This window comes from Diplotaxodon limnothrissa, linkage group LG15, assembly GCF_057381915.1.
Source record: "Diplotaxodon limnothrissa isolate DT_005_m linkage group LG15, D_limnothrissa_male_GT1.1, whole genome shotgun sequence".
NCBI lineage: Eukaryota > Metazoa > Chordata > Actinopteri > Cichliformes > Cichlidae > Diplotaxodon > Diplotaxodon limnothrissa.
Window position 1 is genome coordinate 8,919,374 of NC_140610.1, and position 142,087 is coordinate 9,061,460.

The window sequence follows — 142,087 nt, forward strand, 5'->3', positions numbered from 1 at the left end:
ACTAGGAGTGTGCTAATACATGCAAAAAAAGAAAGAAAATGAAATGCATGATGAAATAAAACTTCTTACATAAGCTCTGGTACCAGGGATTGAATCCATAATGCATGATTCTGCACCTCACTGCACCTTTACTTCCAGTGCCAAGGTTAAGTAATAATCCTGAAAGCAATGTTTCCTTTATATACTGAGGTAGAGATGGTGGATGGTTGTGTAGTGACACTGAATCAAATCACTAACTATAATTCAGTTTGTTATTCGAGTGACAATTTTCACAATGTAATTGTAATAGCCACAATTCTCTCTTAACTTTAACCCCACTGTCAGTCTAAAATTCTAAAATGAGGATAACAGTCTTATTGACTGCTAATTTTATTATTGAATTAAATATCCGCTCTGGTTTTGGTATATATTCCTTATCAGGTCTTAAAATAAGGTAAACACAAGCTGAGATGAACAACGTTACATTTTATAGTGTCATTATTTATTTAAAACAAAACAAAACAACCAAGTTACAGTAAGTAAAGTCTATGATTCAATAGCTTCTAAGTCATTATTTTCTGTTTGACTTTACCAGTCTCTAACATTGTTGTGGAAGGTTTTGGCCCACTCTAACACAGCTCTCTTAAGGTCCCACCACAGTATTACAATCATGTTGAAGTACAGGCCTAGACTGGCCCCATTCTGTTGTAGATTTGCTGCTTAGGGTCATTGTCACATTTGACCCAGTTTTGACCAAGCTTTATCTGTCAGACAGATGACCTCACATTGGACTTTAGAGTTCACTGTCACTGTCCTTGGGGGGCTCAACCCGGGGTAGCGGTCACGTCCGGTTAGGGGCTCTGTTGGCTCTCAGGTGACTGTTTCCTCGCGGCTGCGTGCAGCGGGGCTAGGGGAGGGTCTGTGCTGACGGACGTGGGTTACTGACCTGGTAGCCTGGCTGCCCCTGGGTGGGTCCGGGATGGGCGTGAGGTTCTGGGGGCGCTCCGTCTCTGGGCTGGGGCCCTGGCCGGGCCTCGGGGGCTTGGGTCCTGGTTGGTGTGTTGCCGGGGTTGTGGGCGGGTGGGTGCATGGGGGCCCAGCCCTGGAGCAGGGTGCCGCCGGTGCATCGAGCCACCTGAGGGGCTCTTCAACTGGTGGGGAAGATTGTCACATCTTGCAGGAGCTTTCCTCTCCTCAGGGGCTCTCTCTGCAGGAGGGGGACATACAGGAGAGGTGGAAGAAGATCTCAGCCTGGGTGTTTATTGTCTTATGTAGTCTGGAAGATGAGTGGATGGTGGGGTGGGTGCAGTTTTCTCTGTGGTGGGGTTGGGTGGACTGTCCCGGGCTCTGAGGGGCCGGGAGGCGCTGCTGCGCTGGGCCCCGGTCTGGATGGGCCTGGGCCCCCTTTCCCTGGCGGGTTGCGGAGTATGGGGGTGCCTACTGGGGTCAGCGGGGGAGCTGGCCCCAGGGAGGGGTCACTTGCCCCTCCCTTCCTTCCCTCCCCATCTCCAGCTGCCTCCCTCTTCCCGCTCCACCACAACCACCCACACATGCAGGACCTTGGAGTAGGGGTATGTCACCAGGGTGCAGAGGAGGCCACCTCCCGTCCCCTTCTGGCTGCCTCTGCCTCAATTTTATCCCACAACTTAGACATTCACATTACTCACACTCTCATTACACATACATATAGGATCTTGGGGGTGGGCACGATACACGGAATCCAAAGTACCATCAGGGTGTACACCCCACCCCTGGCGTCGTTGCCCACCTCTCAATGTTAAATACACGTAGACATTGAGGGCTAGCAGGAGGGACCATGCGCTTACCTGCTGCTCTCTGGCAGGTAGCTCCAAGCCCTCCTGGGTTTTAAATGCACCTTAGAACACACATGCATCAACACTACAATGAGCGGGTGGAGGGAGGTTTGGAGTCTTCTCTCACCCCCATTCTCTGCGACCTGCTGGAGCGGGGGGGATAGGAGGAGGAGTTGGCCGTCCGACTGCGGTCTGGAGTGTGGGGCCTCCCTGCTGCTGCGGAGTCGGGGCGGTCTGCCTCCCCCCACCGCAGGGAAAAGGGAAACACCACCTGGGTCTGGGTGCAGTTCCCCCCTCCAGGGGCAAGGGTACCTAGACCCGGTTTGTAGAGTACGCTTGGGGAGTGTGATCGTGTGTACAGCGTCTCTTTATGTCTGTCTCCACGTTGGTTGAGTGTGGAGTAAGTGCATATGAGAGCATGAGGGTGGGAATGGATGTTTGTATATGTGTGTGCCTGTATTTCTGTGTCTATATGTCAGGTTGGGTGTCAGGCGCCACCTCTCTGGGGACATCTTAGGCCCTCCAAGGTTTGGAGGCCTATCTCCCCCTACCACCACTTCCCCTGCCAGTGGCAGAGTCCCTCAGACATCGGTGCGTTGGTGGTTCTTTGTGTCCGGGGATGGGCGTCCAGGTACACACCGGCTCACTCCTTGGCGGCCGCATATTGGGGCCTGGAGCCTGGGGCTCGCTCGGGCCACTTCGGAGGTGGGGTGCCCCCGGCCTCTCGGCCTGGGGCTCGGTCACTCAGGCACGGCTGGCTGCCGGCGGAGCTCACGGGCGCGTCATTGCAACTCCCCCTGGCTTCTGCTCCGCGGCTGCTGAGTGAGCCCTCATCTGGGACTCTCCTCAGCTCTTTCTGGGACAGTGGCGCGGCTGCCCCTCTGTTAGTCTTCCTTGGTCTCTTGTGTTCTGGGGGCCTCTGGATGTCTGGAGTTTTGATCTCCTCCATACCTGCTTCATGCCCTGGAGGACGGGGCTGTGGCCCCCCCACACCCTCTAGCAGATCATTACATGAAGGAACCTTTAAAAAAAAAAACAAAAAAACAAGCGCGTCCATGCTCACAGGTGTACACACGGGTGATCACACCCACAAACTACACCCTTTTTGGCTCCTACCTCAAAGCACACTGTGTTCTGTTGATCTTATGTGCTGCACAATAATGTTTAATATTTAGTATTTACTGTCATATTCCCATATATCATTGTGATGTTGTTTATTCTATTACTCTTGTTCTCTTCTGCTTGTTTTCTTTTTTCTTTCTCAGCAGGTGATCCAGGTGATTGATATATATATTTGTTTTTTCTTTTTTTGTTTCTTTTCTGCCCGTTCTGTTGGTTTTTGTTTTTTGCCCTTCTCCCCCGTCCCTCTTCTCAGCTGTTTCTCTTTCCCTCTTTCTTTCTCCCCTTCTTTCCCCCAGTCAAGTCTGTCCCGTATTCAGTAAGTGAAAATAAAATGAACAATAAAAGGTGAATCAAATGGACCATTACGGCAAGGCTGGGATGGTCAATTTGGTAAAGTAAATCCGTTGGGCATCTTTCTTTGCCTTAACAATTCTGATGGCAAAAGAGCCAAACGGGACAGGCAAAAAAAAAAAAAGAAAAAAAAAAAAAGAGTTCACTGTCAACTCAGTGACTGCAAAACAAGCCCAAATCCTCAGCCCCCCACCACCGTGCTTGACAGCTGGTGTGAGATGTTTGTGCTCGTGTCCTGCGTTTGTCATGACGTTTAACAGTTAACAAACTTTCTGAACTCCGAGGTATTTGAAGCTGTCCACTCTCTCCACTGGGCACTCGTTGATGACGGGGGTCTGGTAGTTCCTCTCATGATTGTGCCCCAACATGATTGTGCCCCAAGTCTATTTAAAGATTCTGAAGTTAATTCAAGAATATAGATATATGCCAAAAATATATAGTATATATAGTATATGCAGATGAGACTATATATAGTTTCATATATTTCAAATATAAGGGAAGGGGTTTATGGTTGTGATCTAAAATGGACATCTATAGCACAAAAACATACATTAGGCTGCAGCCACTGAGAAAACAACTGTTATCGGATCAGTTTATTCACAATAGGTAACCATAATTTTTTGTTAAGATAAAGTATAGTTAACTTTCCATGGACTTTCTGCTTATATTTTTAGCTGACTGAGCTTAGTGATGAGCACCACCCATTGGTTCTCTCCTCTCTACTTCTTTCCCTCTGTCTCCTTAGCTCAGCACTGCAGTATTGTCAATCCCACTGGGAGTTTCGTTGCTGAACTCCCTCCTACGCACACCATCACACACAGACACCAACGCAATACTGTACCGAGGCAAACAAGCACCACAAACAAATACACAAACACACAATTTGGCACATGGGGGATCTGTATACATGCCACTACATTCTCACAACCTCTCTCTACACTTGCAAGCACCACCACTGTTACCTCCCACGCATGTAATACACACACACAAACACATATGCACACGCACTCACACAACCTTGGACCAACAGTAGACTCGTGGCTGTGTGCGTGCTGCTCATTAGGCAATAATGAATTCAGTAAGCTTAACTTTAGGCCCTGGGAGAGCCTTGAGGTAAACTAAAACCTAATAAGCAAGGGTGACAGACACTGAAACACACATACACATACAGACAGACAAAAATAATCACACCCAAAATAGTGTTCATCACCCTATTTATTAGTTAAATATGGGTGTCAAAGGAAAATGAATGTTGTTTGCTCACTTTGCTCACAAGTCTGCCTTTAGTTGCAGATGGGAGTCCTTCACTTATTCTCAATCATCCTGATACCATCATACACATACCCACCCACACATATGCACACACACACATACAGACACCTCTCTCTGCAAAATATACTTTTCTTCATAATCTTGTCTTCTAACACCTTTGCTTCCTGAGACAATTCACACTTAACAAATGCTGCAGTTTGCGTACAGAATACGCCAACAATGTCACATCCAGAAAAAGTAGGGAAAAAAGCAATGCATGAATTCCTGTACAGAAACACATATACACCCAGAAAGTCACATTTGAAGAAGCTGTGTGCTTTATGGCAATGGTATAAAAAAAGGTTGCTATTTTCAGAATGGGAGGGAACTTGCGGCTGGTGTAAAATTGAAGCACTTTTCACTGTACATGCTCCTTGCTGAAGCCTGTAGAGGCAAAGTAGGAACATGGTTAATTTATGAAAGTGACTCAGAGTCAGTGGGATCCTCTCAGAAGTGGAAGACAGCGAGAGAAGGCAGTGGATGAAAGTGTGTTTCATGAAGCAATGCAAAGATGCGCACTTGCAGCCAGGGTCACGAGGTTTGGGCGTTGTTCCAAGTGATGAGCTCAGTACTTGATGTCACTGGTCAGCCTGTCCCTGGAACCGTATGAGCAGAGCTGAGGCGGACAGTGGAAATTAACTGAGTTTGATGCAGTAGAGAAAAGTGAGAGGACAGGGGCAAAAACGGAGAAGCTGGTTGGGTTACTCTTCAACATCCTTTTACCGTCAGAACTCCTTAATTCTTTGTGGTATCATTCAACAGGTCTCTGGAGACATTCATCAGAGATTTTTGTCCATATTGACATGATTGCATCACATAGTTTTACAGATTTGTCGGCTGCATTTCCATGATGTGAATCTCTTACTCCACCACATCTCAAATGTGCTCTATTGCATGACAATCTGGTGACTATGGAGGCATTTGAGTACAGTAAACTCAATGTAATGCTAAAATACCGTGATCTTAAAAAGAATGGACATGGTCACCAAAAATACTCAGGTAATGCTGTGGCATTTAAACAATGATCAGCTGATACTGAGGTGTCCCTAAAATATGGCACAGATTTATCCCCCATACCATTACACCACTAGCAGCAGCCTGAAATCATCAAGATGAAGCAGGATCGGTCTATGCTTTTATGTTGTTTACGCTAAATTCTGACTCTACTGCCTACCAACCCCATATCATGACAAAGCATCCTAAAAAGAAATTGTCCAATTTTGGTGAGTCTATCCAAACTGCATCCTCTTTTTTGTGTTTAAGATCGGCACCTGGTGTGGTCTTCCACTCTGTTGAGATTCAGAGATGCTCTTCTGCATACCTTGGTTCTAGCAAGTGGTTATATGAATTACTATAACCTTCCTATCAGCAGGAAACAGTCTGGCCATGCTCCTTTGACCTCTGACATCATCTCTATGAACTGCCAATGAGTATTTTCTCTTTTTCAGACCATTCTCTGTAAACCCCACAGACAATCTGAAGATCAGCAGTCCATCTCTGAATGTTTGTAAAGCATTCCTGCGTCAAGCTTAACAAGCGATATATGGAGCGACTGCCTCCTCTTGCTGCTACTTCAATCATGAAACTGCTTAACGATCAGCTGATCGGCCTTTCTGTCGCGAGTCCGTCTCTCTTGTTTGCTTTTGGCCCACTTTGCACCAGAAAGAGGAAACCAGCGGCTGAACAACAGCAGCTCGTTTAAGCTTGATAAGCTGTTGTTAGAATTTATTTACTTTCTACACCAGGATCTTTTTCTACGTAGCTGACGCTGGTAACTGTGCAGGGGCGGATCTAGCAAAGTTTAGCCAGGGGGGCCGATAGGACATTAACAGGGAAAAGGGGGCACAAAGACATACTTTTCTTTCTTATTCTCATTTAAAATGTCTAGCTTTTAATAAATAATTATCTGACACCCAAAGTTTTAATTTGATGCAAAATGAATAGAAGTCCATTACTGTATATAGTAACTATTAAGTCTAATATATATACCCTAGTAAGCTATAGTACTTTTTCCTTTGGGAAGGTACCATCTGTGCAGTCTGCAATTTTGTTGAAGAAAGATGTTGAATCTATTTAATATTTCTTGAAAAATAATTGATTTCTGTGCATTTTTTTTCACACTGCATCAAATTAAGGTTGATTACGTCGATTAAGCATCATGAGGTGGAGCGTGAGGGGTGGTTCCCTATTTTTTATTTATTTATTTTTGTTGTTGCTGGCAGTTGGAACCCTATTAGTTAGGTTGCTTAATATTTATGCTAAGTACTCTTTAAAATACCAGAATAGGGAGGATGGTGTAGGTTTAAGTTTATTAGATTGATCAGTATTGCTGAACTATGAAATATTTTTTTTTGCATACAGGTATAACAGAATAGCTTTAGTGTAGTTGTTGTTTTAAACTTGAGTATGAACTTATACAAAATGCAGCAAGATATTTTAAAAAAAAAACAGTTGTGTTGATTAAAAAACACTATATCGGATTCATATCGGTATCGGCAGATATCCAAATTTATGATATCGGAATCGGTATCGGACATAAAAAAGTGGTATCGTGCCATCTCTAGTTTGAACGTCAGCAGGTTATGGACTTGCTGCATGTGACTGGCTGATATTTGCGTTGAACAGATGCACATAATGAAATGTGTCTGGTGAGTACTGATCAACTGCCTGCAGATGCATACAAACCTTTATGCTAAAGAGGCAAATACATATTATGCTGATTATGATTTCCATTTATAAAATTACACTACTAATGTTTATTTCTCTTGTTCTCATATCCAGAAAAGACTGCATCATTTTCTTTCCTTTTTTTTTGACATTTTAAAAGTTTAAAATTGGCTCCCAATGTTTTCTCACTTCTTTAGTGTTGTCGGTGCTGCTTGAGTCAAGTTGGGGTGTTTTTCTCTGTAAAGTAGCTGAAAAGACTTAAAAGGAGATTTTTTTTTCCTTTTTCTTTTACCAGGTCTCGTTCAATATACAATCAAAACATACCCAGTGGAGCTCATTAGCAGTCTGAGATCGCAAGTGCATATTATCTCTGACCATCACAGAGGCTTGAAACAGCTTCACTTGGCTTTTAGTTGAAAGTTGCTGTTCTCCAATGTAATGTCTCATTACTTTCAGTAAATAATATGCTTGAAAAGGCATGTGAACGCCACGTGATATGTAGGGTTTGTGAGCTGCAGCTCCCACACAGGCGATAATATCTGTAAGCTCTTTGGAGGAGGGCCTGGTTGTATATGACACTTCACTGCATTCACATAACTTTGAGGAAATTCTATAATTTATAGACTTTGCATTCATTTTGGCAAGTCTGTGAAACATTTAAGTAGCCCCATTGTCAATTATTTATTGGTCGGATTTGAATTCATAAGAGAAGCACACAATCTTTTGGGAGATCACAGAATTATTCATGTGCCATGCAGCTATATATTTTAGTGAGAATCTGTTAAGGTTATGTAAGTCTGTTGCTGCTGTCAGACTATGTAATAGCACCCTGGAGCCCTTACAGCTCTGGATGAGGAGATATTTTAGCAAACTAGGTTTTTGTCTTTATTCCCCCGACTGGATTCAGTGAAGCAAATCACTGGTGCTTTAATGCTTAAAACCAGAATAGGCTTCTTCCCTTTTTCTTCTATTGACTAGATGCAGTGAGGCAAATATTAAAATGCACATCAAAGAATAAACAATCTCTCTTAACTTTGGTGCTACATATGAGGCTTTCAACCTAAATTACCACTGGTGTGATTTGTCTCCTCTCTCTGATACGATCTTCAAGAGCGCACAAGCAGGAGGACACAGACAAGCTATTAAAAATCAGTGTAGTGCTGTGCCGACAAAGCCATCCACCCTGAACCCCTCCCCACTGTTGCTTTATAACATGCCATTGTTTTCCTCTGTCAACAACTATGCTGTATATACAATCAGAGAGAATATTTTAGAGACCAATTAAATGTGAAGGCATTCAAGAAAAACAAAGCTCAGAGGTTTCCAGATGTTCCTTCCATCTGTAGAAGCTAAGCCCAGTAAAGTCCACACTTCATTTCATCATTAACCATTTTGTGTCATTACTGCTGAGTCATATGACCGATCTTGATTATTCTGCACAGTCACTGATTCCCCTCCGAGAAAGAAATGCATCCCTCTCAATTTGTAGCTGAGGCAAACAGACTCACTTGCTGCCTAATTAGAGTTTCATTTTGTCTGAATGCTTGCCACGTGTACAGCAGGGTGCCTTTTAATTTGCACGCAGTGCAGAGGTGTTTTTTGGTGAAATTGGTTCTTAATCTTTCCTTTCTAATGTTTTTTTTTTCATCAATACAGCCACTCAACACAGTTGCACCATTGTTCTCCGATAAACACAATAGTTAATCAGTAAAACTTGTGTGTTTCACAATCAACTGGTATTTTAAACACATAAAGTACTTTGCTAACTAATGGGTGAAGTGATTCTGTGCATCTCTTATATACAGTGTGTCCTAGACAATTATACTGTCAATTAAAAGAATCCTTCCTCCCTGCAGCTGTCAGACTGTACAATCAGAACTGCTGCCAACAAACATAGATGTTTAATCTGCGCTGTAACTGCAATAATTTAATCAACCGATTTGCACTACAACCTGGTTTGCCTCTTATCTGTAGTTATTTTTATTTAATTTAATAACTGTACAGTACTCTGTTTATAGTAACCATTGTCCTTAATGTAAAAATTTTAATATGTCAGAAAAATTGTGTATGTTTCTGTTCTGTGTCCTGTGTACTGTTTGTTCTATATGTGTCTTTCTGGCTGCTGTTACAACCAAATTTCCCCTTGTGGGACAATTAAAGGATTATTCTATTCTATTCTATTCTATTCTATTCTAAATGCACTCTTTTATGTAAACAAACAATCAAAAACAATATGTGTTAGTCTCTGATTAGTTCAAAGCAGTGAGTGTACATCTGATATTTTAGACAGTAATATTTTTATGTCTTTTGTCCTGTCTCCTCCAAATGCTCACAGCAGATGGCTGCCATTCTCTGAGCCTGATTCTTCCTGTTATCAGAGAGTTTTTCCTTCCCTCACCAAGGCCTTCCTCAAACGCAGTCGCCTGATTGTTGAAGTTTTCTCTCAATTATTGTATGGTCTTTACCTTTCAATTTAAAGAGGTGACTGTTGTGTTGGGTTGTGATTTGGGACTTTATAAATAAAATTTAATTGAATTAAAATATCACACAACCAATTATGCTTTAAAATTCTGAAACAAAATTGGAGTTATAAAAACTTTTAAAAAGTAGTACAAGAACAAGAGCGCCAAGATGTCATGTGATGACATCTTGACGCTCACTGCACAGGTCTTTATTTTAGCACGATGACATTCGTGCTAAAATAAAACCCACTCATGTAGTCATGGCTTGGCTTTTCTGTCATAAGTGTATATAAAACACCACCTTCTAAGATGCTACTATGGAGATATGGCAGCCAACAGGTGTTGGATGCTACTTCCTATAATCTTTACCCTAACCTAACATAATCCTGGTAATCGTGTTGGTGGGGTGGGTCAACAAAAACACTGCCTTGTAGCTCTTCCTACTTGTAATTCAAGTCACACGTTGACATTAGCTGCTAGAAATGCCGTTGAGCAATATGAATTTCGAGATGAAGGTCAAGTAGAAAGTAATTTTCTCATCAGTGCAGCAGAGTGAGTAAACATTTGCTTCTAATTGCTACACGAAAAGCCATGAAGCCTATCGTATATAAAGCGTATGTAATGGTTAATAATTCACGTGTTATTGTTTTACTTTAAAGGCAGCAGCCAGCTCGCAACTAGAAACACAGCTTTGTTTTTTGTTTTTTACAGGACACAACATCCATGAAAGCGTAACCAGAAAGTGATTCAGCTTTATTGTACACGGGTGTCAGATCAGGAAATTAAACTGCTCCTGCCTTATTGGTACAGAGGCAAGGGCATATGCATAGACGGGATGAGATGTGTGTCAGTGTGAGCGTGATGTCCGGCTGGATCAAAAAGAGCCAGTAACAGTGGTTCACTACCATTATCCCTCACATGCAGGCCTGCTGTGATGGATGTCACTGTCCTCTTTGGTCCTCAGTGATACAGATTAAGAAAAAAGGGGAGAAAACAAGGGAGGACTGAGGTGAGGTGAAGGAGGGAGAGAGAGTGGGAGGAGCCAGCCCTGACTGCAGCAGAAAAATGAGTGAGCGGAGGGAAAAAGGGGGAGGGCAGAGTGGTGATGAGGAAACAGTGAAGGATTTGGAGGAAGGGAGAGAGACAGAGAGAGAGAGATGGGAAGAGAAAGAGAAGGGGAGGGGAGGCAGCATCTGCTTGCTGCAGAGCCTTTCATTGATAAAGTAGCACCGGAGTGAGCCAGAGGACTGCAGCTGGACTCATCACACACACGCTTCATCATGCTTTCATTCATATACTTCGCGAGACTTCCTCTGTGCACCCACCCACAGTGCACCTCAAGTCTTTGCACCAGTGAGGACGCACACGCTCACCCACTAATCACACAGTGACATGCTCTTTATTTAACAACACCATCGCCTCAGACTTGCTTCTGTTCTCTGCATCCTATTTTTGGGAATGTAAGCTTAGCCCAGAGAGGGACACTTGTAACTGGGAGTTGTTGGTGTTGGTGGTGCATCTGATCTGGGACCGGGCTTCGGAGGAGTCTCCGGACAACAACAAATAAAAAAAGACAGGCTGCAGCAGGATCGGGGGAAACCAGCCAGCGCAACGGCATAAAGGTAGGGATGGAGAAATTAGGCATTCATCTAGACTTGTAGAACCGTGCTTAAACACATCCATCTTGTAAATACACTCGTGGATGCACGTGTAAACTTCACACACAGCTGACATTCACTGAGATGCTGAGTGTGGGGTGCTGTAAACAATGCTGTTTCCTGCCCACATCAACAGGAGCCGGTGTATTTGTCTCTCCATCTCTTTCTTTTCTGTGAATTTCTCACTTTCTTCAGCCCGTCTTCATCTCTGTTCTGACAGGTTGGTTTTGAGGTAATCTCATTCATATCACAGTGTCTCACCCTCAAGTTTTTGGTCCATCTGCATCCTCCTGCTGCCTCTCGCTCTCCTCTTGCATCTCAAATCTTCCTCTCATCGCAGAGGCATCACTCCTGCTTTCGTTCCCGTATTGAACTCTTTCTCTTGCTTTCTCCCTGTCTGCCAGTCTGCCCGTCATCCTGGGATCTACAGAAGCAAGCGGTGTGCCGGTGTCGGCCATGAAGCTGGTTAATGGGGGAGGAAGAGGCGGCGGAGGAGGAGGAGGAGGGGGAAGCAGTGGCGTGGGAGGTGGAGGTGGGGGAGAGAAAACTGCCTTCTCCTTTAAGAAGTGCTCTGCCTTCCAGTTTGTCAAGAGAAAGGTGAGTTTGGATAACAAGCAACATTTTGGTGGGGGTGCATCTTTGTGCATATTGGCTGTGAGAGGTGGTGACACAGAGCCAGAGAGAGAGAGTGTGTGTGTGTGTGTGTGTGTGTGTGTGTGTGTGTGTGTGTGTGTGTGTGTGTGTGTGTGTGTGTGTGTGCAAACCAGAGATGATGTCATTGTGAAGGCTAAGCTGCTCTAATCAAGCGTAAGATTGGACTCCCTGCTTGTCTGTGTTTACAGCGTGTGTTAGGTTTTTATCTTTTTTTGCTTGCGTGTTTGTGTATTCCAAAACACTGTTGCACTTCGGGACCCACAAGTGTGTGTTGTGTTGAAATCACTGAGTGGAAGAGAGGTCCTGTGGTTAGGATCTAGTCAGCATATCCTGGGTTCTGCTGCAGTGCTGCCACAAGGCTCATTACTGGTGTGTAATGTTGATGGTTCGTATTAAATGTTTTCTGTGATGGTTTGTTTGTGTAGGTCTAATGAATGTGTGCCCTGGCTTTTATGAAAGCATCACTTAAAACTGTACTCAAAACTCAAAACGGTACTTAGGTCTCACTGTCTAATAAGGTTCACCTCACAAGGATACATTATAACTGTCACCCTCACTAGAGGTCAATAAATCAGAATTATGCATATTGCATATTACTGTTAAATTGCAGAATAATTACATCTGTGGGCTGCAGAACATCTGCAAGACTTTGCATTGCATATTTCAGACTATCATAGCTATATGTTGTAAAACTCAAGTTCTAGCTAAATAAATAATTGAACAAATAAATGTGTACTCATTAAGTTATTACATTTAATGGGGAACTAAACACAAAAGTGAACAACACCTCGTTCTCCTTCTTCTTTCGGCTGCTCTCTTTAGGGATCCCCACAGCAGATAATCTGCTTCCTTCCATCACTTCGTCCCTAGCATCTCTGCGTGTCCTCCTTCGCTACATCCATGAATTTCTCTCTTGTCTTCCTCTTATCCTCCTGCCTGGCAGCTCTATATTTAACATCCTTTTGTCCAATATCCCTCCTCTGCACATGTCCAAACCATCACAGTCCCCACTCTTGCTTCTACACTCCTGTCCTTCTTTCTCTCTCACTGCCTCTAAACATGCCTTCCCTCCCTCTCCTACTCTTTTGTATTTGTTCAGCAGTAGCGCACTATCCACTGGGCCCCTGCTGGTCAACTGCATTGGTTTCAGTCATCGTCAACCCAGGCTTCAACCAGTATGCAGTATGAAAAGCTCATTCTTATTTCATTTTTGCACCAGTTTTATACCGAATGCCCTTCCTATCTGCACTAGCCTAAACCTCGCTTAAAACAATAACGAATATATTACAACAATAGTTTGTACCACACTTTTTCAAGTTTTATAACTGATTAATTATTAGTAAACCAGTCATTAGTTGTAGCCCTAAGAAACTAGCGGCAAGATTTACTAAATGGGGCAAAACAGAAAAAAAACACACATAATTCGTTTTATGGGTGATTTACAAATGTTGTACTGTTTTCTAAACACAAGCACAGAAGGTTCACTTCGACATCAAGCACAAAAATAAAACATGCTTTTTATCTGCATTACATATCAGGGCAGTTATCAGTAAATTGCATGTCACAGACGTTAATAAATCAGTTTGCATACTTGATTGCATCTTGAGAAATGACCGTGTATGACTGCCGCAGCTTTGTTAGATTTCGAAAAGTCACTGTATGCTGTAATCTGACTAAAACATGTCAATCTTAAAAACAAATTTAATTATGCTCCCTGAATAATTTGCAGTCGATTTACATGAGATCAAAACACAAAACAGCGCGCGGTGCCTGCAGGCCATAACAGGAAGGATATGACTAACATTACTTCCCGCTTGTGGAAGAGAGGTAATGCACTCAGTCAATAATCACATTGCTGCTTTGGGGATACAACAGAACTTTTTTTTTTTTTTTTTATGTAGTAAAATAATTCAAATGACAAGTTAAGGGCTGATTGCAGCTGTTATTTACTTCATGTTGCCATAATTTCAGCCTTAGGCAGCGAACATCTTCCCAGATAGCAACAAATCAGCAACAATCACTTAAGCTCTTGATTCATATTAGTTTCTTATCCGCTGGGTTACTGGATAGATTTACATACATATCTGATCTGATTGTGTCACTGCTGTGTTTTTATTTTGTTTTTTGGTTGTTGTTTTTTTACTCAGAATATGAGTGGTCCAAAATGTCTGTGCTGGCTCAGATGGAGTACAGTATGGTGTGGATTACTGATGAATCGCCTAGTGAATAAGGACAGATTGCGTTAACACCCACACACACACACAACTACGCATGTACTCCCACAGGCGCTCTATGCTGCAATGAATTTCCCACAGAGTATCTATCGATGTAAACTTAACATTTTTCTTTTCAATTTTTCCAAAATGGTTTCAATTTTGGCTTCCCTTCTGCTCCATCCAAGCGATGATAAAAAAAACAAAAAAAAAACAGAACCTTGCAGGACATTCCCGAATCCCGGTTGATGTTATTGCTGCCCTTCAGGGTTTATTTATTTCTCTAATTGCTTCAGAATAATCCTAATTGCATAATAAGGAAAGCATGAGTCCAAACAGAGCCTTGGGTCATGCAGAACAAGGAATAGAAATGTAAAGTCAATACAGCTGCATTCTGCATGTAACTGTACTTTTATCTGTCACTGTATATTTGAACATTTACAACTTGTTACACAGGAGCAAATACGTAACAGCAATGATGTCGTGCAGAGCTTTTCAGTGATCCAAACAAAAGCTAACATTTTCACGTTCCAATGAGCGATGGATGACTGTGTTTTTGTGCCAAATTCGGTGGATTCAGCACCTATAATTAGTTTCACTGTCAGCGTGGCGCGGTGAACAACAGGTATGACAGAACACTGTTTGATCTGTCACATTCCGTTACCTCTTTGAACCTGATCTCAAAAACAACAAAGGGAAAACTCATCTAATTAGATGGAACTCCAATCACGTGCAGCCAGTTCATGACTCGCGATGTGTGAAGAAGCTTGTGTTGCTTTCTTATTTTAGGTGTGCGTCATCCGTTTTCTGTGGCAGCCCTACAGCAGCTGGCTTGTTTTTGTGTTGACCTGCTGGAGTGTTTTTCCAAGTCTGTTTTCTCTTCGACCCGACATGCCTTGACAGGCTGTCGAGGCCGCCCTTCGACTTAGGCGTTCGATCTCAGCGTGTGTGCTGTATGTGTGTGTGTGTGTGTTACTGCATTTTGGACTCTGTGCTGCTCAGCTGCCACAGGCTACAGCCCTGTGGTGTGTGTTTTCTAAATTTTCGAGTCACGCAGCAGGATGAAATTTCACAAGGTTCCTCTCACTGTCAATCTCCTTCTGTTTCTCTGTCTGTTTATCGGTTTCCTCTCCACTTTCACCAAGGTTTTTTTTTGTTTCCTCCACACTCACACACACACACACACACACACTCACACACACACACACACACAAACGTAAACACACCAGTGTTTCCTGTAAGTGACAGTGCTTCTCTGGTCTTAGTCACTGAAGGAGCACGGTGTGTACAGTATGCATTGTTCTTGCGTGCACCGACTTGTGCTGCGTTTGTTGACAGCATAAGGGTAATAATTAGAACACATGCTCATGACGTGAATGCATGAAGGTTTGACTTGTGGTACTTCATCACAAAAGCACACTTAAAGACTGATGTTCTCCTCAGCTTTTACGAAGTATCGGTGAAGCAACACTGGTGTTGAAAAAAGACACGAAAGCCAAAAACATACCCGGGAGTAGACAAACAAGGCTGTTCTTTCATTCTTCATCAAAGACAGACTCAACATCATACTTTGCGCCATCAGATGTCTTTGTGTGTGCTTGCATGTGTGTGTGTAATACATATATGTCATCGTGTGAGTGCACCCCCTCTGATTAATGTGTGGCAGAGTGGAGACACAATCTGTGCCTCTCGTAAGTGCATTGTGTGTATCTCATTCTAGCCAACATGTAATCATGGATAAGATTACAAACAGCTGATGATGAGTTGCAGCTGGTAAGGTGTGTCTGTATATGCACTGTATGCACATTTCCGTTTGTGGAGATCTTGCGCTGTTACCTTTAACAACAGAGGAAGAAACTGAGATGTTATAAGTCAGATCAGAGCATTTTTTTTCTTATTTAGAATAAATATTGTTCTTTTTTTCCTGTGCAGGTACGGAGATGGATGAGGAACCCGAAAGTGAGTGTGGAGAAAGCTCAGGGGAAAGGCCTCCTTTACTCCTGTCCAAAGTGTCCGCTGGCTGAAGACCTGTGGTACACCCACTTCCCATCACCGTATGGCTGCTGTCATTATGCAGGACTGCAGGGTGGCCTGTATTACCACCAGGAGCCCTGCTCACCTTGTCCTGCAAATGGGAAAACGAGTGGCCATGAAAAAAGCAAGGGCTGCAAGGTAAATGGAAAAACAAACAGTCGCTAATCGTGAATTCTACCTTGGAATTCCAAGCTATTAGCTATTAGTTCACTTTGGTAATTTGACTACAGAGAAACTGTATCAGAAGAATCTAGTTTGGTAAATAAAAGCTACTTAGAAGAAATTTAAAACTAGAAGAAGTAAAAAAAAATATGGCAAAAGACACATTTTAGCAAAAAATTTCAGCTTGACTAAGTTACAGCAAAGGTCCAATGTTTTTCACAGGTCGCACATTTAAAACGTGCAAGTAATATTAGCTTTTGATCTTTGGTCTCACTCTGGCCTGTCATATATTTGCTTATTCAATGTGATATTTGGAAAGTTTGTCCATGTTGATGTCACTGTGTGAATAATGAACAGAGCTCACCCTTTTGCACATGCAGTACACAAAAGTCAAATTTCTGACCGATGAAGGGACTGCCTGTACGTGGACAATGAACAAACGTACTGTGCCACCTACACATTATCCCAACAGGGGCTGTGCTTCCATGGAAAGCAATGCCATGAAGTTAGTGCTGGAGGAGGTTTGGAACTGCTTAGTTATCGAGTCACCAGTGTGACTTTTATGGACTATGCTGCTCATCACTCTGTAACTTTCCATGGTCTCCCACTGAATTGCTGTGGTTCCTAAATAGTTTCTCTTTGTAAAAAATTTTTCTTTTTAACTGATCAGACAAAACTTGAACTTTTTGGAAGTTTTGAGCTGGTGTCTGGTGTAAAACTAACACAGCATTTCATAAAAAGAACATCCTACCACCATTGAAACTCGGTGGCGGTAGTGTGATGGTCTGGTGCTGCTTTGCTTCTTCAGGAACTGAACGACTTGCTGTAACTGATGGAACCATGAATTCTGCTCTTTACCAGAAAATCCTAAAGGAGAATGCCTGGCCATTGAAGCTCAAGTGCTTCAAGGGTTATGATCCAAAACACACCAACAAGTTCACCTCTGAATGCCTCAAAAAATAAATAAAATGAAGGTTTTGGAGTTTACTATATAAGCCAAGACACTTTAACATGACCTTAAACAGGCTGTTGATGTTCAAGAGTGGGCTAAAATTCTCCCACAGCAATGTGACAGATTATTCCCCAGTTATCACAAAATGGCGGCGCGGCAGTAGCACGCAGCGGCCACTCCGGAGCCAAAACTGGTGCTGCATTGTTTATTGTTTACGTTTTTGTGTGTAGCGTGCTTATTTTGCACTATGTATGGATAACGTCGCAACTGGTGTCGGTGTTCGTGCATACAACAGCCAGACACTTTTCAACCTAAATAACCTAGTTGACGACATCCAGGAGGGGCTGCGGGAAACGCTGCGTGAACTCGGCTTGCTCCGCGAACCAGGCCTCGAAGCCTCGGCGTTGCCTGATGCCGGCGGACGGAGGTGGAGACATCGGAAGCGTTGCGCGAGGAAGCGGAAGCGCGGCAAGCGGGCGGGAGTCTGTGCTAGGCTAAAAACAAACCCTAGCCGGCCGGCTCTACCGTCCATCATCTTATCCAACGTCTGCTCCCTGGATAACAAACTGGATTACATCCGACTCCAGCAGGCCACACAGCGTGAGATTAGAGACTGCTGTGTCTTTGTTTTCACGGAAACATGGCTCAGCGAAAGAGTACCGGACGCCGCTATTCAGCTAAACGGGCTGGCCTCGTTTCGCGCCGACAGAAATGCAGCGGTGGCGGCTTGTGTGTTTACATCAACGAGAAATGGTGCAAGAACTCTGTGCTAGTCTCTAGTTATTGCTCATCGCTGGTGGAGTTTGTGACTGTTAGATGCAGACCTTTTTACTTACCACGGGAATTCACCACTGTTTTCATTATCGGAGTGTACATTCCACCTAGCGCTAATGCTAAGGAAGCGCTATGGGAATTGTATACAAAGATCAGTGAACTGCAAAATACACACCCGGATGGACTGTTTATTGTTGCTGGGGACTTCAACCATGCAAATCTCAAGTCAGTGCTTCCTAGATTCCATCAGTATGTGGACTTTGCAATGAGGGGAGAAAACACGCTGGATCTTGTTTACACAAACATCCCCGGCGCATATCGGGCAGAGCCCCGCCCCCACCTCGGCTACTCAGACCACATCTCTGTTATGCTAATTCCAGCATACAGACCACTCGTCAGGCGATCAAAACCGGTTCTGAAGCAGGTGAAAACCTGGCCAGCAGGAGCCATCTCTGCTCTTCAGGACTGTTTTGAGAGCACTGACTGGAACATGTTTAGAGAGGCTGCAACTTACGGCGACTTCACTGACTTGGAGGAGTACACATCATCAGTGTCCAGCTATATCAACAAGTGCACCGATGACGTCACTGTCTCCAAGATCATCATCTCACGACCCAACCAGAAACCGTGGATTACTGCGGAAGTGCGTGCACTTCTAAGGACCCGAGACTCTGCCTTCAAAGAGGGAGATAAGGTGGCGCTTAGAAGAGCGAGGGCTGAACTTTCTCGGGCCATCAGAGAGGCGAAGCGCGCACACGCCCAGAGAATCCACAACCACTTTAAGGACAGCGGCGACACACGACGCATGTGGCAGGGCTTACAAGCCATCGCTAACTACAGGACGACACCACCTGCCTGTGACAGTGACGGCTCCCTCCCAGATGTGCTTAACAACTTCTATGCTCGGTTCGACAGGCAGAACGACGTGGCGGCGAGGAAGACCACCCCTCCTCCGAACGACCAGGTCCTGTGTCTCACTACAGCTGAGGTGAGGAAAACTCTACGCAGAGTCAATCCACGTAAAGCTGCTGGACCAGACAACATCCCAGGCAGAGTGCTCAGAGAATGTGCTGATCAGCTGGCAAATGTTCTCACCGACATCTTCAACATCTCTCTGAGCAGTGCCGTTGTCCCCACGTGCTTCAAGGCCACCACCATCGTCCCCGTGCCCAAGAAGTCTTCTGTGTCCTGTCTCAATGACTACCGCCCTATCGCACTTACACCCACCATCATGAAGTGCTTCGAACGGCTCGTCATGAGACACATCAAGACCCTGCTGCCCCCCTCACTGGACCCAATGCAATTTGCATACCGCCATAACCGCTCAACGGACGACGCCATCTCCACTGCACTCCATCTTGCCCTGACACACTTGGACAAGAAGGACTCACACGTCCGAATGCTGTACATAGATTTCAGCTCAGCATTTAACACGATCATCCCCCAACAACTGATCGGAAAGCTGAGCCTGTTAGGCCTGAACACCTCCCTCTGCAACTGGATCCTGAACTTTCTGACCGGAAGGCCTCAGTCAGTACGGATCGGGAACTGCACCTCCAGCACCACCACACTGAGCACTGGGGCCCCACAAGGCTGTGTGCTCAGTCCTCTGCTGTTCACACTGCTGACTCATGACTGTGTAGCAACACACAGTTCAAATCACATCATTAAATTCGCTGATGACACGACCGTGGTGGGTCTCATTAGCAAGAACGACGAGTCAGCGTACAGAGAGGAAGTGCAGAGACTAACGGACAACAACCTGTCTCTGAATGTTGACAAGACAAAAGAGATGGTTGTTGACTTTAGGAGGACACGAGGCGACCACTCACCGCTGAGCATCAACGGCTCCTCTGTGGAGATCGTTGACAGCACCAAATTCCTGGGCGTACACCTGGAGAAGGACCTCGGCTGGTCCCTCAACACCAGCTCCCTGCACAAGAAAGCCCAACAGCGTCTCTTCTTTCTGAGAAGACTGAGAAAGGCCCGGCTTCCACCACCGATCCTGACCACCTTCTATAGAGGAACTATTGAGAGCATCCTGAGCGGCTGCATCACTGTCTGGTTTGGGAGCTGTGCCATATCAGACCGCAAGACCCTACAGCGGATAGTGGGAACAGCAGAGAAGATCATCGGGGTCTCTCTACCCTCTATTGAGGACATCTACACCACACGCTGCATTCGCAAAGCCACCAGCATTGTGGCTGATCGGACACACCCCTCTCACACACTCTTTACACTCCTGCCATCTGGAAAAAGGTACCGAAGCATTCGGGCACACACATCCAGACTGTGCAACAGCTTTTTTCCACAAGCCATCCGTCTCCTCAGCAAAAAGGGACTGACTGATAAACACGCACACACACACATACACTAACATTATCACTCAGCTTAACTCAAATACCTCAAAACATTGAGACTGGACTGACTAACCAACACAAAGCGCAAACACACGGACCTACACCACCAAACCATCGCACACACCAACCTGTAAATGCTCTTTTGCACAATATTATTACTAGATATATTATATATTATTATTTTTTTGCACTAACTTGTCTTGTAGCACCTTGGTTCCTGGAGGAACGTTGTTTTGCCTCACTGTGTATTTTTAAACTGTATATGGTTGAAGTGACAATAAAGTTGAACTTGAACTTGAACTTGAACTTGAAGCTTGATTGCAGGCTGTTCAGGCTAGGGTGACACAACCAGTTATTAGGCTTAGGGGGCAATTACTTTTTAACACAATAGGTGAATCATAATTTAAGAACTGCAATTTGTAATTCCTGCAGCTTTTTGATTTTTATCGATTATCGTACCACGCAAAGTCAAGGAACAAAACCAGCTTTGTGGAACTTTTTGGGCTTGTGCCACTAAATAAGTCATTGTTTACTTATGACCCATTACTTTGACTAGCTTTAGATTAAGTGTGCGCTTTCAACACATTATGGGGACATTTGGGGAAGTTCAAAGGATTTAATGTATTTATTCTAGATCTAAAGAGAAAAAAAATGTTTCCACATTTGAAAATCTCATAAATCAATTTTCTGAGCACCAAATTCTAGTGTCAGTTCAACAAGAATGATTTTCTGCCCCACAAAATTAAAAGTTAATAAAATTCCAATATTTGTCTTTAGCTTACAGAAGGGAAAAAAACATTTTCAATCTTGAATTTAAATCAAATATGTGTGAAACGGTACAGCCATTACAAGAAACAAGAAAAATCATCACCATCTGTAGACAAACTAAATTGGATTAATGTCTCTGTCACATAAGCTTTATTCGTACATGTGAACAAATTGTTAATTTAAAGAGCAAGCGAGAAGTTAACAAGAAGAATGTGACCTATTTCATGGTAAGGGAGAGGCCGCCCACTCACCTGGTGCCTTTTCACCTAAAATCTCCTCATGCCTGCAGCAGGAAGCATATCCCCGATACACTCCAGAACATCACTTGACTCATTTCACTGATGTCCCACCGAAGGCAAACAAACAAACCAAATTAGGCTTTAGAAGACTCTAGATAATGTTGTGATCCTCATGTTTTCCCTTTAAGCTCCTTCACGAGTGCTGTTATGTAACATAAACAATAAGGCAACTGAAGAAAGGGGTGTTTTTCCAAAGTCCACCTTTGTTGTTGCTGTAAATTAGTGCAGGAGGCCTGCATTTAGCACAGAACGCGGATACTCTGTTAAAAATCTTTACCAAAGAGGAAGTAAATTCACACCTGTGCACTGGAGGAAAAGTAACTGTCAACACACACGACTTGCCCAAACATGCATGGCAGGCCTTTTATGTCGATGCTGCTGCAGATGTACTTGGTTATGCAACTACGATTACAATAGCTATCCCACTGCCTATCAATCATTTTAGCCATCAGATGGTTCCCTGCTTGTGTGTTTTTCCAGACCCATGGGCATCAGTAGGGAATGAGTCATCACTATCCCACTGAGCTAAACTGTGTTTGTTGAGAAACCATGCTAAAGGTGTGTTTGGATATGAAACAGCACGCTATTGTTGCCCAGCACTCTATTCCCTTTCCTGTGTTGCTTTTTTGTTTCGCTGACTCTCCATCTATTCCACCTCTTGACCTCAAAACCAATAGATGTGTCTTCAGTAGTACTGATGTGTCTCAGCGGGTGTAATTGGTGTGTGCGTGTTTGTGTGTGGCTCTGGGGTTAAAGAGGAGGGGGCTCGGTGGTGAGTCACAGCTTGTTTATAGTGTAGTGTTTGAGCTGTGGTAGTTGTTCACATTTCAGACATAGTCGAAAATGGGTTTTGATCCAAGATTTAGTTCAATGATTGACGGCATGCAAACAGTAGCCCTTACTATGTGTCTCAATATGAGGGATTCCACCATTCGACTTGTTCTACTATTGCCAAACACTACACAAACATCATGTTTGGTCTTGTTCCCGGCATACTGTGCTGTATCTTTGCACACATTGTCCAAATACTTTACAACTCAGGGCATCAGGCGTAGCTTGCCAAACACTGGCAGAGCGTGATGCTTGTTCAACAAATGGAACACTGATAGAAACATTTCCCTCGCACGTCAAGCTCGCTGCTCTGTTCTCCAGGAGGCCAACTTCAGCCTGACTCAAATTTAAATGAGAAAAATCTTCACTATGAAATTTCAACAGCCCGTCAAAGCAAACAACAATTTAGACAGCTCTCTCAGACTGGAACTTCAAAAAGTGGGATGATGACGCTGAGAGACTGCTGTCACTGCTGACACCAGATGATGGAAACGCTCTCGGGACACTTATCGCGGTCTGATACGTTGCTCCTTGTTCTTCGCTTTTTGTGCTCTGCATTGTTAAATATGAATGTTCAACTTTAGCCCGGCTTACTGCAGCTTTTCTCATTCAGAGAAGAGGCTTTTGAAACTGTTAATCTGCGCTTGGCAGCAAAATATCATTGCAGTTGTTTGTTGCCAGATGAGCTGTGCTGAACTTGAATTAAAGTTTTAACCAACCCACAAGAGGTCAGAGCAATAAGTAAAATATGAACCGTGCAATATCTGAATTGATAAGTTTAGAAAAGGCAAAAGTTTAAGTGTTGTTCTCTCTCCAAGAGAGTCCTCGCTGACAGAATGCCCACCTCCTCTAATAACAAAGCATCAGTACCATTAAAAATGCAGGTAGCTCAGCTTGGCCTTGACACAGTGCGCTACATCACCTTCACCCCACCGCCACAGCGCCTGTGAGCGATGCTAAATATAGACCGAGCTTTATGGTGCTGATTATGTCATAAAGTGTGAGTGTGCTAAATTTATGACACAGCAGTTTTTATTGAGGGGCAATGAGGCTTACTGGAAGCAAGAGGAAGGTGGGGGAAGTGAATGTAAGAAAACAGAAGTGGAAAAAGGTGGAAATATAATAATATTGTTGGAGAGAAAAATAAAAGGGAGGGGCACAAACAGAGGAAAACTGTGATAGAGAGAGAGATGAGAAGAGCTGAGAGGATAGTTTTATTACGAGATTGAAGATGAGGTCAGCGTTTGTGTCCCACTGCCAACGCATGAACAGAAATCAAAAGTATATAAATCCTCCTGATAAGGAGGGCCTGCACTGTCCCGTATACACAACAGCAGACGACCAGATACACTCACGAACACACACACCCGCACACACATGGCTAAATGCAAATACAGCTTTTCCACTAATCTCTTAAATCGAGCCTGCACCATTCTTGATGAAGACTTAATGAAAAATGAAAACAGCGTGAACCTTTGGTGACTCCTGGTTGTCCCAACATGTGATTTCTCTCTCTCGGCTTATGATTTCAAGAGTGCCTAATGTGCTTTATTCAGGTTTTCTCAGAAATCTTTGAAATTTCGTTACATAAATAGATTTAAAAAACCCCAAAACAACTGTCCAAACTGTTATTTTCTAAGAATTTGACAAAAAATACAATTTCACAACATGGACAATCTTATATAACTCATTAATATTTAAGTTTTATACTTAATCTTATCTCATTTAAAGGGCTAATCGTGAGTTTTAGATCAGGGAACTTTAAGGAAGTACTGTGTTGTATTTATTCACAGTTTGGAAGAGTGACTCCTGGATTACCTTGACACTGAAAAAGCCCATATGGAAAAGAAATAGTAAAAACTTATATGATTTAACTCATGAAAGTGGCCACTTTCATGAGTAAATCATATAAGGTGTTACGACCCGGCTCAAAAGCCGCAACATAAAAAAGGAGACGAATACTAGAGTGTAGGTGAAAAGAGGTTTTATCTTAAAATGGACTATCAGGTTGGCTAAAGTGGCTAGTGCCACCAAGGCAAAGACTAGTAAGCTCCCCGGGAAGCTTGCCTCAGGTATGCTTTTATCCACACCTGACTAGGTGTGGCCAATTAGCACCAGCTGAAAACATTGAGATGATTAGGGGCTGCAGAGGGACGTAACAAAGGCTTACATGATTTACTCATGAAAGTGGCTTTTTTCTCATTACTTTTATATATTGTTTTAGTAAGTATTCAAAACATACAAGTTTCATTATATAATTTTTCAAGGGATCTTATATCTGTTTTCACTCTTGTATGCTTTTCATACAAGTTTCACACAAGACAGATACAAACTTTATAAGATTTATATATATCTTTTCCATATGGGAGTCTTTAAAACGGAATAATTCTTAAGCAAGTACTGGAGTTTTAAGGGGTCCCTTTTTTGTGTTTTTTGAAAAAGTGTATATTACGTCTGTGCATTGAGATTTGACTACATTTTGACTAACAGAAAAAACCCACATGCAATGTTAACTGCAGCGATGGCAGGATTGAGGATCATAACTGACCTCCATGAGCTAATTGTCAGCCACTGCTATAGAAGTGCATCTCATCCCTGTTGTTTCCTAAACCGTTCTTTCCTTCTACTTATTTGTCCTCTCGCAAAGCCCCTAACATTATACTGTATAAAATAATTACAGTTTAATAGTATAATATAAGAGCAATATATTGTTATTAATCACGAAAAGTAATGTATTACACATTACTTGTTACTTTTCTTAAAAGTAATGCTGAATGTTACCTAATTAGTAAGTTGTTACAAGACTTGTTACTTTCTCATTACTCCGTAAAATGACCTGAAAAGCACTGTCTCATGACTACCAGGTAATTATATAAACCTATAGGCTACTGTCCCGCACACCAACACAATTCCCTATCCTAATGAGGACACACACAAGATCTCTCCTTCAGTTTTTAGGTTTGAGCACAAAGCTGACAACGCAATCTTGGCTAGCTTAGCATTAGCATGCTGGTTGTGCAAATGTAAGCAAAGAGATAAATTTGTGTTAGCAGTATGATACAATTGCTCCATCCTGGATGCAGTTTCCACTTTACCTTCATGCTGTCCTTTTGTGCAATAAAAATAAAAGTAACGTCCACAGTCTTCAAAAGTTGTCTTGCTGGACCAACTTCACCATTTTATTCCTGCAGCACCTGAACTAAAATCAGCTAACTGTAGCGCAAGTGCGCAGGAAGGAGAAAAGAGCATGTTTGTTTGATGTTTTTTTCTTTCTATCCACCTGGTGCGCAGATAACTCAAGAATATACTATTATAACACAAGTTACAACATAATTGTAACTGTAATGTGATTACTTAATTTTGCACAATAATGCATTACTTTGTAACGCTTAACACTGTATATGACTTCATTTCTCATAAGAGAGGCTCTGATTTGCTCTGTGGGATTAGTGTTTAGTAATTTCCTTACATCCTGTTCCGGAAGCTGATCAGGTGATATTGTTAATAAGTCCATCTACTCAGTATGTTTTAAACACCAACCTTACCCAGAATCGCCTGGCCCAGTCTATTCCCTTTTCTGTTTACTGTCCAAAACTCATTCATGCAAGAGAAAAAGAGAGAGTGCATTAGACCAAAGTAGGAAGGAAGGAAGGAAAAAGCAAAAAGGATGAGGGCCGGCCGAAGAAATCCTGAGAGATGAGGGAAGTCAAGAAGAACAGTGATATTTATCTACGCTGATGCATCCCTGTGAGACAGGATTCACTATCCATTAACTCACAGCAAAGCACATTTCAAAAGGTTTCTTTTGAAATGTTCTCGGACCCAGAAAAAAGCCTCATTTGACAGTTAGTAAGTTCTTCTTGTTAATATTTTGTCAGAGTCAGCTAGATCATAGTGTACCTTTGTACCGGCCCAGATGATACTGGTGTCATCTGCATTTTAAAGCAAATGTCTCATGGGTCAGTTGGCCGTGACGTTTTGTTCTCCACAGAGGGAGGCGGTCTATCATAAATCTACCTTTTCTGTTCTCCTTTAGCAAGTGACAAGGCCCTGCGGGCTAAAGTCCTCTTCCACGAATGCTGATGCATTGTATCTGAGTCAGAGAAGGAGATCAGGGAGGAAGCATGATGCTAGAGTTAATTCCTTTGCAAGATCCTGTCAAGCGACTGTAGGGGTGATCACGAGTACAGCTGCATGTAAGGTATTGAATCACACATGCTGGCAGACTTCAGAGGTAGAAATGGCCCTGTTGTAGGCCCACATATTGGCTGTTGACACTGACTTCTCAGATAAGTGGTATTTTCTTTTTAAAGTGTAAATGTTCTATTGCTGCACTTTGCACTCGAGACTCTGGCTCCTGACGTAGTGTTACCTAAGAAGAGCCCTTGCTGTACACTCTGTTACTTTTTGATGACGCTGATAGTTAATGACTTGTGAGACAGATTCCACTGATTTACTTGTGACCTTTTCACTGGCACACAAACTCACTCTGGATTCCAGTCTGATCTCCCAGCTGGGGGATGTGACCTGTGAAAACTGGATAGAAACCCTCAAGCTGCTGCATTTTCAATTAAATTTATAAGTTTACAGTTTTTTTAACAATGCCCTCCACAAAATAACAAAATGACATGATTTATTGCAGGGCTGCTGGCCCTGTATTAATTGCAACTAGGTGTACTTAATGAACTACTGAACTTTGTCCTCTGTTCACCAGCTTGAGTCGCATTTACCGTGAATCGCATTACTGTCGAAATATAGGTCTTAGCTACTACTGGGAATAAGAAGGAATTAAGAGTAACAACCCACAAGGCCCAATTATATTTGATACAAAGAATTACACAGAGAGCACTGGGAGCCAAAATCCCGTTCCAAGTTGTTGGCTTGTCATGCATACTGTACCAATACCAGGGGAAAAATACCTCTCATTCCAAACTTCTGATGGTACTCTTTTGAATAGTTTAGAATAGCCTATGGTCACAAATCTTTGCCATCTGTGTGACGGCAAAAATTTAAAACCACACCAGTCTGTTGAATGCCGCACTTGGTGAGGTATGATGATGGGGTGAGGTAAATAGATTGGTACTTATATATAGCACTTTTCTACTTTAATTGAGCACTCAAAGTGCTTTCCTGCAACAAGCCCCATTCACCCATACATTCACAGAACTTTTTTTTTATTAACATTCACAACCTCACAGTGTCTTGGATACATCAGACGCAACTTAGGGTTCAGTATCTTGCCCAAGGAAACTTCAAATTGCAGATTAGAGGACCTCGGGGATCGAACTCAGACCTTCTGACCCTCCTCTACCACCTGAGCAGCCCCCACCACATATGACACCTGCTTAGCACCAGTATGAAGATAGTTGCTGTCAGTTTGGCTTGCTGCCTGCTTTGGCTTGCTCACCTGGAAAAACCTGAAGAAGTCAACTGGTTGACTTTTTTTTGACTGTATCAGTTTACCTACATCAAAGGATGCGTCATATCATTTACAACCTTGATACTTTTACATTATTACCAGTCATGCCAATGACTAATAATATCTCCCCCAATTTAAAAATATTTAATTAACATATAAATAAAGGAAGTCTCCCAGGGCCCCGGAAAGCAGTTCTAAGCTACCACTGTTTAGCATAAACTTAGCAATGGAAAACTGCTAATCCTTTCCTTTTCTTTTGTTCCACAGCCAAGTGCTCTGGCAGGCGAAGAATGTGGTTGGCATGCAAACTTGGAGTTGCTTTTCTCACATGATCTCTCATCTTTGCTCACAGTGAATGCATATATATGCTCTAAAATGGCACAGTGCATTTGTTTCCATTGTTACTGCAAAATCATCCAGGCGGGCTTTTTTCTTTGCCAAGCCCCAAGAAAAGATAAATAAACAGAGTGGAGGCACTTCATACCTTGGCTACAGTTTCCTGTATCTGCTGTGGGAATTTTGCTTTGTGGAGATTCAGCCAGATCTATCAATAACAAACTAGAGGCAGGTGAGGCAGAGAAAGTAAGGCAGATTGTTTGTGGTGTTAAGAGGTATTCTGATAATCTCTGAAGTTTGAACAGACATTGAAGGCATTCAAGGTACACAGGAAGAGATACCTGTTTTATGACTGCTTGACATGTAGTGACAGGTTAGTTTGAGGACGTTTTTACCTGATATTTTGAACAAAGAACGATTGAAGACAGGGTTAAACAATAAGAGTAACTGACACAAACAAGTATTTTGAATTATGTTAATGCTAATGACTGTCTTGAGATTCCCATTCACGTTACTACATCTCTTCCTCTTTTCTTGACCCACTGGAAAAAAAATCCCTTGTTTCATTGTGAGGGAATTTAGGAATTACTGTTGTTCTAATCTACCCTGAGAACCCCGCTAATCCCATCTTCCCCCTTGCTGTCCCAGAGCTAAAGCCAGAAATGCTGTGCCACAGAGGCTCAGTAGCTCCCTGAGACTGAGGCAAAACATTTGCTTCTCCCAGTAACATGCTCATCTCAGCTGGAAATGATTTTTGTGCTGTGCTGTGGCCTTAGTACCCAAATACAAGCTGCTCCTGTTGTGCATTGTGTGCATTTTGCTGTAATTTGTGTCTCAATTTTGGCCTAAATCTGTTAGTACACCCTGTGTAGTACACTATGTGTGTAATGTATAGATTTCAACTGGATATTTGTTGTCCTATGAGAAAACATCCTAGTTTATACTGCAAGAGAAAGTAGCTTCAACTATCTTCAACAAAGTAGCTTCAACAGATCTTTATTTTAGCTTTAAATAAATAACCTCCTGAGTTCTCATTTGGGAAACATTTTTAATTTATCCTAGCTATTTGGGATTAGTTGGGCCTGATGAATATAAAAACAAGTCTTAGTCAGGAAGTTGAGCAGGAAGTTGTTATTTTACTGTGTTTTTTCAAAAAAAAACCTGTATGTCCTCACATGGGTTCACTGTTTTTTGTTTTTTTTTAAGTATAACACATAAAAGTTAATGTTGCTTAACAAAGTATGAAACTATTGAACAGAATGAAGTATAAGGTGCAGAAAAGCCAACATAGGACAATGAACCACGAAGCAGCATTTTTAAATTCAGCCAGACATGTTGCCACCTTGTTTTTTAATCAATTTTAATTTAAATGCTGAGGATTTTTTTTAAATGTATAGTTATCAATAGATAATATATAAAGAAATGTGGGGAAAAACTTCCAAAAAATGGGAAAAGATAGCATTATATTATCTTTAAAAGGGGCCATGGGCTGAGGCATAGTAAATGACCATGAATATTAATGTATTGCTAAGAAGACAGGGTTCAGAGACCTTGTCACCGCAGTCCTTGAGATTTCAAGATGAAAGCATTCAAGCAAATCCATTGAAAATTAGAATGAGCCCAGATGAAAGCTCAAAAGCAGCTTAGGGTCAATATCCAAATCTTGAAATCCCAAATTTACTCCTTATCCACTTCTCTCTTTAACAGTGGTATTATTCTCTGTCTTGTTTTTAATTTCGGGTCTCCAGAACTCTCCTTTTTTCTCTGGCTCTGGGGCTCAATTTCCAGTTGGATATATTGCACACATTTGGTGATTTTATTCCACGTGGACTGTCTGAATCATAGTTTAGGCATAGCCTGTTCACTACTTGGATCAGATTTCCTACCATCTCTCATTAATTTTAAGACCTGTTTGCCATCTAAGAACGGTTTGGGGAGGTTGGGGGACCTATAATTGGATATTTTATGTAAGACCATCTTGGTTTATCGTTCTGTCTTTCAAACATATTTTTCTTTGTCTTCACGTTGCTGTTCAATTTAAGCCAGGTCGATTTAGACTTACACACTGAGGGGAGCTGGTGAAGGACATGAACGGATAAGCAGGAGAAGGCCACAAAAGGGTTACCAAGAGAGAGAGCTGAGCCGTGGGCTGGCTGTTGACAGCACCAAAAAACACTGTTGTTATTTGCTGTGCAAAAGCCTCTTGACTTGGAGCTTTATCATACAGTTTCATGGCAAAGTCTACTGTATGGGGCTTAAGGGCATACCTTTAGGCAGTTTTATATTAATTTATTACTGGCCAAAGCCATCTTTCTCCTTGCTGACAGGAAGCAGGAAGCTTTAAAAATTGCTCAGATTGAGTTTTCACAGAGCTATGTAGCTGATGTCTCCTGGTATAAACATGGAAAATATTACTTCCTGAGTTGATGAGGTGAAAGGACAGATGTTGTTGGAGAGTGCTTACATAATGTAACCACTGTTTTCTTATTGGTCACAGCACAAAACAAGGTCAAAGGAGCAGGGAAAGGACTGGGAATGTGGAAACGGCATACATATATTTGTATGTGTGCGTGTGATATGCACTCCCTGCGGACATGAATTTTCATAACCCCAGAAGGAGGCTCAGATAGAGGCCATTCAATAAAAAAGCATGCATGATAAACATGTACGGTCCAATCGAATGAATAGCACTCGTTCGATTTAGACTTGCATACCGAGGGTAATACTGCACATAATTAAATATGATGAAATGCACAAAAACACACATTCAGTCACTGACAACTCAGGTCTATCACATTTCCTTTCTAATATGAAGTTAAATGTGTACATCCTTTCATACATCAACAAGTCTCTAACTGGTTTCACAATGGTACATTTAAGTTTATTAAAACCACAGAGCTATGTTCCTGTTTATGTAAATCACTAAGAATAGTCACATTTGGGGAAATATATACATTCTCTGACTATATAAGATGACTGATATTGACTTCATGTCTTTAGCTACAGTAGTTAGCCTAGCAAAAACACAAAGACAGAAAATGCTAGCCTGATTATGTCAAAATACAAAAATAACACAACCTCAGAGACACAAATATTTTTCCCTGAAGGTTTTTGGTTTTAATTTGCATATAAACAGACTGACAGTAATAATTCATGAATTTATGGGGCATTACTTGGAATGCTAACTTATTAGCTTGATTTGTTAAGATATTCAATCATATACAGTTTGCCTCCACTCTAAAAGATTTCCAGTACAATTTCTCTGCCTGAATCTAACCTCATTTTAAGAAGACACTGATTCATGGGTGTGCATACTTACTATTTTACTGAGGTTCAGTGTGAAGTGAAGTTCAGTAGCCATTTATCTGGGTCACCTGAAACAAGTCGACACTGGCAGTGAAGTATTTGTGTCACAGCTTAACAACACACTGTAAAGCACAAAGCTGTTAGTCCTCCTGGTGTGCATGAGACAGATGTTTTTTTTTTAAAGAGAAACTGTTTTTCTTGCTACTTACTCCTTGTAGTCTTTTTTTGTTTGTTTTGCTAGCCACTGTTCAGAACAGCAAAACAGCACCTAACGTGACTCTCTCACATTTTTCTACAAATATAAAAAACATAATTTTTCCTCTTTCTGATGTTCTGATACATAGATTTTATTAACTTTTCTTACCGAAAAAAGTTGTTTTCACATATTTTTTAAAAAATTCGTTTTGCTAAGCTAGACTGTTTGGCTGCTGGCGTTAGCTGAATTAACAAACAGATAAGGAAATCGTATCCATCCACTCTTATGTAAACCTCAGCCAGAAGCAAACACACATTTTTATAAAATGCTTAATTGTTCCTTTAAGACAGTGACTATGACTAAATGTCATTGGAACAGTATGTGACCAGAGAAAACAGCTCATTATGAACTCTCCTTCTAACATTGGGTAACAGCTAAAATCAAGACCTGAACTATCCACATACAGGAAACTTTTTTACACCGAGTTGCAAAATTCACCTCAAATATGCTCACATGCAACGTCACTCACACACTGTATTTCTTCATGCACTCCTATGCAACTGTAATGTTGGGTGAGCAGAGCAGTGACCGCCGATAGAGGCCTTGATAAGATTCATTTGAAATGGCTCCAGTCACTGAACATGTCTACTCTGCATGCCAAGGGCAACATTTCCCTTACATAAGAGCTTTTCTAGGTCACTGGCACATATATCAGTGTGATTTGGCTTCCTCAAGAAATATTTGCACCTTGACTTTAGTTTACACTGTCACATGTGTGATATATTTCTCTCCCAGACCTCCTCTCACTTTTATATGTGTGTGTGACAGAGCTCTTAAATTATTTCTGTTTCTGATATGTGTTCTGGCAGTGTTGCTGGCCACTCACTAAGTAGTGATTGAGAAGAGGATGTTTGTGGAGAAATTGTCCTCTGGAGCATGTGTCACTGTGCAGCTGTCACAAGAGAGAAGATTACTGCTAAGACTGAGCCTGACTCACTCAGTTTATCCAGTGCAAAGCAAATCCGAGTCTCAGTTATTTGATTCATGAATGGATCAAACCCAGTACAGTTTAATCCATCAAATTTAAAAATGTCACTCACAATTTTTTTAAACACATAATTTGAGGCATAATTTAACTAGTAAATTGGTTAAACTGCCTTGACCGGTAAATGTGTCATACTGTAAAACTATCCAGGTTTTTTACTGCTATAACCAGCGTATCAATAAAGTTCTATTAGTCTTGGATATTATTCTGTTTGAAACTTTATTGGCTAATGAAAGAACACGACTTCTCTAAATTTTCAGGTTAGGAAGTGGAAAATGCTGGCTCGCCATCATGGTGACGGTACAGGCAAGCAGAAGGAAGCAGAGCCCGACCTCCACCTGTGTGGCTGCTCATCCTGGGGGATTCACGCCTCACCCCTCTTGGCCAGTCCCGTCATGCTGGAGTGTTCTATTTGCAGCGGGCCCTACATCAGCTACGCCCTAGAGGACACCTGGCAGCCACGCCAGCGTACACAGGCAAGTTTATTCTACAGCTACTCAGATTATTGCATCAAATGCTAACTTGTTGAGATAAACAGTGGATCCAAGAGTGATGGGAATTCCAGGTGTATTAAGCAGGAAAATTAAGGAAATCTCCAAAGAAATCATTACCAAAACCGTTGTTATATAATATCTATAATACCTGTATGTGGAAATAAAACATTTCAAATCTATATGTTATATGTGAAAAGACTGATTAAATAAATGCACCACCAGGCAGTAGGAGTAGTTACTGCTACAGTGCTCCCATAAAGTAGGCAATGGAAGTCTTTGTGGTATTTTGCAGGATTTCTAAAGGTCTCTGTCAAATCCTCCCCAAACATTAATTTCAGCTCATTTTCTTTTTTCTGTGGTGCAGTGTGTTTTCCGTGAAGGTTGACATGATTTTAGAAGATAATTCTCTACATGAAGATCTGTTTTCCACGGCACCTACAGTTTTATTATGGATCATTTGACTCCTACTCTCTGTAGTGCAAAATGCTGATGGGCACACTAGTTGCATTGCTGAGCCTCCCTTTTGTATTCAGAGTAGAGTTCACCTTTGTAGCAGCGTTAAGGACCTTTACCAGATAAGTGCTTACCAGTTTTTATTACCTCTTCGCCATTCTTCGTCTTTATGTAATGAAAGTGTCATTCACCTGCTTCAAAATGTTGCTACTGAGGTAAATGTATAACAAGTTAACATGGTTTAATATTTGCCTCTCTCCCCTTGGATAATAGGGCATGCCACATTCCTACTGCCCAAAATTATTCAGGGAACTCAAGTTCTTATCTGCCAGCTTAATAAATAATTAACAGTTTACTGGTTTTACCTAGCTATGGTAGCGGTAAGCTGTTAAGTTTAAGAAAGGATGACAAGATTTTTTTTCTGTTGGTATAAATGAAGTTCTGTGAGTAACTCTATTTTTTATATCTTTCTTTTGCTAAAACGAACCCAGATCAGAGTTCCTCAGTCCTTTGTTGGTAAAAGTCGAAATGCTTCTTTTCTTTTTTTGCTGTTAAATGTGCCTCATCCGATGATTCACTGTCAAGTTACACAGACCGCTACCTCCCCTTGATCCCAACACAGAAAAAAATAAAATTAAATAAATTCTTCAACCTTGTTCTCTCTGCTTCAACAAGCCACACTGGTCTTCTTTTGGAAAATATGATGAAATATTAATGAACAGAAACCCCAGATTCACCATCGCTATGGATACATCTCCATCAGACCTTCGCTGAATCAATAAACAACCTGAAGAAAAGGAAAGTTAGTCAGGAGGGGGTTAACGGGGAAGGCAGAAAGACAGATGCAAGTGTAAATCCAAGGAGAAATGAGAAAGGAGCATGAATGGTGAAGCGATTGTAGACTGTAGAGAAAGATGTTGACAGTATGAGGGGATATGAACAATGAGTCATATATTTGTTTACAGTATTCGTGTCTGAGAGGAACGATGGAAAGATGCAGCAACTGTCAGCTATATAAAGACTTAGAGGTAAAATGACTGATGTGACAGGCAGACTGCTCAAAGCTTTGCCTCTGAATGAGTGAACAAACTGATGGGATTGGAATAACTTTTGTGCAGACACACAGGCACACGCACACACATCCTTATCCCTCGGCTTGTTTCGATCTTGAAAAAACACTCATGGGAGACTACTAAGTTTTCCGTGCTGCAATGTGGAACAACAAAGTAGGCTAAGATTGTGTTTACCAGGAGCCACTTTGAAAAGTTGATGACAGACGGCAACATCATTGAAAACTAATATCTGACAAGGCAGTGCACTTTGATGGGAATGCCCTGAGATGCAAATGCTGCCGGTCCTGTGACAGCTGCCGGTTATGTTGTATGTGGAAAAAGAAAAAGTGGGACAAGCTTAAGAAGCTACTATTGGGACTTGTGTGTTTACACTCGTATGTGTGAGTCATTTCTGCCTGTCACATGCAGAGAAATGTTTTGACAAAGTAAAAGACATCCAACTTCAGATGCGGATATGTTGACTCCATTACATTTATTTATGCTTCCCAGATAAAGGTTTTGCATTAAAAATACATTTTTCCTTTTATAGTTATCAATCTAGTCTTTCTAGTCTGTTGCCTGGTCTAGTCAGGGCCCATTTTTCATGTTTGGAATATAGATGAGTTTTAAGCAAATTTATTAAAGAGTCATTTCCACATTCAAGTTGTTAGCTATTTTTGTTTTAAGCAACAGATTCACAGAAATCCAAATAAATAATAGAGAAAATTCTATGAAAGCTTACTTATAAAGAGCCATGCACACAGGAAGAGACTAGAAGTGGTGTGATGACCAAAGACCATCAAAACTCAATGAAACTGAAAGACCTGGGTAATTGAACAGGTTAAATAATCATTTAGAAGAAGAAATGGTCAGATATTGAGGTAAATACAACTCAGCTTTGAGTCAAAAATTAAAGTGGCTTTCAATGGAAGCAAAGGATACATGTGATTGATAAATTATAGGTTGGAAAGCATATTAGACATTTATTAACTAAGCCCCGTAGCTATATAATGCATAATCCATTATATAAACCCTGCATTTTGCTTCACACCTAGTCGTAGGTCAGTTAGTGGATACTTTACTCCCATTGGTACCCTTTGAGAGTATGAGAACTGTGTACCCATCCACAGTGATTACTTTTGCCTAGTCATCCCAGCCCCTTCCTGTGTGCATTGCTCTTTTAGAAGCAAATGTAAGCTCCAGTTTGTAAGTTGACTAGCTCATCTTACCTCAACAATAAAATGCTATTTAGACACCAAAGTATCATTAACAATTAAATTCTATATATCAATATGTAGCATAGTATATCAGCTTCAGAGGCACTTTTTTCTCCCTGCAGTCTTCCTGCAGCAACTCTTGTATCCTGTAAATGTCTTTGGCCCAACTGAACGAGATGAGTTTCATTTTGGCATTCTGTCTGACTGAAGAACAATGATGCTGTTATACTGTCGTTTAAAGCAAGCGATCCAACCACTTTTTAGAACAGGAAACCAAGAGAATCAGTGAAGTCTCACACTGGGAATCCAGCCTTAATAAGACATGTCGAGGGGAGCTAGCTGGAATGAAGGCCTAAATCAGTGTGGGAGAAAACCAGCGTGCTTTAAAATGCCAGCAGTCAAAAAGGTCACACCTCATATAGTCACCATTTATATAGTTAAGAATATCAACTTAGACTGATGATTTCAAAACAGCTTAGCTTTATTTTATTGCATTTTCCCCCCTTTATATTTTATTCTAGCAAATCAAGCAAAAAAGCATCGACTAAAGGGAAGGAATGGATTTTGACCTTTTAATCAACTAGCAATGAATCGAATTTGTCTTGATATGGATTATTTCACTGTAGATAGATGTTATTTTGTTGTACTTGGGTGTTATTCTACTGTACATAGATATTATTTTACAGTATATAGCTGTTCCTTTAGTGTATTTAGATGTATGCCATAAAATGGATTTTAAAACACCAACTAAAATAACAAGAACAATCTTACTTTTATATTTGTTTCTCTTGAGTATTTGACTTGCTTTTTCTAAGTGGTGCCATATTTTCCCCCCAGGCTATGGACCTGTACTACCACAATGAGTCAGACCCAGACAGCTACTGTTGCCCTGGTGACAGCAGTAAGTAACCAGCAACTAAGCCTGTTGTTTTGTATTCTTCCATTTCCTGCCTCCTCCTTCTTTCCCTCTGCTTTCCTACTGTGACTCCACATCACAAACTCATATTCCTCTGTTGTTTCTTTCCACCATCCCACTCCAGCAGTCCCAGCTCATTTCTCTTTATTGTCGCCAGTGACGTTTATTTTTTTCTGTAAGTCCGAAGTAATCTTCATTTTGCTCTACTTGTTTGTTGTTGCGTCTTAGTCCAAACCTAATGAGGTTGTGACTTCACCTTACCTCACCACTTTGCCCTCTGATCCACCCTCTAAACTCCTGGGATAATAACTGTTGTTCAGAAACCAAGATTACTTATTTGTTTTGTGGAAACTTGCAAAGCAGTAGTTACAGAGGCAATCCTCAGGACCGATCATTATGCACACAATGCAGTGACCTTTTCTGTTTACAACCTCTCGGGCGCTTGTTGCTTACATGTGTACAGTTGGGTGAAAGTCTACCTTGGTTTATGGCCAAAATGACAGTAAGTGACTGTACTTTAATTTTCCATCATGCTTCACAGTGCCACAAATCAAGCTCCAGTACAAAGTGCATAGGCTGTATGCGTGACATGTTTTGGCACACACTGCCTATCTTCTTTCAGTGGCTGTCAATTAACACAATAGCCAAAGCATAGGCTCCACCGAGTATGTCCGTGTGTGTCTCTGTGTGTGCGTTCCCACGAACCACTTTCCTCCCTCTTTGCAAATTCAGTTTATTAATTCTAAGCAATAAATATCAGATGAAAGGCAACATTTAGCATTTCCTGCTTTGCACTGGAATTGTACAGAATCTTTAGGAGCTATCTGTTTCCAATTAAATTATTTGCTTGTACTATCATTAACTGTGTAGAAAGTGAAATTTTAAGTAATACGTAAATGTCACTTAGTGCTATAAAGAACCACAAGAAGAACCATATTGCATTTAAATACCAGTGTTATATGACTGTTACTATATTGTTGTTTATTATTACTGCAGAAATAAGCTTTTAATGGCTAAGGTTGAGCTCATTTTAACAATTCTATACGTACTTTTTTGTATGTCTCGTCTAACATTCACAAAAACACACTGATGAATGCATCAGGGGCAGCTCAAGGCTCTGTTTCTTTGGGCTGTATCCTTGCTTGACTTTGACTTGTTGGAGCAGCTAAGATTTGAACCAGTGACCTTCCAGTGATTAGACGACAATCAAAGTGCGTCATTTGCAAAAAGCTTATCATATAAACTTTATCTATACAGAAATGTTCTCATTCATAAGCATTTGTAGTGCCCAAAATATTTAGAACAAATATTTTTGTTCTAAGAATTAAAGGTGCAGTACAATGGCGTGTACTACTCCCTACACAAATCTGACTTTTGTCATCTGAGGACCTGTTAGAGGTCTGTTTCTTCTTGTCCAATTGCTCATTGATGCAGCTTATCTTTCTGCTGTGGTTTGAGGCAGTTGGGCTGCTCTGTGAAGGGAGTAGTACACACTCTCGTATTGAGATTTTAGGTTGCTTTGCATTGGAGTAACCAACAACTTTGGAGTTTTAGAAAAATGACTAGCCATTTTGAAAGTGTTCTCAAATGTGTGGAGGCTGATGAACCAGACACTTAACTAGAGTTATGCTCACATAGTTTAAAAAAGGGTTTTCAAATGATCAGTTAACAATTAATATGATAAATTTGCAATCGATAACAGCGGTGTGATAGTTGCTTATCAAGGCCTGTACAAAACCTCGTAAAATTCAGTGCTTTTATAGCTAAAAAAATATATTTTCCTTTACAAGAGAAAGGTATTTCATAGTCGGCAAAACATTTTAAATCTGAAGTTTAAGTGCCTGTTTGAGCTTAAGCACAGTCCTGAAGTAAACTTGCATTCTGTACTACTGCAGCAACTGTGCTGCAGATCTGCAGGTAAGAAATGTGACAAGAACCGTATTCTGGTTTTTTTTGTTTTTTTTTTGGCTGGCAGTAGTGTGCCTGTTAATAATGGGAGTTTTCAGCGGATGGATAGAAATCCAAGCAATTAGCGGAGATGGTGACAAGCTGTTCCTGTGGCCTCCGCTGTCATGCTGCTACATCCTGTCGATCCACATTGAGCAATTAGTGGCTTTTGGAGTACTTAGAAGTTGAGGACCGTCACATATGAGTCGTTTACAGTGATGCACCGATGTATGTGACACATGAAGCGGTGCAGAGAGACAAAGACTGAGGGATTGATCCAGTAATAATAATAATTATAGGGAGCAGGGATCTGACTGGCTAATTTTTACAGAGGAAACCATGCCTGTGTTATTTTTTTACTCCTCTCAATAAGGGCAGTCTTATGTAACCAACACTACTTGCAAAAGAAACCCTTACTGGAAACACAAATATGCTAGTGCTATAAATCAGCATGTACACATTGACTTATGGTGCTTTTCCCTGTGGCAGCAGGTTTATATAACATGTTAATTGCTAAGCCTGGATTTGAGTGTGTGCATGCGGGGGTGCGTGTTCTCAAATTTTCCTTTTGTTCTGATGTACAATATTATCAAAAGGTCTGTTTTAAAGCTATTATTTACTCTTTTTTTCCCTGCGTGTATGACGCATCATTTACCTGTGTCAACCTGCCTTTCAGCGCTTAACACACAAACATGCTGCTCACGCCTACACACAGCACGCACATATTTGCAAATACAACACAAATATATGCATATAATTCGTAATATAATATACAATTCCATAATAACACTGCAAATCCAAAGTGATATCACAGGACTGAGAAGAAAGTCTGAACACATTAATTTGTATTACACCTTAAAAATTAATAATAAGACCTTTAATAGAAATATATATAGGTCGAGATTAGCTTGCTCCACTTTTCTCAGCTAAGCTACTAATCACAGATAAAAATAAAAATGTAACAGTGATGTAACAGTTTTCTAGTAAAACGCTATGCCATCTCTGACACTATCATGAGTGTCTTCCTGGAGTTACATAAACATTTCAAGGAAATGGGAATTTTTGGTGATTGAGTGACTTGCCATTTTACTTCAAGGAAGTGATTAGGAAACTTCAGGGCCAAACATATACGCCTCAAATGCCACAGGTGACCCAGTGGACATGTCCATCAAAGCAAAGATCAAACCGGGAAGCAAAGGATGAGGTATCGATATTGATAGTCAAGCGGGCCATCTGACAGTCCTCCATGTCCAAAATAAAAGCCTAGCTGTCCTCTGTGAACAGCCGAGGACTTTATATAACAGTGTCATTTGGTTCCTCATCGCCAAGGCTCATTCACATTCATCACCAGATCAGCTTTACTCACAAGCACCCTCACCATCCTCGACACACAAAGAGTGGACATTAGGACATGGACGGATGAGAGGCTGAAAGAGATGAGCGTATTTAATAAACGGATGCCAGATGCCGGAAACAGGATGAAAATGGGCATATGCCGGTCTTTGTGTATGTGTGGCTATGCTAAAGGTGGGTGGGATGAGGCAGCAGGATTGTGTTTCCATGTATACTACAACTCTAATATCCTGCACCAAGTCAACCCCATCCTGTCCTTTCATGGCTCACAGGGTCTCTGTGTGAGTCAGTTATTTCTTTGGCATTGATGGCAGTGCCACTCACGGGTTACATAACATACTAGTGTCTCACACACATAGGCAGCAAACACACAGCGTGAGTATTGTGGGAGCCTCCTCTTGTTCAGGCCTGAGCTTGGAGCAGCCTGCGAATCCTGAGGCGAAAGCAGGCCAGATAGGAAAAACACTGAGAGAACCTTTGTTACAGCCGCTCCCTCGCTCCAATTTCTTCCTCTCTTCTGATCTTCGCTCAACACTTTGCTCTCATTTCATTCGACTCTTGGCTATGACCAAACAAGTGCAGAGTGAAGATCAATGCTTACACCCTGACGAAGGTAAGGCAGCGTCTTCTTCTTCGTCTTCATCGTCATCTTTTTAAATCTTCTCCCTCAGTGCAGAAATGGCTATATTTTCAGCCATTCCTCTGAGGACAAAATGCAAGTCATTCTGCTAAAGACTAATTTTTCAAGTTCAGCACTACAGTAGCTCTCTCTTGGTATGTCATTTTCCTGTCATCTTGCTATTTTTTGAAGGAAGAAATATTAGATGCTTCAACTTGTGTGGCATTTCTGAATTTTCCGAATGTTGATAAAAGATGTCAGTTTTAATCCCATGCGGAGTGTTGCTGAAGTGTCACGCAGAATCGTAGATTAAATGCCCGTTGAAGGATGTCACTACCACACAGCACCTTGCACTGCCTCAGTAATAAATATCTTTCACTCAGTTCTTGGTGGTGCAGTGAGGACGGGCATGTGGAGCAAATTTAGGATGTGCTTCCAAGTACTCTTGTGCCCTTTCTCCCTTTTTTAGAAAGTGTGCTCTGTGGGTCTCTCTTCAGGCTTGTGGGTGCTTGCATGTCCTTTCAGACTCCCTGCAGGTTTGTTTTGCCCTCCAGCTCAGCGTTATGTGTATGTGTGAGTGTGTGAATCAGGTGGCTGTGGTGGGCAGATTAATAATAGATTTTGCCCTGACTTAAGGGAGAAGAAGAGACAGCAGTAAAAAGTTGAGGCTGTATTTAAAAAACTGCAGAGTCACCCATGGAAACAACCTGACTCTGCACAATTCTCATCTTTGAGTGTGAGACTAGAAAGTTCGATTCAGAACACCAAGACTGGCAGGGTAGTTTTATAAGTGCCCGTGAGCAAAACTACAGTGTGCAGATTCCTAATAGCCAACATATCAATCAGACTCTGGGGGAAATAATTATTTGATCCCCTGCTGAATTTGAGTTTGCTCACGTACAAAGACGTGAACAGTCTTTAATTTTTATGGAAGTTTCATTTTAATGGAGAGAGAAAGAACGTCAACTAAAAATCCAGATATAAAAAACACATTACATAAAAGTTATAAACTGCTTTGCAAGCTACACGGGAGGAGCTTGTTAATGATCTGAAGGCAGATGGGACAACAGTCACCAAGGACACGAGTGGTAACACGCTACGATGTAATAGAAACATATGTACAGACCCTTAAGTTTGCCACTGAACGTCTAAATGATTCAGAGAGGCAAGGAAGAAAGTGTGGTCAGATGAAACCAAAATGGAGCTCTTTGGCTTCAACTCGACCTGCTATGTCAGAAATGCTGAGCATGTCCCAAAGAACATCTCCACAGAACATCTCCACAGTCAAGCATGGAGGTGGAGACATTATGCTTTGGGCTGTTTTTCTGCTAAGGGTACAGGACGACTTCTTGGCACTGAGGGTCCATGCACCATCAAATCTTGGCAGAGAACCTCCTTCCCTTAGAGAGAACACTGAAGGTGGATTTTCTAACATGACAATCGAAACTGAAAGGTTTTATAGAGTTTCTGTAAAGAGGAGTGGTCCAAAATCCCCCCTAGTAACGTGTGCAAACCTGGTGTGCAACCACAAGAAACATCTTACAGCTGCGCTTGCCAACAAGTGTTTCTCCAACAAGTACAGAGTTGTCATGTCATAACATGCAAAGGAATTTATAACTTTTATGTAATCTGTTTTTAACCGACTATATAAATGTTGATGCTTGCAGCTGATCAAAAAAGAGAAAACGGCTTCTCAGAATAGACCAAGGCTAAATAATTTCATGAAAAGCAGACATATTCAGGCTCCAAGGTTTAGCTCATTAATCGATAAGAACTCGGCATTGCTCCTGTTGCTCCTGACACAGGTGTACCAAGGCACTGTTAATAAATACCCACAAAAAATTAAGATAAAAATAACATAAACTGCATTGCACAACTTTTTTTTTGAAAAAGGCGCAGTTTACGTCAGAGTTTGTGCAGAACTGCAATAAATGATCACTGCCTTGTCATTTGTATCCTCACCTCCCCTGCTTCCTTTCACTTATCACTGAGATGCCTTATCTCACTCACTCCCAAAGACTCCCAAAGAAAAAGAAATATGGGAAAATTCATGAAAGACACTACCGTAAGAACATATCAGGTAGATAAAAGTACTCAGGATAATGAGAAAGCATTTCATCAATAGACAGGTTAATTAAAGGCCCAAACACTGGCAACGGCCAACTTGCCAACTCTGTGAATTTCTGCATCTTTTTTAATTCTGAGCGCAGCGTGTGAACCTCGGGTGGCTGGTGGAAAAACACTGGATATGAAAATGAACTTTTTTTTAAAGGGGGAAATGTTATTCTTCTTCTACACTTAGCCTTTAACTATAACCCAGCTTCGTAATGCTGTCACAGGGAAGTACAATCCCAAGTATACAATACAGATGGATGATGAGGATTATTAGCTCATACTTAATATTAGCCTTACCCTTAAATCCATATCAATGTAGGGTGGAAATAAACATGTGCATTTTTGTGTGGACACTTTTATTCATCCATTCATCCTTTTCCACTTATCATCAGGATCACGGGGTATTTTTAAATTAAAGTTCAAAGTTTAAACGCTTAACTTACAACTCGAGCAAACTCAAGGGGAGCATTTGAAGGCAGCAAAACCCCCGCCCTCGAGAAAAGTCATGCAACCATGCAACGAAACACAAAACTTGGAGAGTGGAAGGAAATAGAGGCGGGACGTATCCGCCCTTTTAAAGAAAGAAGAAAAAAAATGCTGGATGAAGGTCTTCAAGAAAAGGAATGCGGTGTAGTTCGATTACCTCCCTGCCGAGGAGCCAAACCTTTGTTCTAGTAGTGATTGGGATATAGAAGCATCCACATGAAAGACAAAACGACATCTCTGACGTGTAAGTACGCTCAGTATACTTTTGAAAACACCGGCAATCGTTTTACAAAGAAAGAAAGAAAAAAAATCGCTGTTGTATTTGGATCGTACACTTGTAGGAAACTACAAATCCGCAGTGGGTTTTTTTTTATACACTTACGGCGCAGGTATGCGTATTTTAATAGTTAACTAATGCAAAGCAAGCGCTTCTAACACAGTTTGTGCATGTCTGTGTGTGTCAGTGTGTCCTGCGAAGAAAACACAGGCACACATACTTGGTGTATGTGGGGGGGGCTCCCATTCATCCCATAATCCCATGACCTGGATTTATGATGCTCATATCTATTTAATTGTCTTGCTGATAGAGAGTCTCTTTAAAAGCGCAGGTGAGAGCTTGGTAAGTCTCTCTTGCAACTTGTTGAGCTCCGGTGATGCTGCAGGTAGACAAAATGAAAACTTCCGAGCTGAAAGGTTTGTTTTCTGTGGAATCTTATTGCAGTGCAGTTTTTTTTCTTTTGATATTAACTACGGAATTGAGATCTTTTAAAAATGCATTTTTCTTGTGTTTCAAAAATTGTGCGAGCCACTTTGGTACTTAGAGTGCGTTTGTCTCCGTTCTCCTCACGCACAGTGATCGGCGTCTCGATTAAGTGCTTTTGGCCTTCACATGAGATATCATCTTACGCACATTCCACGGAGGGGTGTAGATAGAACTTGAACCAGGTGCCTTACATAACCGTGTATAACTGAGCCCGTCTGCTCTTCAAGTGTGCCAGCGCAGAAAACTAATCATTTTCTGCATTGTTACACACATTTTTTCAACCCTCATATTCTAATACTTTGCTTTTTTCTTACTGGTAAGTTAAAAACACACTGTTTCGTCTCTGTTTTACTTTGGACTGACTGTGTACAGGAGTTTCACTCTGTACTTTTCCACTACCAGTGGCTTTTCTTGGCATCTGGCCTCCCTCGGCTCAGGCTCTCCCTCTTGTCCTTTGTGTGCCGGGACAGCCTGCGTCACTCCCGACGGTTTTAAAAGAGGAACAGCCAAAAATTGAACTTGATAGTCCTCGTGACGAGGCTATCAAATTATTTGTACTGAACCTTACTGTACACTCAGCGCGAATACACACGGTGCAGGAATGACAGAAATAAACAGGGACTTGTGGAACAGTCACGAATGTCTCGATCAGTTCTGTTTTAGTGTGCACTCATTTGTAAGACAAAGTCCATCCTGTATGCCTGAAACACTAAGTGGCACCATATGTTAGGCTGTTTACTGGATACATCTGGATTTCATTTGCCCATAGGGTTTGTGTTTGCAGTTTTTGTGTGTGTAGATTGAAAATGTGTTTATTTCGTGGTCGGTTCAGACTGCCTGACTCTCGCCTTACTCTCGGGGGTGTTAAAGTTGGAATGGTATTGCACAAACTTATGTGCAAATACCATTCCAACTTTACAGTGAGTACAGTAGTAATCACATCTTTTTTTCTGCCTTTTGTCCATGTTTTTGACGCAAGCACGGCTGATGTGCGGCCATGACGCGTTGGGAGCGCAATGACCGCTGATTTGTCGAAAAACGGGATCGATCGCCTTCTCTTGGTTCACTTACCAAAGCTAAATGTTTACCAAGGATCACGCCCACCCGGGAGGTGGAGTAGGGGGGTATGGAGTGTTGTGGCGTATGGGGTGGAGAGAGACAGCTCCTCCCTCTTCGTAGCCCTATGTAAAGCGAGTGCCAGGGCTAGATGGAGTTTGGTTTTTGGCAGTCTGGAATCGCGGAGCTGCTTTTTAACTCATCATGACGGTTATAACAGAAACGCAAGAGCCTGTGCTGACTTACTCGAAGTCTAGAGGGCTAGTGGCATTAGTCACGGGTATGGATAACAACAAGATTTTAATTTATGATGATGATTAGTGGAATCTCTATGTTGCTTTTTTCCTTTTTAGTCCAGTGTAAATAATCTTTCCATCCGTCTTATTTTTTCCATTGTTTTGCAGCTTTTATGAAACAAAGGAGGATGGGTCTGAACGACTTCATTCAGAGGCTAGCCACAAACTCCTACGCCTGCAAGCAGTGAGTATCAACTCACATCTGACTCATATTATTGTTCTGCGCTCAGAGTGGAGATTGAAACATTGGGAAACCCAACCAAACATTCTAGTTATACTGCACTGAAGAAATATTTGATGTGTGGAATGATGTTAGTCTTTTCATATTAGTGCAAATCTTTGGTCATTTGTGTGGAGATGAACTAAGTTTGAACTCGGTGTGGTTGTTGTTGTTTTTCAGTTCCGAGGTTCAGTCCATCCTGAACTTGAGTCCTCCTCAGGATCCTGAGCTCATGAACACAAACCCCTCTCCTCCTGTAAGTAAAATGAATTGTGCAATATACGGGCATATCCTCTGTTTTCATGCTTATCATACATGTTATGGCTCCAACTTTTTTTAATCATCTCTGTCCTTCCCTCACAGCCCAGTCCATCCCAACAGATCAACCTCGGCCCATCATCCAATCCTTCGGCCAAGCCCAGCGACTTCCACTTCCTCAAGGTTATCGGCAAGGGTAGCTTCGGAAAGGTTTTGCTTGCACGCCATCGCACGGATGACAACTTCTACGCTGTGAAAGTCTTACAGAAGAAGGCCATTCTCAAGAAGAAGGAGGTATGTGTGCTTGCAGACATGTTTTTGAATTTGAACTCGTACACACAAATTGCAAGCATACCACGCAAGGTGTGTTCATGTCATCCCCCCTAACCACCTCTCTTTGTTTCAATCAGGAAAAACACATTATGTCAGAGAGGAATGTGCTGTTGAAGAATGTCAAGCACCCGTTCTTGGTGGGCCTGCACTATTCTTTCCAAACAGCGGACAAACTGTACTTCATCTTGGACTACATCAATGGCGGAGAAGTGAGTTACTAGCTCAACTGCTGACACGTAGAAAGATGGACAGTCTGATCTATTTAATGCTGGAATTAAGGTCGAATAAATTAGAGGATAACTTTGAGATAGAGGAAGAAACGAAAGGGAACAGAGGCACCAGACGTGACCTGTAAACTGAGGAGGAGTTTAAAGGAATAGTAATGCCTTTCCAGATCAGAAACAAAGATGAGACAGAGCAGAGACAGACAGAGGGGATATCCTGTCATGAGAAGAAGAATAGAAGCTGCTGCTCTCTGTTTTTTTTTTTCTTTTAAACTAAAGGAAACACCTCTCAGGAAATCATCGAGGAGGGGGGGGGTTGGGACAGCAGAAAAAACTGTGGGCCAAAAATAGCAGCGCCATTCAGACTTGGTGTGCCTCTAATCGAGCTAATTTCCTGTGATTGTTGGACGAGCAAAGACAGTGCTGATTAAATATGGGCCTCATCAGGAAGCAGGATGCATTTACTCTCTTTTTCTCCTTTCTCTCTTTTTCCCTCCATCCTGCCGGTCTCTCACTCCACCTTTGGTCCTCAATTCATCTGTCTTCTCTTGTCAAACTTTTTAAGCTGTCGCCATCCTGCCTCTTAATTTCCTCCCATCCGGTTTCCTTTCTGTCTCTGTCTTTTTTCATCCATTAATTTCCTACCCCTACTTATATATATAATTCTAACAGTGTAATCAAGTTTAGTTATCAGGAACAAAACTGCTCTCTGCACTTGTTTCAAAGACACTTTTTTCTGTTTCCCTCTATGTTCCAGTTGTTCTACCACCTGCAGAGAGAGCGCTGCTTCCTCGAGCCCAGAGCCAGGTTCTATGCAGCAGAGATCGCCAGCGCACTGGGATACCTGCACTCACTAAACATTGTCTACAGAGACCTGAAACCAGAAAACATCCTGCTGGACTCCCAAGGACACATCATTCTCACAGATTTTGGACTCTGCAAAGAGAACATTGAACCCAATGGGACAACATCAACTTTCTGCGGTACTCCAGAGGTAAGGAGAAGCTGTTCAGTGTGGCTCTGCTGTTAAGGTTTTCTCACAGTTGTCTGTAATAGCTGACCGTTTTAACTTACCATTTCTTATCATCTTTTGTTTTTTTTCTCCCTCTGCAGTATTTGGCTCCTGAGGTGTTGCACAAGCAGCCGTATGACAGGACAGTAGACTGGTGGTGTTTAGGAGCTGTTCTGTATGAGATGCTGTATGGCCTGGTGAGTACTTCTAATCATATTACATTACTTTAAATTGGAATAAAATTAGATATTTACTGTTGTCTTATTTGGAACACTGAAAATATTACAGGCATTTATGCTAATTTCCTCTTTTATTCTGCCACCAGCCTCCGTTCTACAGCCGCAACACAGCAGAGATGTACGACAACATCCTGAACAAGCCACTGCAGCTGAAACCCAACATTTCCAACTCGGCTAGACACCTGCTGGAAGGCCTGCTGCAAAAAGACCGGACAAAGAGACTGGGCTGCTCCGACGACTTCGTAAGTCTCCATCTCATTTGATTGTTTACACACCACACGTGGTGACGAGCATCATTTAATTGTTTTGTCATTTCTTTTCCAGATTGAAATTAAGAACCACATATTCTTCACCCCCATCAACTGGGATGACCTCAATGCAAAGAAGATCACCCCTCCCTTCAACCCCAATGTGGTATGCTCCCCTTTTTTAACACTCTGTTAAGCCCTGAGAAAGTCAGCTTTATGAATTTTCACTGTACCCGCTCTTAGTATTTACACAACGTAACTAAAGAGCATGAAACATCGTCACTTAATAAATTTCCAACTATGGTAAGGTATTTTAAAGGTTGGCTAATTCCTGCTTGTCTCCCTGCTCCTTCCTCTCTCATGCAGACGGGGCCCAATGACCTACGGCACTTTGATCCGGAGTTCACAGACGAGCCGGTACCCAGCTCCATCGGTTGCTCCCCAGACAGTGCACTCGTCACAGCCAGCATCAAAGAGGCGGCCGAGGCCTTTGTGGGCTTCTCTTATGCCCCATCTATGGACTCCTACCTATAGGATTTAAACACAGGCACTTATCATAGACACTAGTTTAGACTTATTGGGCATGAAACGAGGCATGCCCGTGGACTTGCATCGTGACCCCACTCAATGTTTACCATCAGAATGATGGACATCTCCGAAACCTAACCCCGCGACAACTCTGCATCTACAAAGACTTTAAACATGTGTACTTTGCCACATCCTCTGCAACTCTTGAATGCTTGCCACAAGAGGATGCCCAGTTGGAGTTCTGATCCTCAAGCTTTTACTTTCACTACCTGCAGTCCCCTTTCAGCCTTCAGTTGTTCATCTATTTCCTGATAGTGGAGGTCGTTTGCACACAGGCAGCTTAAAAGCTCCCCTTGATCCCGACGCCACGAGATACAAGCACACGTCCAAGTTCCCACCTTTTTCAAAGAGAGGAAGGCCGGACCAGGCCCAGAGAAGATTTCCATTTTCATCTCTGTAGCGAAAGAACCTTCCCTCTTGAGATTTCTGCTACCACCTGTGAGGACCTTACCTTTTGAGCGCGAATGAGTAGCTTGGAGATGACATTCATTTTGGTGCTTTAGTTTCTTTTCATGTACTTTCCGTGTGTTTTGAAAAGGGAGTTATTTAAAAACCGAATGTTACAGAGAGACAGATGGGGTAATTTAATTTTTCTACAAGGTGCCTTTATATTTTTTTCTCTCCATCAGAACTTACATCATTTGAGTTTGACTGTGTCGACACTAACATCAGAGTTTTATCTGCTCTGCACCTGATTTTTTTTTTGGTTTTGTTGAAGTCACTATCGAGGAAAGATGTAGCACTAAGTTAATCCAATTCTTCTGTCTTTAACATGTGACATGTTAGAACTCGAATGATGTTTCACGTCTTCTTTTGCACATAAAACAACAATGCTGATAGATGGAAAGAGAGCGCACTGCTGCTGCTAGGTGGCGACAAGAGGGATGTGTTGTGCAATGTTTTGGGAAGAGCTGCTCGCCGACCGAGTTCCCCCTCATTCCTCCAGTCTTCCACCTGCCACGCAGTAATGTTAACGGCAGCCCGCGGACGGGCTGACACTTTAACTGAACATTCCATTTTAATATTGCTGTAATGCAGTTTGACGGTATTTAAGTTTGTTTGTATATTTGGAGTTCTGTGTACTAGTTTTAATGTATATTCAACAACAAAAAATGACTAAAGGTATGCTTAAATATGTATACAGTATGTAACAATGTTAAATGTACTGTAAATTGTAAAGATTGTTTAAGATTTACGTGACCATGTTTGGTTTGCAATAAAAGTTTAACTTTATTACACCTTACAAATGTGTTATTATTATTGGTAAATGACTTGTGCACAGAAAAGCTTAGCTGATTCCCCTTTGGCTTGAAATGTCTTTGCCTCTACAGAAAATAAGTACTTCAGAGTTAAAGAAAAGCCCAGCATGAAGAAACATTTACTAGTCCTGGTTGGAACACATTTGAACTACTGAATGTCCCACTTTAGGGTAGAATGAACTTTATCCTCCTCCATGCGTCAGCAGCCTTACACAACAGTGACTATGACATTCAGCTGTGTCTGCCTGGGTGTGTGAAGGGTCAAAGTATTTGCTAATAAAGCCAGTACAGGTTAAACAAAAGTCAGTGCACCCATGAGCAATGCTTTGCTTTGAACTATAAAACAGGCACATAGGTGAGAGGCATTTTGTTCCAGTGCTAATAAACTAATATTAACAAAATAAACTAACAGGTTGGCATGCTGATGAGCTACTATGTCCTTCTGCTAGAGTTCAAGGTTGTGTCAGTACTCAATAACATCCAGGGGATTGTTGTGAAGGTGAACCCTGACCTCTACGTTCCTTTGAGGGGAAGAAAAGGAGAAAGAATTGGCCTCCAGAGACAAGTGTTATAAGGGGGCAGAGGTGGCAAAAGTACAGACTTTCTTTGCTTAAGAAGGAGTACAGATACCTGGGTTAAAAAAATACTCCAGTAAACGTTGATGTTTTTTTATTCCATTAAAAGTGAAAAAGTACAGGCTCTGAAATGCACTCAAAGAAAGAAAGTAAAAAGTATCTTCTTGAAGGACAATTATACGAGCTATTTCTGTACAAAGTTAACTGAGCCTTGTGCTACATTAATATGTTAGTAAAATAATATTGCTACATGAAAAACCAAGAATTATTCAAATTTAAATTCTAATTCTAATGAATCTGTTATGTGTTAAAATTCCCTTTACTGAACCCTTTACTTCAGCAGGTTGGAAAACCCTAAGATCGGTTGAAGTAGATCAGCATAGGGAAAAGAATTACAGCTCACAATAACTTCTAATGTGAGCTCCAGCAGATTTTCTTTGTGTACATGGCGTGATCAGCTGACCTGCTGTTCTTTGTGGATTTACACAACTGAATTAAGCAAGATGTCAGCAGTTTCACAAGCTATCATGGCTGATGTCCATCCCCTACCCGGACACTATACTGTTTATACTGCCTTTACACCACACGGTATAAAGTAAGAATTCAGCGAATTCATCTAAGCATCATCAGATTATATACAAATTAATCTCTGCTACACTTGCCGTAACCTAAATCTGACTATCAGCACCTCAGCCACCCACTGTGCACCAGTCCAACACAGTGCTTCACTGTGAGTTCACATCAGTACTGCAAACTAACCTGTTTATCTTGCACATAACTACTAAACAGTATTTTCGTGCACCATTTGAGTAACACAACATTAGTGTAGCTTTGTTTGTTTTGCAGGAACGTTTCACAAAACGAAAATGCATAATTAATCAAAACACATCATATATAAATCCATCATGTTATTAAAATTATGACATCACACGTAAGCCTTAAATTTGCCATTAATCAAGCGTCACTGAGAAGTTCTTATCTTTATATATAAAGTCTCTCCTTTCTGTCTTCCTACATGTTTCTACATCTCTGAGTGAAGTTATCGCGCACTCTTTTCTCTCCCTGTGAAATACAGCAGCTGGACCTTTAGTTACCAACACACCGTGAGGCAGAATGCACACAGACAGTTTGTGTGTTTGCTGATGTTTGTTGAGCTGATAGAAACATCTGAATCTGAAGTGCCACGACCACAACTTATGGACACCTGGACCTCTTCAGGGCCTACTTTAACCCCCGAGTATAAACGCTATAAATGATACCGTTTAACCTAACGTAACAAGCCTGTTAAAGAAGCAGAAGGTACAGATATCTGTTTAAAAATGTAGGAAATAAAAGTAAAAAGTTTTCAGAAAAATAAATACTCAGTTAAAGTGCTGATACATCAAAATTCTACATAAGTACACCTCTGTAAGGGGGCTCAGAAATGTTTCCTGGTTGGTTTGTACCAACAGATTGCCATGTTGGCCTGAAATCTTACATGAACACATTTCAGAACCACATGATGTCTGCCTTTTTGGATGAAGCAGAATTAGACAATCCTGATTTGTCTTTTGCAAATGCTACTTTCCTAACAGGTTATCACACAAGCACATTTCTCTAAATCCCTTTAATCTCTGTGAAATACTCAGAATTCAATCCCCGTATACTATACGTGGCATTTGCAATTCATTTTTTTTTTGTCTCATTCATTTGTTCTTCCTGCTGTATTGAGCTGACTGTGATGACGCTGCCTCTGCTGAAATAGCCATTGTCATGCACTGCCATCTGCTGGCTAAATTTCTGAGCTACAGGTGCCAACATCGTCTTTGTGGTTGATCAGACGATGCTTCATTATCACCTGGACAATGTTTTATCAGACAGAATGATGTCACAGCTATACAGAGAACTTCATTGAATTCAGCTTGTGCACTGGGAGCCAAACAAAAGGTAAGGACTGGAAGGATGACTTAAAAAAGTAACAAGAAAGTAGAGAGAAGGCTGAAGGAGGTCAAAACAATTAATTTATGACTGTAAAAACCTTTGTTATACAATACTGTGTAAACGTTTTAAGTAATCACTCATTCCTTTATATTTTGCTAGGGAAATATGGGAAATACATGCAGGAGTTTACTGAAACTTGCAAACATAAATGGCTCTGCTGGAGAGGCCATTGCATGAGTGATAGTGTTTAATTCTGTATTTGTCTATCCAGGTATGCTTTACTGTAGTGATGGGTTTGGGATCATTATCATGCTGAAAATGCATCCTGTTTCTTTGGGACTTACTTTGTGTCTGTAAAATACTACTTTACGCCTGTCAAAGTGCATTATCATTTTTTCTTTGTGTATTCAGCTGAAGAAATTGGAACAAAACGTGTTTTTGCAACAGGCTGCAAGTAACAAACTTCCTAAAGATATAATTTAAAACAAACACAATACTGGTTCATCCCTTGAATTAAGTGATTTTTTTATTGCTCGACTGATTCAAAGGTCAGTGTTAACTGGCTTAAAAAACAAAGAAACAACAACAAAAAACATTCCTCTGAAAATAATTGGGCACAAGTACTGCATGATATAAAGCAGCCAGTGTTCAAAGAAGCCCTTTGAAAGACCTTCAGAAAGTCTGAATGTCAGGGTCCCTGTGCCTTCCCGGTCGGCTCAGTATGGCTACATATGTTTTTATTTTCATTTTTGTTCCTGCTCTCTCCCTTTCTCTCTTTCCCTCCTCCCTCTGCCTGGGCGGAGCTCACCTGTGGGCTCCCGCCCTTGGCCCACGCACCTGTGGCTCATCACCTGAGAGTGTTCCAGCTCCTTTATAAGATGGCAGCTCTGTGTTTCTCGTCGCTGGACCGTTGCCGACCCTCATTCCCTGGACCAACCCCTGTGTTACCTGAGTGATCGAGTGTGCGAGGAGTGGAGTAAGCCATGGTGTTTTCTGTGGAGTGTGAAGAGGAGCGTGAGGAGTGGACGGAGTGTGTGTGGACTTTCAGCGTCTTTCCCCATTTGTGTGTGGACCCCCGGAGCCCGGCTTTCCCCTCACTTTTGTAAATAGATCACCTGGTGTTGCTGTAATAAAGACTCTTGTGTTTTCAAAACTTAGAGCCTGCGCGTGAGTCCGTTCAGTCCTGTTGTGACACTGAAGAACTATGGCTCAAGACCACTTTAAAAATTACAAGAAATTCTGGCCCCTTGGAAGCAAAATATAAATAAAATAAAGGGTGACTCGAGACTTTTGCACAGTATTATAGAAAAAAAATGAAGATTACAACCCATCCATAACCTCTGGTGTTTTAGCTTTCAGGGTAATGGTTAAATAATGTACAGGAAATGTGCTGATTGCTTATTTTTGTTTGAGATGTGTTTTAACTAAAAACATTTTTTCCTCTATTAAAATGAAACGTTTGGTTTCAATTGGCAGTCCTTAAGAAAGCTTACAAAAGCTCTGATGAAGGCCATCAGAGTTGGCCTTCCTGAGATGGAATTTCATGGAACACTCATGGGATGGAATTCTAGTCATTCTTATGACAGCTATTGCACAGTTACAATGCAGGTTTAAATGTTGCAACTGAAACTTATTCTTCACTTCAGCAACAAGCAGATACGCACACAGCTGAACTAGGATCCTTTCATAGAGCAGTTTCTTTAAAAAAAAAAGGTGAGTTTAGGGGAACTGCTTTATAATTACACTTAACTTCGATGCTGTAACATTGATAGCTGATGGTAGATATTTAAAGTGAGATTTTTGAGCTTGGAAATGTACTGTTTAACTTGAATAACTTATTTCTTTGTGGTATCTTTAAATCTCAGATGATGGGACAAGGAGATAGGGCCCATTCTCAGCCTAATGAGGATAAGAACTTGATCTGTTATTGCACAAAAGAAAAGTAATATAGTGTTGAAGTTTATTTTGATCAGCTGTGACTTTGTTAACTGATCTTTCACGTAGAGCAACCACATGAAACGGCTGAAGATGGTGACGGGGTAGAGAGGTACAACTTCATTGAAAGTCCTGTGTATCTGTTTATAGCCATTATACCACGTTCAGCTGCAAGACCGCTGCAGCTTCACAACAACAACAATGATGATCACATCGATCTGGAATTTTTCTTCAATGTTCATTTTGAAATTGATGACAACAACGCTGATGCTGAAAATGACCACAATAACAGCGATATTGAACATGACCACAATTATGGTGATAATCAAAATGCTGACAGCAGCAACAATGAAGAAGAACGCAATGAAGGTCATCAAGATGAAAATGCCCTTGCTGCTGCTGAAGCTGACTATGAAGTCAACCCGGATGCAGGAGAAGCAGAGGAGGATCTGCTTCCTAGAGGATTTAGGAGACGGTTTAGAGAGGAAGACAGTGAAGATGTGACAAGTCAAACATTTCCGCTGGCCTTTTGTTGTGGGCAGTCTGAGGTACACCTGTGCACTACTCATGATGTCAGATCAGCATCCTGATGTGGCACACCTGTGAGGTGGGATGGATTATCTCAATATGGCAGATGTGCCCACTACCACACATTTGGACTGATTTGTGACCACTGTTTGGGAGGGATGGTTATATTGTGTATCTGGAATGAATTTTAGGTCTCTACGTCCATCCCATGGGGAATGGGAGCAGTAACAAAGGTGTTGCGTTTATATTTTTGTTGAGTGTAGAATGTCATATGACTGAATACAACTGCACCACTCAATATAAACCAACAAACCAACAGAACGTCCACCATTTTCCTTCCATAACCTTTCTTAGCCCTAGAACACTATCGCCGGGTGATTTTCACCTGAGAAGATATATTTACATGATTTTCAATATGTTGCATTTGTCTGAGTGTCATGAGTCCTTGGGTAGCTTCAGCATTGTCTTTGACGTATTCGAAGGTGTTGGTGTTTCCCTACCCCAAAGCCCGCTTTTTCCTACAAACATGTGTTCGGGTGATTTTCACCCAGCAATAGTGGTGGAGGGTAAAGTAGGTTTTGGGTGGATTTCACTCTGTGATGGTGTTAGTGTATAAAACTTCACGTCCTGATCTTTAGCGTGCACGACATCCCTATCCCTGGCACTCTTGCAGCTGAGGCAGGACCAGTGGCAGCAGAAAGCAGTAGTCCCTTAGTGAGGTGTGCTGACTGTCTTGGACAGGAAGTGTATCCACACCATTACTACCCTGCGTGTATTGACTGCATGTAAGGAATTAAGGAAGTAAAAGTGGTCCTGGAATTTGCACGTTATCCTAATTTATTGCAGTGGTTATGAATACATATCACAAAAGTGTTATTTCCAAGGGAATTCATATGATGAAAAAAATATTTTAGGCAAATGTTCATTTTTACCCACCAAAAAGTGCATTTTTTTTGTTTCTCTCTCCTGCAGCTGTTTGCATGTCGAGGAAACTGTGCTTTCACCAGAGAAGTCTCAGATGTCCCAGGAATGGGTGGACCAAAGACCAACTTTCCAGTGTCATTAATTTTTTGATCAGGAATTTTTTGTTCTCGAATTCCTAATTTTTCAGTAATTTTGGAGCATTTGTTTTTGGAGCATGGCACAGCTGAAAATAAAAGAAGACCACTCTAATTTGTCATGTGTTGTCATATTTTGATATATTTTGACGCCAAGTGCTTTTTGTTAGGTATATTATATCGGGTAAAAATCACCTGGCATTAGTGATGGTGTTACTATTTATAGCAATAGTGTTCTAGGGTTAAAGGGCACAAATTGTACTAATTTGTTTTTAGTTTTATTTCAGGATCTTCTTGAATAGGTTTAACAATAACATGAGTAATAATACAACATTCATTATAAATACAGAGAGAATAGAATGCATGTGATAGACAGATATGATCTGTCTCCTGCTCACCCTGTTCATAAGAGTATTTAAGCCAGATGCCGGGTCCGTGGTTTTCCAGTTTCTATGTGAGTTGTATATGTTTTTGGGTTTTTTTTTTCACATTTACAATGATATTTATAAAGGCTTTATAAATAAATCCTATCTTCAACATCTTCCTTGGATCCTCAAAGATCTCAGTGCTGCCCCCAGGTGTCCCTTGGTAACATTTAATGAAGCCCCTCTAGCAACAAGGAAAGAATGGCCCTACTCTACATTTGATTCAAATTCAGTGGGTGTCACAGCACGACACACACAGCAGCCAACAGCAAAACATTTGGTGTTCTTAGTTGATGGCTGAGGCATTTTAGAGGTAGAGTTAGCAGAAGCAGTTGGAATGTATGTACAATGTACAATGTAATTGTAACACTAATAAACTCTAAGAGGTGTGTGAAAAGTGGCAGTATTTATTTAATAATAATATTAACACATTTTATCTTAAGCAGCTTTCAGAACACTGAAGGTCACCTTACACAGAACATAAAAAAGAAGAATAAAGAAAAAACTATCAATTCAATAGGACCTGTTTATAATATATTAAATCAATCAAGAACAGAGGATTCATCTGACAAATGAAACCAGGACGTTTTAGGACGATGCATTAAAATCAAATGTTTTTGAACCAAGTTTCCAGTTTGTCTCCTTCGCATTTCATTACTCTGTTGTTTACAGCCTCTGAAAGTTGATACTTTGGGCAAAATCACATGTCATATTTCTAAATCAGTTGATAAGATGTGTGAAGATGTTCTTGTGCAAGTGAGCAGTCAAAACAATTTGTGCACATGCGTCCGTGTTTAACCCTCCAAAAGATTATTGATGTGTTTTATACATTATTGATGCACGCTCGTACGCACTCCCTCATTAGTCACTGAATATAGCATCAACTTCAAGTAGCAGAACTTAACTCAGTAACTTTTCTTAAGCATCTAAAACACGGTTGCACTTTCTTGTACTTTTTTCTGTAATATTGTTCTTTCTTCCCTTCACTTATCAGGTAGCATGAAAAAACACTTTTTAGTGATTTCAGTCAAAGTACTGTCGAAGTCAAAGTATGTGACCAGTCTTTAAAATAGTATTGGATGCATGCTATCCATTCAACTACAACACTACATGACTTAAATAGACAAACAAACAGATTATAATGCAATCTATCATTTAGCTATTTAAGACAAGGGTCAGTCTTCTGTTTATTTTGTGCTTTTGCTATAACACCTTCTGTATGCTACATTATACAAATAGTATTTGAATATGTTTACACAACAACATGTACCTTTTGGCCTTTAGACTATCAATAGGTGCGCTTCCTGATTATTGCTGAGAGATAGATAGGGGCAATCGTGGCTCAAGAGTTGGCAGTTTGTCTTGTAATCGGAAGGTTGCCGGTTCGAGTCCCGGCTTGGACAGTCTCGGTCGTTGTGTCCTTGGGCAAGACACTTCACCCGTTGCCTACTGGTGGTGGTCAGAGGGCCCGGTGGTGCCTTTGTCAGTGCGCCCCAGGGTGGCTGTGGCTACAATGTAGCTTGCCATCACCAGTGTGTGAATGGGTAAAGCGCTTCGGGGTCCTTAGGGACTAGTAAAGCGCTATACAAAATACAGGCCATTTACCAACAACTTAGGAATGAAATTAAAACAGGAGTCATAGTGATAGCAAAACACAATGAACCAAGCATAAATGACTAACATGAACATGAATCAAAACTAAAGGCCCATTAACATCAAACTCAAGCAGAAGAGAAACCAAACTCCAGAAAACTCACAACCCTCGGTCCAAGGCCATCACCTGATGTAACCACAATGACAAAAGGGTCGGGTGAGATTAGATGTGCACAAAGTGTCCTGTTAAATTCTAAAAAGTATCAGGAGCCCAAAAGTTTACAGTTAGTGTTTAGTGTCACTTTTATTTTAGATTTACCTCACTGGTTTTGGTATAGCAGCATCTTCTTCAGCTTTTCATCACTTTTTCTGATTCAGTGCTGCCGAGCTGTTAGAAATGCAACCACACAGTGACCAAGAACTTAGACGTTAACATCAGGTTGTTTTTGTTGTAATGATGTATTTTCCTGTGCCAGAACTTCTCATATCCAAAATCTCAGTTTTTAATAAAGGCATAGTGCTGTAGTGAATCAAAAAAATCTGCTAGCATGAATGTTTAGTTTCGAATTGTAAGTATAAAATAAGTAAATGTGTAATTGCCTTTACTGTCCTGCAATCTTAAAACAGAAATTATCTGTTAATTTACTGGAAAAATATGTACATCACTCTTTCAAAGCAGACCGACATACCCCAAGTTACCAATACAAGATGGCAGTACTGAACACCAACAACAGCAAACCTGTAAACTTTTTAATCTGTAATGCCACTGTTGTGCATTTTTGACTCACTAAAATAAGGCATACACAGAGACAGGCTCTAACCATGAATCTGTCTAAAGTGCAAAAAACGGGGAAAAAAGTATTATGCTGTATTGCAAATGATAGCTGTATAATTCTACCTTTCTAGGAACCAAAACAGATCCTGTTTTTCCTGTTATTTTGTGGAAAGCACTAACTGGGGAGTGACAATGTCTGAATGTCTGGAATGTGGCATTTAAAAGTACAAAATATATGTTGTCCATCATATTTACCAAAGCCACCCCTGAGACAGATTGCAGTCTTCACAAGGCTGCTTCTGGTTCTCTGGCCTTATGTTTGACATTCCGGGGTTATATGATCAGATAACTGGTTAAATTAGGCACCTCGGGAAATGAGACGGTAGATTCTTTATAACAAATATCCCCCTTTTCAATAGAGGATATGAAAAGTCCAGTATTTGCTGACTCAAATATTGTCATAGCTTATGAGCGCAGGCATGTGTGCACACCTTTGGCAAACTTCTAAGAGGATCAGATGATGTGTTTCAAAAAAAGGTCAGACTGGATCATATAGGTCGGACCATCTAAATACATATCAGTGAAAGTAGGCCAAGCACAAACAGAGCTCCCCAGGCATGTTAGGCCACATTCTGTCATCTGTGAAGAGCGGCAGGTGTGACTGAAGCAGTCGAAGAAAAAGGGCATGGGAAACTCAGTAAACAGCAGGTGGCCGGACTGCTTGTTGTCACATGCATCCAGTGCCTTTATGAGTGACTGAGCATTATTGATACAGGTGCATTTTTTTATAGCCTGCTTTATATTAGGAATCACAGCTGAAACCACTACATCATATTTGTCTGTGATTACAGCTGGAAGTCATATCAAAGAAAGATCAGAAACTCGGGTGTGCATTATTCATTAGGAGGGGCACGTGGAGATACACTTTGGTCCAATAAGAGGTCACGATAGGAGGTCCAAGGCTAAGGAGAGTTTTCTATTGGTAGTGCGGGAATAAGTGTGCGGGGTTATGCAAATACTTGAGCAAAAACAAGCCGAGAGCGTGCAGTAACACGAGCGAAAGAGGAGTCCGGGGAACTCTGGAAGTGTGGACGGCGAAGCTGTGGACACGAGAACGAATGGACCGACAGACTCGGGCGTAGGCCAACAGCAGAAAGAAAGCCTGTGGCGCCAGGTAGGAATAATGTCACTGCACTCGGCTGTCATTACAACCTAAATGTGTGCTCTAAGAAACTTTTAGGTAGCAAAAACGGTTTGTTTGCACATAAACACACCCGTATTTGAGCGCCGTGGGCTTTTGCACTAAAGACGTCTGTGATTCCTGGTACTCAGTGCTGTCTAGCCTCTACAGAAGTGCACTGCAAGGGTTTAGCTCAACTCTTGTATATTATATAGGCAGAAAAACGTGGACTTTGTCTGTAGTATCACTAATTATAACAGTGATCTGTTGCAACATTGAAGTAGCATTGATCACAGTGCAGTATCTGGTCACAGGTAAAGGAGAGAGCACAGTTTCTATAGCTATTTCCAGAGATTTTCAAAAAACACGTGCAACACTTTCAGCTTTAAACAACTATATGCCACACAGTCGTCAGCTCTTTACAGATCCAGCTGCAGCTGTCCGTGGTGAGCTTCACACAGCTGGTTTGTATGACAGGGAAACCTGGGTGCGCCCAGCCAGAGCCACAAAGAGGCATCAGCTGATTCTTCACCTGTGACTGGGGATCATGTTTGATGATTAATTATGTTTTTCTGTCTGGATCTGTTCATGTTACTGTATAATAAATATTTTATAATGATGCCTGGGATGTTGATGTGAATTAGAATTTCATGTATCTGTCCTTGTGCAACATGAATAATATCTGCTGTATTTTTTCTTGCCTTTGCACAATGATTTGTTTGTTTAAATACGCTGGTGTGTACTTGTTTGTAGGTCTATTGTTAGTGGCGGTTAATGATGGAGTCCAGCAGCGAAACCAAGAGGATGACCTCTTACCTCCCAAGCAAACCCTCAGCTGAGAACCAAAAGCTGACCTCACCCAGAGAACCAGGTATGAACAGCCACTGATGTTGTCTTTTATCAGGTTTAAAAGTGTGCATGTGCATGTTCCGTTTAGAGTTTATATCTTACGTCATTTAAAAGACTAAATAGGGTTTAAAAAAAGGGGGATTCTCTGCTGAACATTGCTAAACACTTAAATCCCTAAGAATGCATATAGTGAAAGTCAGTGTTGGCTGTCCCTTAGAGAAAGAAGATGTAGATGATTGCTCAAGGAATACTGTCTAGATGTGGAACTGAGATGTAATAATTTGGCTCAACATCTGGAAAACTCTGCAAACCTGCTTCTTAGAATGGATACATGAATCCTATGATTATTAAGCTGGAGCAAAAGAAAGGCATTTGCTGCATGAGCAACTTCTTCACATTAGCTGTTGCTCAAACACTCATTTATGATTAAGCCAAAACATGTTTATGACAGCTTTTTATGCTTGAGTCCTGGTCATGCTGACCTTGGTTGCACAATAGCAAAAACGTTGCACAGGCTCTTCACAAGTATCCATCCATAATGTTAAAAACATAACCCAGTCAGCTTCATATGTGACTAAACTACACGCTAGAAATATAAGTCACTAAACTGAGATACATTGATTCTCCAAGTAATAATTTGCATCAATCAGGAGCTAGGTTTAGCTCAGCATCCAGATAACCTGACAAACCCGCTTCTTAGAATAGTTTAATGAATTGCAGGATTACGGAGCTGAGCTTCTCGAACAGTGATTTATGATTAAGCCAAAAGGTGCTGATGTCTGATTTCTTGTGTCTCAGTCACGACGTATTTATGTGCCAAAAATGTGACACAAATTCTTCACATAATGCCCACCCACTGTTTGGAAAAACATCAGTCACCTTGCTATTTGCCTTCACTACATGTTGGAAAGAGTGCATTTTATGATAATCAGATACTGAAGTGTGGTACTGCCAGGCTTACACTTGACCTGGATGCAGAAGCAAACACTTTGCTTTCACTGCACTGGCTCTGCTGTACATGGACTTCATTGGTAGTCAGATAAGGACAGCTAACAGGTCACGGTAGGCCAAAAAACATTTCCCAGTGGTGGACCCTCCAGCCACAGTAAACGTGTGTTTGTGCGTCTAAGGTAGGCTAGCACATGGTTGGAAATAAACAATTCCTTGTTTCAAATTAAAAAAAAGTGGGGTTGTTCTCTAGAACAGTATTAGCAAGTGTGCCAGTGTGAATTTTGAGTTAAGGTATCACAGGCTGTGACATGCTAACAAATGACATAAAATCCTATTATTAGACAACCATTTAATGGAAATGACTGATATGAGGCTGAGTGCTGGGGTTGCAGCTGAACTGTCAAAGCAAACTTCGTAGCATTTAATAGTTTGCAGCTGTGTTAGCTTTCCTTGAATCGTGTGTAATAAAATCATATGTAATCATATCTAATAAAAGCTCTCACTAGTGTGGTCGTTAGATACACATTTGTGTTTATAGCTTTAGAAAGTACAGTTAATAACAGGTGCAGGGATATTATCACCTAATGTAATATAACTAATGATGCATTATGTAAGATAATGCTAAAGTCATCTTCTTCCCCTTTCATCTGTAACAATAATCTATTAGTCAACGTGAAGCACTCCTAGCACATGTTCACAAACACACAGCCTTACCAGATTGCTTCATTCTTCTTCTGATCCTTGACCACTAATTCCACACAGTCAGCACTAATAAAGTGACTTCATGGTCGGGTGAACCTTCTGAGGACTCTTCGTAAACCCTGACTTGACTGAATATTTGTTACTTAAGAGTTTTTTTGTTGTGGAAGGTGAACGGACACAGTACCGCATTAGCTTACGCAATATCATCTACTGCCCCTCCACACTCTGTTTACCAAGTTCTTAATCCTGCATATGAGCTTGACAAGTTATAAACAAGAACATATTACAACACTCTGATTCTGATCCATACAGGTTGTTTGTATTACTGTTTAAATGTGAGGCACAACAAAGCAGTGTTAAGAAGATGGCATCCATTCTCGAATACAGTTATTTTTTTAAATCTAAATGTTTAACTATTTATTAGTTTGCAAGTAAACCTTTTTCAGATCAAACATGTCTAGGACATACTAGTTCAAGATGTTAATATTTCCTACTAGTCTTTGCAACAGGCCATAACCACCAAATAAAAAGGACCAGCGGTTGCTTGTAGCTGCTTAAGGGATATTATCAAGTATACATAAAATTCTCATGAGCCTTTGTTAAAGATACAGAGGTTAATCTGTTTAATCGAAAAATAATAATATTGTACTCACTAAGATATATAGGTAAGTTTATAATTATATATCCTAATTTTGTATAAATTATGAATTGATACATTTGCAAAAACTTAGAATTAATACATTAAAAATACACAGAAACAGTTTGTGGAAGCAGCCATGTCATTCCACCACACTGAATAAAGTGGTCGTCCCTTCTAATTGTGTTTTGGCAGGACAGCCTAACACGACTGCACCCCCGTCAACTGCTGGTTATTAGCATTAGTATCTCACGGTCCCTCTGGCAAACAGTTTGATTACATTCACACATCGTATGAGAGTTTATTTGCTAAGTGTCCGAATCCAACACTGTTACATTCACACTCACTACAACTGAACAGCAGTCAGAGACATTTGTTCTATTGTGGCCACCATAGCTAGGATGGTGGACTTGAATTGGGAGGGATAGGAAAACAGTTCAGTTGATTGCAGTCTACAGTCTACAGACATCTAGTGGTAAGATTTTACACACTGTAACTTTAATAAATGAAGCCACAGCACTGTGTCCTTGCATAAGAAAACATTAGATGGTATCAGATCACCTTAAGTGAGTTTTTAATCTTTTGAGGTAGTCAAATGCTATATAAAAACTTTTAATCTTATCCGGTTTACAGGCAGATACATGTGTTCTGGAAGCTGTTTTAGGAATTGGGTAACATGTTGTAAAAGCATTTTACCTGGGGCAGAGTCCGTTTTGTGGCCAATCAAATAAGGTTCAACCTGTTCCTCCATTCTAGACTAAATGGCTGTTTCTGGCGATGGCATGGGGGTGCAGTGATTAGCACCTGTGCAGGAAACATCTGGCTTTGTATGTTGAAACTCCAAAGTGATGTGTGTTAGTTTAGCTGATTTATTTCTAAGCTGACTGTAGGTATGAGTGTAAATGACTGTTAGCCTTGTCATGGATCCCACCTAGAATGAACAGGGATGATGTCGGGACACGTTACTAAGGCCAAAAAAGGCATTATTGACACATATTGTGACTTCATTCTTACATGCCATTTTCCCTGTTGAGCGGCATTGACTTGAGCCAGTCCAAATGTGGAACTTTGTCACAGAATGTGGGACAAGAGGACCTGGATACTCTAGACGCACCTCTTACCTTATGTAGCCCACAACCCTTTCTCTGTATTTCTCTGTATTACTGATAATGTTTGAAAAACACAACACAATAAAACTAGGCCCACTTGCTGGGTTAACCTACAATCTTGGTCTTGTTTTTTGGGACAAAAAGTGAAGCTAGGAGATTGGAAACTTGCACTTGGCGCTTAATTCAGTATAGCTATCATCTTAAGATACATTCTCTCACTGTGTTCTCTGTATTTCTGTCCCTTTCTGCAGGCTGCAGCTGGCTGGTGGTGGTTGCAGCCATAGCGGCCTCTCTGAGCGGCCTGATGTTGGGCTATGAAATGGGGCTGACCTCTGGGGTCCTGCTGCAGCTGCGGGGCCTCCTCTCTCTCTCCTGCAGGGAACAGGAACTGCTGGTCAGCTCCCACCTGCTCGGTGCACTCCTCGTCTGCCTGGCCGGAGGAACATTTTTAGATCGCTACGGCCGACGCTGCTCTTTGCTCCTGAGTGCTGTTCTAGTAGTTGGCGGCACCGTTGTGCTCATCGCTGTGGCTTCTTTTGTTGCACTGACACTTGGCCGTGTAATTGTGGGCATGGGAACATCTCTTTCAGGGACAGCAGCTTGTTTGTACATTGCAGAGATCTCACCGAGGGAGAAGAGGGGTCTCCTGGTGACGCTGTACGAGTTGATGTTGGTTGTTGGTGTAATGCTGGGATTCGGCTGTAGTTACGCCTTTGCTACCGTACCTCATGGCTGGGTCTATACATTTGGACTAGTAATTCCTCCAGCACTCCTGCAAATAGGTGCGCTCATATTCCTCCCACCCAGTCCACGCTTCCTCGTTGCTCAGGGCAAAGTGGAGCGGGCGAAGAAAGTGTTGGCCAGAATGAGATGCGTAAGTAAGGAGCGTGTGGAAGTGGAGCTCAGGGATATCCAGGTTGGACTGAAAGAAGAATCAGAGCATAGCTTCTTGGAGCTTTTCAGTGCCAAAGCTAATCTGCGTTCACGGCTCCTAATAGGTGTGGCCTTAGTCTTCCTCCAGCAGGCTACTGGACAGCCCAACATCCTTTCCTATGCTTCGCCACTTCTCCGCAGCGTTGGCTTCAACAGTGATGCTGCAGCAACCCTGGCCTCCACGGGGTTCGGAGTCGTAAAAGTAGTTGGTACCATCCCTGCCGTGTTGCTGGTCGACCGATTGGGACCCAAGAGCTTTTTGTGTGTGGGTGCTGTCGCTATGGGATTGTCGCTGGCTGCCCTTGGTACATTGACTCTACAAAGTCACACTCACCTCACAAGCCTGTGCAATAGCCAAAGCCCTCTAAACAACACGCATATGCCATGGGATTTAAACGAAACCTTCACAGACTTTGAGAATAGTGGCACTTTGTCTACCCACCTGGAAAACCAGTGGAACACTGAACAGGTGCAGGGGCTCAAAACAGAGAATGATGCAGTGTGGGAATCAGTAGGAAGAAGGACTCTTGTTGAAGTGTCTTCCTCACTGAAGTGGGCGTCATTGATCAGCCTGCTGGTGTATGTGGCAGCCTTCTCAATTAGTCTTGGACCAAGTAAGTACCCGTACATTATGGTTCACATACACATGCAGTGTCTCTGTATTTATCTAGAGACTGGATATATAAGATGGACATTGCTTCTGAGTCTGAAAAGTGAAGCTAACTCATTTGCTTCAAACATGCATTTTTTCTAATGGACGACTTCCGTGGTTGCAAAAACCACTTCCTGTTATTTAGAAGTGTATGGAAAGTTAATCCAATGTTTTCGGCATTGGTAAAAACACTTTCCTGGGCTCAAGTCAAGTTTTTCCTCTTATTAAAGTTTGAATTAATGAATGATCATGACATCTGGTTTCAAAAATCTGAGATGGAAAGCAAATATAGTCAGCTTATGGTAAGACAGTGAGATTTCATTAACTCTCATTAACCTTAAATGGTTAAGGGAATGGTTATACACAGTCTTCCATGTGTGAGCATTTTGCTACACTTACATTTTTTGGCATCCAGCAGCAGGGCATTCCTTCCCAGTGTTAATCCTTGTAGTGCTATATAAATAAAACGAGTTAGACTGAGTTTCTTATACCCCTCTTTTTTTTGTCCTTTATCTCTTTTTAGTGGTGTACGTCGTTCTCAGTGAGATCTTTCCGATGGGAGTCAGAGGTAGAGCTGTATCGGTGGTGTCAGCTGTAAACTGGGCCACAAATCTGCTGATCTCCATGACCTTCCTCACCATCACGGGTGAGTACTTTATTACTTATAATTTATAAATTGTAGGTTCTAGCTAGTTGTGGTATGTGCTATACTTACAGCAGCTATACTTACACGACACCAACTCTCTGCCACCTACAATGCCGCATTGAGATCCTTTCCCTGGTGCCTCAACCCCCACTCACATCTTACATCAGGTGATCTCATTGGGTCTCACAATGGTTTCACCTAAAACCTCTGGTGATAATGAGCCATGCCTTTTTTCATACCTTGCCTCATGTGGTGAGACACATGATCAATCAACAAACCAAACAGAAATTTCCAGCTGGGTTTAAATACCTGGGACTCTCAACCATTTGGTTTTAGAACTGAACAAGTTTCTTGGATGAGAAGTGAAACATCTTTAAGAAACTTAAAGACTTGAACTTAAAGTCGAATCGCTTTCTTTTCCAAGCTCCTTAGACTACCATGGCCTGAACGACTGAGAGCCTACACTGACATGTATTTGCACCAGACATGTTTAAACTAGTGCAAGAATTCACAGAAACTCTGTAAAAATTAACACAGAGTTTCGGTTTGACAAGTGATAATCATTTTAAAAAACACATTTTTACAATTTTACTATCCTCCAACAGAACTGCCAAGATCAAGCCCAAGACCACACCTAACCCAATTAGTTAGTGTTCACATTTTGGCATCTCTTTATTTTAGCACCTGGTTGGCATTGTTTGCCAAACATTTGCCTATATAGTGGACCTAAACTAGGTTAGCTCAGACTGTTCATTGTTACCCAAATAACAAGCCGTGGGTGACTAAGGACATCAAAGCCCTCCTCAACAACAAGAAGAGGGCTTTCAGAGGGGGCAACAAAGAGGAGGTGAGGAAGGTCCAGGTGTTACTAAAGGACAAGATCAGAGAGGCTAAGGACAATTACAGGAGGAAGCTGGAGTGGAAACTCCAGCAGAACAGCATGAGAGAGGTGTGGAGGGGCATGAAGACCATCACTGGATTCAGGCCAACCAACAGCAGGGGAGCTGAGGGAGGTGAGAATAGAGCCGACGAGTTGAATCTGTTTTTCAATAGATTCGACACCACAGTGTCTGCTCCCACCCCCACAACCTCACCTGCAGTCAGCCTGGAATCCAGAGCCACACCACTGTGCCAGCCTCTCTCTTCACATGTTGCCTCCTGTGAGATTCCTGACACCCCTCCCCCACCCATCACCTTCACTCAATACCAGGTTGAGATGCAAATGAGGAGACTTCACTCAGGCAAGTCTGCTGGACCAGACGGAGTGAGTCCCCTTGTCCTCAAGGCCTGTGCCCCCCAGCTGTGTGGAGTCTTTCATAAACTGTTTATGCTGAGTCTGAGTCTGCAGAGGGTCCCGGTGATGTGGAAGACATCATGCCTCGTCCCTGTACCAAAGACGCCTCGTCCCAGTGGCCCCCAGGATTACAGGCCCGTGGCACTGACCTCCCACATCATGAAGACCCTGGAAAGGCTCATCCTGGACCAGCTGCGACCCATAGTAAGACCACATCTGGATCCCCTTCAGTTCGCTTATCAGCCTCGTCTTGGAACAGAGGACGCCATCATCTACCTGCTCAATCGTGTCTACACCCATCTGGACCAGCCGGCGAGCACTGTGAGGGTCATGTTTTTTGACTTTTCCAGTGCTTTCAACACCATCAGGCCGACCCTCCTGGGTGATAAGTTAGCAGCGATGCAGGTGGATGCTTCTCTGGTGTCCTGGATTGTTGATTACCTGACAGGAAGACCACAATATGTACGTCTCCCACAGTGTGTGTCTGACAAGGTGATTAGCAACACAGGGGCACCACAGGGGACTGTCCTCTCCCCCTTCCTCTTCACCCTCTATACCACAGACTTCAGCCACTGCACAGAGACCTGCCATCTTCAGAAGTTTTCTGATGACTCTGCGGTGGTTGGATGCATCAGCAGGGATGATGAGACAGAGTACCGGGCTGTAGTCGACTCCTTTGTCACGTGGTGTGAGCAGAATCATCTGCAGCTCAACGTGGCAAAGACCAAGGAACTGATCGTGGACTTCAGGAAGACCAGGAAACACTTGACCCCTGTTTCAATCCAGGGGGTCAGTGTTGACATTGTGGAGGACTATAAATACCTTGGAGTACACATTGACAATAAACTGGACTGGGCTAAAAACACCACAGCACTTTACAGGAAGGGCCAGAGTCGTCTCTATTTTTTGAGGCGACTGAGGTCCTTCAACATCTGCCAGAAAATGCTGAGGATTTTCTATGAGTCTGTGGTGGCCAGTGCGATCCTCTATGCTGTTGCATGCTGGGGGAGCAGGCTGAGGGTCGCAGATGCCAACAGACTTAATAAACTGATCCGTAAGGCCAGCAATGTTGTGGGGATGGAGCTGGACTCCCTCAAGGTGGTGTCGGAGAGGCGGATGCTGTCCAAGATAAAGACAATGTTGGATAACACCTCCCACCCACTCCATGACATGTTGGTCAGTCACAGGAGCTCGTTCAGTGAGAGACTGAGATTACCGAAAAGCACCACTGAACGACACAGGAAATCATTCCTGCCTGTGGCCATCTCCCTGTACAACGCATCCACTTAACACACTGTTTGCTGCTACAACTACACATGTTTCTTTTCCAAATATTTATTTATAAGTGACTTATGTATGTATGTATGTATATATATGTATATATTGTACTATTCTTAGTTAGCGTATTGTCTGTCTTGTCTTAATGTTGGTTTAAAATGGAGCACTGTAACAAAAAATAATTTCCCCCAGGGATCAATAAAGTATTCTGATTCTGATTCTGATTCTGATTATGCAGCTATATTTTAAATGTTACTTTATTAGTAACATGTAAAAATGAAAATACATAGTCGTCATACAGAAAGAGACAGGGTAAACCCTAGACAAATTCTCATTATGTCAGAAAACAGACAAACCCAGACTTTTATATTCATACTTGTGACTAATTTGACTTTAAATCGTTAATCTTGTGGAAAGAAACAGAAGCGTCCAGAGGTTTTTAAATAAGAAACCTTACTATGAGCGTTACCAGTGCATCGCTGTGTTGCCCAAATGTCAAAAATGAGAAAAGTTCAAAGCAATTGCAGACCTGTTGCTCTGGTTTCCTAAAATGCCAAATGTTTGTGTGTATCTTTTATGATTGACAAGTCTGGACTGCAAGAAAGAAGCCAGTTTAGCTCCTGGACTCTTTTACTTTTTAGTCATACTATTGTAACAATGCGGTATGTGTATGTGTTGACATTGTCTTTTTTAAGTAAGCATAGCATTTAAATACTGCTCCCTGTCATATGTAGGGTGGCTACACAAACAAAGCTCAAAGCAGTCCTACCATTCATGCTAAAGGGCAAGTTCCAAACTGTATAATTACTGCTGCAACATGCAAATTAGGGACCTTTTGTCTCCTTATGTAAGTCAGTCTGTAAGTCTGACAGGTAAATATTTAATTAAAAAAAGGGAACACTCAGAGGTGTAGTAGCGCTATTTAGTGTGTGACAAGTAGTGTTGCTATGGTAACACAAACAGTCAAACATTTTTGCTTAATCAGCTGAGTTACTGCGCTATACTGTTTGAAGATTTTTGTTTAAGCGTGGTTTGGCAATGGCTTGCTGAAATAAGCAAGAACTTCCTTGAAGTAGATGTTGACCAGATGGCAACATCTGATGTCCTTGTATACATTGCTCAGCTATAATCCATTCAAAGATGTGCAAGTTATGCATGTCATATATTGTAGTGCACTCATATGGTCTTACAAATTCCTGAACTCATGGTGCAAATTTCAGTTTTTGCTTTTAATACCCTGCTGCCTGAACATTGTGGGCAATCATGGAACTTAATTGTTATCCCAGGTTTCATAGTAAGATAGTGGTATATAGCTTGGACGTGTTGTTGGTCTATTGAAGGAAAATGAACATGCGTATAAAATTCATCAGTATCAACATTTGGACTTTTTAAATTAAATTTGGATGATTTGCAAATCATTTCTTATTTATTTTATTTTTTTTACATAATGTCTCAATTTTTTGGGAAACGGGGTTGCTTATGCAGCAAGTATGGTATTGCATTATATTAATTGTTTCGTTTTTTGTTTTTTAAAGAAAACATCGGTGTGCCCAATGTTATGTTCCTGTACTCCACCATGAGCTTTGTTCTGCTGGTATTCGTCGTCCTCTTTGTCCCTGACACCAAAGGTCGCACACTGGAGGAGATCTCAAAAGAGCTAGCTAAGAAGTGAGTGGTAACACTTCCTAGCTAAATTTACCCTTTACCCTTCATTTTAATTTTCATATTTATTTCCTATCCTATTCAGTCTTTTTTTCTTTAGGTCACGAGCAGTCTAAGCATTTCACTGCATATCGTACTGTGTATGACTGTGTATGTGACAAATAGAATTTGAATTTGAACATTCGACGTCTATGCCATCAACATCTAGTAAACTGGTTTGTGAAAGTGATTTTTACCTTCTGTTTCTCCACTCCCTGTTTAACAGGAAGACTTTTAAGGTGAGAATTTCCAGGCCGGTTCAGCCTCAAGAGAGCCTGATCAGGGACAGCAAACCTACACAACAACTGTCCTGAGAGTCAAGAGCAACGATCAAGACAATATACAATCAAAAATATCCATATATCTAGAATAATCCTTTAATTGTCCCACAAGGGGAAATTTGGTTGTAACAGCAGCCAAAAAGACACATATACAAACAAACAGTACACAGGACACGGAACAGAAACATACACAATTTTTCTTACATATTTACATTAAGGACAATGGTTATTATAAACAGAGTACTGTACAGTTATTAAATTAAATAAAAATAACTACAGGTAAGAGGCAAACCAGGTTGTAGTGCGAATTGGTTAATTAACTTATTGCAGTTACAGCGCAGATGTAAACATCTATGTTTGTTGGGAGCAGTTCTGATTGTACAGTCTGACAGCTGCAGGGAGGAAGGACCTGTGGAAACGCTCCTTCATGCATCTAGGATGCAGCAGTCTGTCACTGAAGGAGCCTGCAGTTCAGCAACAATCATCTCATCTACGTCGCTATATTGGCTGTAGTTACAGCTGTTTCTTGATGATGATGATGCCCACATGTGATCCCATCATGGAGCCTTTGATTTTTTTTAAATGAGCATAGCTAGTATTATATTCTAGTATTAATTGCTATATTCAAGAAAAAGCAAATCTTTTTCTCAGATTTCCATCAGTTTTTACATTTTTTTTTCTCCGTTTTGAGTAAAAAAAAAATTCATCTAGCAAATCTGGCATTATATTAACTAAAATCAAACACCAATAGCCCAAACTGGTACTCGTTCTTTGGAGGAGGGCAAGCTTATTCCTAAGCACAGTGTCATTTTATTGGTGCCCATTGTTATATTTAACGTGGTACACAAGGGCCAAACCAGTCATACCAGTTATGTTAGTGGATGTGTTCAAAACCCACATGAAATATGGAAGGAATTGTTTGTCTCCTCATTTGCATTTTATGGGAACACGCAGCTAGCTGTGTAAGACCGGCTACTGAATGTTTAAAAAGAATCGGCGAAAAAAAGCAAATCACGAGGTTCAGGAGCCATGTTTGGCATGAATTGTGATTTAGACCGATTCCTTCTTTTATTTTTTATTAGTACGATGCTGTAATGAGTTTAAGAATACAAATTCTATAGCGGATGCCCTATGCACGAGTAAAACATTTACATTTTATAACCTGTACTTTGACTTACATCACCTTTTAAATGTTGCAATGTGTGTTTGCAAAGCCTGACATGGAAATCTCAGTCGTTAATGACAGTATGGAAGACATTCTAGGGAAAAAAAAACCAAAAAAACAAATCAACTGGGAAGTGCCTTCTCCACATGTACTCGGGATATGTTCACACACACAAAAACAATGTCATGCAAAGGGGAGCAAACACACCACACAGTAGTCCACTGGTTGCCTGTTCACTTTTATTTTTTTTTATACAAAATACAAAAATCCAAGTGCCACAATTTTTCAGTTGACACTAGTTCAAAAAGTACTCCATCATACACACATTTAAACAGCATGTCTAAGCTTTTAATCAACATTTTTTCTATCAGATGCATTTATATACATACATACATGTTGCCTTTATGCCTGTCCGAACACTCATGGTTGCCTCAAGAATTCACATGAATGTATTACGAAACCTTTTCGACAAGTGTTAGTGCTGCCATACAACTTTGTACGACTCCACAGAGTGGCTGCTTTTGTAATTATGAGTCAGTTACTTTTTCATGTTATGTTTTTGCTACTTTGTGTGTGTGTGTGTATACTGGCAATTGTGGACAGTGTTTTAATGATTTCTTAGTCCTCTGCTAATAAAAAAATCTCCTCAATATTGTCTAACAAGTGGTTGTGTTCAATGAACAGCTTAACTCGTCACTTGAAAACTGAAAATATTCTTAACCTTTGAGAAGTGTTCAACATGTCAAAACATTAAAATACATCAAGCATATTTGCAAAATGTTCTTAAAACTATTAAGAAACAACAAGAAATGAAATGTGCCTTATTGTGAACAAAAGGAAGTAAATTTGAGGTGTGTTTAAGTTGTAAGTGGATGTGTTTCTGCATATCGGCCTGCTCTTACATTGTGTACACTGATAATATTCCACTTCTCTGTCTGCTGTTTTTCTCCTTTAGCAATAACACGGGTAATACAGAGTACCTGTGCAGGACTTTTACAAACCTTGGACGGCGGTTTATATATATATATATATATATATATATATATATATATATATATATATAGCCAAATCTTAAATAGTTTCAAAATGGTCTTTAACTGTCCATGCAGAGACATCCAAAAGCAAATAAGCTACAGCAAATAACTTCCTGCCTCTTCACTGTCAGGTGAGGAGGACGGGTGCCTGCTGAAGGATATTAAGTTTGGAAGACATTTGCAGGTTTAGGCTGTTAAAATCACAAGATCCCAACAACTCCACAACAACGTTAAAATTTTGTAAAAAATAACGAGGACATTTTAGGACGTTACAAGTGTGGTATTCCAAGCCCAGCCTATGAATGAGTTCAGACGTTTGTGGCTGTTGCCACATAGTGATGAAACCAAAGCAAGCAATTCCAAGGATAAGGTGCTTCTTCGTCCGTTTTGAGTACTCAATAGCTCGAGTCCTTAGTCTTGTATCGTTTCATTTGCAGCGGGGTTTCTGACACTCAAACAGTAGCGGATAGACTTGCTCCACTGCTGTGGCCACGTTCTGGACATTTGGTCCTAAGCCATCCAGTGATGGTGTGAAAGCAGAAAAAGATCAGCAAAAATATATCAGGACAAAGAAAAAACAACAGAACTGGAATAGAAGCTTTAAAAAAAAAAAAAGGAAAAAAAAGACCGCCTTGGGTTTCAACTTTAGCCTGATAAACAGTGCACCACACAAAAGGAAGCACAAAAAACAATTTCGCTTGAGTAAAATTCTTGGAGGAATTGGGTTATTTACAAACCGCTTTCCTCATTGAAACAAGTTATAAAATGCTTTCATTTTACATGACCTCAATCCCTTAAGCCAACGTGCCTTCTTAGCTGTACATAAAAAGGGGTAAGATACTTAATGTGTCTGTGTGTGTTGAGCCTCGTAAGGAGTGAGATACCTGTAACTGTGAGGCTGCCAGTTGAGAACACTTGTATAGTCGCCTTTAGATTTTTGATCCTGTATGTAGCAGCTGGGTGGAGCTCAGGTTCATAACTGTAAATGGTAAAAAGTTTTTAGTACATGTGTGCACATCGGCAAAGTTATACCTACAGCTTTGTGAGTAACGGACTTGATGCATGTTTAGATGCCAGCCTATATTCTGTCAGATAGCATGTACAACAGTAATCCAAATCCAACAACTAGAGTACACACACACATACTTCTTCAGCCTGCTTGCTCCACTGTAGTGTCAGGTACATGCACTCAATGCGGTGAGGTTTACTCTAACCACTAGAGGTCATCCTCCACTAGCAAACATTAAACTTTTATTCCCCGTTCACTTTGCACATTATTGCTGCTCATGTCAGGACTTGAAATCACAGTTGTCACTATTTTCTTTCAATATGGTATCACACCATGAAGCTAACGACCCAAAGAAAACAGCAGAAAGCAATAAGACTGTGGATAAACATATGCTACAGCTTGATCAGGATAGTTATAATGACGATGACAATGATGGCATTGATTTTAATTAATGTTGCAACAGTTGTGACTTAGCAGCACTGCATTACCTGGCAATGGGTCGGTTATTCTTCGTGAAGTTTATAAGATTGACTGCAAATGGCATGGAGCACACTGCCAGCACATTCACAACTTTGAAGGCTGAAAACCTCACCTGAACAGACAGCATAAACATATGAGACACAAAATACACGCATTTATGAGTTTACACTTCTTTTTATTTTAGGTCCAATAATTAAAGGAGAAATCCAGTTTAGGTCTTATGGCCTTAATGTAGATAACTGCAGTTTCAGGTAGTTTGAGCTTTGTGACACTGTGCGTTACCCTGCTAGTAACAACCATCAGAAGATGGGGACTCTGTGGTCTTAATAGTTGGGACAACGTTCAGGTAGGCTGAGTTTAAACAAATAACAGATTGACTGTGTATTTCCATGCAAAACCAGCTGCTGTGATTATTCTTACCTTGAAGCCTAGTTTCTGCAGACAGCGTGCTAACCTGCGAGCACCGAGCTTTGCCTCATCCTCACTTTAAAAAAAAAAAAAAAGAAGGAAGAGAAAAGAACGGATAAATGGCAGCATAACTCAGTGAAATGAATTCCTTGGTATACAAACCATAATCAGAAACTAACATCTTTTTGAGTAATTAAGTAATACTTACAATCCAAACCTCTAAACTGGGCTAATACAGATGAGGACAGAAGTATTATTCATGCACATTCTAGTTTTACTTGGGCTGCTTATATTATTTGACTTTGCACAGAGAAATAAAAAATATTTGACAAAAACTACCAGGGTTAAAATCATTAGCCTCCCGACGCCAATTTTCAATTGCGTGGATGCTGCTGGATAACAGTCTCCAGTCATTAATTGGAGTTTTCAGTCCTTAATCTGACCAAAAAATTCACTTTAAGTATGTATAATCCTTCTCCAGGTTGTTCTTAGCATGTTTCAGTTTGCCCTAAGATGTCTCTTCTGCAGAAGTAGAGCTTTTCTTGGTCTGTATCCTAGTGAGTGTCTTCTTTGTTACCACAATTCTTGACTTGGCTAAGTCAGTCACTAGTGTCTTTGGAGTTGGTCTTTAGACACATCTGTCACGACTTTTCTTTCCAGAGTGTTTGCAATCTTTTGCTTCCTACCTTTGCCACACTTGTGTAAGTACTCTGTGGCTCTCTTTGAATTTCTTGATGATATCCAATGTGATAACTTTGTATATTCATTTCCTGCTTTGTGAGCATAAACAATTCTTTTTCTCAAGTCCGACCCGATTTCTTTTGAGTTTGGCATGATGCTTTCCCAAGTGACAGCTCAAACCCTTGTTGAAATTTCTACACTGCTGATAAATTGAAACATAGTTATACCAATTTAGTATTTAGTTTACTCTGTACTTTTAAATTAAATCAAAACTTTTAAATTTCATTCGGGGGACTAGTAATTCAGCTCTCATGTGAGAGAAATGCTAACTGCATTAGTTACATATGATAAGGGACGTAGCAGTACAGCCCCACAAATAAAGTAGCAAGACTTCTGAGGCCAAAAGAAGCAAATAATTTGACATTTAGTTAGGTATAGGTGTGTGTATCCATGTTGCATTATGAGTGTCAGTCTACCTTGTTGCTCCAGTGCAGATGATTTTCCCTGAAGACCAGATTGAAGCAGTTATCATTGGTTTACGAAGCTTCATCAGGACTTTCTGAGGACAAAAAAAGAGAAGTCACAATTTCATGTCTCAGTTCTAACTGTTGACATGAATGCAGCATTCTCTAGTTTCACCAATAACAATACACTTACCCCTACTTCTGGCTTATAGATGACATTTGTTCCTTCTAAGGCAATGGTGCGGAGGTTGAGGTGACACCGAGTCCGAAAGGTTGCCACCACATTGGTGATAATAATATCAAGTGCCTCATCATTGCTTGAATCCATGGGGAAGTGTGTGGTGCAGCAAGAGGACCACAGAGGTTTTTCTTCTCACTTATTCATGAAAAATGCCACCCCTCACCATTATTGCACCGATGGGAAAGGAGACAAGATGGGCTAAAAAACAAACAAACAAAAAAAAGACCCAAATGAAGCCATTTTTCAAATATTTCTGAAATTTAAAATCAGAAATACTTCAAGGGGCATTGCACTACACGAATGAATATGTATTCATTCATTAATAAAAATATGTATTGCGGTGCCTGCTCTATATCAGAATTTTGCAGATGTATTTTGTGTTTGCTGAATTCATGAGTCCAGTTAGTATGTTAGTGTAAGTAAAAATGCTAAGAAGATTGGTTATCACCTCAGTTGCACACCACCATCTAATTATCTCCTCGCCCGCAAGGTGTTCTCCTCCACTTGAAAGACTTGACTGTGTCTCAAAGCACGAATCACTCAGATATCTGCAAGAAAATATTATTTTGTCAATTATTATTCTTTTAGCTGAGCGTCCAGCTAATTTCCCGACAAAAACCGATACAGACTAACACGTTAGCTACTTTCTACTGCTACTAACAACCAAGAAAGTAACAGCAAAATATGACCCTCGACGTCAATAATTCGTTACTTATAGACACGTTTAATGTATAGACCGTTGCTTTGTATTATAAACTGCGTTATAGCTCATGCAACTGATAAGCTTGCTTGAGGAAATGTTGCTAGCTAATCGGCAACTAATTCAACATAACTACATGCACTGAGTCGGTGTTTGCGCTAATAACTGCACTAATATGGGATTGTAAGCAAAACAAAGAGGTAACGACATTTCGCAACTGCTCAGCTAGCTAATGTTGTGAAGAGGTCTTTCCGTTAGCTAGCAACAAAGAAGAGTACACAGGCAGCAATGAATGAAAAGTTGTCAGCTATGCTAACTAGCAGACTAGCTGTCTAAAGCAAGTTAATGACTGGTGTTTGTATCTTAAGAATCCAGCTACCGCTTTCGCTTTTTCTGTGATGTTATTCCAAAACACAAATAAGGCGGATAATAGTAAAATTTGTGGACAAACCACTTCCTCCGCACACAAACAAGCAGTAACAAACACGACACCTTCCGCTTCTGTTTTACAAAATAAAGCCGCTCCTAGTGGGCGCTAAATTAACGTCAACTTCCGGATCGTAAAATAAAATATAATTTAATCAGAATCAGAATCAGAATCAGAATACTTTATTGATCCCTGGGGGAACTTCAAATGCCTATATATTTCTGTTGCGAAGTTGTACCTAGCTGCTTACATTTAAAAAAAAAAAAAAAAATATATATATATATATATATAAATAATACTAACACTGCAAAACAACTGTGCAGCAATAATACAGTTTTTTTTTGAAAAAACTATAAACCATCAAAAAAATGAAAAACAAAAATTTAATAAGAACTCCTAATATATAGCTTTGTGTGTAAGTGTGTGTGTGTGTGTGTGTGTGGGGGGGGGGGGGGGGGGGGGGGGGGGGGTGAACACAGACACACTGTTGATCCAAACAGTCAGAGACAGAAACTTTTTCATGTTTATCATAAGCTTGTCAGGAACCTTGGCATGATTTTGGATGGCGATCTTAGCTTTGATAGTCATAATAATAAGGTCACCAGAACTGCATTCTGCCACTTAAAAATATATGAAAATTCTGAAAATTCTTACCTCAAACTGACTCTGAGAAAGTAGCCGATGCATTTATATCAAGCAGCTTAGACTACTGTAATGCTCTGTGTGCAGTATTATCCAAATTATCAGTAGGGTGATGTAAACTCATCTAGAATGCAGCAGCCAGAGTCCTGACATGCACATGGAAAGATTACACCAGTACTGAAGTCATTTTATTGGCTTCCAGTTCAATCCAGATTTACCACCAAAATACTGCTATTAGTTCTTTAACCAGTCAGTGACTTTAGCCCCCAGTACAAGTCTGACTTTCTCAGTGTCTATAACTCGATTAGACATCTCAGTCACCATGGATGGAGGTCTTTTAAATTCCCAGAATTAGATCCAATTGGGTTGAGGAGGCTTTTAGTTAGTGTGTGTGTTCTTTGATTTTGTGTCAGTTTGTTTGTTGGTTTTTAACTCGTATTCTATTTCTTTGTAAAGTTTTGTTTTGTTGTTTTTATTGCCTTATGATATTGTAGACCTACATGGATTTTGTTATCAAAAACATGATAATTACACGACCTTTTTCCCATCTTTGAAAAGTTAAAGACAAGGTTGTTAGTACCTATACTGCTCCAGGTGACATGAATGTACTGAACCACTGAAAAAGCCTTAACAAAGCTCACTTTAACAGCACATGGAATCACAATCACCTATGACTAATAAAGCATAAAGCATAGTAATAAAGCATATCACAAATATTTAATATTTCATGACTGCCTACCTGCCCTGCAATAGGCTGGGTTACAGCGCATACAAATGTACTGCCTATGCAGGCAGACTAACTGTATGTTGGTTTAAAGCTGTTTGGCACCACCTTGTGGAAGGTTGGCTTTCATAAGAAGGAAAATGAGGCAAATTTAATTTTCTGCTGCTGTGTGCAACCTTTGTCAGTTTTTATGATGTGTTGACATTTAAGACGTGCGGATTAGTGGCATCTCCAAGGATTGTGAATCAGTAAACACTCCCCAGGGAATTCTGAACGGGATTACAAAAGCAGACTGAAGTTTGGAAAGTTTATGTTATCAATGAGAGCGTTTGCAGTCGCTCTTGTGACTCATGAATGAATTTAGTCAATGGATGCTGAGGTGCCTGCATGCTGTCGCATTCTGTGGGGACTTTGACCTTTAAGCAGACTGATAATTTATATATGAATATTGTTGGTCTGACTTGAGCTCTTTTTAATTTATTTACATTTTATAAACTTTGCACAATACAGCATAAATGTTAAACTGATAAGAACAACATATCATCTTTATGAGATAATGTTGCCTAAAGCAATCGCAGATTTCAAAGTTTCTGTGTGTACGTGTGCGCATGTGTGTTTGTTTGTGTGCTTTAATACCCATTGACTTATGACTTGCTTATGAACACGTGCGCATTGTGAGCCGTGGCCCAGCTTCTTCATCTTGGCTCGCTGCAAACACTTCTCCTTCCTGGCTTGCTCCCAAACAAAACAGCAAAATAACTTCTTTATGATTCAGCCTTGTTGTTATTGTTCTTCCTCCCTAGTTACCAAATTGTGTCTTCCCCTCCTCTCATTTAATCATACAAGTCTTCTCTCGGTGAAATATAGCCTTGTAATTCACATCCATCCCCGTATAAGAAGCTTGTTCAGATGTCCCGAGATGTTTACTATAAAGGTTCAGATTTAGAGCAGGTTAGGAAAGTCAGACCACTCGCATTGTCGTCGTGCACTCGCTTGTGTGTGTTGTGAGATAGCTGACGCAGGGCGCAGGAGTATGTTTACAATTTGTTGGGCCGCATATCACTGGGGCAGCCTCTTCCCAGGGGAACAATGCTCTTACTCTCATTAGGTCAGATGATACGGCATGTAAACGCACAGATGCAAGCACTTACGGTTTAAGAGATGCAAATATGTCTAAGAATAAATAGACGGTCCATCACTGAAACTGCTTTGTGTGTGCATGTCAAGGAGATAGTTACAAAGGGAAAGTGAAAGATAAAGCTGTCTTTTTTTTTTATTCCTGGGAATACATATGTATAACCCTCCAAAAGCAAAAAGTAGTATAGAAGGGTAATAATTTTGGTCAAGCATTTATTATTGGGTGGAAAATATATTTCAGCTAACAAGGGTGAAAGTTGTTTGCGTATCCATAAATTCCCAAGCCCCAAGAGGTCTGTTTTCATCAGAATGCCCAGATGATCTGGACAGTTTGGTATCCTTTCGACTCAGTCACAAAAATCTCCTGGAAACATTCCACCAAAAAGTCTCTTCCTGCCTTCTAACGTCTACCAAATTTCTTTGAAAAACTTGACTTCCTTATGTTAGTGTCTTTTGCAGAGGGTGGGTGGGGGGGGGGGGGGGGACCTCACTTTTCCCTGTAAACTGGGAGTGTTTGTTAGGTTCTGTTTATGTTGGGTGTGCATCACAGGCCCATTTCAAAAGGACTTAGAGAGCTTTTAAGAGTGTTTGCAGGAGTGTTGCACAACTGAGATCAGCATTGGTTTGATGGCTTTGTGTGGAATGTTTACAGTAAGAAAAAGGTCTAAGTGATAAGCGCAAGGGGAAGGAGATGCAACAACAGAAATGCTTAAGTAACATGTGTGTAGGTGAATTTCCACTTTGACGCATGTACGCTGTACCTCCGTGCCGGTGTACTGTATGTGTATGCTTGTGAGTAATGGTTTCTGTATGAGACAGAGATGAATAGTGTGCGAGTTCGCTCTGAAGAGGGAATCCAGTACCCTGTGTAGTGCTGCTCTGGGGTCTCCCAGTGTAAACAGAGACGTGGGAACAACCAGGCCTGTTTATATCAGCTCCACTCTTTACTGGGACCAGTCAGCCAGGAATCAGGGGCACAGCCAACACACTGGTCTCAAGCGCATACACACTCATACAATTTATAGACGCCCTTATGTGAAATATTTGTACACAGGCTTGCTCGGAGAGAGATGTACACAATCCCTGACAAGCCCTAAATGCAGCAGGTGTTGTTGGAATCCATCATGTTTTATAGGTTTTGCATGATTTGAGGAAAATCCTTCCTAACTTAACTAACAACAGGAATGCAGCAGCTGTTTTATTTGCTTTAAGGCAATGTTTTAATGTTTTCTACAGACACAATACTGCATCTTTTTATGCTCTTCTATAGAGTTCATATAATGAGGAGCTGATTTTTAACACTAAACAGTTGCAAATGTGTCAGCGGAGCCCAATTCTGCTCTCTGCTCATTCACCTAAATAATTGAGGAGAACTGTAGAGCAGAAAAGTCAGACAGAGCAAACTTTTACTGTCGATCACACAGCAAAAAAAAAAAAAAAGAAAGAAAGAAAGAAAGAAAAGGGTGGGGGATAAAAAGGGTATATATAAAGAAGTAAAAATCTTCTCTCCTCTCATCACAACTCCAGAGGACAGACAATCAGCCCAACACTCATCATGTCAGATTAACAGCTGTAACATTAACACACCTGCAAAAATGTTACAGAGTCAGCCATGTTTAGACTAGTTTGGGAAAGGATGACATTACCATGAGCATTATCTGATGCAAGCCCACTCCTCAGAGAATGCACCTGCTATTTTCAGATTAGAAGGGGAATAGTGCTGCAGCTGGTTCAGCATGAAATCCAAGTTTCTGAAGTAAAAAAAAGAAGTCAGGCACAGCAGTTTTACAGTTCTTGCCCTGCCCTTGTTTTCACATCATTAGCATGCAAATTGTGGTAATGATTTTTTTTTTTCTTAACTGTTTATCCAACTTAGGTTTGCAGGAGGCCAAAGCCTGTACAGAAGCTGATTTATAGTAGAGCGAGATATGGAGAACACTTCAGACAGGTCACCCGTCCATCACAGCCTGCCTTCAGTGGTGCAACATGAGAAATCAAGCGTAGCGTTAGCTGGAAACCTAACCTCAGACGCAAATTGCAGCAGATCAGCTGATCTCAGCCCCAGCACGCATGAGCTGATGGCTCAGCTGGCATACATCCAAGTAACCAAGTAGCACGTAAGTGACACTGTTTAAGCTGCCTGGAGTTGCTGTTCATCAACGACCCGTGCTTGCCTGTCTCTTCCTTTCATTTCGTGTCATTGATGTCTAGCTTCCTAGTTCCCTACTAGGGTCGTCCAATCTCCAGCTTTCAATAGATACTATTAGATGGGTACGGAAGCATGCTATTCTGGCATTATGTTTCCAAGTGAAATGGTAAAGGTTCTCCCCAGACAGACTGATGCCTCCAAATGTCGATAACTTTAGATATAAACACCAACTTTCTTTTCATCTGCACATAAAATATTTTAAACATGTGTATAAGGGTTGAGTAATTAATTATGTGCAAAGTATGCCTAGTATTTTTTACAACAAACATCACGGACACTAATATGTTTACTAATTTCAGCTGCTCCTTATTTGCAAGGGGTCGGATATATGCTGGATCCCCTTCCTGACTCAACCTTTGAGGATTTGTGTTTCCTCCCAGAATCAAACTAGGGATCTTTCACTTGTTAGGCATCAAACTGTGGAGCCAGGCCTGTTTCATACATTTATATTTATGTGTAAAAGTGTGATACTTTGTGATACGCAGAGGCAACGGTGAAAAGCTTCATCAAAATCCACCTGAAGCTGCCGGAGGACACCGTAAAGAACATCAACTTCGATAGAGTACATCGCTTGGGGGGCGCGCGGTCGCGGACCGGGAGACCACGGCCTATTGTGGCCAAATTCGGTCAATTCAAACAGAAGGAACAGGTGAAGAGTCGCGGCAGAGAGCTGAAAGGAACGGACTTCAGCGTGAACGACCAGTTCCCCAAAGAGATCCTGGAACGACGCAAGGTCCTGTTCCCAGTTCGACGTAGCTTCATCCAGAAAGGCTCCCGTGCTGTCATCGCCGTGGACCGGCTCTACGTGGACGGACAGCTGTACCGCGACCCCGGCACCACACCGTGGTTATATTGACTGCACTCCAGATAAGAACCCGCTACACTCTTTTCTTATTCATTCACACTTTCCCCTTTAACATGGGTTTAACCTAGTAATATCAGTATGATGTCATAGCAGATATAACACCGTCACCCTCCGTCATTGCTTTAATTGGAATGTTTCCGTTTCGTTTCTTTTTTGTTGTTGTTGCTCACAGTTCAGGTGGTTTCTTTCTTTCTCTTGTCTTTCACTGCTGTGGTCACCTACTTCCCCACTCACCTACAAACAACACCCTCTATTTCTCCATATTTTCACACCACGATCACGCAAACACATCAGCTCAAGGGCAGCACATTTACAACAGCCTAACAGCACGCACAGACTTGCAGGACACATAAGCAAGCCACGCTTGTTCATATTAGTGAATATTCACACACATAGTCAGACTTATGGAGCCTCTCACCACACTTCTTTTTCTCTTTCTATTTACAAACAAGGGATGTTTCCACATTCTCTCCACCTGTCTAAACGAAACACCCAGCGTACATCATTAGACATACACACACAATTATGGGCATGCTGAGGTTTGCCACATGGAATGTAAATGGAGCTGGCACCAGAGGAAAGAGGTTAAAGATATTTAACCAGCTTAAAAAACTACAGGCAGATGTTGTTTTATTACAAGAAACTCATAAACCTGTCACAGGTTTAAACGAACTTAAAACACCTGAGTTTCCTAACGTGTTTGCAGCCTGTTATAATTCTAGACAACGGGGAGTAGCAATTTTAATACATAAAAATGTTAATTTTACAGTACTCGATACAGTTATAGATCCAGAGGGTAGATTTCTAATTATTAAACTATCAATATTGAACAAAAAACTATGTATTGTAAGTATATACGGTCCAAATGTTGATGAACCCTCATTCTTCCACGGTTTTTTTAGTGCACTCTCTGAACACCTTGATTGCACACTCATTCTTGGCGGTGACCTCAACCTTGGACTAAATGAAGACATGGATAGGCTCAACACAACAGGAACTCAGTGCAATTGGCAATCCACAAATATAATCAAACAGTATATGAGCGACTTTGGTCTTTGCGATGCATGGCGCTCTCTTCACCCCACCAGTAAGGAATATACTTTTTTCTCGCATGTTCATCACTCCTACTCTCGTCTGGATTATTTTTTGGTCAGCAGCTCACTGCTGTGTGACATTTCAGACACTGAGATTCATCCTATAGCTGTCAGCGATCATGCTCCTGTATCTTTAACACTAATGCACAAGAATAACACTACGCCAAGAAAAAACTGGAGATTTAATATATCACTACTTAAAGATGAAGACTTTATTAAATATTTTAAAAAGGAATGGACTTCATATTTAGACTTTAATGACACTCCCGGAATATCTGCTTCTGTTCTATGGGAAGCAGGGAAAGCTGTGATGAGAGGTAAAATAATTTCTTTCTCATCACACAAAAAGAAAGAAGAAAACAAAAATATTCAGGAATTAGAAAAAAACATCAAATCACTAGAAGAAGCCTACGCGTGCAACCAAGATCAGGAAACATTGAACAAAATATGCAAAACAAAACTAGAATTAAATGAAATTATTAATAAAAAAACACAATTCCTTATACAAAGACTACGCTTGCAGAATTTTGAACACAGTAACAAATCAGGTCGATTTCTAGCTAACCAGCTAAAAATAAATAAAGAAAAAACAACTATATGTGCTGCTAAAGATTTATCGGGGAACACAACATATGATCCTGGAAGAATAAACAACATTTTTAGGGATTTCTATGAAACTTTATACTCACCACAAATAAACCCATCTAAAAATGAAATTGATCTGTTTCTTGACAACGTAACTCTTCCAAAATTACTAGACAGTCAAGCAATGGAACTGGATTCGCCACTGACGCCAAGTGAACTCCAGGAAGCCCTGATAAGTATGCCCAATAATAAGGCTCCAGGTCTAGACGGCTTCCCTGCAGAATTCTACAAAGAATTCTGGACAATTTTGGCATCAGTATTCCACGGCATGTTGCAGGAAATCGAGGAAAATGGCAGACTACCACCAAATATGAATTCTGCCAACATTAGTCTCCTGCTAAAACCAGGCAAAGACCCTTTATTTCCCTCAAGCTATCGTCCAATTTCTCTTTTAAATGTAGACCTTAAAATAATCTGCAAAGCTCTTTCAAAGAGATTAGAGAAAATGACCCCCCTCTTAATTCATCCTGACCAAACTGGTTTCATAAAAGGTCGGCACTCCTCAACAAACACTCGTAGATTACTTAATTTAATAGACTACTCATACGATAAAAACATCGAAACCATAATATTATCTCTAGATGCAGAAAAAGCATTTGACAGAGTTAACTGGAAATTTTTATTCGCAACTTTACACAAATTTGGTTTTGGAAACTCTTTCATAAACTGGATAAGAATATTATACAATTCCCCAACAGCTCGTATCAGAACAAATGACCAGACATCCTCCAGCTTCTGTCTCCTGAGGGGCACCAGACAGGGATGCCCACTCTCCCCTTCACTTTTTGCAATTTTTATCGAACCTCTAGCAGCAGCATTTAGACAGGCTACAACAATTAAGGGCATAAAATGTAAGAACATAGAACATAAAATCAGTCTCTATGCGGATGATGTGTTGCTTTTTCTGCAAAACACACAAACCAACCTCTCTGAGGTAACTACTTTAATAAACTGGTTTTCAAGAGTTTCAGATTATTCAATTAACTGGCCAAAATCTACAGTTCTCCCCATTAACTGCTCCTTCCATAATTCTTCCTCTGCCCCACTGCAATCCGGAAATATTAAATATTTAGGTATTAATGTCTCTCCTAAGCTTTCAGACTTAACTAAATTAAACCACATCCCACTTCTAAAGAAAGTAGAAGGCGATCTGACTAGATGGAAATCTTTACCCATATCACTCATGGGAAGGGTCGCCACTATAAAAATGATGATCTTGCCAAAAATAAATTACTTATTTTCGATGATCCCTAACAAACCATCACAAGATTGGTTCAGATCTCTGGATTCATATATTTCCAAATTCCTTTGGAAAGATAAACCCCCGCGTATCAGCTTAAAAACGCTACAAAGAACCAAGGATAGAGGAGGATTAGATCTGCCTAATTTTCACCAATACTTCTTAGCCAACAGGCTTCAGTTCATCTCAGAATGGTTAAAACATACCTTCTTAGTTGAGCCCTGGCTAGATGTTGAACAGGCACTATGCAAGGATCTAGAGATTTCAGACCTACCATTTATTAGCTCAAACATCAAAAGACATGAATGCTTTAAAAGTATCAACATCAGCTTTTCTCTGACAGCATGGTGGGAGTTTCTAAAAATAACGGAGTCTTCATTAATCCCATGCAAACATACACCTATCTGGAATAACCCTGACATATTACAAAACAATAATATGATTAATTTCCCAGAATGGAGTTGTAAAGGAATTAAATACTTAGAACATATATTAGAGGGAACAGAATTTATTCCATTTGACAGACTAGTTGCACAATATGGGATCAACAAGACAAGATTTTTAGAATATCAACAAATTAAATCCATAGTAAAAAAAAAAAAAATTTAACCTCAGTCAAGTTGAATTACAAACACCACCAAGCGCGGCACATTTTCTTACTCTTAAATCCCCCAAATTATTATCTAAAATATACAGAACACTTTCTAAATTAGATGAATCAATATCCCTTCCTATTGCAAAGTGGGAAGCAGATTTATCAGTCAGCTTAGACCAAAACTTCTGGTCTCAGATTTGCTTAAAAACCTTTAAATTAATTAAAAAACCCAGTCTGCAATTAATACAATACAAAATACTACATAGAGTGCACTATACAGGTCATCGGATGTTCAAGATGGGCTTTACATCTTCCAACAACTGCTCAGACTGTCAAGGCAATACACCAGACAATTACATCCACGCTCTTTGGTTCTGTCCACCAGTGCAAAAGTTTTGGCGCGAGATATGTGAAGACTTATCAAAGTGTCTGAAATGTAACATTCCAACTTCCCCCTTAGTGTGTTTACTGGGCAGCTTAGATAATGTCACTTCAGAAAAGAATATAGCCCATATGATTTTCACTGCCCTATGCATAGCCAAGAAAACAGTCCTCATGAACTGGAAAAATAAAAATAATCTTAATTCTAACCAATATAGAAATTATCTATTAGATTACATTAGTCTTGACACAGCCTCTGCCACCACATCAGATCAATTGCTCTGGGCTCCTTTTATCAGCTCCATCACCTAGTGGGGGTGGGGGGTCATAGTTTGGTCCCGCCTTCACTGTTGTGATTGGTGTGGGGGTAGGGACAGGCTTAGGGCGTCGGGGGGTTCACCGGAGGCATCTTCCTTGGGGGGCTCAACCCGGGGTAGCGGTCATGTCCGGTTGGGGGCTCTGTTGGCTCTCAGGTGACTGTTTCCTCGCGGCTGCGTGCAGCGGGGCTAGGGGAGGGTCTGTGCTGACGGACATGGGTTACTGACCTGGTAGCCTGGCTGGCCCTGGGTGGGTCCGGGATGGGCGTGGGGTTCTGGGGGTGCTCCGTCTCTGGGCTGGGGCCCGGGCCGGGCCTTGGGGGCTTGGGTCCTGGTTGGTGTGTTGCCGGGGTTGTGGGCGGGTGGGTGCATGGGGGCCCAGCCCTGGAGCAGGGTGCCGCCGGTGCGTCGAGCCGCCTGGGGGGCTCTTCAACTGGTGGGGGAGATGGTCACATCTTGCAGGAGCTTTCCTCTCTTCAGGAACTCTCTCTGCAGGAGGGGGAGATACAGGAGAGGTGGAGGAAGATCTCAGCCTGGGCGTTTACTGTCTTATGTAGTCTGGAAGATGAGTGGATGGTGGGGTGGGTGCAGTTTTCTCTGTGGTGGGGTTGGGTGGACTGTCCCGGGCTCTGTGGGGCCGGGGGGCGCTGCTGCACTGGGCCCCGGTCTGGATGGGCCTGGGCCCCCTTTCCCTGGCGGGTCGCGGAGTATGGGAGTGCCTACTGGGGTCAGCGGGGGAGCTGGCCCCAGGGAGGGGTTACCTGCCCCTCCCTTCCTTCCCTCCCTCCCTCTTCCCGCTCCACCACAACCACCCACACATGCAGGGCCTTGGAGTAGGGGTATGTCACCAGGGTGCAGAGGAGGCTACCCCCCCCCCCCCCCCCCCCCCCCCCTCTGTCCCCTTCTGGCTGCCTCTGCCTCAATTTTATCCCACAACTTAGACATTCACATTATTCACACTCTCATTACACATACATATAGGATCTTGGGGGTGGGCACAATCACGGAGTCCAAATTACCATCAGGGTGTACACCTCACCCCTGGCGTCGTTGCCCACCTCTCAATTTTAAATACACTTAGACATTGAGGGCTAGCAGGAGGGACTATGCGCTTACCTGCTGCTCCTTGGCAGGTAGCTCCATGCCCTCCTGGGTTTTAATTGCACCTTAGAACACACATGCATCAACACTACAATGAGTGGGTGGAGTGAGGTTTGGAGTCTTCTCCCACCCCCGTTCTCTGCGGCCTGCTGGAGCGGGAGGGCTAGGAGGAGTTGGCCGTCCGACTGCGGACTGGGGTGTGGGGCCTCCCTGCTGCTACGGAGTCGGGGTGGTCTGCCTCTCCCCACCGCAGGGAAAAGGGTAACACCACCTGGGTCTGGGTGCAGTTCCCCCTCCAGGGGCAAGGGTACCTAGACCCGGTTTGTAGAGTATGCTTGGGGAGTGTGATCGTGTGTACCTTTATGTCTGTCTCCACGTTGGTTGAGTGTGGAGTGAGTGCATATGAGAGCATGGGGGGGGGGGGGGGGGGGGGGGGGGGAAGGATGTTTGTGTCTGTGTGTGCCTGTATTTCTGTGCCTATATGTCAGGTTGGGTGTCAGACGCCACCTCTCTGGGGGACACCTCAGGCCCTCCAAGGTTTGGAGGCCTATCTCCGCCCACCACCACTTCCCCTGCCAGTGGCGGACTCCCTCAGGTGTCGGTGCGTTGGTGGTTCTTTGTGTCTGGGGGTGGGCGTCCCAGGTACACACCGGCTCACTCCTTGGCGGCCGCTTATCGGGGCCTGGAGCCTAGGGCTCGCTTGGGCCCCTTCGGAGGTGGGGTGCCCCCGGCCTCTCGGCCTGGGGCTCGGTCACTCAGGCACAGCTGGGGGCCGGCGGAGCTCATGGGCGCGTCACTGCAACTCCCCCTGGCTTCTGCTCCGCGGCTGCTGAGTGAGCCCTCATCTGGGACTCTCCTCAGCTCTTACTGGAACAGTGGCGCGGCTGCCCCTCTGTTGGTCTTCCATGGTCTCTTGTGTTCTGGGGGCCTCTGGATGTCTGGAGTTTTGATCTCCTCCATACCCGCTTCACACCCCGGAGGACGGGGCTGTGGCCCCCCCACACACTCCCTAGCAGATCATTACATGGAGAAACCTTTGGAATGCAAGCGCGCGGATCCACACAGGTATGCACACGGGTGTTCACTGCTCGTAGACCCAAATTACACCTTTCTTGGCTGCTACTTCGAAGCACATCTGTCCTGCGTGCTGCACAACAACATTGAATATTTAGTATTTACTGCTGTTTACACTTAGCTAGATTAATGCGATGGTGTTGTGTTTAGTATGTTGCTTTGTTTTTTTTTCTGCTTGTTTTCTATTCTTCTCTCAACAGGTGATCCAGGAGATTTTTATTTTTTTTCTCCCCCCCTTTCTCACTGTCCCTCTCCCCTTCTGTTTTTCCTTTCCTTCCTCTTTCTTTCTCCCTTTCCTATCCCTCACTCATGTCTGTCCCGTCTGTAACATCTGAAAATAAAATATAATAAATAATAAAAACAAAGATCGACCAAATGGACCAATACGGCAATGCCACGATGATCCATTTGGCAAAGTAAATCCATTGGGTATCCTTGTTGGTCTTCAGACAACAATTCTGATGGCTAAAGAACCAAATGGGACAGGCAAAAAAAAAAAAAAAAAAAAAAAAAAAGGGATTGGTTTGGATAGGGAATTGGTTGCTATAAGCTTCGAAGAGTGGCTTCTTCCTCTTTTTCTACAAAACAGAGCACTCTGAAAACAAACTGTTGTAAGAACATGAAGAAGTGTCCCTCAAATGCACCGAACAGTCACAGCTGGAAACCACGTGGGCTGGTCACAGAACGCGGGGGACAATCACCCCCGTGTGTGGAGGTGATTGTATATAACCCTTTATATACTGTGCATGTTAGTCTATGTAAAAGCAGAGCACAGGTGCCATATTCATAGTCAACATTTTGGCCTTTCTTGCATGTGTGTTTTCAAGTGTGTGTAAGTTTAGGACCCTCTTAAACTTTCTGCTGGTAGAAGCCTAAATTTGAACGTAATGGAGGGGAGGGGTGGAGAGGTGTTGACACAGAAGGATGTTTTGGGGTGGCATTTGGGGAGCGAGTTGGGGTGAAGGTGTAGAATGATGTCAGGGGAAGGAGGGATATGTGATAAGGGGGGTGTTGTGTTTTAGTGGCAAAGATTCTGGGAGGATTGTTTGCACCGTGTGTGGTATTGTTGAGTTTTTTTGCAGATCTGCCCTTTTCTACTTGATCTGCTTTTGCACAGACTTGTATGTGTGACTGATAAAACAAAGCAGCAAAAAAAAATAAAAATAAAAATTCTCCCACTCGTTTATGAGCAACACACAAAAGGCATGCCCACGCACAGACACACAGAAATACACACACACACACACACTGATATCTAAATTAATGGTCTCCTTGGGGAGTCATCCAAAGGCCACGGGCGTTTGGGAGAAAAGATTCTTGGAAAAAGGCTTCATCATCAGAACATTCGCTCATTAGTATCCCCATCTCAGCTGTCCAGAGAGAGACAGAGGTACACTGAGGAATACACGGACAAGGTCATATACTTATCATGTTGAACAGGCATTTACTTTACAGTCTCTCGCAATGACATTAAGCAGCGAGTGACGAATCGCTACGGCACATGTGTAGCATACAAGCAGCGAATGGGTGCGAGCAGCAGATGCAGTTAAAGGGTATATTTAGTTCAAAGAGAGTCCAAAAACCGAAAGAAAGAATAGAAAGAATTCTCCCTGTGAGTTAGACTCCCTTTGTCTCGTCAAGCCTCGCTCTGTGCAGGAAGTCATTAAAGAGTAAGCCAATAAAGCTGTGTCAGATATATTGTGTTCCCAGTCCTCCACTAAGATATAAAATATTGGCGTCCCATTCTCATCAGACATGAAGATCAGCGTTTTACAGGCCCACAATGTCCTCCTTTGGAGTTCAGAAGGTTTACTGAAGTTATCAACTGCCTTGTTGTTGAGTTTCAACCTAATTGTTTCCGTTTTTTATTGAATGTGACTCATAAGAAAAGGGCGTGCTGGGTAATGAAAAGGTTTGCAGTGTGGGAAGGTTTATCTTCCCACACAAAATATTCAGATTGGGGACTGATCAGATGTAAATTCTCAAAGAAAAATTCTCGAAGTAAGTATGTTGGGTGAGCGTAATGTTTGTAAAGACTTAAAGTGGCACTCATTAATGTGCAGCCACTAGTGGTCAGGTAGGGAAGGTGAAGGTAGGGAAGATGCATATGGTCCTCTATCCCAGCTTTTAAAGTCATTATGGATATTTCACACATTTGGCAACAGTAATGATCAGAGATGCATGTGCACTGATGTTAGGTGATGGTTGATGAAGGAGGAGAAATTTCAGGGTTTTTTTTTTAAGTTTATGAAAGATGAAAGTGGGAAAAAAGTAGAAAGCAGCTCTGTGGGGGTGTAGAGAAGGGTCATTATAGCAATCCATTAAAATCTGGCTTACATCCATCCATCTTTAAAGTCAGTTCAGTGATTTATTGGTCGAAAACTGAAAAGCCTCATAACTTAGAAACTATGATTCTTACAGAGTGTGGCATCAACTTATAGAAATTACTATATAAGTTTTAAAATATCATTTCACATTTGACCTCTGACCTCTCCTTCAAGGCGAATAGATTAATCTGAAGTGACAATATATACAGAGCTTTTTACAGCTAGTGCTTCCTCTTAACGCTTCATGTTGTTCATGTTGCTATTTTTACTGTTAAAAAACCTCTTTGATCAATATTTTGCTCATGTATCTAAATGTAACCAGGCTACTTGTATCTAACTGGAACTGGTGCATCCCTTCTACTTACATATTCTGGATGTTCTGGATCCAAACCAGTATTTAGTGCTTTATATTTGATAAATGTATTCAGCGTTTTATTGCCAAAAATATCATGGGCTTCAGCTTGCCAGCAATCATTCATCTGCTTGATTTAAGTTGCTATAAAGGTAGCATTCAGTGGTCTTATCAGAGATTTTTTTTGTTTTTGCTGGAAATGTCTGCACAGAGTTTAGGACCAGTACAATAAAATAAAAAAAAAGGCCAGGTTAAGATGATATAGAATTTTTAAATCAGGTTTTATATAATACAATGATATCTTAATAAAATTCTTCATAACACATTAAAACATGTCAGTTATTCCGATATACTGTTTACAGCAGTTCTCCTTTGCTGTCAAAAGTCTAAAAATCACACATTACAGGTTTTAATTGCACTTTTTTCCCACCAAGTCGTGCATGTTCAGTTCATTTAATGTCACGATACCACCAAGAGAAAGAGTGAGTTTAATAAACGTTAACATGTTATTCTCAGGGTTCCGTCTGCATGTGTGGGTGCTTGTCTGGAAGTTCAAATTGGCCATGGGGGAAGTGCTTGTGGTGATATACGGCATTTCTTTGTTCTCTGTTTGTCTCCCTTTTCCCCCTCATGCTCAGTTTTTAACATATTTGGACAAGTATTTTATATGTTATGCAAACAAAAAGGCTAGTTTGGAGGGAAAATAAGCAGCCCCTGTTGCTTTTTCAGTTGATAAGGATGTCCACGCTGCTCCAAAACAAATATACAGCAGATGAGAATGTATTATCCATGTTTCCTTTTCATATTTCATAGATAGATAGATAGATAGATAGATAGATAGATAGATAGATAGATAGATAGATAGATAGATAGATAGATAGATAGATAGATAGATAGAGTGGGAAAAGAAGTGGACAATGAGCAATAAAACATGATGGAGGGATAGAGAAGGAGGGAAAGGGGGTAAGGAGGAGAGACTTATCCAAACAGACCTGTGCCAGGTTATTTTTACGACTGTCCCATCAGCCATTATCTGCCTGCTTTGTTATGGTTAGAAATAAATACAGACATGGGCAATACCAAGGAGCAGTGTATTTGTGTGTGGGCGTGTGCTGGATTTTGTGTGAATGATTTTGAGTCTGTGTAGTATTGTGTAGCTTCGTGAACTTACGTCGGTCTAGCTTTCTCTGGCTCTTCTCCACGGCGGCAGCCAGGGAAGAGGGAAGATAACCACAACAGTTTACTCCATTTCATCAGACGCTCTTCTGGCCATTTTGGCCTTAATGGACACAGAGCAGAACTCGCCTTTTTATCTTCTTGCTCAATAAAAATCGTAGGAGCATGAGACTCTGTTTCTAAGCTAAATAAATATCTGCGTATTGACTGAGCTGGTGAGAAGAGAGTCCGTGTGTTTGTGATAAGTGACAGAGAGGGGAATGTTCTGTGGGAAATGATTGCGAGTGACTTGTGGGAGAGAGAGGGCTTCAACATAGATACATGATATCATGATATTTGGCATCAGAGTCTCATCTGTAAGCGTTCCAAACACCTGTGTTTAAGGCGTGGAATCAAGATAAACGAGGGGTTTAAAACTTAGACATACAGAAAAATGTGTGTGTGTGTCTGCTTTTATGCACTGTGTTTGAAAGATCTAGCGTTATGTGTATTTAAAAGCCACTTATTATTTGCTGCTTATTTAAACACGCATTTCACTTTTGTGTAAATGTGAATTCTGCATGCGCAGAGACACGGCGTTTACACACACCTGCCGCCTTAGGGAAAGCCAGTGACCGTGTGTTTTCAGCGGGTGTGTATGATTTCTTACCCCATCTGGCCATGTGTGTGTGAGTGTGAGAGGAGCAGAGGTGACGGTGAGTTTGGAGCAGCAGAGAAATGATCTGTGGGGTTTATTATCTTTAATTAGCATCCAGGAGGAAAGAAATAGATAAGGGCCACCATTTAGCTGATGGATCTGCTCTTTGTTTATTCCCAAACCAAGAAAAAACACTGCTGTAAAAAAGCCCAGAAAATGGATTGAGGTGTCATCAGTACTGGTAAAGCCCAGATGCTTCAACTTACACTCAACAAAAATATAAACGCAACACTTTTGTTTTTGCTCCCATTCCCCATGGGATGGACGTAGAGACCTAAAATTCATTCCAGATACACAATATAACCATCCCTCCCAAACAGTGGTCACAAATCAGTCCAAATGTGTGGTAGTGGGCACATCTGCCATATTGAGATAATCCATCCCACCTCACAGGTGTGCCACATCAGGATGCTGATCTGACATCATGAGTAGTGCACAGGTGTACCTCAGACTGCCCACAACAAAAGGCCACCCTGGAATGTGCAGTTTTTTGCGCTATTGGGGGTCTGGGGACCCAGAACCGGTCAGTATCTGGTGTGACCACCATTTGCCTCATGCAGTGCAACACATCGTCGCATGGAGTCTATCAGATTGTCAATTGTGGCCTGTGGAATGTTGGTCCACTCCACTTCAATGGCTGTGCGAGGTTGTTGGATATTCGTGGGAACTGGTACACGCTGTCGTATACGCCGGTCAAGCACATCTCGAACATGCTCAATGGGTGACATGTCCGGTGAGTATGCTGGCCATGCAAGAACTGGGACATTCTCAGCTGCCATCTGCCCTGAACAATGTGAACCATGATTCATCCGTGAAGCGCACACCTCTCCAACGTGCCAGACGCCATCGGATGTGAGCATTTGCCCACACAAGTCTGTTACGGCGACGAGCTGGAGTCAGGTCAAGACCCCGATGAGGACGACGGGCATGCAGTTGAGCGTCCCTGAGACGGTTTCTGACAGTTTGTGCAGAAATTGTTTGGTTGTGCAAACCAATTGTTCCAGCAGCTGTCTGGGTGGCTGGTCTCAGACGATCTTGGAGGTGAACCTGCTGGATGTGGAGGTCCTGGGCTGGTGTGGTTACACGAGGTCTGCGGTTGTGAGGCCGGTTGGATGTGCTGCCATATTCTCTGAAACGCCTGTGGAGACGGCTTATGGTTGAGAAATGAACATTCAATGCACGGGCGACAGATCTGGTTGACATTCCTGCTGTCAGCATGCCAATTGCACGCTCCCTCATTGCTTGTGGCATCTGTGGCATTTTGCTGTGAGACAAAACTGCACATTCCAGGGTGGCCTTTTGTTGTGGGCAGTCTGAGGTACACCTGTGCACTACTCATGATGTCAGATCAGCATCCTGATGTGGCACACCTGTGAGGTGGGATGGATTATCTCAATATGGCAGATGTGCCCACTACCACACATTTGGACTGATTTGTGACCACTGTTTGGGAGGGATGGTTATATTGTGTATCTGGAATGAATTTTAGGTCTCTACGTCCATCCCATGGGGAATGGGAGCAAAAACAAAAGTGTTGCGTTTATATTTTTGTTCAGTGTATGTCTTTATTTAGGGTATTGTGGATGCATTGTCTTCAGTTATGATCACAAGAAGCTAAACCAGAGGGAAAATAATAATTAAAGACTGAAAAGCATTTTTTTAATGGGAAGGTTGTATTGACTTGACTGTATGGACAGTAACTTACTAAAAACACCAACTTTAGCAAGTGAAGAAGATGGCAACTGTGTTGATGGCAACATTGCCAAAGTGCCCATAAGTAATACAGAAAGTACACCTCTGTCAATTCTTAGTTTTTATATATCAAAACATAATTTAATAAAATCATCTTGACCTTGGCAGGTCTTAATATACAACCTCAGTTTAATAACAACACATGCCATATTACACTATGTCATCATTTATTTAATAAAAACTCAGCCAAATGCAGAAGAGGTGTGTCAAAAACTAAGTACGCCACTTCTTCAGTCATTCTCTTGTAGAGCTGCTGCTGTGCCTGAGATCATTGCCCTGTTGCATTACCCAGTTTGGGTCCAGCTTCAGCTGTCAGACAGGCGACCTCACAGTTGAGTCTAGAATACTTTGGTATACAGAGGAGTTCATGGTCAAGTCAGTGACTGTAAAGTGTCCAGGTCCTGTGCTTGCAAAACAAGCCCAAACAATCACCTCTCCACCAGTGTGTTTGACAGTTTGTATGTTTGTGCTGATATGCTGGGTTTGGTTTTTGCAATGCATAGTGCTGTGCATTGAAATTTTTTTTAAAAGTTTTAGAAGTCTTGTAGTTTTTTTCAAATGTAACTTAGGAAACATAAGCTGTGCCAGATTTTTTTTTGGGGGGGGAAAGGAGGCTTTCTCTTGGAAACCCTTCCAAACAAACTGTATTTTTTTTGTACTGTCATGAACTTTAACATGCTAATTGAGGCATGTAGAGTCTGAGATGTAGCTCTTGGGTTTTTTGCTATTCTTCTCTGAGCAATCTGACCTTTGCTGGGATTTCCACTTCTGGGAAGATTGGCATGAAAAATCTTTCTCACAGTAAAATAACAAATTATTTGGAAATGCCCTTATTGGCATGGATTGGTTCTGGCTTGAGGTTCTTCTGTTACCTGCCCACAAGTGGCCATGGGTGGGCCCTCCTCCGAGCTCCACCTGGTGGTGGAGCCTTCTCAGGTCCTGATCCTTGTCTGACACGCCTGCTTTCCATCCAATCAGTGAGCAGCTTTTAAGGACCAGCTAGAGCCAAAATTCTCCACCAGATTGTTGTCGGTCAGTGAGCTTTGTTTTACTTTCTGTGCAAAGCTCTCCTCGATTTCTAAGCTGGTCTTCGTTTTCTGAGAGGGGAACTTAGGAAAGTCACCTGCCTGCACTGGTTTCCATGGTCAGCTCATTCCCCTCCTGCTGCTGCCTCTCAGGAAAACACCAAGTAAAGACGAAACACAATAAGGACATTTCAACCTCACAGTACCTCTGGCTCCCACTGACCACTCTCTTCTCCCAACATACACAGTCACCTGAACCGAGCCCTAAGAAAAATCTCAGTCATTTCCCCAACCTCAAGTCGTTACTGCTTACTGTGACACCATTGTGTAAATTAACTTATTTGATTACACACTGTTAGTTGTTGGGTTGTGCTTTAGATTCCAAAACTTTGGCTTTTGACACTTAAAGTTTAACATTCACCAGATTGAAGGGCATCTTCATTAAGATCATTGCTGCTCCTTGGCGCTATGGTTGTACCAGCTGGTGCCTTTCCTAGGCTTTGGTTCTGTTAGCTGTCCCTCAGCTCCTGTGGTCCTCTGGGCTCCTCTTCCTGGCTGTCAGTGCTGTCTGGCCTTTGTTGGGTATTGTGGGCTCTGGTGGAGGCCTTTTTGCATGTTTCTAGCTGAAAACATTAGTGTCTGGTTTCGTATGGGCTTCCATCACCACCACTGTATCTGTTGGTGTTTGGGCTCTTGTTAGTCACGTGGTCTTGATGGGAGTCGGGGTTTTCTCACCGCATGAACCAGCATACTGCCTTTACATAATTTCCCTTTTTTTTTAGTTGCTTGAGTACTGTATTTGGCTTCTGTATTTCACTGTGGTGTATTTTTCCCTTTTGCATAGTAGATGGTGCTTGGGCGGTGTTGGTGAGGACTTTGAGCACATGTCTACATGCATGACTGGACGGGGACTTTCCTGAAGCACCCTGAAGAAATAAAAAAAAAAAAAAAGGATCACTGCTGATGTCTTTCCTCCTTCACATTGTATTAACACACACTTGACTGCTGCAGACCAGCAAACTGCCTAATCTTCAGTGTTAATCGAAATGCTCACACTTACTGATGATCAGCTGATGAATTTCATTTGACTATCAGCACCTGGCTGCTACTTACCGTCTTTATTTCTATGGTAAGGGTGTCACAGTGCGTTGCGCTGGTGTGTTAGTTAGAGCAGGGCCCAAGAGCAGACATAGGCAAGGAGACATGACACACATTAACCCAATGACAGGACAGGGGAAGTGAAACTAAATGCAATGAACAAAGAACAGAGGACTCTTTCAAAATAAAACAGGAAACATGATGAGACAGACCAAACAACATGGGCTTGACAACATGAGACGTGGAACATAAAGGGCAAATGAGACTAAGATCCAGGGGAAGGGGAAATGAGGAGATCCAATAAACAGAACTAAGGCTGAACAACTTAGGGGTTTAAGAGAGCTAGATGAGCTTAACCCAAACAATAAATGACAAAAAACAAAGACTCAAGTTCTAACTAATAATGCAAAAACAAGAACTTAACATTTCCCCATACTAAAAACAGAAATACACAATATATAATGAACTCAAAATGCTGGGTCACAGACCCAGCCATGACAAAGGGTGTATTTAGACGTTGTTAAACTAATATTAACACAGTGTCATATGCCGTGTTTCATTGTTCATCTGAGGTAGTATTAACCTCATTTCAAGGAACGCTTCCTTGTCCACTGATTCATGTGAAGCCTCTGACCCGCACAGACTCACCCACACACTTCTCACCTCTTAAGATGCAGACTTCTGCTATCAAATAAATAAGCTAGAAAGTAAATATGCATTAAACAGCTGGACTACAGCTGACACACCGCGGTGACGGAGACCATTTGCCTATACTTGTGTGTGTGCGTTTGAAAAAGAGTGCTTCATAAGCAATAACACTTCTCTGGAATATTAGCAGCAGGAGAGAAAATTAAGATTTGTTTAACATTTCAATAGTTTTTCACAGAAGGGGAAAGCATGAAATCATCGCAATAGTTAATAAATCACACACAAAGAAAGGTTACAATCTTGAAAATAACATCTTATCAACGAGGGGAAAAGGAGAAAAGGGAGTATAACTAAAATCCCAGCTTTCTCCACTTCCAGGCAGCAAGTCAAAATGTTAAGGAAGAAAAATGAAACAGCAACTTAACGTACTAGGAGAATAAACAGCAAAGTCACTGCTTTGACATGATAACATGCATGACAAGCTAAAAGGTCTAGAAGGGCAGCATCCCACCCTTTGTATTCAGATGGCCTGTGATTGGCTGGTCAAGAGGTCACATATAGCAGAAGAAGCCAGTCACAGGCAGGAATTGAAATGGGAGCAATTACAAATGCTTTATCTCTCCAGTTTATCAAATTGTAGCACCACAGGTAATAAAATATGTCATGACAAAGAATGATTAAGATTATGTTTTTTGTAATTGTTCTTTGAACAGCATAATCTTCACCCGACTCTCCTGATCGCACAGACATGACAAAATCTCAAAATCAGTGATCACTTAGAAGCGATCGGCTTCTAGGGAGTCGTAGTTAACATTTCCCTCCAACACATTTCATCTACAGAAGCTTGGACGTTTAGCTTTTTATAAAGGAACCAGATATTTTGCAACACAGTTGTTAATCCCTTGGACTGATTTAAATAGGAGAGCTGCTTCAGCTCTGAGTCATCTAACATTTTCCATGGGAAAAAAGATCCTCACAGTTTACAAATCTATAGCACGAGGGATCTGAAATCACTAACTAGGTTTCTGTTTATTCTTTATCTCTAACATTCCTGCCACTCAAGAGGTGTCATATGTGATGTAGATATATAAAACATTTCTTTTTTTTTCAAACACATTCCCATAACCCCATTCATTTCCTGTAATTTTTCAACACTGACTGTTCTGTCAGTTTCCAAGAAAGTGGCTATAAATCTCATTTTTGGTTACATTTACACTTTCGTTCATGAATGTGGCTTGCCAGCATCTTTATTTATTTATTTTTATTTATCTTCATTTTTATGTAAATAAAACCTGTCATAATTTTGGATGGAAAACAGAAGGTGTACATTATCCTACGTTACACCTTGCCTCTGTTGTGTTTACAAATGCAATAATTATTCATAGCACAGATTCAACAAGGTGTTAAGAGATTTTGTTCCACTTTGACATGATAGCATCACACAGCTGCTGTGGAATTGTGAGCTACGCATCCATTATCTCTTGTTCTACGGCATCCTAAAGGTGCTCTATTGGGAACTGTCGAGGGCACTCAAATACAATGAATTCATTATCATGTTCAAGAAACCAGTTTGAGATAATCTCTGCTTTGTTACTAAGGGGCCCAAAGTATGCCAGGAAATTATCCCCCCGCAGCATTACAGCACCAGCAGCACACTGAAGTGTTGATACAAGGCAGGATGGATCCATTTTTCATGTTCTTTACGCCAATTTCTGACCCTTCAATCTAAATTCTGTAGCAGAAACTGAGACTTGTCGGACCAGCCAACATTTTTTTTCAGTCGACTATTGTCCAATGTTGGTTAGCCAGTGCAAACCTAAGCTTCAGTTTCCTGTTCTTAGCTCACAGAAGTGCCACGCGGTGTGGTCTACTGCTGCTTTAGCCCATCTGCCTCAAGGTTTAAAGCGTTGTGCATTTCAGAGATGCTCTTCTGCATATCTTAGTTGCACCGAGTGGTTATTTGTCTTACTGTTGCCTTCCTATCAGCTTGAAGCAGTCTGGCTATTCTCCTCTGACCTTTAGAATCAGTAAAGGCATTTTTCACCCAGAGAACTGCCGCTCATTTGATATTTTCTCTTTTTCAAACCATTCTCTAAAAACCCCAGAGATGATTGTGTGTGAAAATACCAGTAGATCAGCAGTTTGTGAAATATTCAGAGCAGCCTATCTGGCACCAAACCTTTCTTCACCATTCTGACACTCAGTTTGAACTTCAGCAGGTTGTCTTGACCATGTTTACATGCCTAAATGCACTCATTTGCTTACATATGATTAGCTGTTTAGATAATTACATTAATCAACAGTCGAAATTCTTTATCTGAAGTTCAGGAGCGGGACATAGCTCACACGTTTCCCTTCCAGTTTTTGTGACTACATGTCGTCTTCCTGCACTTTTGACTGTTTGCTCTCATTTTCGTGTCCCATCTGCCCTTCCATTTTTCTCAATTCTCACACCTCTCATTAGTAATTGTGGATCTGATCAACCAAGGAGATTCCCTTCCTCAAACTGCAGACTGAGGCCTAAGTCTATCCTTTTTTTCTATGCTTTTTCCAGGTGCCATTCTCTCTCATGAAGAGAATGGCACCTGAATTGTCAAGTCCAACTGCTAGTGAACAAGGCAGAAAGTGTATTATATTTATCATATTTATTACAGTTAAAGTTATGAAGTGCTAACAGCCCAATGCTTTAGTCTGTTTAACAACTTTTTTTTAGATTTATTTTCATGCTGAACTTTTACACAACATGCTGCGGCAGTTTCATCAGAGAAGTATGCAGGAACACACTGAGCATTAGGTGTGATCATCCAATAATTCGAAACCACAGAGATCAGCACACATCTGTTTGTGATTAAAGGTACGGAGCTGTTGTGTCTGTCCTCTGCTTCTAAGTGGGATTGTCTGTGAGCTGCACCGGAGCTTGGGTCACATTCACAAGTACACAAACAAACACGTGCGTGCACTAATGAGCTTACACACACTCTTGTCTGCTTCCTGCCCGGGGACTTGGGGTTCATAGGTTGTCAGGGGTCTCTCGAGATTTGATCTGAGCTCTCTGTGTGTGTGTGTGTGTGTGTGTGCACGAGTATGTGTCAGGGCCATGCTTATCACATCTCACATTTCGCCTCTTAATCATCTCCAGTTAGCCTCCGGTAGCATTATGTCTGTGTCCCGTGGGACAATTAATAGACACACTCGCACAAAAACTGATTAGGGTGAAATGAAGTGTGAGAAGGTGCTGCTGAGGTTTGTTCATTTTAACACAAATACACAGACAGATGCCATCCAGACTGCGATATTACAAATGACTGGATAAAACACAGACAGACAGATTTTGTAATTTTTTTTGCTTTTCTTTCCATTTTTCCCCTTTTCGAATCCAATTTTTCTGTCATGACCACAACTGATGGCTTTTCATGTTTATATTACAAGAGTGCATGAGATTTGTTGATGTTAATTTAATGCCTTGCTTTATGCTGGTGTACGAGAGTTTGTGCAAGAGGGTGCGCGTCAGAGATTCTTCATATAAGTCAGATGTGCAATGTTTGTACAAGTTCCCTCGTTGTCCATCTGATTCACCCCTATAGGGATGTATCAGCAGCAGATGTGGATACAGTGGGGATGACAGTTCCTCATGGGTTCTGGAGGGAGATTAGACTGGAAGGAAGCAGTCAGGGAGGATAGGGATATGTGTAATGTCTTTGCCCAGGAAGCCAGAAGTTTTCCTGCAACTGGGGCAGTCAACACATCCCTGGCTATCAGCAGCTCTGGATGGTTTATCCGGCGATATCGGCAGGTTATGTGGGTGTATCTCACTCAAGCCTGGAGTTTGTTCATGCAGACAAGAGCGGGCTGACATCCCCCCCCCCCCCCCCCCCCCCCACCCCACCCTGCCCTCCACCGAGTGCAGAGAAATACATATATATGAAAAAACACGCACAGCATTCATGAAGAAGTTTGGGCATGTTTTGCCTGATTGTGTGGCCTCTTCAGGGACTGCTCCTATCTCTCTTCCTGGGGTCTGATAGTACTCAGTCTCCCTTTGCACCACGAGCTCCAGCAATCGCCAGTGAATGCCACAAAAAGTGTGTCTGTGTGTGTGTGAATCAGTGGTCTGTGCAACTATGATCTAACCAGGCTGCTTAGACAGAAGAGATATGATGGTGAGATCATTTGCAAGAGTAAGAAAAAAAAAAGAGATGAAGCTTTCAGAATAAAGACCAATAAGATAAAAATGCATCTGCATCTGCAGCATCCGCAAGGAGGTATGTTGATAATAAATAAAACACACATACTCAGTGAAAAGATTTCTCCCCCTTTGTAACAACCCAGGAATTTGTTCACATTATTTAAAAATGCTACAAAAACTTCTACAGATACACACCTGTCGCTTCCCCCTGAGTAATGAGGAGGAAGGAGATCAAAGCACAAAAATCTGATCCAGCCAATAAGAGCGCACCACTGTTTATCATCCCTCTCCTTCATCACCCTTTGTGTTAACAACAGCCTGACTAATCAGGTGTGAATAATACCAGCGACGGCCCAGCTTTGCACTTAATTAGGTGTGTGTAATGATATTTCTGACATTACATCTCTTTTTATTCAGAGATCAGTGGGAGATTAGACTGGCACGGCTCTATACAAAGAGTTTGTTTTGAATAAGCCGCACTTTTGGAACACACGAACGCCGATCATCACAAAATCCTTCCATTGAATCTCAAATATCGTTGCTTTGTTTTAAACTTTGCAGTACCAGACACATTTCATATAGATAAATAATAAAAGATTAGTTTCATGCCTTTAAGTATTGGTATTATTGGACCAGTTGTGAATTGTTTTGGGGTTTTTTGTCTCACACAAATCTAGTAGAATTTCTTCTTTACTAATTAAAGAAAAAAATAAACGTACTCTTAATTTGCTCTTATGAAGAACACAGGGAACATGAAATCATGAGGACATATATAATTAGTTGTAGAATGTAGAATGAGAAGATGCACAAAAGGAACATCATAAAAACACAAAGTGTGTAATTATACAAAACACCAACAGCAACATATAAGCATATCTAAAAGCAAACAAAAAACAACAACACAGAAATACCAAAAGAGTGTCAAAGTGCTAATTAAAATCCAAGTATGTGTCTGCACATTGCTCTGTTCTACTAGTCTAAAACCACTGGAACTGAGCACTGGAGGCTGGAGCGAATACCGGCATAAGACTGTTCATTGTCACACTCAAACACTCCTGAGTCTTCTTTCTGTTAGCAAAGACTTGCATTTGGTATTTGTTTGTTTAGACTTTCTTTCTGAACTCATACCTGCTCTGTATGTATCCTGTTTTAATTGCATCACTCCAACCATCTGCTGGAGGGTTCTTCCCTTTTAAAGGCAATTTTTCCTTCCCACTGTCACCAAGTTTTTGCTCACAGCAGGTCATTTCATTGTTGGGGTTTTCTCTGTTCTATTGTAACGTCTTTACCTCACAATATAAAGCTCTGAGATGACTGGTGTTGTGATTTGGCGCTATATAAATCAAATCAAATCAAATCAAATTAATCATTAATTTGATTAGCAGCAGCTGGATGTTACGTGCCCTCTTTATTCCTGTGGAAGCAGTCAAGGTGTACTTAGTCCTGTGAAAACTTTCTTTTTCCAACTGTACTTATCGGCTTTACTTGTGTTATCCATATTCAAGCTGCGCTATAGAATTAAGGCTGAGTACTACTTTGTGGGGAAAAAAGGGTATTGGTTTTTGATCTAGTTTGGCTGCATCTTGACTTTATTTGTTTTGGCTAAACTGAACTCACCAGACCTGAAACAGCAGCAGTGAGTGGAGTCAGGCGTGAGCACAGACAGAGATGGAGGACAAATCTTGGTAAAAGAGATGAAGAAGTAGGAAGGGGAACAAATGGCTTCTGTGGTGCATTGGGGTCTGCAATCTCTGCCCTGTTAGAAGATCATAGCCTTTTACCCTGCACACACACTCATCTAAACTGTACCACTGTGTGAGACAGAAAACCGAACAGGACTTTTCTCCTTTTCTGTGTTTATAAACTGTAACCTCAATCACAGTGACAGAGACCAGACGTCTGAAGCCCAGCATGGTCCCATTCTGTAATATACTGCCCAGTGCACCGTCAGAGTGTGCATACATACACACACAGACAGACTGGGGTGCAAGTCATAGTCATAGGTTTCAGCAGAGGTTAGTAAAGTGTAAGCTGTAATAGAAAACATGCAAACACACTCGAACTGCAGCTGCATCATGTCTCACTTATTTCCGGCACACTGCTCTCGGCACCCAGGCCAGCTGAAGTTAAAGATGCAACATTTTTATTAACTATGTGTAGATGTTTCCAGGGTAGAGAAATCACTGCGTTTCCCATTTCACTTACAGCCTGTGAAACAGTCCCTATGCAAATTTGTGATTTTCTTTGAACTCTGCATCTTCTTACTCACATCTGTTTGTGCTTCTATCAAAAGGTTTTTTTTGTTATCGACCTCCGTCTGTCTAACTCTAACACGACTTGTTCTTTTATCCTTAACCTGCTGCACGCAACGCAACTTTCAAGACAGGAACACGATATTGTCCAAAATCACCAGATTGAATTAAATTTTGCTTTAAATCCACAAGTTTGTTTCAGGTACTTTTGTTTTTTAAACTCACCTATTTCAGCTATCTCAAGGCTGTAAGATTTTATTATTTTACATATAATATGTTAACAAATGATGCTGTACTCACACTGGATATATCCATCATCAGTCACAAGATTCAGGTGCTATCCTTAACCTTTAAGCATCCAGCGGGTCTCACATGACCTGTGTCTAGGGATAGAACTACAGTTAGAGATAGGGTTGGGTTTCATTTTAACCACATACTCAACTTTTCAGAAACCAGAAGATCTTTCCTTTTAAGTAAAGTCTCATATAATAATTTTTGCAGGTAAACGAATTTCCATTTGCATTTTCAGTGAGTGTCTGAATAGTTAAAATAAGACAAAATTTGGAATGGCCTAGTTAATGCCGGACTTAAATCTTATTGAGATGCTTTGTTATGACTTTGCAGCAATTCATGCTCAAAAACCCTCTGAATTAAAACAACTCTCAAAGAAGACTGCGTCAAAATTCCTGCACAGTGATGCTAAAGACTCATTGCCAGTTATCCCAGTTTGTTTGCAGTTCTTGCTGCCAAAGGGCGGCACAACCAGTTATTAGGTTTAGGGGAAAATCACTATTTCAAATAGGGCCAGGTAGGTTTGTACAGGGTTTTTTTTTCTTAGTGAATGAAATCTTAATTTTAAAAAATGCACTCTGTATTTATTAAATTTCCTATATCCAATATTAAAATTTGTTTGATGATCTGAAACATTTAAGTGTAACAAATATGCGAAGAAATCTGGATGCGGACAAATACTTTTTCACTGCACTTTAACACGGATAAAGTGGACAATGATTTATTTTTAACTTCACTGATTCCACAATTCTCCAAGATATCGCTCATTTTCTTCATATCCATTTCCATTTGTTTGTGAAGCCATTTACCACAGATGCACACACTTGTACAGATAAGTGTACTTGCATACCAGAGACCATTACAGTCCAGCTCCCTCACACTATAAGGACAAGACTTCCAGGTCATTAACCTACACTGTGACAGAATATCAGTCTTATTCTAGAAAATCACTGTTTTCCTTCCCCCGGATGTTCCTGTCACTGATTATCAAAGGATTGCAGTCTTGTCTTGTTGAAATATAATATGATATTTCCACTCCCATAAGCATGTTCATAATTCTCTCTTATTGCTCAGTTTGTCCACAACATCCTTTTGCCCTGCTTTCTCCTCTCCCCGCTGTATCTTTGCACTCTCTGCAACCTCTCATTTAATTATTTTTCTTTGATTTTCTTTTTTAGGAACGCTTGAACTGAGGTGCATATGCATGTGTGTGGTGTGTGTGTGTTTTGTGGGAGTATAGCTGTGATAAGGGACAGGGAACTGGTGTGCTAAGACTTAGATGGATGATGTTTTTCTCGCCCTAAGCCTCACTCCAGAGTTATAGTTTCTCCCCTTACAGCTATATCAACCAGCTAGTTTCATTTTTTTTTTAAATTCAGCCCCTTTGAGTCACAAAAACATGAGCATGGACTGTAAACACAACAGTGTTTTCGCTTTATTCCACGATTCCTTTCGATTTCATTTGTCAATTGTTTTGCAGCAACATACCGTGCCTTAAGGTTTTTTGCCTTTTTAAGGAAACACACACAAGGTTTGAAACCTCAGTAAAGAAATCAAAAGAGATACATGTTTTAGTGAAACTAAAGCCACACTTATTCATCTTTGCTCTGTAAAAAAACTGAAATGAGGTGAAAAAAATAATCTCTATTGTCATTGCTCACTGATAACTTCATGTCACTGCATAGACGCTAATCAAGCAATAATGACATCAGACTCTTTTTCAGTAAACGATAAATTTGTCTGATGCTGTGAAATACTGATAACGTCAGGTTAATCCTATAGCTTGCAGTGCATTTTCCTCTAAACCATCTGTCTTGACTTTGTGCCAGACAAAATGACACTGAAATAAAACCTATTTCATCATGTTTGATTAACACTTGCAGCAGTGTTAGATAAACTGCTGCCTCAAGGGGGGGAAGCACAATGTCATGGTGCACGAACATATCTTTACATGCCCACCGTGAATAAAACTTGTGCTTTCCAGAGGCAACTTCTATGACAAAAAGTGTAGACATCATAGTATATGAACATGATGGGTTGTGTAGTCTCTCAATGAGGGTTCAGTTACGTATGGGTGGGGTAGCACAGTGGTGTGGAAGGCCGTGAGACTCTGAAACAGCTTCTTCTTCACTCACCTCCATGTGTTTATAAACCACTTTGAATTCAGTCATTAGCTATTATTAATCTCTGGCTCTCTTCAACAGTGTGTCTCTTCCTGTGTTTCTCCCCTCACCCTCATCTGGTGACAGCAGATGGCTGCACCTTCCTGTTAAAAAGGAGTTTTTCCTTCCCACTGTCACCAAGTGCTCAGCATATTGTGCAGTTATACTTTGCCCTGTAAAAGCAAAGACAGGGATATCATGGATTTTCATTTCCACCTACATATTCTGTTAATTAAAAGTATCGGACAAATTGCATAGAATGCAATGAACACATGGAACATTTTAAAATTTAGTTTAAGTTTCACCTCATTAGTATCTGTTTGGACAACAGTATATATCTATCTGATCCAATTCATGTTACAAGTCAAAACACTGATTGTCTTGGTCATTGCATTTTCTTCTGTTTCTTTTTTATAATTTTCAAATGACATTTTTAGCATTTGCTGTTTTGTTTTTTTTAACACACTGTTGTCTTAAACATGTAACAGAGGTGTTCTTGTGCATGAGGAGAGAGAGAGACAGATGATAATGACACACAGGATCAGATGTCCCCCTCGGTGGCCCTGGGAACAACATCTGGAACCCGTCCCTGCCTGGTGACATCACACAACCAGCCTAACCTTTGGCCCCAAACCGGCTAATTAGCAGCATGTCCCTCCATAAGTGCCAGGGTCCCCACTTTTTTTTTCTCTTTCCATCTTTCTCACTGCCCCCTCTCCACCTGTTGCCTCATGTCACTGTGAGTATGAGTGAGGCTCTGAGAGGGCAAAATGCTCACTGAAAGGCTCTCCTAAACACTTACAGGACCTTTATTTGTTATTATTATTAAGAAGAACGGAATGCCCACTCACCACATAGGGTTTCTCTTCCTTATAGGCCATATGTGAATTTAAGTAAGAGTACAAATTATATTTATGACAGTGTTACATCAGGGCCTGTGTTTTATCAACTCACGGGACAGAGAAAAAAAGGTTTTCGTGAGCTATTTTTGTTCGACTCCCTTTCCCTCTCTCTCGCACTCTCTGTTTCTCTCTGGTGGATCCATGTATCTCAGAGGTGATCATCAATCTAACAGACTCTATTATTACTTTTCAACTAAGTGCTTTGATTTCCAGCCCACCCAGAAGATTAAACCCCCTTCTTCCTCTCTTCCCTCTCCCTCCTTTCCCCCCACTTATCTTTTTTTTTCTTTGCTCTACTTTCTTACTCATTTCCTTACATCTGCCCTGTATTTCTTCCCAAAGAGCTTTGTTCTTCCTCTATCCTTTTTAAGGCTTTTCCACTTGAAGAAGTGCAGCCCAGCCAAAATGGAAGGATTTCACTGTGTGTTTCTTTTTGATAAATTAGATAATACCTGTTTGGATGCACTGTGACACCGGAAGCTATGGGGCTAAAGGTCAGCTCTCAGGAGACACACCTGTTTTCCTTGCACACTTCAGCTGTGTAGCCAACGGATCTGCTCACACAAACACAAACCCACAAACACAATCCCCGCATCCCAGGAGGAAAGACCTGAAGCTTCATGCAAACTCGTCATATTTCAGTGTAATGATGAACAGTTTAAACAAAAAAAGCAAGTGAACAGGAAGCATGGGATTATCAGTAATGTACCCCACCGGAGCTCCAGAGACCTCTGTTGTTTGGACTTGGGCCTGAGTGGGCCAGTGCATGGAGCATCAGTGTGGAATGATGTGGAAGGCCAAACAGGGGATTGTGGGTGCCAGGTATCTATTACATCAGAGGGGACTGAGGCGCCAGTTTGCCATTTGAGACGTGACACCACTCCAAAAACCCCACACCCACTGTCCTTGCACTTTATTCTGTTACTGGCAAGATGTGCTGAAAGTTATGTGGACACTGTGAGCGGAACTGGCTAAACTGTGATCCTTTTGGAGCTGAATTGCAATTATTTTGCACAAATCTAATTTCATAATTCATTATTCAATGAAATAAAAAATAAAAAGACTACCTTTTCTTGTAATTAAGAGACAACATATCACTACACAGATTACATTTGTATTTTGCTAATGGTTAGTTCATTTCCAGTTTCTAAGAATGCACGTCTTTATTCATGTTACAACTAATGCATTAAAAAAATATTTTTTATTACTCACTTTATTGTGAACCCTACTTCAGGCTGCATAGTTTAAGGAGTGCAGTTGTGTGCTGTGATCACTGTAACTACATAATTTGGAGGTCTCAAGCAAGACAAAGGTTAACTTAAAATACAGTAGATGTACAGAACTGATTGGTGGGCAATGCATGTAGTTGCCAATGTAATTTTTCAGTAATTATGACAAAAGGTTCAAGAAAGAAAGAAAGAAATTCTATGTATAAATGCACCTGTCTCTCTTTTTTTTTATGAGGAAATCACATGTTCCGGGTTGAACAATGATTAAAATAAAACACATGTCCTACATCTTGGGCTCATCCAGGGTCCCTTGGGATCCTCGAAACCTTTGGGGAGCCAGCAAGAAAGATCAGTACCGCTGTCTCCTCCCTGCATGTGGTAACGCCCTCTCTGGTCACAAAGATAAAAAAGTCTGTTCCTTTCTGCACAGTTAGTTGTTCATGAACATCCAGCGCACATCCTGTTCAATCGTGTCCAGCCGAAGAATTCTGCTCCCATGTTTTGAGCCCGCTTCAGTGGGAATACGCTACTAATATGTCCACCGGGTCTCTCAGCGATGTCGACGACGAGTTCCTGGACGGCATCCTGAAGTTTGGTTCCTCCGGTAAAGATTCCAACGAGAGCACGGAGGAGAGCTCAAACTGCGAGGGCTCATGCGCAAACGAGGAACGGAGAGAAACGCCCGGCAAAAAACGGAAGACAACGTCCAGGAAAACGGCGCCCAAGGGTGTGGCACAACAGGAGGGCAAGCAGGTGCAGAGGAACGCGGCCAACGCCCGGGAAAGAGCCAGGATGAGAGTCCTGTCCAAAGCCTTCTCCCGGCTTAAGACCTCCTTACCCTGGGTACCACCGGATACCAAGCTCTCCAAACTGGACACACTGCGCCTGGCGTCTAGCTACATAGCACACCTCCGACAGATACTGGCCAACGACAAATACGAAAATGGATATATCCACCCTGTTAACCTGGTGAGAATGGGCTTAAGGGGCTTGTACCTTTTTGCTCCCCAAATTTTCACACTTCCAATTTGGAGTTTTAATATAATAATGTAGTGAAATACCTGAATCACTTTTAATCAAAATCCAATGTTGTTTCGTTATTTTAACGTGGCCTGCAAAGGCCAAATTATAGGCCTCAATTACTCAGTAAAGTGACAAAGGAGGGCGATCGCTCAACTAGGCAGGTGCACGAGGGAGGTAAAAAACAAACAAGCAAACAGCCAGCCTCGTGCAAGCGTAATAAATACCCGACAGTTTACAATCCCTGTAGGCTGCAGACCAAGAAGTGCAATTTCATCGTTAGGCCGTCAGTGCCGGCAGTGATTCGTTGGGGAGACAGGTGAAATTAATGTTGCAGTGATGTCATTTTTTAAAAATAACTTTTCGGAGCAAATTGAGAAAAAAAACGGATTGCAATTCAAAATTATTTATCAAACGCTAGAACTGAACTTAATTAAATATGAATATTGGAGCCAGAAAACGTTAAATGTTCCACGTTAAAGCTTTATATTGTGACTAACATGTTTGTTTTAATAACACCCGAGAGCACTAAGTGAGACTGTTTGCTCCAAATGAATGATGTTTTTATTATGTTTACCTAGTGGTTTAAGGTGATTCCACGCATACTGGCTTTGAATTTAGGTTTGATTTAGTCTAAACTCTTTGACAGTGCACGCTCTAACTGGTTGCGTTTTCCTCCGCAGACGTGGCCTTTCATGGTTGCAGGTAAACCGGAGAACGATTTGAAGGAGATGCTGAACTCAACGAGGTTGTGCGGAACTACGGCGTCTTGATGCAGCTCAGTGGCAGCAGCTCTTTGCCTTTTTAAAGGAACAATGAAAAAAAAAATCCTATAGTGACTGAAATGCAAGTCTCATCTCTGCAGACTTTGAGTGGGAATAACGGGAGGGCATCCCACTCTCCTTCGTTCCCGTAAAGAAAAAAAAATCGTTTATTTAAATGCATTGTGATCTTTTATCTTTGCTGGTTCAAAGATAAACTTTGTACTTTAACCCTTGTATGGTGTTCGGGTCTGTGAGACCCGTGTTCAGTTTTTTTCAAAAGAAAAATTAAACAATTAATTATTTTTTCACGTGTAAATGTGTTGTGTCTTTCCACTCACTCCACTTGATTATAACTGATTTATTTATAACATTTTATATAAAAGAAAAACGAGAAGCACATTAATTCATAAATGTGATCTAACAAAGGTAAAGGGAAAAAATTAACCATGTTTGCTGTTCATATGTCTTGTAATTGGGATGAAGTAAACATCTGTTGAGTAATTTAACATAAAATTGTTTGATGGTGTTAATTTGGAAAGCCAAAACTCTAGCGGGTCCACCAGACCCATGAACACTGGCTGAGTAACAAAAATACGAACACCACACAAGGGTTAAATTGCTTTTTTTCGTTTTCTTTTTTCTTTTTCTTTCTTTTTTTTTCTTTTTTCCTTTTTTTCCAACAAACAGTAATAATCTGCAGATGCGTTTTTACTGATGCAGGCCTGTGTTTTGCGATTGTCTTATGATGGATGGATGATTTGATGGATGGCTGGATAAGGCACATGAAACCTGCTCAAATTGTTGTACAGATTACATGAAGTATATGAAATATATTTGTACCACTTTTACACTCTGTGTAACCAGTCCTTATTATTTTTTTCTTGTGTGGGCCAATAGTTTGACCTGGCAACCCGCCTTATCGCTCCATTCCTTCAGAATAGCAGACCCTGCCCACCAACAAAGCGTAGGTACAGATAGCCCGAGTCTCCCTCTGTTGTGTCTGAAAGATAACAGTGGACAAAGCTGTCGTTACATAAACAAACGTTTGCCTTGGTAGATTATGTGGGCGTTATAAAGGAGTTACTCTTCTTGTGGCGTAAACAGGCCAAATAGGCCAAATCACGTTTATCTCGTTGCTAACTTTGCTGATAGGGTAAATGCAAGAAAGGTAAATAAACCGGGTGCCAGTTTGAGAAGTATCATTGTTGTCACTGACTTTTACTTTTTTAAAATTGTTTTAACCTAACTGTCAGGGCTGTTTAATAACAGTTTATTATCTTATTTATGAAGCTACACCGCTAAAATATGAGCAGCCATCGTCGTTTTTCGTTAGCTTAATTGCATTTTGCCTTATCAACTCACGCGCATGCGGTGATTGGATTGACTAATTAGCATTCGGCCAATCAGAAGGCAGTCGCTGGAGGTCAGCGGACGCTGGAGTTTGTTTCTTTTAGACGTAGAAAACCTGCTTTAATCCCGCCCAGACCAGTTGTTTTAATTTGCTCGGGTTATGACCGCTGTGTTTACATCACGTCGACAGTTATTTATGCGCTCTGACACAAGGCCTCTCCCCCTTTGTCTCTCTCACTTTTCTCACTGCGGTTTATTGGGAATGAAAAAAAAGAGAGCGCAAAAAAGGGAGAAAGCACTAGTTTTCACTTACTCCTTAAAAACAACTAACTAAACACCTAGGCTATAACCTATATGACCTCTGGAGGTCAAGTACTCTTTCAAGTCAGAAAAAATAACACGCAGTTTTCATACCTTTAGAAATGTAGAGAATTTTTAGGCATTTTTTTCATTTATATATATATATATCAGCCTGTTTTCCAAGTCGTTTGGCTATAGCTAGTATAATTATTGGCCGATTTTCCATCCATATCTTTTGATCTATTTATGATATATTAGCTACATTGCTGTAGATTTAGCCATTCAATAGAAGAAGATGTTTTGTTTTCTTTTACTTTTTTATCTATGTCTCCAGAGCGCTGTGAGAATCAGCCAGTGAGCTCATAATGTCTCATCAGAGTCTTTCAGTGAAATCCTCTGAACTCTTCTGTTTTTAAATGGACATTTCCATTTAAAAACTCTCAGTTTGAGTCAGTTTGAGAGTTTTCATTTAGGATATTGTGAGTTGTTTTAAGACAAAACAAAGATCTGAGAAGGATCTGAATACTACATCAGGGAGCAAAAGAGCAAGGCAAAAAAACATGAAGTCAATCCAGTCAGTCATTTTTTTGTATTTTGCTCATCTTTTTTATGAGTGAATTTGGAAAATAATAATTTTATAAAATATTGCCAAATGAAGCTTACATTAACCCCTGGGTGTATTCTCAGTTTCCTCGATTTTTACACTATCGTCTTTAATGATTAGGACTTCCCATTTCAAACTAGCAGCAGGGATGTAGGTGAGTTTAATCACACACAGTTGTTACTTAAATAGAAGAAGAGGAAGTAGAAAAATAAGAATAGTAACAAGTATCCTTTAACAGGAACAATAAGATTAAGTGCAGCAGTAATAAAAGAGTCCCACCGACATCTCTTAAAGGACCCTCACCTAATACATCAGCAGGAGTACGGCGGGGGCCTCGCCACCACCCCAAAGGGACCACCAAGGAGAAAATAAACTTGGCTGCCTCTCTCCTGGCTCCAGCTGCAGGGAAAGAGCAGGAGAGGAGGAGAGATAGAGGAGGGAGAGAGGGAGGGAACTGTATGAGAGAAGGGCTGGGATTCCCATACTTGCTAATTGTTTTGTTGGATGGCTTCCCAAAATTGTGGTGTGGAAAAGGTCCACACACTAAGGGGAGGAAACGAAAAAATCACATTTTGTTCCATCTGATCCCATCATGTTTCACATCTGCATGACCCTTGTTTTTCTTTGAAAACTTGATCTCGGCTTAGCTGTACGTCACTACTGTACGACAGCATAAGCTGATGTTTTATTTTACTTCCTAGAACCTCTTTAAGGACTGATGCACTGACCAGCCCATCTACAAACCACATACTCTCGCAGAAAACAACAGCATTTAACCCAATGACTCACATAACTTTGTTCTTTCTATTCTTACTGTCCAGGCCTATCCACAATGCCGTCTCTGGATACTGCATTTGCCATGCATGAAGTATCTACAGACTGCCATCTCCTGGACAAAATTTAAGTGAGGCCAAAATCTGCAAGCTCGTTTGTTATAGTAAATTCACTTCAAAACATTGTACTTTTCTACAATGACATTTATTTGTTGGATAATCCACAGTTAAAATATCTGCACATATCCATAGATATGATAAATACTCAGATTATTAAGGAAACTATCAGGTTTAGAACATAATGAACATGTGATATAAATTTTATAAATTGAAGAAAATATTTCAGGAAAACTATGATTTAAAATAAGTACGTATCTTAGTTTTGAATTAATTTGATATTTTATTGGATTTTTAAAAATTGCATTTGATTGACATGATATATTAAAAATGTAATGTTTACCACAGATTAGATGATCCTTGATGCTGAACCAAATATGACACATCCCAAACCTTTATTATTATTATTATTACTTTTTATTATTACTTTTATTATTATTATTATTATTATTATTATTATTACTTTTTATTATTACTTTTTATTATTACTTTTATCATTATTATTATTATTATCATTATCATTATTATTATCATTCTGCCTGACCAGATGAGGTCATGCAGGAGTCACCATTGCACACAAGAGAGGGCTGATATGATGTAATCCCATCCCCACCTTGAACACATCTGTGACTCCTGCCGCACACGCTTCCCCTTCAGCTCACCTAATACGTCTCTCAGCATGTTGCTTATGAATCAGGGAGTTAGGGTCTCTCTTATGAATTTCCATAAAAGGTGGATTGTGGGGTTTGTGATTTGCTTATTTCTTACTGATTGTCTATTTCTGATAACTATTCTGTCATAAAATAAGATAAGATTTAAATTGAACTATTCTACTACTATTACTATGTAAGTAAGTATCTTTAAGTATAGATATGTACATGCATACACACATGTACACACTAAACATATATATATCTATATATCTATCTATCTATATATATATTCTGTATATACATATACATGCACATGTCCATACATATATATGGTGCATTATGCATGAAGTGGTGACCGTGGAAGTCCACTGGATGTCCACAGTGTCCAAGTGACTCATGACATCATTGTTGAGGAGTTATAGAGTCTACCTGCTGTCGGGATGAACAATCTGCAAGAGTGCTCCTTCCTGAAGCAAGGGTGTCTCAGTCTCTGACTGCTCAGCGCACTCACAGACTCATGCAGAGGGTGATGTGGGTTGCTCATGATGCCTGCAGCATCTTTTTTATACCAGTAGATGGCAGCAGAGGAGTCTTCTTAACAAAAAGTACGATTGAGAAAGGCACTGAGGGCACAATTAGAGGACAGCATTTACAAAAACTATACAGATGGTAACGTAGAGCAGTAACTAAATGGAGCACAGTAAGCCAGACGAGCTAAAGCTAAGGTAGTTATTGAGCTTTATTTATGAGGACCCTCTCATTGGGATCTAAACACATACCTCAAGTGTTAAAATATAGGTCTGCTTTACCTATATAAAAAGCAGACCTATATAGGTCTGCTAATGTCCTGTAGGTGCCACTACATTTCCATATAACAGGCAGTAGTGACTGTGCTAGCTGTCTGTAGTAACTGCAGCAGTTACCTGAATAGTACTGTAGTAGACAGCATTTAGTAGTTCATGGCACCGATATCGCACGTCTTGCATGATCTTATTATTATGGTCGATAATGAATATGTGTTGTTGTTCTGTTTTCAAATAAGAAAGAAGCTCTCATTGAGCCTTGAATCTAATTTGAATTTAATTATTCAAAATTAGAAATTAAGAGAAAGAAGACGAAGTTTGGTAGGACAATCTGCTTTTCAGTTCTGTGTCAATTAAATGTCAATTTAGCACATGAGCACATTAATTTGTTAATGTTCATGACGTGTAAGGCAATATTTGAGTAAATGTTTTACTGAAAGATTTGTTGTCTGCTCGGTTACAGTAAGTGCAAACGAGCTGCTTTAAATTATGCACATAAAACTCAATGCTCAACTTGCATTGTAAAAAAAAAAATTGCCACATATCCTAACATGATTAAGGCAGGGCAACAGCGGTGTCAATTTGTATCAGCTGACATCACTGCCTGAGCAGACTGGCACAGCAACCACCAGAATAGAGGAGATGCCAAAGATAGCTGGGGCCTGCCCAGATCAGACTCATGCTCATGTTTATTGGGGTGTGTGTGTGTGTGTGTGTGTGTGTGTGTGTGTGTGTGTGTGTGTGTGTGTGTGTGTGTGTGTGTGTGTGTGTCACTGTTGGCATCACTTTGTGATTATTAAAAAAGGCACAGCAGGTGCCTGCCATCAGACTTCTGTCCTTTACGTCAGTGGTGTCATCTATGGAGTCAACAGCACGTCTTCATCCCTGAAATTGTTGATATCATGGAAAACTTTTTTTAGATTGACAGAACAGACTTAAAAACTCCTTTGTCCCACACGCCATCAAACTGTTTAACTCCTCTCTGGAGGGGAGAGGGAGGGGAAACAGGAGGACAAAGGAGGGGGGAACAACTAAGCTGTAGTGCCTCTTCACCTCACTGTACAATACCTTGTGCAATACTTTTTGTAAATAGTCAACAGTGCAATAGACTCAATACTTGAAATGTGCAATTCACTTGTATTTTTATTTTTTATTCCTATTTATTCTATTTATCCCCTTTGTATATTTTATTTATATTTGTCTCTGTATTTATATGTGTGTGTGTGTGTGTGTGTGTGTGTGTGTGTGTGTGTGTGTGTGTGTGTGTGTGTGTGTATATATATATATATATATATATATATATAACAATTCTGTAACTGTAACTTTGGTCGTTGCTGTGCTTTTTGGAAGTCGAATTTCCCAGAGGAACCCACCCGAGGGATTAATAAAGTTCTATCTTATCTTATCTCTTATCTGAACTTCTTAAATAGTAAATGCATTCAAATCAAAGCAGGTATTTATTATGTTTCACCTTTGCCATTATGTGCTTCGGGTTCTATATCGTATTTGTTTCAAGATATATGTGACATTTCTGCACAGAAGACGAAGAAACAACAGTGACTTCAATGAGACATGAAAAGCTTAAACAGCCAGTTTATTTCACACACAAAAATTGACAGCTACACTCACTGGCCATTTCATTGGTTACACTTTACTCGTGCCCAGTTGGACAACTCTTCACTGTATAGATGGAAGTAACCCTCAGAAGATGGGTGCACTGTACTCATAAAGGGGTGGACATGACCAGCAATAAATGAATTACATTTTCAATTAAAAAAATTTTTTATAGCACCACATCACAACAATAGTTACTTAGACTGTGTTAGTTAGTTAACACATTTCAAACTATTAACACCAGAACCTAAACTGTTGACACAAGGCAGGATGGATCCATACTTTCATGTTGTTTTTGCCAAATTCTGAATCTACCATTTGAATGTTACATCCGAAATTGAGACTCCTCAGACCAGGCAATATTTTAAGATAAGATAAGATAAGATAAGATAACCTTTATTAGTCCCACACGTGGGAAATTTGTTTTGTCACAGCAGGAAGTGGACAGTGCAAAAGTTATGAGGCAAAAATTAGAATACAATAAGAATAAATACAGTACACAACTGTACAGAATAGAATAAAATAAAATACTATATACAGTAGAATAAAATAAAATAAATATACAATAAGATAAAAATAGAATACAAATACAAATACTATATACAACTGAGTAAAAATACAACGATGACAGAAAGGATTATTGCACTTAGTATTATTGCATATGTATGGATGTGTGTGCTTGATCAGTTAAAGTCTTTATTATGGAGTCTGACAGCAGTGGGGAGGAAAGACCTGCGAAATCTCTCCGTCCCACACCGTGGGTGCCGCAGTCTCCCACTGAAGGAGCTGCTCAGTGCTGTCACAGTCTGCTGCATTTTTCAGTCCTCTATTGCAGAATTTTGGTGTGCTTGTGTGAATTGTAGCCACAGTTGCCTGTTCTTAGCTGTGGACTTCTGTTGCTGTAGCCCATTTGCTAGAGATTCTATTCTATATCTCTTAACACACAACATGTTGAATATTGAAGAAGATGAGCTATATCGGAATAGGAAACTGAGGCTGATGAGACTCCGTTTCTCTTGCAACATTCAGAGGGTATGGTCAGAATTCACAGATTTTCCAGTAAGGTCACTTAAGCATCACTTTCCTCAGACACCTTCAGAGATGGTTAGAACAAGATTCATCCAGCCTGGGTGCTTTCAACCATCCCCATCCTCCAACAGAGCACAGTTTTAAAATAACAAATTTCCTGGTGAAACCAAAACATAAGCTCGAGTAGATGCTTGTGTCTTCATCCTTGAGATATTCGCTGAAGGCACAGATTTATGTAGCCTCACATTCAGCAGACTGTGAAGGAATTCGAGCTAAGCATGGTGGTTGTCAGTTTGCACTTTGGTGCTTATGTTACAGCAATTAAAAATTGCTTTTATATATGCACCAGTCTGCAATTGGAGGCCTTAGTTTTACAGTGTAGAAGACAAATAAATGATTATTATTACTATTATTTAATTTAGCTAGGCTGCTGGGCCTGCGCGGACAAGCATTTTGATCATTTCAAACGTTGAAGTGCAAAGTTTGTGAAGTGTTGCATTGTAATTGGATTTTTTAGGGCTTAGGGAGTTTTGATAGTCAAACGCATTCTGGGATCAAAGAGCAAGAAAAGGGTAAAAAAGGTCACTCTAACACACACACACACACACACATACACACAGGAACACACATCCGTGCCGTTAGAGCAGTGTTAGTAGAAGGAAGGGGCGCCTGACTAAATTATGTTTTCCCAGGTGGGCACAATTACCTGTGTGTGGAGTGTGTGCATGTGTGTGCATACACGCAGTCCTCTGTATGTGGGTATCTGTGTGTGCATAAGAGTTATCCACATGTTGTTTTTAGAGGATTCAGGTCTATTACAATTAGGAAGACATGAATCAAAGCCTGACTTGTGCAGTTCTCCGCAGCGCACTTGCAGGTACGGATCAGACTTTTTAACAGCAACGAATCAGGCGGATGCTTTTCTTATTATTAGCACTTAGAATAATATCGTGCGGACAAATGTGGTACCTAAGCAATGTCCTGAGTTTATTTAACAAGCGCCCATTCATTCTCTGTCAGAGCAGAGCACTCACAAAGCCGGAGTGAGGATAATGATGGGTCACCGCATAGGGGAGCACAACACAAGCTCTCACTGTTGAGTCACGGAGTTTATGAGAAGCTGTGGCTAATCCTCACTGAGCGTGCATGTGTATGCCAGTATGTTGGTGCGGTGGCATACGGCATGTGCAGGATATCAGTGACACAAACACCTGCTTTCGTGCTTATCAAATTGGCTGTGATTGCATACGAGAACATACTATGTGTGGCCTCGCGCGCATGTGTGAGTATGTATGTGTGTGTGGGTGCACATTTGAACAGGCAAACTTGTGTCTCATTAGAACCTGGAATCACTCACAGGTGACTTTGTTTATTTGATCTCATCTACATCTAGGCCTCTTCCCACATGGACGTCTGACCAAGTCTCACAGAAAGAAGAAAATCTCCCTCTCCTATTAATTCCAAACAACATTCCTAGGATTGTAGCGAAAACCCAGAAGAAAAGGAAAGAGGAAGAAAGAACAGATTTATCAAGTCTGTGACCGGCCCCGACGGCTTTAACAACGAGCCGTTTTTATCCACACTCCACCAAAAAAGGGAACACCTCGCAATGCCGAGCACACATGGGCTCAATTACCGTCCCGTGAAAAGTGAAAGTCGGCAATAAGGAAAATATTCCTCTAATCTGGGGTCTTCCTCAAGCTGGGTGTGAAGGAAATTTAGGGGGTCCCCTGTTTTAATTGGGTCCAGATTCGACCACCCTATTGAAACAGGCCCAGGACAGTTTTTTTAGTGGGCTTATTTTGTTGGAAGGGGGGGGACTATTTTGGTTGTACGTGAATAAATGTCTGATTTTGTCGAAGGCGTTTTTGGAAAGCCAGGTTGGACTGCCCAAGTGTTATAGGAAGCAGATGGACCGGACTAAGGAAAGAAAACAGAGAGTCCCTTAAGAGAGGCACAGTAAGGCTCACAGTAAGATATAGAAAGAGTTAGCATGACAGATGACAGCAAGCAATGTGAACATGGGAAGACGGCCTCACCGTACTCCTCAAAATATGTGCATGTATGACTTATACCAGAGTACACAGAACATTCAAATCTGATTGCTTACTGTCTTAATGAGTTTAGCACACCAGGCCAGAAGTTTGGGGAAAAAACCCAAATCCATAGACTCTCACTGATTCACACACATAGTCACGTACACAGTGACAGCTTAGTGACGCAAGTCACACCTGAACGTCATCGGCACTGACAGCTGAGAGACACCCCTGAGGGAAGAAAAGTAAAACAAAAGACAACCCCCCCCCCCCCCCCCCCCCCCCCCCAAAAAAATGACTATTGTTCACATAAGCAGAAAAGACGACATTTAATTCACTCTCATATTTATTTTTATCTTAACAAACAACATATTCTAAAGAACCCCAAAGTGATTTCATGTATGGCAGATAGAAAGCCTTACTTTCTTATCTTGGTAAAATTTAAAGATAGAATAATGACACCCTACTGAAATACTCACAGATTCAGACTCAGAACGCATTTACACTTTCCCTGCATTTCCTTTATATTGGTCTCTTTTTCTCTTGTTTAACCAAATGCTGTCACTACTTAAAATTAGGACCCTTGAAATAAATCCGTTTCAAAGATACAGTGGGGCAAAAAAGTATTTAGTCAGCCACCGATTGTGCAAGTTCCCCCACTTAAAATGATGACAGAGGTCAGTAATTTGCACCAGAGGTACACTTCAACTGTGAGAGACAGAATGTGAAAAAAAAATCCATGAATCCACATGGTAGGATTTGTAAAGAATTTATTCGTAAATCAGGGTGGAAAATAAGTATTTGGTCACCTCAAACAAGGAAAATCTCTGGCTCTCACAGACCTGTAACGTCTTCTGTAAGAAGCTTTTCTGTCCCCCACTCGTTACCTGTATGAATGGCACCTGTTTGAACTCATCATCTGTATAAAAGACACCTGTCCACAGCCTCAAACAGTCAGACTCCAAACTCCGCCATGGCCAAGACCAAAGAGCTTTCGAAGGACACCAGGAAAAGTATTGTAGACCTGCACCAGACTGGGAAGAGTGAATCTACAATAGGCAAGCAGCTTGGTGTGAAAAAATCAGCTGTGGGAGCAATCATCAGAAAATGGAAGACATACAAGACCACTGATAATCTCCCTCGATCTGGGGCTCCACGCAAGATCTCATCCCGTGGGGTCAAAATGATCATGAGAACGGTGAGCAAAGATCCCAGAACCACACGGGGGGACCTGGTGAATGACCTGCAGAGAGCTGGGACCAAAGTAACAAAGGTCACCATCAGTAACACACTACAACGGCAGGGAATCAAATCCCGCAGTGCCAGACGTGTTCCGCTGCTGAAGCCAGTGCATGTCCAGGCCCGTCTGAAGTTTGCCAGAGAGCACATGGATGATACAGCAGAGGATTGGGAGAATGTCATGTGGTCAGATGAAACCAAAGTAGAACTTTTTGGTATAAACTCAACTCGTCGTGTTTGGAGGAAGAAGAATACTGAGTTGCATCCCAAGAACACCATACCTACTGTGAAGCATGGGGGTGGAAACATCATGCTATGGGGCTGTTTTTCTGCCAAGGGGACAGGACGACTGATCCGTGTTAAGGACAGAATGAATGGGGCCATGTATCGTGAGATTTTGAGCCAAAACCTCCTTCCATCAGTGAGAACTTTGAAGATGAAACGAGGCTGGGTCTTCCAACATGACAATGATCCAAAACACACCGCCCGGGCAACAAAGGAGTGGCTCCGTAAGAAGCATTTGAAAGTCCTGGAGTGGCCTAGCCAGTCTCCAGACCTCAACCCCATAGAAAATCTGTTGAAAGTTGAAAGTCCGTGTTGCTCGGCGACAGCCCCAAAACATCACTGCTCTCGAGAAGATCTGCATGGAGGAATGGGCCAGCTACTGTGTGTGCAAACCTGGTAGAGACCTATAGTAAACGTTTGACCTCTGTTATTGCCAACAAAGGTTATGTTACAAAGTATTGAGTTGTATTTTTGTTATTGACCAAATACTTATTTTCCACCCTGATTTACGAATAAATTCTTTACAAATCCTACCATGTGGATTCATGGATTTTTTTTTCACATTCTGTCTCTCACAGTTGAAGTGTACCTCTGGTGCAAATTACTGACCTCTGTCATCATTTTAAGTGGGGGAACTTGCACAATTGGTGGCTGACTAAATACTTTTTTGCCCCACTGTATTGCCGTGCTGAATAAGACATGTGCAGTAGCGATAATGTTCCATTTTCATGAGCTTGTACAGGCAAATTTGCACAAAGTAACCTACCTATTCAGCCCTGGCCTTTGATTTTAAAACGAGTAAGTACTGCACCGTCCACTTGAACATTGTGTCCTCAGTTGGACCTGCACAAAAGCAGAGCATTTTGCACACTCTATAGTCAAACAGAGGGTTATTTGACCTCACTTTCAGCAACTTACAGTAGTTAACAAACTTTTTAGTTTGCTCTGGGGTTTCCCAGCATTCAGTGCATGTTCAATTAGCCCCAATCTACGTTTTGCTGTCATGCGTTGTGTGTTTTGGCCTTAAAACAGTCTCTCATTACAGAGACACATGCGATAAGGGGAAAGAAATCAACTCTAATTTACTGTAGAGCTCTTGACTTGGTATTTGTTTTGGAATCTAGAAGAGCTTCTGTACTAGTTTAATAAAAAAAAAAAACACATCTGCAAAGACCTTGGCTTATTCATGATATAATATAACAGTGACGTGATGGATCTGTGTGGTGTGATTATTTGTATACCTACAAGAAGAGCAAAGGACCCCAAAAGTCGTTACGTCTGCCCATTAGCAGCGAGCTGTTCAGGAGAAGAACACAATGCCCACCTACTTACCCATTCACTTCACCCTTCTCTCCCTCACTTCTCTCCCTCTCCATCCCATTCTTTCTCTCTAGATGCCATTTGTCCACCGTGGTACTCTGATGCCCTTCCGGAGAGTCGAGTATCACGTTTCTTCCCCAGTGTCCCCCAGTTCCCTCCACCATGCATTTTTAATGGACACACTCGTGCAACGGACAAATGATTTTTATTTTTGACAGGGGAGGGTGGGCTCCAGTTACATAGGGATGGAGAGCGAGCGAGCAACACACACCCACAAGAACATGGTGAAGAATGTGCGCACGCACACACATCATGGAAACAACTAGGAAAGAAAATCAGAAATGCTTTGCACTAAAGTCGAAAAAGATGAAACATTTTCACAAATTTATACAGAGAAATTTAGCAGAGATTCTTTCCTTACATGTTTCCCAAAGCAAAGACCACACATACAGACACACACACTCATCCTCCGCTTACCAAAAAGTGGCTGATTAATTCACCACTTGGACTGCAGTGGTCCAATGTCTAGGATGATGAAAGGGGCGAGCAGCACACTAAACCAGCATTCATTAAACCAGGATTAGAGTCCGTCTAAATCCATTAACTCTGGCTTAAAACCACTTTAATTCCAATTAAATCAGAATTAAAATTCACTTTGTGAGATTATGTACATCCTACACTCTGTGATAGCAGTCTGCTATGTGCTAAATCGTCAAATTATGTGTGTGTGTGTGTGTGTGTGTGTGTGTGTGTGTGTGTGTGTGTGTGTGTGTGTGAGAGAGAGAGAGAGAGAGAGAGAGAGAGAGAGAGATAGGAGATCTATAACCGGGTATACTTAACAGAAACCACAGCACTATTATTACAATGATATTCCATTTAATTGTTGTGGTCAGAGGGAAAGGTCAAGAACAAGACATTTGTTAATATTTAAGTAACTAAAGATAACACAGGAGGAAATAATTTGAAGTAATATCTTATAGGGGACCTGTTATTCTTATTTCCAGCTCCAGATCTTTATTCCTGAATACTACTACAGTTAGTTTCCGTGCCTTCCAGATTAAAATAATGCTTATGTATCATTTACTGCGCACTGGTGCAGCTCCTTAGCTCATCCTGTGCATGAAACTAGCAGCTTTAGCTTCTCTTTTAAGCCAAGTTTGTTGTGATTGGCTGTTCCTACATGAAAGAGGTTTGAATAGGAGGTGGGTGTGGCTTCTGTGCTCACAGCAAGAGCTGTGCCTCATAGTTAACCACAATAAAGATATTCACTCTTACTGACATCCAATGTCCCAATCTTTTAACTTTATTTGACTATTTGAAACTTTGTCGAATTTTAATATGAACATTCACCATTGTAACAAAATGTGTGGGTCATACAGTTATGGTCTGAAGTTTACGTACACTCATTATGGGCATGAGTGTTATGGTAATCTGGGGTACCTAATTTTTTTTAACAGCTTTTTTCCTTTCCCCGGGGCACACAAGTTTGAATCGAGGGTAAAAAGTACATATATACACATACACCTCCACTGATATTTGTTTAAACGTTCCTAAGACAGTTGCACCTCGATAAGATATTTCTGGTATCCATCAACAAGCTTTTGGTATAGTTCTGCGTGGATATTTGACCACTTCTCTTAGACGAATTGGTAGAGTTCATTTTAAGTGATTGGGTTCCTGATGAACTATTGTTCTATTGGTCTAAACTGTGTCCAAATTTCAACCATTATTAAATCCATTTTGTGCAATGTTCCAGAACCACTGGCAGCAAAAAATGCCACCACCATGCTTGATGGTAGAGTGTTCTTAGGTGTGAAAGCCTCACCTTTACTCCTCCAAACATATTTCTTTTCATTCTGTTTAATTTTTGGCCTCATCTGGTCATACAACTTAAAAAGCAGCATAACAACATAAAAAGCAGCTGCAAATTTTAGTCAAGCCTAAAGATGTAGATTTCAGGGCAAGGACTTATTTCCCGGTCAGCACCGTCTCCATCAGTGGCAATGTAAAACTCACTTCACTGTGGATAGTAACACTGGTTCATGATCCTGTTCATGATAGCCTCCTGAACCACCAAGGATCAGTTTGGGCTTTCTTCCAAAGTGGTGACACATTTGAATGTACTTACATACAATAGTTTTGTTGTAGTTTGTATTTCTTCTTCTTAGATCTTCTTAGATTCCTGGACTTTCCCATTGTTCTCAGTATTTCTCAATCCAGCGAGTCAATCAAGTCTCTTTTATGTTGGCCAAGAGAAACTTTCGATTGTAGTCAGTCGTGATCAATAATCAGAGGTTAATAGTCATTTTCGAACTACACGGCAGTGTAGAACCTTCTGTACCACATGTTAAAGGATTTAAATGAGTGTATGTATGTATTTGAGCCTGTATATATTGTGTGTGGGTTAGCAAAATTAAATAAAAAAATCAAACTTGTGCACCCAATTATAGTTTTTTTAAATTAATTAAAGATGTATGCTGTATAATCGTTTCACCCTCAAAAAAGGACAGTTTGCAGAAATCGTTCAAAGCCCCAAATTATAAGCTATATGACATTTATGATGTGTGTGTGTGAACATCTGACCACAACAGTACATAACACAACAAAGGGAACTCCCATTGATGATCAGTACTGCTCCTATATGTTTCATTTCAGTGTAAACCTCAGTGTCAGGTGATTTCCTTACAACAGAACAAAGAAAATGTTAGAAAATCTGTCTCCAGTCCACATGCTGTGACGCAACCATCTCCTGGCTTTAATTTAATATTTACTTCATAGTTATGACAGTTTCCTGACGGGGGTTAATAATTTTCACAGAACTAAGAAATAAGAGCACGAAACAAACAAACAAAAAACTAAGAACATTATTTGAGCAAATATTTCTATTAAACAGCACAAACTGAAAAAAAAAACTATCTCATTTCAGTGTAGAAAATATGTGCTCTATAATATATATTATAGCATGCATGATGGATGCTTTTTTTAGATGTGTTAGTGCATATACATTAGACAGAATCTGAATGCCCATGAACTGATTTTCTCTCCCCACAAACAAAAGGTTCCTTTTTTACACTTCTTCCTACATCTAAAGCTCTGCTTTAAAGTAGAAGTAAACATAAGTAAAGTCAGTTTGATATGTTACTTTTCCCCGCAAAAGAGAGGAAATGATGGGGAGAGAGAAAATGTTCGGCAGGTTAGCTGAAAGAGCATTCCCAGGTGTGACCACAGCATTCCCTCTGTACATTTTAGCAGACCAATGTGTGTGTATGTGTGTGTGTGTGTGTGTGTGTTTGAGGTTTGCTTGCAGCCAAACTGGAGCTGAACTTCATTCCTCCAGCCAATAACAACAATTTTAAACTCAAACGCACACACACTGACACACAAACACAGACTTTGTTAAACACATTTGCACGTTGTGAGGTGACAAGTGAGGGTGAAAATGATTTTCATTTGAACACGCAGCTTTCGACGTTTAATTATGGGTAACTTGTCCTTGGAACTTTCTCAGTGTGCACTGGTAAAAAAGCAAATGGGTGGTTTGTGTTGTTGTGTGAGCGAGTGTGCAGCGGTGAGTGTGTACGATGTCTTAAAGCGTTCCTGACAGTGTGTTAGGACATTAGCTCGGTTTCACTTTTTTCTTCTCTTAATCCTCGCTCTTTTGGCTTCAGGTTTGAATGAAAGAAATTTGGCTGATTATGTGCTTGAAATGTGTCTGCGTCATGACAACCAGAGCTAAAATATGGAGTATGTGCTTGTATAAATGCATGAGCTTGTGTGGTTAATTGTGTGTGTGTGTGTGTGTGTGTGTGTGTGTGTGTGTGTGTGTGTGTGTGTGTGTGTGTGTGTGTGTGTGTGTGTGTGTGTAATGCGAGCCTCTTTGTGTCACAGCAGTTGGCAGATAGAGGGGACTGAGTTACCCATGCTCCTTTGGGGCATCTACATTATAGAGTGCTGCCTGGGGCACTGCAGCGGTGTGCATAGGTGTGTGTATGGGTGTGGATGTGCATACTCATCTCCTGGTAAGGAAACATGGTGGTTCATGCATGGGGAAAGAAAGATGGCAGCCTGTGGTAGAAAAAGAGGTAAACGTGAGTCTATCATATGTAAGATAGTAACCCACAGTAAGAGCAAACCAAGAAAAAGGCACTGAAATAAAAACAGAAAAAATAGCACAGAAACATAGGGAATAATACTACATATTATTTCTTTTTGGAAGTAAATTTGCTTTCATTCTGTATGCTTAAAATCCTTATTTGTAAGATCTGCTGTTATAAACAGAGTGGCAATAATACTAAACCCTGACTGGCCTGTGCACGACTTTCACTAATGCCATCTTAATCCTCCTGTTTCATTGTAGTTTCATTATATGGAAATCCAAGTAAAACAGTTGACAACATTGCAGAAAGAGAAACTTGTTACTGAATTGTGGTAAAACATCAATAAAGTTAATTCTGACAGCAATCTTAAAGCTGCGCAAATTATTATGTTTACATTGGCGGTACATCAGATGACCAATGTTTAATGTGGAATGCATTTACTAATTGCTAATTTGGCTTCATAGCCTGTAACATTACTGTTTTGTAATCATTCTCATCGCGTTCATCCAGCATCTAGGATGGTGGGGGGGTGAAAGGTATCGTATGCCATTGGTGTACCACAAGAAATGAAAGACATAATGCGCAGTTAGAGATCTAAACAGCTGCTGCTCAGGAAGTAAAGCTGAGAGTTCATTAATAGCAAGGTTGGTGTTTGGTCTCTGCACACCGAAGTGATCTTAGGCAGGACTCATTTTTCTTTCAGATACAGTGAAAATGCTTTTAACAAGAATCCTGCTTTATTGTTAAAGTAAGTCATGCATTACTTGTTTACGCTCTGCTGCGATCAGTCGGTTGTTTAGTTCACGGTATTCCAAACAGATCTATTGCCAACAGGGAAGTTGGGAAGTTTACCTCTGATGAACAAGGTGTTTCTTATCTCTCTCATCCACGATTTTAAATACTGATACTTATATATTAACAAATAGCTAATATTGACCGATATATCGGCAGAGCTCTAAATACATCCATCTGTTTGAGTGTGAAAAGAGATGTGTGAATGGCTAAGTGTGGCTTGAAATGTGAAGCACTAGATATTAGTACTCTAATGAAAAATTGTACTGACTACATGAAATAAGTATGTTTTGTTACACTGTAAGTGTAAATAAAGATAAGGTAGATTTTAATGGAATACTTATTTGGGAAAATACTCGGCCTGCCTTGTTAGGCTGAAAACAGCAGCAGCTGCTGGATGGGATCTAACAGATGGTACAGGTACATTGCTAAGACACACACACTCTGCTTGCATGATGCAATGCATCACATTGCACACTCTATGCACACCCTACCTGTAGCATAACCTGCGAATGAACACAAATGAGATATAATGGCAGTTTTACATATCCGTCATCTAACTTTCTCCCCATTCTCTCTTTGAGACTTGTTCTCTCACTGTCCCTCCTCTGTTCACCAACTCCATTCAGCCTGACCTTGTTATTTGAATGAGAGGAGTGGACCACCCTGGGGAGGAATAGGGGAGATCACATTACCCCCAAAAATGTAGAGGGCCTACAAAAGAGCCATGAGACATCAGGGTGAGGGAAAGAGGGCAGCAGTGAGAGAGAGAAATAGGAGAGCACATGAAAGAGTGCATTAGTGAGAGGGAGAGAGAGAGAGAGAGAGAGAGAGAGAGATTGATTGGGATGAAGAGATGAGGGGACGGATAAAGAGAGGTGGAGGTGAGATCAGAGAATGGCTGAATGTGGAAAAACACTTCTTTTTATTATAACAGTCAAAGCTTGTATATGTACAGGACTTCCACCTGCCTTCTGAATATGATTGAAAGTGTATATTCAGTCTTTTTCATTCAACCTGCCATTATTTTTTCTGTTTTGGCCATTATTTGCAACCAACTTCCTGAAATCTAGAAAAAAATCAGACCATTACAGAGGTTTTGATCAATCTCCGACGACCCAATTTAATTCTATTTTTTATCCAGGTTGTCCATTTCTGTCAATTCTTCTAAACATTTGGCTTCACATTTGACTTCACAGTGATCTCTCTTAAAAGAACCAAAGCATTTTTATTGCTTTATGTCTACTTCCTGGACTGGAAATACTGTTAAAGTAATCTTTGTAGTAGGTAAAAAAGATGCAACCTATAGGACACAGGATTACTAACTTACCAAGCTTACTGCTCTGTGGCTTTCGACTGCAATGTAAAATTATTCCTGATATGTAAGAATGCATATTGTGCTTTCTCTGCCCGTTAGATAGATCGATCCTTCATTAATCATTTGCAGGAAATTACATTGCCACAGCAACTACAACACGGACATAACACCACATATCCCAAACAGCAGAACAATATAAATTCCCAATAAAGTTTGTAACATATAAATGAATAAAACTGTCAATCACTAATATTTGCCAGCAGGGAAATATGCAGATAAAAATATATAATTATTTTTCTATAAACAGTCTTATCACAGTGGGTATGAAGGACCTCCTGGGATGCTCAGAGTTGCAGTCTTCGACTGAAAATGCTACTGTTGACAACCTGAAGGGTATGAAGTAGATGTGCAGGGGAGGTCATAACTGATTTCAGCTCCTAGAGCATTCATCTCTCCATAAACTGCTGGACTCTCTTCTCTTCAGACCTGACTACATAGCCAGGATTCTTGATAAGTTTTTCTATTTGTTTCCTGTCTGATGTGCAGATACCTAATCAAACAGAGCATCCTTTTATTTAAAATCCTGCAAACCACACTATATTGGATGTTGGAGCTAATGTATACCTGTTGATTCAGGACATATATTGCTACAATATTCTTCTGTATGACCCTGTAATTTATAGGTATGAATGTAGGCTAATTATGGAAGAGATAAGGGTATTCTCAAATATAAGTCAACCATTGAATTTCTCATAAGTTAACTGAGCTTCTTTCCTCTCACAGAAGTAAATCAATCTTTCAGGAAAGCTGCAGCTTCCAATACTTGTCCTTAGGGGGCGCTGTGGGTTAGGACTTTGGGGATTTTTTGGAGAGTCTAACTCTTCCTTTCACTTTCATTGACATCTAATGATAATTATAACTTGGGTCACATCAGGGGGACATACACACACACACACACACACATAGGTTCACTAACCACACGCACACACTGCCTGGTTAAAAACATGAAGACATTAGCAGTAACTTGACGCTGAGTGAGTATTGATCTAGTCTCAGGGGGCTTAGAGAGTGAGAGAACACCAGACAGCACTTTATCAGAGCACTTGAATATCGCAGCTCAACGAGCGTTAAGTGTGTGTATTAGTGTGCGCCTTTATGTTACAGATAGGAAGAAGCAACATTTGCAAAACAGTTTGTTAATCATTTATTACGGGGTGAAAGTCCAGTCTCTTAAAGTCTAGCATCGTTTTAGTCAGAGAAAGATTTTATTTGGCACTAACTTTCTTTCATTGCTACATTTTACTCAGATTTTCTAATAAATTATTACTTTCCTCTCTTGCATCACTTTTCCTCCCAGTGTCCTCCTGTGAGGACTGAGGAGCAATCAGGCCTGTGTGTGTGTGTGTGTGTGTGTGTGTGTGTGTGTGTGTGTGTGTGTGTGTGTGTGTGTGTGTGTGTGTGTGTGTGTGTGTGTGTGTATCAGACCAGTGGGGAGTTCATGATTATGATTGCTGAGGACACGTACTGCTCAGATTCTTCTCGGTGATTGCCTCCAAACGAAACATAATGCAGGAGAGAGAGAGAGATGACAACATCCTATACTCGGAGTCTTGTTTCTTGAAGATATCCAGACCACAATAGCAAGAGTAAAAAGTGACCAAGAAGGACCTGAAAACAAGGAGCAGATGGAAAAACAACCGCATAAGAGTGCACACGTGTGTTTCCATGCTCATGCTCATTTATCTATATATTACTTTATGTACACTGACTGCTGTGGTGTTTTCAGTAACTGTAGCGTGTGCATACAGGTTGTTGTGCGTATAGCTGTTTTTCTTATTCCACCACTTATTTTAACTGATTTGTATGTCCATCATCTATCCATCTGTGCACACTGAGCAAAGGTTTGCAAGCTCTTAATGAAAAAAAAAGTCAGGTTTTAATAATACTGTGAAAAAATTAGAAAAACAGATATTTGCTCCCATTTATAGTGCATATAATTAAGCTGTTCTGTGGCTTTTTCTATGTGTCTTAGTTCTCTTTGTGTAGTTTGAGCCTGACTCAGTGAGTCTGGGACTACACACGGCTCTGTGGAGACCATACTGTCTGTTGCTGAACTTCTTCTTGTCGCTCAAGCTACACTACAAGGGCAAAAGTAGTGGACCACTTACATTGCACTTATAGGAACTGCCTAGCCATGGAATCCATGCCATGAAGCTCCCAGTGCACAGTTTTTATGCTGATAACAATACCCGCTCTGTAACTTTGTTGCTGAGTTTGCACTAATACGACTTGATACTTGATAATGGATTATCTACGGGCAATATTAGCATCATATTACAGTATCACTCTTGTATTTGCTGAGCTCTTTAGAATGACCCATTCTTTTGCAAATATTTGTAAAGGCACAGTGTTTGGTTAGGTGCTTGATGTTGTGGCATTAGGACCAGGATTCAAAGATCAAGAGGTGTGGCCTAGTACTTTTCAATACTTTCATAAGGCATTTTATTCATATAGTGTATTCAGGACCAACCTGCATGTTTGAGGTCATTTCCATGTTGCAGACTGAATCTGAGGTCACTCAAATGATACCTGATGGTATTACATGATAAATAATCTAAATCTCCACAAGGGCTCTTTAGAAAATTGGCACAGTATTGCACATTTGCAACTCTTTCATCACCAACTGAGCACATACACTGAGACACACTGTCATCTCCTCAGAAGCCAAGCCAAGTGTGACTACAGAGGCGCTGGTCCGAAGTACTATAGATCTTATGTCTCCAACCTCAGGGCAGTTGGCACATCTCTCCCCTCCCTTTGCTCGTCTCGTTTGTTTTCTTTCTATTCCCATCTAAACTTGTGACCTGCTTACTGTTACCACTCCTGCTCGGAGCCGTGTTGTCAATCTCATAAACATCATTGCTCCACTTTTGATATCTTTGTCCTGCTTCATTAGTTCGGTGCTTCTTTACCTCTGACCTGTGCGCAGTGATTTATGAACAGCACACTCACATAAAGTACCTACATGTTTGAATCCCATGTACAATATACACACAACGATTATATTTATGTCCCTCTTAATTTATTTAAGGAAATTAACTGGTGCTAAAAAAAATTATTGATTTTCTCTGTAATGTTTTGGGACAACACTAATGTCCACGAACTTACAAAAACAACGGCTTGAGCTTTGAAAGTTCTCAGATTTGATTTAAAGAGAAATTCATTTAAAATAACATTTGACATATTCTGCTCAGTGGCTCAGTTCTCTGTTCAAATATCAAATGATTGATTATTTAAAGGGGATTTTGAGAGAGAAAAACAGTTGCTACACTTTTAAAGAAATTGACTGTGTAGGGAAAACAGTGTGAGTAAACAACAACAACAACAACAACAACAAACCATAGAGGAAACACATTTTTATTCCAGAAATTGAAATTTGACACAATTGAGTTTGCAGTAAGGTTTGTACATTTACAAATCAATTTTAACTCAGTAAATATGAACAATATACTGATGATTAAAACAACTTTCAAAATAGCAAAAGCAAAATTCCCTTCATATAAATCTGAAAAATACACGTTTCTCAAATTAAAGTAATTCAAACATAATTCCCTCACAACCACAGTTAAGCAGGCTTGTCAGTCATTCTCCATCTCGAACCTTCATTAGCTCTGACAAAAGCAGACTCACACTCGTGTAAAACATGCAGAGGAGTCCAGACTAAATGAAGCCGTATGCCCCGTTCTTCCATTCTTCCCTTTTCTCCCTCAGTGTTTTCTTCTCTCGATCCCTTTTCTCTTTTAATTTGGCCCCTCTGTTTGTTTTTCTTCATTCTTTCATTAGTTGAAAAAACATAGCAGGCATTCCAGCTGTAATACCACCGAGATTCAGTATCAGCACGGCTGTGGATTCATACATGGGAGTGTTTTAGTGGTGAAAAGACTGAAAAAGAGAGCGAGATTGTCGTACACTATTGTCATGTGGTATTACCTCATAACCATTCATTCATGTACTCTGTATACATGTAGACCGATATTAGCCACAATATGGGGCATTGTGGAAATACTGTATATCTATTACATTCAATCACTGAAAATTTTGGTTACATTGTAAATATCCACAACATTACAAAAAAGAGAGTTTCAAATGAGTCCTTATTTTATGAGGACTTTGTAGTTTTGCAGAATGTCTATTTTACTTGTGTTATCCCTACTGACAATTCAGGTGGAAGAATTTTTGTCTTACCGCGAAAGTATGGAAAGAGTTTTTCGGTAAAAGTGTATCTGATGGTACGTACGGGCACTTTCCGGCCAAGGTCAAAAAATGATAGTATTCCTTTGTCATAATCTAAGTTCACTCTGACCTTCTGAGGAAATGAATCTTCCATTACCTGTTTGTCAATGTCTTCTGGTGTAAGTTCAAACAGAATGTTAGCGCAAATACACACATAGATGCCCCAGATCTTTTTAGAATAAGAAACACTGGTTCGAGCAGCCACACCAACAGTCCAGTAACCATCTACCTCTACATCCCAGCTGTGCTTTCCAGAACTAAAGCCTTCATATCCAAGAATATCTGAACCATCCAGCCTTTCAGGGTTTTCAGGAAATAATGTAGAATCACATGATGTTAGACTTGTCAAATGTTCTGATACAGTCATTCCCTGGGAGCAAGTGTTGGGATCCATAACTACAGGAGCTATTAGGTAAAGAAATAGAAATAAAAGGTTTTAGTACAACACCCTGTTCTTTTACTTAATGAAAACATTCAACAGGTACTTGCAAAAGTCCCAGGTACTTCAGATATAAGGTCAAAAAGGGGAGTCAGAAACAACAATATTTTGCTTACTGTATTGGATTAGTCTTCATTTTTATCCAGACTGAGAAGAGCAGTTTCCCAAGGTGTTTGGCCTCATCGATCAGAGCTCCTGATGGAGTGACTGGATCTGAGAGTGTGCACTGAGATCTGAAAGAATGGCCAAACAAAACAAATCAAATGCACCGCCGTTGATTTTTATTTGATTTATTTATTTATTTTGCCTTTTTGTTCACATGTAGTCACTCAAAGAGAAGTGAGTGGTTATGATGGACAGATTTTCATACTTGAGTACATCATTAACCAGCAGTTTCTTATACTTACCGCTCCATAGTGGATTCGATGTTCTATCAAATAAAGAGGAAAGAAATTATTTTTAAAATCTGTACTTCAGATTTTGTTAGATGGCAAAATTTAAATCAAAAGTATTGATTACCACACATACCATCATAAATGCCATGTCTCCAGCTTTCATCTCCCCCTCTAAGGTTTTGATTTTGTCTCTAAGTGAGGAGATCTCAGCAGTCATGTTTACGATCTTCAGGTTCATTGTCTGACTCTTGAGTGCTGCCTCCTTCCTCACTGCATCTATCCTCCCAGCTTCCTCTGCTCTCAGGAACTGGTAAAGCTTCTGAAACTCTCCTTTGATGGTCTTCTCTGTATCCTGGGCCTGGAGCTGAGGAGAAACACAATTCTGATGGAAGACAAGATACAATGTTTGCTTTAGCTTCAATAGCATTGTATGTCTGTAACTTACCTTAATGTGGTTAGCCATTTTATCATATCTGAGTTTTTCTGCTTCAAACGTCCCCAGTTTGCTCTTTAAGTGCATCACCTCAATCTTGATTTTAGTCTACAAATAAAGTGAATAATTATTACATAGTATACGGGGGATCACTTAGTTAGATTTCACTCAGATTATTTACAAAACATTTGTTAACTTTTGTTAACTACCAAATTAAAAACAAATATCCATGGACTGCTTACTCTGTGCTCTTCTGCTGCTTCGTTGATGGGGACACAGTTGTGTTTCTTATGTTGTTTTGCATCCCTGCAAACCACACAGATGAGCTGCTGATCATCCTGACAGAAGAGTCTGAGTTTCTCCTTGTGCAGACTGCAGAGCTCCTTAGATGCTGATGCAGCCTGACTCCTCTCTCTTCTCAGGTTGTCAGAGAGATTTCTCAGTGCCAGGTTACGTGGTGCCCGAGACATAGGAAATATTTCTTTACAGACCGGGCAAGCCTGAAGGCTACTCTGCCTCCACCACTCCTCAAGACAGTACTTACAGAAGCTGTGACCACACAGCAAGATAACAGGATCCTTAAATATATCACAACAAACAGGGCAGATGCAGTCCAGCTCAGACTGTGATACATTAGAAGCCATTTTGCCGTTTTTTTCCTTAAGCAGCTTTACTTTCACTTTCACTTTCAAAGAGTCACCCCAGTTTGCTCAAATTTAGTACTCACAGTTGACGCAGCTTCAAAAACTCTTATTAACTGACCTTAACAACTATTTAATGGATTATTTTTTATGGATTATCTATCTTGTTATTCTTTTGAAAATCAACATACGTAGGACAGCTGTGGGTGCGGATGTAATTTCTTTCTTCCTATCCACTAAGAAGAAAAAAACACTGGGGGAGGAGCTTTGTTTGACCCTGTGAGACAATCACATGATTTGCACTAGAAGGAGGAAATACTTTTTCCTGGTTGGTTTCTGTTAAGCAAAGAGAGAGAGGGGGGGGGGGGGGGGGGGGGAGAGAGACTAAACTTAAGGCTTGACAATAACGCTCCCCTGAGTTTTGTTTAAAAAACTAAGGAAGCACAAGGTGCCAGACTTCCGGCCTGCAGGCCACATACGGCAGTTAATAATGTCAATTGTTAATGGCCCAATTGTTATTGGCTCTGCTGAGAATCCATGCAGGTAGGGATGGGACTTTATTTTGAGGGGCACACCATGTGGCCAATCACATGCAAAGAAAGACTTGGCTCATACCATTATGTAAAAGAAGGAAGGAGATCTGTGTTCTCCAAAAGTTGATTCTGTTCATCTGAACGTAGCGTTTTGTGGGAGAAACGTTTCGTCACTCATCCAAATGACTTCTTCAGTCTCAGCTGACTGCAGGTTTCCCCAATCTTATAAACAGTACATTTGCATAATGACTGAAACCGGCCCACTGAAGGAACAATGGGCTGGGAGGTCAGTTACTTCATCATGATTATGCAAATTCTCATGACCATTGATCAACAACCACTGATCAATGGCCATGAGTACCATTCACAGAGAGTTGCGGAATGCCTGCGATCACAGCATTATAAGATGGTGAAAGATGTACCCTCAGGCCCCCTCCTCAATTCAAAGATGGTCTTTCCCTTTTCAAGTAAATGGCCTCCTTGACTCTGCGAGCGTTCCTCCCTGTCCAGGATGTGTACATCCTCATCATTGAAAGAGTGTCCACTGGCCTGTAGGTTTAGATAGACTGCAGAGTCCTGGCTTGACAAGGTAGCTCTTCTGTGTTGTGCCATCTGCTTCGCCAGAGGTTGTTTGGTTTCTCCAGTGTATAAATCCTGGCAATCCTCCTGGCACTTAACAGTGTACACTATGTTAGTCTGTTTGTGTCGGGGGACGCGATCCTTGGGGTGGACCAATTTTTGGTGCAGCGTGTTTTGGGGTTTGAAAGCCACAGAGACCCGGTGTTTAGAAAAAATGCATCTCAACTGCTCCGATAATCCTGACACGTACGGGATCACTACAGGTTTTCGCTTAGTCAATGGCTAAGAGAAAACCTGTAGGCCTGAATGGGCACTTAAATCCGTTTCTAATTCTTAACTTGTTTGATCTGCTGCTCACCACAAACAAGCACAAGGACTTTTTGGACTTTTAATTGTTTTGCAGCTTTTCATACTGATAAAAACCTCCATTCATACTACACAAAATAATTAAGCAATAATTAGTTAAAACCTGTTGAACCCTAATGCCCCCGGTACCAGGCTAAAACATTTCAACAACCACCAAACAGCTAAAACAACTGAAGAGCAGGTAACCCGATTCCACCAAAAGATGTAAACAAAAACATGTATCTTTCACCGCTGTCTTGCTTCCACCATGATAAAATCACACGTTTTATTTATACTTATTTCATATTGTAAGTCATGTGCCATGTAAAGTGCCTTGAGGTGATTCTTGATCCAGTTTGGTGGTACATATATAAAAACTGAAGTGATTTAACATTAGAAATTCTGAAGCAGATACATACTGGGTAAAAGTCATGTATGGCTACGTAGAATCTGAGATCACATATTTTCCAAATTGATGATTAACTTACATCAAGTCACTGTTACAAGCAAAAGCACACCACCAATCATTTTCTTCCATTCTCTTCCCCCCACCAATCGTTTTTCTCATGGCCATGCATTTGCATGAAGGCACACACATAAGCTACATCCATCAGATTCTAGACAGTGAAAATTTCTAATGATTTGTCCTCTGACCACTGCAGCAGCTATCAAAGGCTAACTGTTTTAACATGACAGCACTCACCACCATGTGGCTACTACAGTTCCCGCTCTCCCCGCTCTACTTTAAAAAAAAATGTGGAGTCTGTCCCCTCCCGCTTAATGTAACCAACTTGAGACATGGCATTGATTTGATTCAACTGTTGGGTTATCTACATCTCTCACACTACGCAGTGTGAGGTCAGTTACGCAGCTTTTCCCACTTACCTACAGGCTGGCGTAATTATTAGAGCAGGGTGCTGTGGTGCGACTGTTTCTATACTTAAATATTATGTCCATAACCATAAAACATTCAATCTACATAAAGCCTAGTGTTCTGGATCTGGCCACAGTAGCATCCCAAGGGTGGTGCTGTAAAGCCGTCCAGAGCCACAATTAGATGGAGAGAGTTGGAAGAAATACTGGATGGTGGCCGGGACTGAACGAGAGCACAGCTGATGGTAAACTAATTTTGTTGGCCTGATACCCCTACCCAATACACACACATACACACACACAAACCACATGCTTCTAAGTGAAACACAGACACTGCACTGTGCTTTCACACATGAGAGTAGCCTCTCGAGCCTCTGAATGTAGGACGAAATCACACACTTTCCTGCTCTTTCCATCTTGCTTCTCAGCTGCTCTAACACACACTTGATCTCCATCTCAGCGAGTAAGGCATATGCTCCATCATCTGCCTCCAGGGACAAAAGACTAAATACTGGGAAGTAGTTCAGTGAGACACCAAGTGTTGGAGAAAAGTGTTGTATGATATTTGAAATGTGTTTGGAGACTTTGGAGAACATTTTTGATACATTATATATATTACAAAATCTCATAGCATTTTTTTTAGACCTCTAAAGCTCATCTCAGCTCATTAAAATGACATAATTAGACGTTAGACCTTCATGCATGCAAAAAGGTGTAACTGTAAACTGACCTCATTTAGAATCCGCAAATCCATTAACATGCAAATCATTCCTCGCCTCTGTAAACCCTACTCACAAGTTCTCTTGTGATGGGCTACACTGCTGAAGTGTGTGTTTTGTTAAGCGGGAGAGGGCCTTATTAGTAAGGCCTTATCAGTGCCTTATTAGTAAATCAGGAAGTCTGTAACCCAGCTAGGGCACCGTTCTGGTGGGTCAGAGGAGAGCAAAGACCTCATGTCCATCCCCTCCTGCCTGGCCATGCAAATCACACACTACATTTCTTTCAAGTGCAACTGTTCTCCCTGGATATGTCTTCTTCTTCTGTTCAGTGCACAATAAAACTCACCTCAAGGTGCTTTATTATTGCAGGGTAGAGACTCAACGAAAATAAAGAGAAAACTTTTTAGATGACCAAAAATGAATAAACACTTGGCGACAGTGGGAAAGAAAAACTCCTTTTTAAGAGGAAGAAACATCAGATAAAACAAGACCAGGGAGGAACAACATGTGCAATGACCAGTTGGGGAGGAGGGGGGGAAAGAGCAGAGAAAGACGGGAGAAAAGACTTGACTCACATTAAGAAGGTGAGTTTAATAACTGTAAATATTCTTAAGATAAATGTGTCAGAAACTTTCACTGTCTGAATGCAAACTGTTATTTTTTTAATGATTAACTAAGTTAAAACAAAACAAAAAGAAATTTTGAGGAGCAATGTAACCAGAGGAGCAGCTCTGCAGCAGGGCATTACATGAATTTACGACGTGTGAAATGTTTCCTTTGTTCCTCCCTGTGGCAGCTTGCTCCGGGCAATTACAGAAGGCAGTGACCTGAAGTGAGATCATTACCCCCACAACCTATCATCAGCCCACATCATTTTTGTCCAGTATGATATGATTGACGCAGGAAAACTTTTCATATGCTCTTTATCAGCTCTTGCAGTAACACGGGGTTGGTGGTAACATGAAAGTAGCTTTTGCCTTCTGCGTTTCCACCTTAAATAGCTGTTAGAAGTGTAATTTATCATCATGTTTTCCCAGTATTGTGGTAAAATCTTACACCGAGCCGTGGCACCTTGCCAAAGTCTAAATTGCGCCACACTTCTTCTGTTTTTTTCTGGGCACTCGGCCCCTGAAATAAACTCCATTTGCCATTCCATTTTGCAAACCAATTTGAGATGTAGGGTGGGGGCAGGAAAGGGAGAGGTATAGGTTAGCTGTAGTAATAACCATAAATCACCTCTGAAATGCTGCCATGTCACATGCCACACTGCACCACTAATGACCGGACCCATCTTTCACTGGGTATTTTTATCTGTGTGCCCTGACACTCGACTTCTGGAATCGTCCTCTCGTTTTACGTCGTCAGCACCTCGGCCAGGACTGAGCACAAGTTCCTCACATATCTATAAATACCAGCCAGCTAAATGGCATTTTCTCTCAACCCACCCCCTGCTTGGCAAGAACCGGGAGCTCTGTGACTTGGCACACAGACTCACAGTCCTACGCCACGAAACATCTTGGGGCTTAGCCCCCCCGCACCCCACCCCAGCGTCACCCTCCAGAGAACAGCTGGCCAAAAAAATAGATCCATCTGCCACTGCCTTCAAATTCCAAAGTGGTCTCAGTTTAATTGAAAAAGCGTCAATCGGGCTTCACAAAATCGTGTAAAACATGACAAATATCGGCACTGCGGCTCTGCTTTAGGCCGCCTGTTGGATTAACTCTTTAGACTGCTGATGTAGCTGAAGCATTAACATACCGTACGTCAGCGCATGTCGGCTCATACGCACAGGCAGTCTCACACACACCGAGAGGAACACACAAACACCTGTACATGCTTCCTTTGTGCAGAATGTTCTGCCAAGTTTTTTAAGCTTGCTGACATGCGGCACTAGAGACTGCAGTTCAGCAACAGCTTCTTGCTATTCTGGGATGTGTCACAGCACGAGGTTTTAATTCATTCTGCCAGAATGTGTCAATCACTTAGCGGCGGGGTCCAGGCCCGGGTTCTGCTGCTGGACTGAGAAGCAGGAAGGCACAACAGGCTAGGCCTTATTAAAGGAGTCAAACAAGGATTCAGCTAAACTGTGCTATTCATAGACTTTCTTCAGAGGTGGGGTGTTAGAGGGGGCGAGGGGGTAGCACAGGTAAAACAGACTGACACGTGCACAACAACAAGTTGGCTGTTTACATAGTTTAAACTAGGTGACAAATAAGAAAATGAGACTGATATTTCCAAGTGTTTATATTAAAAGAGAGTGGGGGTACTAGTCACAGAGCACTGTGCTTCACCTCCTTTCAAGATAACACTCTAAGTCTATTTTATAAAGCATTTTTTTCTAATTGCTGTGTATTTGAGAGAAAATGCAACTACAGCTTTCTCTTTCTTCTGCCATCAGGGTACCATTTGCCATGCAAGTTCCTGTACACAAGCCATGCCAAGGGTTTGAATTTGACCCGCCCAATGCGGTGCCAAAACACACATATCAGTCATCATGCGATGTCATGCCAGCTACAAATGGCATCAAATGACTTTGCACTACTTATCCTGTCCAATTCCATGTGATAAATGATGAAAAAGTTAAATTGTGCAGTAGTGTGACTTTGGAAGATGACAGACCTCATTTCTGTGCCCTGTCATTTGGTGATCACTGTAAAAAATGAACATCGTGAAAGCGGCTATGAAACTTAATGTGAGATAAGTCTTTCCTTTCTTACCCACAAACACAAAGAAAGATATTTACTTCCATTAGAAGGTATAGTTTTGGTAAAGGGCTGCTCCCACTTTCCTGCCTTTTCTTTAGGGCGACTTGACTTTTTGTCTCTGGGATTGCCAGTTAAACTGCCAGCCAGTCCAACAAGGAAATTTTTTTTTGTTTTTAGTGTTTGTGCAAAGCATTTGAAACCACAGAAACTTTGGCTCTTTTCATCTTACATAATATTACCAAGAAAACTTTGCACATAAACAAAAATTGTGTGTTTGTGAGTGTGCGTATGCGAGGGATAGTAAAAGAAAGTAGTGGAAAGCATTTTTCACTTTCTTGTATCTGTGTGTGTGTGTGTGTGTGTGTGTGTGTGTGTGTGTGTGTGTGTGTGTGTGTGTGTGTGTGT

At 41.2% G+C, this 142,087-nt stretch overlaps 4 protein-coding genes and 1 pseudogene across 6 annotated transcripts; 3 read left to right on the forward strand and 2 right to left on the reverse strand.

Annotated features, from left to right (window-relative positions):
• Nucleotides 1-11,820: 11,820 nt before the first annotated feature.
• On the forward strand, nt 11,821-49,836 carry sgk1 (serum/glucocorticoid regulated kinase 1). 3 transcript variants are annotated; one of them, XM_085372019.1, is made up of 14 exons: nt 11,821-11,851; nt 11,891-11,961; nt 16,164-16,403; nt 32,974-33,189; nt 36,767-36,830; nt 45,589-45,664; nt 45,881-45,956; nt 46,064-46,252; nt 46,369-46,500; nt 47,273-47,509; nt 47,629-47,724; nt 47,853-48,008; nt 48,091-48,180; nt 48,381-49,836. In XM_085372019.1, exons 1-14 carry the CDS (start codon nt 11,821-11,823, stop codon nt 48,546-48,548), a joined length of 1,842 nt encoding a protein of 613 aa, XP_085228145.1. In that variant the 3' UTR covers nt 48,549-49,836. The 3 variants fall into 3 exon arrangements, with proteins under 3 accessions (XP_085228145.1, XP_085228144.1, XP_085228146.1); XM_085372018.1 differs by having other exon boundaries at nt 11,821-11,961; XM_085372020.1 differs by lacking the exons at nt 11,821-11,851; nt 11,891-11,961; nt 16,164-16,403; nt 32,974-33,189; nt 36,767-36,830 and adding an exon at nt 45,320-45,464.
• Nucleotides 49,837-59,748: 9,912 nt separating this feature from the next.
• slc2a12 (solute carrier family 2 member 12) lies at nt 59,749-71,465 on the forward strand. Its single transcript, XM_085372500.1, has 6 exons — nt 59,749-59,844; nt 60,604-60,721; nt 64,350-65,645; nt 66,207-66,329; nt 70,437-70,569; nt 70,829-71,465. The coding sequence occupies exons 2-6, from the start codon at nt 60,625-60,627 to the stop codon at nt 70,914-70,916; spliced, it is 1,737 nt and encodes a 578-aa protein (XP_085228626.1). The 5' UTR covers nt 59,749-59,844; nt 60,604-60,624; the 3' UTR covers nt 70,917-71,465.
• A 1,943-nt stretch (nt 71,466-73,408) lies between these two features.
• On the reverse strand, nt 73,409-77,509 carry tbpl1 (TBP-like 1). The gene is made up of 8 exons (XM_085372980.1): nt 77,445-77,509; nt 76,814-76,913; nt 76,318-76,563; nt 76,137-76,219; nt 74,992-75,055; nt 74,580-74,683; nt 73,967-74,061; nt 73,409-73,592 (listed from the first exon to the last, which is right to left on the reverse strand). The coding sequence occupies exons 3-8, from the start codon at nt 76,450-76,452 to the stop codon at nt 73,510-73,512; spliced, it is 564 nt and encodes a 187-aa protein (XP_085229106.1). The 5' UTR covers nt 76,453-76,563; nt 76,814-76,913; nt 77,445-77,509; the 3' UTR covers nt 73,409-73,509.
• A 32,572-nt stretch (nt 77,510-110,081) lies between these two features.
• tcf21 (transcription factor 21) lies at nt 110,082-111,406 on the forward strand. The gene is made up of 2 exons (XM_085373004.1): nt 110,082-110,582; nt 111,317-111,406. The coding sequence occupies exons 1-2, from the start codon at nt 110,148-110,150 to the stop codon at nt 111,404-111,406; spliced, it is 525 nt and encodes a 174-aa protein (XP_085229130.1). The 5' UTR covers nt 110,082-110,147.
• A 22,510-nt stretch (nt 111,407-133,916) lies between these two features.
• Nucleotides 133,917-135,931, reverse strand: LOC146617008 (E3 ubiquitin-protein ligase TRIM35-like; annotated as a pseudogene).
• Nucleotides 135,932-142,087: the final 6,156 nt, after the last annotated feature.

Excerpts from the sequence above, each read along its gene's own strand:
- slc2a12 (XM_085372500.1), top strand. The coding sequence starts at position 60,625 with ATGATGGAGTCCAGCAGCGAAACCAAGAGGATGACCTCTTACCTCCCA. Across the intron at positions 60,722-64,349 it reads GACCTCACCCAGAGAACCAG|GCTGCAGCTGGCTGGTGGTG; the intron begins GTATGAACAGCC and ends CCCTTTCTGCAG. Across the intron at positions 70,570-70,828 it reads TCAAAAGAGCTAGCTAAGAA|GAAGACTTTTAAGGTGAGAA; the intron begins GTGAGTGGTAAC and ends CCTGTTTAACAG.
- sgk1 (XM_085372018.1), top strand. The coding sequence starts at position 11,821 with ATGAAGCTGGTTAATGGGGGAGGAAGAGGCGGCGGAGGAGGAGGAGGA. Across the intron at positions 16,404-32,973 it reads AAAAAAGCAAGGGCTGCAAG|GTTAGGAAGTGGAAAATGCT; the intron begins GTAAATGGAAAA and ends CTAAATTTTCAG. Across the intron at positions 45,957-46,063 it reads ACACAAACCCCTCTCCTCCT|CCCAGTCCATCCCAACAGAT; the intron begins GTAAGTAAAATG and ends CTTCCCTCACAG.
- tcf21 (XM_085373004.1), top strand. The coding sequence starts at position 110,148 with ATGTCCACCGGGTCTCTCAGCGATGTCGACGACGAGTTCCTGGACGGC. Across the intron at positions 110,583-111,316 it reads ATATCCACCCTGTTAACCTG|ACGTGGCCTTTCATGGTTGC; the intron begins GTGAGAATGGGC and ends TTTCCTCCGCAG.
- tbpl1 (XM_085372980.1), bottom strand. The coding sequence starts at position 76,452 with ATGGATTCAAGCAATGATGAGGCACTTGATATTATTATCACCAATGTG. Across the intron at positions 74,684-74,991 it reads TGCAGAAACTAGGCTTCAAG|GTGAGGTTTTCAGCCTTCAA; the intron begins GTAAGAATAATC and ends CTGTCTGTTCAG. Across the intron at positions 74,062-74,579 it reads AATAACCGACCCATTGCCAG|TTATGAACCTGAGCTCCACC; the intron begins GTAATGCAGTGC and ends TACCATTTACAG.